At 45.6% G+C, this 144,179-nt stretch overlaps 1 protein-coding gene across 3 annotated transcripts; it reads right to left on the bottom strand.

Annotated features, from left to right (window-relative positions):
* Positions 1-32,945: 32,945 nt before the first annotated feature.
* Positions 32,946-112,360, bottom strand: LOC134579374 (heterogeneous nuclear ribonucleoprotein U-like protein 2). 3 transcript variants are annotated; one of them, XM_063438646.1, is made up of 16 exons: positions 112,032-112,360; positions 111,848-111,983; positions 92,683-92,788; positions 85,132-85,208; positions 84,863-85,002; positions 81,002-81,092; positions 63,709-63,821; positions 63,131-63,394; positions 51,695-51,817; positions 51,493-51,621; positions 51,222-51,387; positions 38,032-38,154; positions 36,003-36,106; positions 35,736-35,825; positions 34,543-34,632; positions 32,946-34,257 (listed from the first exon to the last, which is right to left on the bottom strand). In XM_063438646.1, exons 1-16 carry the CDS (start codon positions 112,116-112,118, stop codon positions 34,198-34,200), a joined length of 1,899 nt encoding a protein of 632 aa, XP_063294716.1. In that variant the 5' UTR covers positions 112,119-112,360; the 3' UTR covers positions 32,946-34,197. The 3 variants fall into 3 exon arrangements, with proteins under 3 accessions (XP_063294716.1, XP_063294715.1, XP_063294717.1); XM_063438645.1 differs by having other exon boundaries at positions 111,848-112,360; XM_063438647.1 differs by lacking the exon at positions 34,543-34,632 and having other exon boundaries at positions 111,848-112,360.
* Positions 112,361-144,179: the final 31,819 nt, after the last annotated feature.

Below are 144,179 nucleotides of genomic sequence, written 5' to 3'. Positions count from 1 at the left end.
TAAATGAACACTATGGATACCAAAACCACTTCATGGCTTTGGTTTTCATAAAAATTTTTTTACAAAAAAAGTGGTTTTGATACCTGGAGAGTTCCTTTAAGTAGGAGATCTCAATTCATTTCTGGCTTCAGAATAAGTGTTAAAGTTGTGTAAACTACTAAGTTGAGTAAGAGAAACAATGTTACATTATGATATTACACCTCTACCTCTAGAAGTAACAAAGAAAATTACTAAAAGAATCCTAGCCACTTTGTGACCGCATGGTCACCTAGGACTAGTATGTCCCCCAACTGCCACCTCCCTCTCAAAAGACTAACATCACTATTATTCCCCCCTAGCCCATGCCTCCCAGCCCGCCCCTTCCCAACGGCCCCCAGAGTCCACCAAAGTCGACCAGGGGTCAATTGAGACACAGCACACCTGACCGGGAATAACCCCCCGAACCTCTCTGGAACTCTGGGGCTGATTGTGGAGCCACCATGCACCACTAAAACTTACATGAGGGTGCTCCCTGTCCCAGGACCAGCAATCAGAGCGCTTTTCGAGTGGTGATAGAGGAGGTAGATAGGCATTGAACACCAAGGACTTGGGGGAGCTTCATGTACCCACAGAAAGCGCTGTCGTTTTAGGTGACTGGGGCCTCTACCCAGCACTCTGGAACTCTGCGCCGGATCGGAGGTTAGTTGCAGCCTTCTGAAACTTCACTTTCCAGCTATCTCGGTATAGACACCTCTGATCAGAGCACTTTTTGGACACAATTGGTGCTGCAGAGAGACCTTTCCTGGGAAGTGGACATGGGAACCATGTGTTTTGACTGTTTTTGTTAACCCAGTTGCAAGCTGAAACAGATCCCCTATACTCCAATGGAGTATATCCGTTGTAAATCACCCAGAGTGAAGTATTGAATATATATAGCTCTGATCTACCCAAACAACAGCCGAAACTTTGTACAGTAAAAAGAATGAAGCGCTTATGTATTATGGAGATTGTATAATTATTCACCTTTGGGAAATTGAGGGGTGTTCCCTTGAGTGCCAAAAAAAAAGTGTTGATATCTATAAAAGAATCAGTCATAGTATAGACTGTATATAATTTTACAGAGATTAATACAATAATATTTGAACTCACAAACAGAGAGCTATAGACCCAGCTCTGGTGTGTATCACTTCTGGGTCCGTTTAGGCGACCCACCCCTATTATCAGAACGAAATTTCTTGTCCTGCAGTGGGGAATGAAAGCACAAACGATTGCGCAATATTGCTGATACTGTTCTTAATATACAAAGCAGATTCCCAAGTGAGTACTTACAATATCTGGAGTCAGTATTGTTATAGAATTATTAAAATCCTTATTAAACTTCCCATTAAACTCCTAAATGATTGATTTTCCTAACAGCATTTAGAATATTAGAAAAAGAATGCTTTCCTAGAAGGAAATGAATAGCACCGGAATAGTTAAGTTCCTGTAGTATGAAACATTGTATGCCATAGTTAGATCATGAGAATTGTACTAATAAAATGTCTATTCACTAAAAGCCTTGAACATAACCTTGGATATAACAGTATTAACCATTCAAAATGGCCGACAAAGTTCCTTCCCGAGTAAAGCCTCGTGCTACTCAAAATGGCGCCCGAGCCATCAAGTCCACACCCGTGTCCAAGATGACGCCACCTCTCGATGGGAGGACATTTAACTAACCACTTAACACCTAGACCAATTAATAATATTGATGGGAGGGTATTGACCTAACCACTTAACACCTAACCCAATTAATAATGTTTATTTGTTGTTATCTTGATATTCTATGATGATGTAATATTGCCTTTATAAGGGTCTGCGTACCCGCTTTTTAACCATATGCCATTAAATTTTCTGAAGTTCTTTCATCTAACCTGAACCCTGTGTCTCAGTGTGAAATTACTTCTGCGTGCACGCAACTTTGTTATCTTTAATTTGGACAGGAACAGATAGTCATTCAAATTAATCTAGTACAATTTGGCGCATCAACGTGGGGCTCTGGGTTATGCCCTGCTAGGGCAGCCGTCCAAGAAGACGCGGGGTGGATGAATCCTGGGGGAAGGAAGGAGATTGATCACCTCTGAATACACGGTAGAGTCTGCTGCAGCACCTGGCCGGTATGTTCCAGCCCCTGTGATTAGCCTGCCCCAGCGTCTGAGATTGGCTGCCGAGAGGACATCAAAGACAGGTAATATCTTGCCCAGAGAACCTATACCTTATTTGTTAATACCTATTTTACCTGCATGTTGACTATCTGTTGCCTGGGTGTGTTTGCATTGTTTCGTTTTTAGCTTAACCCCTGGGGAGAGTGAATGCCTGTTTACCCCTTTTAGGTGCCACGTGGCTGTGGTAGTAAGGAAAAAGGGGGGTGGACCTGTGGAAGTTTTCCTAGGGGTCCTCTATTGCCTGTTTGCCTCTTTTAGGTGCTGTATAGCAGATAGGAAAAAGAGGAGGGGGAACCTGTGGAAGTCAGTGTAGACTCCCTGCTTCCTAGGGGTTCCCATGGTGTCACTTTGACAGCCTAGCTAGCCTCATTGTGCACATTACTCTGCTTGCAGAGGGCGGGACACTTCAGCCTCGAGCACTGATGCTGGTAGTGTTCCAGTTTTTATTTTTGTGGCGGGTGGATTCAAGCAGGTATTGCTGTCTCCAGCACCACGTGGTAGTGGGACTTACGGGTGGGTCCGTAGGGGCACTACGGGAGTGAGGGAAGAGGTGGTTGCGGACCACCAAGACTAAGGAGGCTACACAGGATTCGGGTCGGAGTTGGTTGCCGTTTCCTGTGGCCGCTAGTAGTGAGATTTACGAAAATCGTTCTCCGAGCGGGGACACTACGAGGTTAAGGGAGGTGGCTTTGGCCACATGAGTAAAGGAAAGGGATTACTGTTGAATTTAATTTGAACTGTGATGCATGCACTGTATTTTAAATTGCAAATAGTTTTTATTGACTGTCACACAAATCTCTGTGTCTACTTTTACTTTCTACTTTTACTTTACTTCCTGTGTTATTTACACTTTCCCCTCCTATTTCTCTTTGTGAGAGAAGTGATTGGTCACACACTTCTCACCTCGCTCCAATCCGTGGCTACCTCGGGTAGGCGGAATAAGTGACTAGTCTACGTTTTGGGAAGACGTACGTAGGAACCCACTCTTACGTAGCAGTCGAGCACTGTAGACCTTCTTTTCCCTCTTACTCTATATCTGGAACGCCTTATATAGGGGATATGGGACAGAAGTTAGATAAACCCAGTAAGGGTTGGTTGGCATGTGATTTGGTAGAAGATAGAGAGGGTGAAGGAATGATTAAGAAAGTTGAAAAGATTGCTAAGGTATGTGGAATTGCCGTGCCTTCATGTGGCAGATTGCAGCCAGAGAGCTGGCGTAGGTTGTTGACAGAAAAGAAGGGCAAGTGGTTAGACCATGATTTGCTTCGTACAGCAAGAGGGATGGGTTGAGGAAGAAATTGATCGCAAAGGTTTAAAACTGTATGCATATCATAATAATTATGTTGCTGGGGGGTTCCCTCAGCCAGCGCCCTGTCATGGCGCCCAGGGGATGTCCACTCCCAAGGTTCAGTCAGCAATGAGTGACGTTCAGCTGACCATGGTCCCCACCCCTAACCCTCCCGACCCCCACCCTGTCATCGCCCCTGCCTACCCAGTCCTGAATTTTGATGGATCCTTATTCTCCCCCCCATCATCTCTACAACTATCATCACCCTCATCCATTCCTACTCTATCTTCCCTTTCTAATCCATCTCTTTCATCCGCCATTCCTTCTCTACGCTCTCTCTCCGCCTGTACCCCTACCCTCCCACTTGCTCCTGCCCCGTCCACTAACCCCTCCTCACTTGCTATCACCCAACCTACTACACCCGCTTCAGTCCCTCCTACTACACCTGTTTCCGCTCCTCTCACTCCACCCATCTCTCCTCCTACTACACCTACTCCTCCGCCTACTCCTCCCGCTGCCCAGACTTCCGCCTCTCCACCTCCATATCCATATCCCGGATATCCTGCCTCCTTTCCCAATCCCTACCCAACTATCCCGCCCTTCCCAGGTTCCGCCCCAAATCCTGCCCAGATGGTCTGGCCATACCCTTACCCCTATCCCACGGCCCTGCCCTATCCAATCAATCCCTACTTCCCTTCCTTAGCCACACCCCAGGCCCCAATCACGCCCACCCCGACACAGTCTGTCCCGGATGTGCCCACATCCAACATGGCCGCCACTACTTCCCTTAACCCTGAGATCCTTCCAGGCCTCCAATATGGTGGTCCCCAGTAATCCAGCGCCCTTAATGCCCGTACTCCCTAATGATTTTTCATCACATGCTCATAACCCAATGGCCTCCCCAGCGTCCGGGATCCCCTCATATCCCCCGGTCCTGACGCCTCAAACGGCCCCCCTCCCACAGGGCCCCAAGTCACATATGAGGATGAGTATGACGTGGATAGCACTCCTAGTGTTCAATTTCCACAAGATGCCGCAGAGCCCCAGCCTCGAAGTTCCCTCAATGATCCTTTTGGACATATGGGTCGGGGAGAAAAGTCTCCCATAAAATATGTTTCTTTTAATCCCACTCAGGCTAGTGCTTTAATGAAATCACTCCCTGACCCAGAAAAGCAACCAATGCCTTTTTACCGAGGGTTAGTTCAAATTCAGAAGACTTATTCCGCCGCATGGCGAGATTTACTAAGCATTTGTGCCATCAAAGCCGGAGATGCTTATTGGCCTAGCATAGCCCGCCACATCAGCACAGATTTGCTTGAAACTGATACTGATTATGCCTCTGGGATATCATTCTGTAACCAGCTGAAGGCCTGGGCTAAGGACAAACTTGCAGATCAAGCTGCTGGCCTTACTGATATTGTACAGGAAAAAGGAGAATCAGTGGAAAGGTTTCATGCTAGACTGTTTCAAGTGTTCTCAGATTTGGGATTTGATCTTACTAATAAGATTCATTCTCAAATGCTTTCTGGTGCCTTTGTCCTAGGCATCAAAGACTCTATACACAAGGGTATCATTGCAGCACGCCCTGAATATAGAGTTGTTCCTTTGGATAAATTACTCCTAGTGGCAAGAGGTTTGAAACCATTCACTTTAATATTTTTATTAGTGATATTGCAGAAGGTCTTGATGGTAAATTCAAGCACTCCTGGAGAGGGGTGCTCTTGTCAAATGTGAATCACCATGCAACACTCCATTGTTTCCTGTCAAGAAAAAGACACCTAAAGGCGAACCAGAGAAGTACAGAATGGTCCAGGACCTCAGAGCGGTAAATGAAGCCACAGTTTTGGACACTCCAGTTGTGCCCAACCCACACACTCTTCTCTCAGGCGTTCCACCCTCTGCAAAGTACTTCACAGTCATTGATCTGGCTAATGCCTTCTTCAGTGTTCCTCTGGATCCAACTTGTCAATATCTGTTTGCTTTCACACATGAAAAACAACAGTACACATGGACTGTTATGCCCCAAGGGGCACAAAATTCACCAAGTCAATTTGCAAAGGCCATTTTCTCTATTCTTGATCCATGGCAATCTGACCATCCTGAGATCGTCCTGCTTCAATATGTGGATGATTTGCTGCTCTGTGGAGATGACCTACCCATAACAGAACAATGCTCAATTAATCTCCTTTGCTATTTAGCAGAACAAGGATGTAAAGCTTCACGTTTCAATCTTCAATTCTGTCAACCTACTGTTATCTTCCTTGGCCATTGTCTATCTCAGGGTACTAGACATCTCACCCGTGACCGAGTTAGAGCAGTACTGGATATTCCACCTCCAAGGACCTCAAAGTCTCTACATGCCTTCCTAGGCCTCATTTCTTACTGCCGAGCATGGATCCCAGAGGCCTCTCTACTCATGCAACCCCTCTATGATGCACTTAAGTCAGACCCATTCTGCTTGACCATAGAAGCCCATGACAACTTCTGTACTCTCAAACGTGCTATTGCTTCTGCTCCTGCCCCTGGCCTACCAGACTATACCAAACCCTTCAAAATATTTGTCTCTGAAAGACAAGGCCATGTTACAGGAGTACTTACTCAAGCCCATGGACCTGGAGGCCGCCAAAGGCCTATTGGATTTTTCTCCTGTCAACTGGATATAGTGGCCAGAGGAACCCCTTCTTGACTTCAGGCCGATTTTGCAGCTATGGAACTCAATGAAAGAACTGGAGACCTAGTCCTTGGCCACCCTCTGTTTGTCTTGGCCCCTCATGACATTTCTGCCATAGTCAACTAAGTCCAAATTAAACATGTCACTCCTGCCAGACATCTTCGTCTTCAATGTCATCTTCTGTTACCTGACAACATCACCCTTCAAAGGTGTCAGGTTCTCAATCCGTCCACTCTTCTGCCACTCCCTGAGGGGGGTATATACTATGGATTTATCATGGACGAAACCTATATTTTTCTTCTCGCTGGCACCATCAAGAAAATGCATCCCAACTCATCCTTTCATGATGGACAAGTACCTCTTTGTGATGGAGCAGGATACGCCTTCTGTACCATGTGGTACAAGCCAACCATCACTCCTGAACCCTGCTATGAAGATGAGCTCTATCATCTGGTTGAGGTAAAACTTACCTCACAAGACTTCTACTGTGACTCTGAAGGCAACAGTATGGTCTTGATTCATCTACCTCCAGAACTCAAACATTTGTATCATCATTGGGACATTGCCATTCCACATGTCCCTGTTACCAAGTTAAAAACAAAATCATGGAATGATCTTGGGCCCATGGCAAAATTATGGGCCACCATGAACGAATCACAGCTACAGGAAAAAGGCGTTGTCAAATATCCAGAAACCGACCACCTAGAAGCATGGCCACGTCATTTCCTGGAAAATGAATTTCAAGATTTAGTCGTAGTAAATGACTACGACCCAGAAACACCTCATGACTGTTTTGAACAGATGAAAATGGAAACAACACATTTACCAACCGTGCATGAGGACCAATTGGTAGATCCTGATCTCACTCTGTTTGTGGACGGTTCAAGGTATGCTGATGAAGAAGGAAGATACCACACAGGATATGCCGTAACCACAACAGATGAAATTATCAAGTCATCATCTTTACCATCAACAATGTCTGCACAAGAAGCTGAATTGCAAGCCCTGACTTCAGCATGCAAGATCTCTGAAGGAAAGCGCGCCAATATCTACACGGATTCAAGATATGCACTGGGCATGGCTCAAGACTTCGGATTAATTTGGAAAACAAGAGGATTTCTTACCACTGCCGGTACGACAGTCAAGCACGGTTCTGCAATCAAAGAGCTAATGGATGCCCTCTTACTCCCAGAAGAAGTGGCTATTTTGAAGGTAAAGGCACATGGGAAATTGGATACAGATGAAGCAAAGGGCAACCATTTGGCTGATCAGGCTGCTAAGCAAGCAGCAAGAGAATTGCAGGAAGTGGATGAAGGAGTGTCCGGAAATGAAGAAATTCCTATTTTTACTTTACAGACTCTTCCAACTGACCTAAGAATCCTACGGGAACAACAAGCTACAGTTGCCCCTGAGGAAATACAGAAATGGAAGAAGAAAGGAGCAGTTCTGAAGGATGGGGTGTATTCCAACAATCTTAAGTTCTGCCTCCCCAGAAGTCTATATCCGGCAATTGTGCAGTGGGCTCATGGGCCAGCACATCTATCAAAAGACCTAATGACTGCTCTTGTACAGAAATATTACGATGCACCAGGAATTACAACACTGGCCCATAACTACTGCAAGGCCTGTGTCATTTGCGCAAAGTGTAATCCAGGGAAGCCAACCAGAGTACCTCAAAAGCACCTGGCTAAGCCTATGTAGCCATTCCAGAGAATTCAGATAGACCACATTCAAATGCCAAAGAGTGGTCCCCATGAATATGCACTAGTAATAGTGGATATGTTTTCAGGCTGGCCAGAAGCCTATCCAGTATCCAATATCACCGCCAAGACAACAGCAAAGCGTCTACTTGCAGAAATTGTATGTAGATTCGGACTCCCAGAAGTTATTGAAAGTGACCAGGGCCCAGCTTTCACAGCATCAGTGACTAAAGAAATTTGGACTGCTCTGGGGGTGACCCTAGCTTTCCACACCCCTTATCATCCACAAAGCAGTGGTAAAGTGGAACGCATGAATGGTACCCTAAAAGCTAGAATGTTAAAGATGTCACAGGAAACAAAGATGCCCTGGCCAGAAAGCTTGTCAATAACTCTATTTAGTGTCAGACACACACCCAGAGGGAAGCATTCATTATCCCCATATGAGATTCTATTTGGGACTGCACCCAGGCTAGGCTGCTATTTTCCCCAACAGCTACAGCTTCAAACTGATGTTTTGGTAGATTATGTAACTGAACTTGCAAGTGCTTTGAACAAAATCCATGCCCAAGTTTTCTCTTCAATTCCAGATCCCGATTCTGACACGGGTACTCACAGTCTGCTTCCTGGAGATTGGGTCCTAGTCAAGAAATTTGTGCGGAAACACACCCTGGAACCAAGATTTGACGGACCCTTCCAAGTTCTTCTGATCACCTCCATCTCCGTCAAGTTGGCTGGGAGGCCACATTGTATTCACGCTTCCCATTGTAAGAAGACTCCTGCACAACCATGTACCTCTGGTACATCACCACCTTAATTAGCCTTCCCACCTTAATTAGCCTTCTTAAGGCCCAACAAGTAGCCATTACTAAAGATGCCAGCGGGTACACCTTCTGGTACAATTCGTCATGTACCCGTGTGGCCAGGGCCGGATTAACATAGGGGCTGATGGAGCTGCAGCTCCAGGCCCAGGCCCATGGAATAGGCCCATTGGTTTTAAAAAAAAAAAAAAATTTTTTTTTTTTTTTTTACACACTACTCTTAGGGTTGCCAGGTATTTCTCATGTATTTCTTAGGGTTGCCAGGTATTTCTCAGAAGTATTTCTCAGGTATTTGAGGCTGCCTAGCCGGTGCCGGTATTGCAGTAATACCGGCAATACAAATGTCTGTCTCAGTATAAACATAGATTATTCTCCAATACCAGCGCCGGCCAGTAGGGGTCGCTGTTTGTGTGGAGAGAGGCAGTGATAAGAAGTTACGGCATCTCCCTCCCTGCCTCTCTCTACTCACTGATCCGCGGGGGAGCAGCTCTGCACAGAGAGTCCAGACAGCAGCTCCAAGACATGGGGACACTGAGACATTGGGACACTGGGGAACATGGGGACCCTGAGCATGGACGTCCGCAGGAATTTTTCCGTGGGGGGGTGGGGAGGGCATAATTGTAATGACATCCATGCTTGGCCCCTTTTTGACAGTGTCATGAAAGGGAAGGAGCATAGTTATTTTCACATAAAGCAAGGATGAATAGCGTTTTCACAACTATGGTGTCAGGAATATATGTTTGTATTCCTGACACTATAGTGTTCCTTTCATCAAATTACAGGGACATTCTGGTCACCATAACAACTTTATCTAAATGAAAATGCTGTGATGCAAGGAGGCCCCTGGGTGCTCTTTCTTTGAAGGGGGGAAACCGCTCTCAAATGGTTTACCCCCAAAGGCTTCCTTCAGCTCCAGATCTCCAGGTCGCTCAGTGGTATTCGACTTCTGAAACAGAGTGTCAGGAAGTGCAGATTGACGTTGGGCATGGGTGCCGCTGATTGGCTAGAGTGGTCAGCTGACACTCTAAGCCAATCGCTAGTTCCCGATTCATAAAAATGTTTTACGTTTTTATGAATAGGGAGCTACTGATTGGCTTAGAGTGCTAGCTGACCATCTAGCCAATCAGCGGCACCCCTACCCAGCGGCCTTCTGTGTTTCCTGACACTCAGTAAATAAAAGTGAACACATTAACACTGATATTGTTTGTTTTTACCTGGGGAGATGAGAAGGTACAAAGTTTCCCTGCCAGGCCCAGGTACCAACGCCTTATGATGTGGTGTCCAGAATGAAGTGCTCCAATCTCATTTTCTCCTCCTTCATTTGACACAGTCTTCTTTGTCTTCTGAGGCTCCTTCTGCTCCTTTACCTTTCTGCTACTTTCTGCTTATTTTGCGCCCTTCTGCTCCTTTCTCTTTCTGATCCCTTCCTGCTCCTTGATGGCCCTTCCTGCTTCTTGCAGACCCTTCCTGCTTCTTACTGCCCTTCCTGCTTCTTTCTGCCCCTTCCAGCTTCTTGCAGCCCCTTGCTGATCCTTTCTGTTCCTTCTGATTCTTCCTGCCCCTTCCTGCTCCTTGCTGCCCCTTCCTGCTCCTTGCAGACCCTTCCTGCTCCTTGCAGACCCTTCCTGCTCCTTGCAGACCCTTCCTGCTCCTTGCAGACTCTTCCTGCTTTTTGCAGACCCTTCCTACTCCTTTCTGCCCCTTCTTTCTCCTTGCTGCCCCTTCCTACTCCTAGCAGAACCTTACTACTCCTTGCTGACCCCTCCTGCCCCTTGCAGACCCTTCCTGCTCCTTGCAGACTCTTCCTGCTTTTTGCAGACCCTTCCTACTCCTTTCTGCCCCTTCTTTCTCCTTGCTGCCCCTTCCTACTCCTAGCAGACCCTTACTACTCCTTGCTGACCCCTCCTGCCCCTTGCAGACCCGTTCTACTCCTTGCTGACCCCGCCTGCTCCTTGCTGCCTCTTCCTACTCCATGCTTCCCCTTCCTACTCCATGCAGACCCTTCCTGCTCCTTGCAGACCCTTCCTGCTCCTTGCAGACCCTTCCTGCTCCTTGCAGACCCTTCCTGCTCCCTCTTCCTACTCCTTGCTGCCTCTTCCTACTCCTTGCTGCCTCTTCCTACTCCTTGCTGCCTCTTCCTACTCCTTGCTGCCCCTTCCTGATCCTTGCTGCCCCTTCCTGATCCTTGCTGCCCCTTCCTGATCCTTGCTGCCTCTTCCTACTCCTTGCTGCCTCTTCCTACTCCTTGCTGCCTCTTCCTACTCCTTGCTGACCCCTCTTGGTCCTTGCAGACCCTTCCTACTCCTTGGTGACCCCTCCTGCTCCTTGCAGACCGTCCCTACCCCTTCCTGCTGCCCCTTCCTATTCCTTGCTGACCCCTCCTGCCTCTTGCAGACCCTTTCTACTCCTTGCTGACCCCTCCTGCTCCTTGCTGCTCCTTCTACTTTACCCTTGCTGACCCCTCCTGCCCCTTGCAGAACCTTTCTGCTCCTTCTACTTTACCTTCCTCTATGTAGTCTCCCCCACCCCCCATCCTTCACTTACCTGCTTTGTAGGCTGCCTCTTTGCTGCTCCCCTGCACTTTTAGTCATGAGAGAGTAGGGATAAGCTGTAGCTTCCTACTGGCCAGCGCTGGTATTGCACTGTATTCTCACACTAAAACGAAAAATAGCAGCACAAGCTGAAAAATCCGGGGGGGGGGGGGGGGGGAGGAGAGAGGCAAGTACCCCCCTTTACCCTCCCCATTCGGCCGCCCATGACCCTGAGACACTAGGGACACAGTGGCCCCATGTCTCCCAGTGGCCCCTAGTCTGTGTCCCCATGTCTCCCAGCCACTGTCCCTAGTGGCTCAGTGGCCCCATGTCTCCCAGTGTCCCCATGTCTCTAAGTGTCCCCTAGTGTCCTACTGACATCACGACACTGGGAGACATGAGGACACAGACTCTAAGGGACACTGGGAGACATGGGGATACAAACAATAGGCGACACTGGGCGACATGGGGACACTCAGAGGCATGGAGACACAGGGAGACACAGTGTCCCCTAGTATAAAAGAAAAAATCTCAGGCACTCACTGTGATAGCTTTAAGCAGGTTTATTGGACACCGCAACATTTTGACCTGTACCCAGGTTTTTATCAAGTCTCCAGTGTCCCCTATATATCACAGTGTCTCAGTGCCCCATGTCTCCCCGTGTCCCCTCGTGTCTGTCACCCAGTGTCCCCAAGAGTCTCAGATTTCCCAGGTCTCCCAGTGTTCCCTAGTATCTGTGTCCCCATGTCTCCCAGTGTCCCAATGTCTCTCAATGTCCCCTAGTGACATGGGGACACTGGGAGACCTGAGGACACAAACACTAAGGGACTGGGAGACATAGGGACACAGGCATTCCCCCTTTTTGTGTATGTTCGCCCTTTCGGCCGTTCTGGTTATGTGATTTGTGTCAGTAGCCCACCCTTTTACCACATCCATAGACTTCCTGCTTTACTGGACACTGCTGTTAGGGGGTATGGGTTTACTTGAAAGATGAAAGCATGAGCATTAGCAAAGGGTATGTGTTTTCTCATAGTTGCATCCTATGAGTTTCCCTACAGCATCATCTCCATCAGATACATGACGCTTAGGAGGTAGGAATGTTTTAGTGTTGTTGGTCAATAAGATTTTGTAATTAGGCCCATCATAATTATCAGCACCAGGCCCACTGGGCTCTTAATCCGGCCCTGCGTGTGGCTACATATACCTTTGACTATTGTGACATTGTAGAATGCCCCTTCCCTACGTCACAAATTCAAACCATTTATAAAGATATACCACATGCAAAGGACCCCTATGTTTGTGTAGTTGACAAACAATGGGGGCACAACTGTAACCATTGGGGGGCTGCAGGGTGGAATGCCGGGCCTGCCTGGGCTTACAAACCCAAAAGTGCCTTATATAAGGTAGATGATCATGGTAGATCCCTACTACAAAGAATGACTTTAAGGAAGCCTGGAGGAGGTACACCCATAAAATTGATTTTAAACATTGAACATCCCAGTCCAAAAGATGCAGACCAGTATGTAATGGGAATGTATTGGAAAAGAGGTTCCCATAACAAATTGGGGCACTTCTACCTAAAAGATATGTGCCACTCTCCAGAGTGGCAAGGGGCTACCCATATGGTCCCGAACCCATTGAAACCACACATCCAGTCCTTTAAAGATATGATGGCCATTGCTAACCCCACCTTTGAAGATACCATGGCCGCTGAAACAGATTTCAATGATGTTAATTTATGGCTGGAATGGATGAAATATAATGCCAACAAACATAACAGAACCGCATGCTATGTGTGTGGTGGTGCCCGGCCTCATCTCGGCACCGTGCCCTTGACTTTGCCATTAGAAATGGAAAATTGCTTCCTAAGTCTTTTTGCCTACCACTACAACTTTAATAGGTCCCTCTGCAAAGCATGGGCAGTAGAATACCCCCTCCTAATCGAGAATGTCAAACCCCCAGATGGTGTTACGATCTATAAAGGAAATTACACCTGCTATGCCAATTATGATGGAATTGGTAAGTTCATGGGTAACTTTTCCGAAGGTTATTGTGCCAACTACAGAACTGTCCCTTTGTACCTATTGCAACACCATACTAGGTCATTAGGGGATATTTACTGGTTGTGTGGGGATTTACAGTTAAGATCCAGAATGGACATGGAGTGGTGGGGGGAGTGTACTCTGGCTAAAGCCATCATACCCATACATATTATCTCTGACACTCACCCTGACATACATGAGCCTACACACACACCGGCCAAAGTCAAGCGCGAAGCCCCAGTAAAAGGCAGTTTTGACCCCCACATTTATATTGATGCCATTGGGGTGCCTAGGGGGGTACCTAATGAATTTAAATCAAGAGATGAAGTTGCTGTGGGGTTTGAATCTCTCTTTACCATAGTCACAGCCAATAAGAATTTAAATTGGATTAATTACATTTATTACAACCAACAACGCTTTGTCAACTACACCAGAGATGCCCTCCAGGGCTTGGCCGAACAATTGCAGGCCACATCCCAGATGACTTTCCAGAACAGAATGGCCTTAGATATGATTCTAGCTGAAAAGCGAGGTGTATGTAAAATACTACCCGACACCATGACCTGTTGCACCTATATCCCAGAGAACACAGGTCCAAATGGTAAAGTCACCATGGCCATAGAAAAATTAAATAAACTCTCTGAAGAATTGAAAAGGAATTCTGAGGTAAAGGATCCCTGGGAAAGGTGGTTTGGTTGGATGACAGGGTGGCAAAAAGCTTTAATTCACATTGGTATGGCTCTACTAATTTTCCTTTTTATTCTCGCTCTTCTCGTTTGTTGTGTCCTCCCCTGCCTGAGAAAATTCCTACAGAAGACTGCAGACCAAGTGGCACCAACTTTTGCACATCTGACAGTTGATGACCAAGATCTCACTTCACCCTGTAAACCGCTGCAAACTATCCCTTTTACTGATAAAGTGCAAGAGTTTTAGGTAGGGAACCAGCTTAGGGACAGCGTCCGTCTTTATGGGTAGACTGCCGTGCGGAGATGTAGTGGGCAAGCCACTGCGGGATACCAGCGGAGTGAAGAGAGTTCCTGAACCATACTGACGGATGAGCTGCAGCCTATTAGGGACAGGAAGGGACAGATTTGCACTTTGCAATAACACCTAGCTAGCGGTCATGGGGTTTCTGTGCCTTTGGGCTAACACGTCTTCTGGAACTAACAAATAAAGTTTATCTTTTAGTGTCTAACATTTTATAGGGGGGACTGTTATATAATTATTAAAATCCTTATTAAACTTCCCATTAAACTCCTAAATGATTGATTTTCCTAACAGCATTTAGAATATTAGAAAAAGAATGCTTTCCTAGAAGGAAATGAATAGCACCGGAATAGTTAAGTTCCTGTAGTATGAAACATTGTATGCCATAGTTAGATCATGAGAATTGTACTAATAAAATGTCTATTCACTAAAAGCCTTGAACATAACCTTGGATATAACAGTATTAACCATTCAAAATGGCCAACAAAGTTCCTTCCCATCGAGTAAAGCCTCGTGCTACTCAAAATGGCGCCCGAGCCATCAAGTCCACACCCGTGTCCAAGATGACGCCACCTCTCGATGGGAGGACATTTAACTAACCACTTAACACCTAGACCAATTAATAATATTGATGGGAGGGTATTGACCTAACCACTTAACACCTAACCCAATTAATAATGTTTATTTATTGTTATCTTGATATTCTATGATGATTTAATATTGCCTTTATAAGGGTCTGCGTACCCGCTTTTAACCAGATGCCATTACATTTTCTGAAGTTCTTTCATCTAACCTGAACCCTGTGTCTCAGTGTGAAATTACTTCTGCGTGCACGCAACTTTGTTATCTTTATTTTGGACAGGAACAGATAGTCATTCAAACGTATTGGTTTGCATAAATTAATCTAGTACAGTATTAATGACTCAATTCCACAGCGTTGTGCAGGTTTGGGACTGCACTCCCATCTGTTAAAATGAATTCTGGAACCAGGATAAATTAGTAAAATAAAAGCTAAGTTTATTGTAATAAAATGTAAAATAAAAAAGGCAACAGTGTCCTTTTAAAAACGGAACAATGTCCTCTAAAACCGGAACGCTTTTCACCACTTCACTGTGGCTTCTTCAACCGGAGAAAATGATTTCAAAGTCCCTTGGTTCCTTATCATTCTTAAATACCACTAAAAACAGTGGGTGAAGGGTCAAAGCAGGTGTACCGCACACGTTGTTACCACCCACAGGTAGAGCGTGTGCGGTCCATGCCTCCCTCTAGCTTCACTGTCAAAGACGGCCAGTACTTTTCCTCTCTGGAATTGTGTCAGCTGTATTCGTTTCATGCTGTTCTGTTGTAAATATTCAAAGGTCTCTTGATTTCCCGAATCCAATTTTGTGTATTTCTGATGTTGTGCCTATTAGAGAGTTCGTTCTCATAGGATAATTCAAGTCCATATCGGGTAATATTAACCCATTTATTGCTACAGTCCATGTTAGTTCACATATGCATAAGTAGAAGAAACAAACAAAAAAAGGAAAGAAGGTGTTTAACATTTGTTCCTGTTCATTAAAAATCATTTATGTATATATCGTACTCTGCCTGTCATCAGTGGCGGCTCTAGACTTGGCGAGGCCTTAGGCGAAACTCATAGATGAGGCCCCCACTAACACCATTATTGGAAAAAAAATAGCACTTGACTTGTGTGTGTATAAGAAGCTGTAGATATATTGAAGAGGGAGCTTGCAGCACTGGATATAGAGAGCTAGTCTTTGTATACATTGTTGCATTGTCTACCTGTGTGTGCCTGAGAGTGTGTGTACATCTCTATCTATGTATCTGTATGTATGTTTCTCTGAGCATGTGTATGTTTGTGTACTGCCTGTGGCCTTTGGCATTAAGTTCATGATGAAGCTATGTTTTATGACAGTGTGTAGAATGATTGCCTTCAGGGGGTGACAGGGTGAGTAAAGGGGTACTTGTGGCAGGGTGAGTGTAAAAGAGCAGGAGGGTGCCACAGTGCGGAGAGTGGTGCCCGTGTGTTTAGAGGGAGAGATAGTGTGTATGGAGGGGGGTGACAGTGTGTGCGTAGAGAGGTGACAGAGTGTGTGGGGAAAATGACATAGGGTGAGGGGGTGACATAGTGTAGGGAGGTGGCGACAGAGTGTGAGGGAGGGGTGACAGGGTGAGAGGGAGGGTGACGGTGTGTGCGGAGAGAGGTTACAGAGTGTGTGGGGAAAATGACAGTGTGAGGGGGTGACATAGTGTAGCGGGGTGACATAGTGTAGCGGGGTGACATAGTGTAGCGGGGTGACAGAGTGTAGGGGGGGTGACAGAGTGAGAGGGGGGGTGACAGAGTGAGAGGGAGGGTGACAGAGTGAGAGGGAGGGTGACGGTGTGTGGGGAGTGACAGGGTAAGGTGACAGAGTAAGGGGTGTGACATAGTGTGGGGGGTCACAGGGTGGGTGACAGAGTAAGAGGTGGGGTGACAGGGTGAGTGTGTGACAGGGTGAGAGGAGGTGACAGGTGGGGTGGCAGGGTGAGTGACAGGGTCCGATGTTGGGTTGAGAGGGGAGGCAGGGTGAGGTGGGTGACAGGTGGGGTGGCAGGGTGAGAGGGGATGACAGGGTGGCGGTCACAGGGTGGGTGACCGAGTAAGAGGTGGGGTGACAGGGTGAGGGGGTGAGAGGTGGGGTGAGAGGGTGAGATGTGGGGTGACAGGTGGGGTGGCAGGGTGAGGGGGTGGCAGAGTAAGAGGATGACAGTGTGAGAGGAAGTGAGGGATGACAGGTGGGGTGGAAGGAGGATGAGAGAATGAGAGGTGGGGTGACAGGGTGAGGGGGTGACAGGTGGGGTGGCAGGGTGAGAGGGAAGTGACAGGGTGTGACAGGTGGGGTGGCAGGGTGAGAGGGGGGTGACAGGGTGAGGTGACAGAGTGAGAGGGGAATGATAGGGCAAGGTGGCAGGGTGAGAGGGGGTGAAAGGTGGAGTGGCAGGGTGAGAGGCGGGTGATAGGGTGAGAGGGGGGTGACAGGTGGGGTGGCAGGGTGAGAAGGGGTGACAGGTGGGGTGGCAACGTGAGAGGTGGGTGACAGGGTGAGGGGGTGGCAGGTGGGGTGGCAGGGTGAGAGAGGGGTAAGATGGGGTGACATGGTGAGAGGAGCTGACAGGGTGATGGGGGGGTGACAGGTGGGGTGGCAGGGTAAGAGGGGGTGACAGGTGGGGTGGCAGCGTGAGAGGGGGTGACAGGTTGGGTGGCAGGGTGACAGGGTGAGAGGGGGTGACAGGTGGGGTGGAAGGGTGAGATGGGGGTGACAGGTGGGGTGGCAGTGTGAGATGGGGGTGACAGGGTGATGTGGCAGGGTGAGGAGGGGGTGACAGGGTGAGGAGGGGGTGACAGGGTGAAGTGGCAGGGTGAGGGGGTGACAGGGTGAGGAGGGGTGACAGGGTGAGGAGGGGTGACAGGGTGAAGTGGCAGGGTGAGGGGTGGTGACAGGGTGAGGGGGTGACTGGGTGACGAGGGGGGTGACAGGGTGAGGGGGTGAGGAGGGGTGACAGGGTGAGGAGGGGGTGACAGGGTGAAGTGGCAGGGTGAAGTGGCAGGGTGAGACGGGTGACAGGGTGAGGGGGATGACAGGGTGAGGAGGGGCTGACAGGGTGAAGTGACAGGGTGAGTGGGGTGACAGGGTGAGGGGGGTGACAGGGTGAGGAGGGGGTGACAGGGTGAAGTGACAGGGTGAAGGGGATGGCAGGGTGAAGGGGGTGACGGGGTGAGGGGGTGACAGGGTGAGGGGGGGTGACAGGGTGAAGTGGCAGGGCGAGGGGGTGACAGGGTGAGGGGGGTGACAGGGTAAAGAGGGGGTGACAAGGTGAAGTGGCAGGGTGAGGGGGTGACAGGGTGAGGAGGGGTGACAGGGTGAGTGGGGGTGACAGGGTGAGGGGGTGACAGGGTGAAGTGGCAGGGTGAGTGGGTGTGACAGGGTGAGGGGGGTGACAGGGTGAGTGGGTGTGACAGGGTGAAGTGGCAGGGTGAGGGGGGTGACAGGGTGAGTGGGGGTGACAGGGTGAAGTGGCAGGGTGAGTGGGGTGACACGGTGAGGGGGTGACAGGGTGAGTGGGGGTGACAGGGTTAAGTGACAGGATGAGGGGGGTGACAGGGTGAGTGGGGGTGACAGTGTGAAGTGGAAGGGTGAGGGGGGTGACAGGGTGAGGGGGTGACAGGGTAAAGAGGGGGTGACAGGGTGAAGTGGCAGGGTGAGGGGGTGACAGGGTGAGTGGGGGTGACAGGGTGAAGTGGCAGGGTGAGGGGGGTGACAGGGTGAGGGGATGACAGGGTGAGGGGGTGACAGGGTAAAGAGGGGGTGATAGGGTGAAGTGGCAGGGTGAGGGGGGTGACAGGGTGAGGGGGTGACAGGGTGAGGGGGGTGACAGGGTGAGTGGGGGTGACAGGGTGAAGTGGCAGGGTGAGGGGGGTGACAGGGTGAGGGGGGTGACAGGGTAAAGAGGGGGTGACAGGGTGAAGTGGCAGGGTGAGGGGGGTGACATGGTGAGTGGGGGTGACAGGGTGAAGTGGCAGGGTGAGGGGGTGACAGGGTGAGGGGGGGGACAGGGTAAAGAGGGGGTGATAGGGTGAAGTGGCAGGGTGAGAGGGATAACAGGGTGAGGAGGGGGTGACAGGTTTGGGGGGGGTGACAGGGTGAGGAGGGGTGACAGGTTTAGGGGGGGTGACAGGGTGAGGAGGGGGTGACAGGGTGAAGTGGCAGGGTGAGGGGGGTGACAGGGTGAGGGGGTGACAGGGTAAAGAGGGGGTGACAGGGTGAAGTGGCAGGGTGAGGGGGTGACAGGGTGAGTGGGGGTGACAGGGTGAAGTGGCAGGGTGAGGGGGGTGACAGGATGAGGGGGGTGACAGGGTAAAGAGGGGGTGACAGGGTGAAGTGGCAGGGTGAGGGGGGTGACAGGGTGAGTGGGGGTGACAGGGTGAAATGACAGGGTGAGGGGGTGACAGGGTAAAGAGGGGGTGACAGGGTGAAGTGGCAGGGTGAGGGGGTGACAGGGTGAGTGGGGGTGACAGGGTGAAGTGGCAGGGTGAGGGGGGTGACAGGGTGAGGGGATGGCAGGGTGAGGGGGGTGACAGGGTAAAGAGGGGGTGATAGGGTGAAGTGGCAGGGTGAGGGGGGTGACAGGGTGAGGGGGGTGACAGGGTGAGGGGGGTGACAGGGTGAGTGGGGGTGACAGGGTGAAGTGGCAGGGTGAGGGGGGTGACAGGGTGAGGGGGGTGACAGGGTAAAGAGGGGGTGACAGGGTGAAGTGGCAGGGTGAGGGGGGTGACATGGTGAGTGGGGGTGACAGGGTGAAGTGGCAGGGTGAGGGGGTGACAGGGTGAGGGGGGGACAGGGTAAAGAGGGGGTGATAGGGTGAAGTGGCAGGGTGAGAGGGATAACAGGGTGAGGAGGGGGTGACAGGTTTGGGGGGGGTGACAGGGTGAGGAGGGGTGACAGGTTTAGGGGGGGTGACAGGGTGAGGAGGGGGTGACAGGGTGAAGTGGCAGGGTGAGGGGGGTGACAGGGTGAGGGGGTGACAGGGTAAAGAGGGGGTGACAGGGTGAAGTGGCAGGGTGAGGGGGTGACAGGGTGAGTGGGGGTGACAGGGTGAAGTGGCAGGGTGAGGGGGGTGACAGGATGAGGGGGGTGACAGGGTAAAGAGGGGGTGACAGGGTGAAATGGCAGGGTGAGGGGGGTGACAGGGTGAGGGGGGTGACAGGGTAAAGAGGGGGTGATAGGGTGAAGTGGCAGGGTGAGAGGGATAACAGGGTGAGGAGGGGGTGACAGGTTTAGGGGGAGTGATAGGGTGAGGAGGGGGTGACAGGTTTAGGGGGGGTGACAGGGTGAGGAGGGGGTGACAGGGTGAAGTGGCAGGGTGAGGGGGTGACAGGGTGAGTGGGGTGACAGGGTGAGGGGGTGACAGGGTAAAGAGGGGGTGACAGGGTGAAGTGGCAGGGTGAGGGGGTGACAGGGTGAGTGGGGGTGACAGGGTGAAGTGGCAGGGTGAGGGGGGTGACAGGGTGAGGGGGGTGACACGGTGAGGGGGTGACAGGGTAAAGAGGGGGTGACAGGGTGAAGTGGCAGGGTGAGGGGGGTGACAGGGTGAGTGGGGGTGACAGGGTGAAGTGACAGGGTGAGGGGGGTGACAGGGTGAGGGGGTGACAGGGTGAGGGGGGTGACAGGGTAAAGAGGGGGTGATAGGGTGAAGTGGCAGGGTGAGAGGGGTAACAGGGTGAGGAGGGGGTGACAGGTTTAGGGGGGTGACAGGGTGAGGAGGGGGTGACAGGGTGAGAGGGGGTCAAAATCTACCTTTTTCCCTGGTGGTCCGGTGGGGTCAGTCTGTCCCTGGTGGTCCAGTGTCCTGCATGGCTCCCTGGTGGTCCAGTGGGCTTTCCGGTCTGCAGCTCCACCGGATCCAGAGCTGCAGACCACGTGGGGAATGTCTCGCGATCTCCATTCAGAGCGTTGCCGTGGTAACCCGCGGCAACGTTCTTATTGGCTGGAGATCGCGAGACCTCAGTCTTTAGCTCACACCCGGCAGAGCTGGAGACTGAGGCTGGCTCTCTCCCCGGGCGGACTGACAGGAGGGGCCTCGCACCCGGCGGCATACCGGGCAAGCCGCCGGGCCCCCTCCTGTGTCGGGTCCTCGGTCATAGACCGAGAACCCGACATGTCAGTCTGCCCTCAGGCGATTTAGGCGGCCGCGAGGCCCCTGACTGCGCGAGGCCTTAGGCGGCCGCCTAAATCGCCTAATTAGAGAGCCGCCTCTGCCTGTCATTACTTGCTTTGGTGTTTAATTTAGTAAAATACCTTATAGTAATAAGTTAGTAGGAATTTGTTTGCAGTGTATAGAAAAAATGTAGCTATATCTTTTTAGGAGTAATACACATTAAATTGCTTTTAGTTTCTATTTATTCCGTTTTTTGTATTCCATATAGGCTACATATCTAAAGGTAATTTTTCGATTTTTGTAAACTACAGGATTTTTACCTTTTAATTTTTGCAAAGTGCAGAATTTATACCTCTATTTGTTCATAAGGTTCCGTCTTATGTTTTATCTTTTTCCTAATTTTAACCCTTATATTTTCATTTTGTTTTAGAAAAGGAACGATTGGCTGATTTTTGTTCCATATCAATTCATACATTTACAAATAAAAGAAGCGAACAGAAAAAGAAAAAAAGACGTTTAACAATTGTTCTTATTCATTAAAAATAGTACGTATATCACACTTTGCCTGTCATTTTTTGTTTGGGTGATTGATTCAATGAAATACCTTATGACACATTAGCATAAGTTAGTTCATATGTGTATAAAGTAGAAGAAACAGAAGAAGGGAAAGAGATGTTCAGCATTTGCTCCTGTTCATTAAAAATCATTTATGCATATATCGCACTCTGCCTATCATTTCTTGCTTTGGTAATTAGTTCAGTAAAATACCTTGTGGCAATAAGTTAGCAGGAATTTTATGTAGTGTGCAGAGAAAATGTAATTGTATCTTTTTAGGAATAATTCACAGTAAGTTACTTCTAGTTTCTGTTTATTCCGTTTCTGTATTCCATACAGGTTACATGTCTAAAAGCAATTTTCGATTTTTGTAAACTGCAGGATTTATATCTTTATTTGCATTTTTTGTAAAAAAACAGTAATTTTACTTTACTTACTTACTTACTTTTTTCTTAGTATAGTGGCAGTACTTACAAGTGGGATGTTCCTTAGGATTCTGGACAAGAAGCTCCCCCTTCTTTAGAATTTAAATGCTGTGCTCCGCCTGCTGCCTCCATATAAGCTGTAACTCAGAGACACTCACCAGTAATACAAAAGAACCAAACAGAGACCGAATGATGCATAGAATTTAATCTATTTGAAAGCGGAGGGAAAGCCAGTACTGCCACTATACTAAGAAAAAAGGAATTTACGGTAAGTAAAATTACTGTTTTTCCCTTCGTATAGTGGCAGTACTTACAAGTGGGATATAGCAAGACCCCTGCAAACAACAAAGGGTGGGAACTCAGCAGGCCACAGCTTGTAGCACCTTACGCCCAAAGCAGCTTCAGATGATGAGAATACGTCCAGCCTACAATGCTTGATAAAAGTATGTAAGGAAGACCAAGCAGCAGCTTTGCAGATGTCTTCAGGTGAGGCAGCTGCTTTTTCAGCCCAGGAGGTCATCATAGCTCTAGAGGCACGAGCCTTTAACCCCTTAAGGACACATGACGTGTGTGACACGTCATGATTCCCTTTTATTCCAGAAGTTTGGTCCTTAAGGGGTTAAAGGGAAACTAAGGGGAATCCCTTTGGATTGATAAGCCAACCTGATTGTATACGTTAGCCATCTGGCCAAAGAGGGTCCTGAGACAGCACAACCCCTGTTAGCGCCCTGAAAGAATACAAATAGATCTAAGGATCTAATCCCTGAGTCATCTGAAGACAGATTTTCAGGGATCTTCTAACATCTAGGAGATGTCACATTCTTTCCAGATCCGACGTAGGAAAATGACAAAACCCCGGTAGGACAATAGGTTGGTAATTGCAGCACTAGAAATAACCTTAGGCAAAAAAGAAGGCTTGGTGTGCAGGACCACCTAGTCGCGATGAAAAAAAAGTGAATTCCGGAGAGAAAGAGAGAGCTCGGATCACACCTACTCAACTAGCAGAGGCGATAGGCACCCGGAAAACCGTCTTGAAGGTAAGAAACTTGATAGGAACCTCCAGTAAATGTTCAAATGGTGGTTCACAAAGGGCTCGAAGCACCAGAGACAGATCCCAAGTAGGGAAAGGTACTAACTTAGGAGGCCTCTTAAGCCTTATGGACTTAAGAAATCTTAGAAAAAACAGGTTTGAGGCAAAGTCACGAACCAGGAAGTGATTTAGAGCTGAAATCTGGCCTTTGAGCGTAAAAACTCCCAGGCCGGCTTCAAACCCATCTTGCAAAAAAGAAAGACTTTCCGGGATAGAGGCTTTGGCCGGATCCAACCTCGAAGTGAACACCAGGTTCTGAACTTCATCCAAACTCTGAAATAGATTTACGAAGTGGACCAGCGGACAGAAGACAGCAACACATCACATAAAGGTCAGAGAGACCATGGCCTTGAAGGATCACCCTTGCAGCAACCATGCCGTCAGGTGAAAAATATCCAGAGTTTCCACGGGGAGAGTCACATTCTCCAATACTTGAGAAGAGACTGGAGATGCCAACGTGAGATTGTCAAGTTTTCCACTTCCGAAAACCAACTCCTGTTCGGCCAGAAGGGCAGGACTGCCAATTACTTGCCTTCTTCATCTTACTTATGAACAATCCGTGGTATAAGAGCGACAGGAGGGAAAACATAAGCCATGTCGAAGGTCCAAGGTATCGATAGACCGTCTAGGACAACTGGGTACTCTCCTGAATGGAGAGAAGCAAAACATTGTACTTTCCTGTATCTCCTTGTGGCAAACAGGTCTATCTCCGGCCTGCCGAAGCGTGAACCCAGCTCCAAAAAAAACTTTGCTTGACAGTGCCCAGTCTGCCTGAGACCAAAGTCTACGGCTGAGGCCGTCTGAAATAACGTTTAGAGACCCTCTGACATGGGTAGCTGATATAGCGAGAAGATTTGCTTGAGCCCAAGACATATGAGGTAGCAGAGCTCTTGAAGAGCTTTTACCTTCGTGCCACCCTGGCGATTCAAAAAAACCACTGTAGTGGCGTCGTCCGACTGAATCCTCATTGCCTGATTGGTGATGGCTGAACGGAAGGAAACCAGTGCCTTCCAAACCGCATTTAATCCCTGAAACTTCAGGAAGCGCCTGCCTCCACTCTGTTCCAAGACCCTGACGGAACTGAGAAGCTAGATGGGCGCCCCAACCCATCTGGGAGGCATATGTGGATATCATAAACCATTGTTTCTGAGCAAACGATAGGCCCTTTGAGATTTTGCTTCTGTGTTTCCACCAGTTCAGGAGTCCTTTCACCCCTTTGGATAGGTGGAAGGGAGAGTCTAGATCTTCCTGTTTTCGTGTCCATTGGGAAAGGATGTCCCATTGCAATGGTTTTGCTTCTGCCTTTGCCCAGGCCACTGCTGGGATTGCAGAAGCGAGGAGGCCTAGAACCTCATAGCATCTCTGATTGAACTTAGGTTTTTATGCAGCTTTGATACGGCTTTTAAAATCCTCATTTGTTTCACTAATGGTAGAAAAAGAGAGAGGGACTGTGAATTTCCTCTAAGACCCAAGAACTCTAGACTTCGTGACGCAGTCAGCTTGGATTTTTCCAGGTTCAGGATCCAACCGTGATCTCTTAAAACCTTCATTGTAATCTTGAGAAGATTTAGCAGTTGTCTTTATTGGGCCTTCAGGAACCAAACGTCCAGGTATGGAACAATCGAGATACCTTTCAGACGTAAAACCGCCTTTATGGGTGCCAGGATTTTCGTAAAAGCTCAAAGAGCTGAGGACAGGCCAAAGGGAAGAGTTTAATTGTAAATGGAGAATCCTTCGCTTTCTTGAAACAAGAATGCTTGGGCACTTCCGGATTTGAACCCGGGACCTCTCGCACCTGAAGCGAGAATCATACCACTAGACCAACAAGCCAGTGTTGCTAGAACCACAAACCTGAGAAACTTCCGGGAAGATTCTGGAACCGGTACATGGAGATAAGCATATTTAAAAAACAACTCTGCCATGTAATCTCCCTTTGTAAAATGTGTGTCAAAAGACAAAATACCTTCCATACGGAACTTCTATCATGATAAGCAGGTGTTTACTAGTTTCAGGTCTAGGATCGGCTGGAAAGATCCATCTGGTTTTTGAACCAGAAAAAAAGGCGTGAGTAAACTCCCTGAAATACCCAACGTTTGGGTACCTCTCTACCACATTTCTTAAAGAAGAAGAGCATTTGTTTTACTCTTGATGGATAGCTTGATAGTAGGAAGGATGGACGTGGTTTCGATTAAACTTTATTCTGTAACCTTCTGAAATGGTTCTTGTAATCCACCTATATGAAGCACTCTTTTCCAGTCTTGGGCGAAGAACCTAAGGCGTCCTCCCACTCTTATGGCGTCAAAACTTCCTCTTTTGTCATGCCTGTTGGATTCCTGTCAAGACCACTGGCTGTTTATTTGAGGTACCTAGTTGGTCTCCCATACAAGTACTAACCAGGCCCGAGTCTGGATGGCTTCTGAGATCTGACGAGATCAGGGATTTTCAGGCTGGTATGGCCATAGGCCATCATGCTTTTGAAACCTGCAAAACCGCCCTGGTAACGAAAGGACCTCTGACCCTTGTACTGAAAACTTTAATATCCCTGGGTTCTTGATTCCAGAGGCAGGGCTTTCTTCGTATCAGACATCTGTCTAACAATGTCTTCCAAAGGAGTGCCAAAAAAAATGTTGTTCCTTTCAAAGGGTAATTCACATAAGGATGCCTTAGACGCAGTCAGCTGTCCATGTTCGTAGCCAAAGAGCTCTTCTGGCTACTGACGACAAACCCATAATCCTCGCTGATAAACAAAGAAAACTCATCTTTCAGTAGGAACAAGAGATGGGAAGGATCTGTATCAGATTTCCCATAAGGGAATCTTCCAGGGCTTGTAGCCAAACGCTCTGAGCTCTGAGAACCGCTGAACCTGCAAATTCAGCTCTGCACTGATATCCTGCGGCCTGGAATATTTTACTACACGAAGTTTCGGCCCGTTCGTCCATTGGGTCTTTAAGCCCTGAGACTTCGCCAATGGGTATAGTGGTTTTCTTTGATAGCTGGGCAATCTGAACATCCACTTAGGAAGATCTTCCCATTTTTCTCCAGACTGTAGCTTGAACAGCAGTTCAAAAATGCTTTGAAATGAACGTGGAGATCCAAGATTTAAGGAGACATTGGGAAACCTTTAACCTTACCCTTGGTAGGTTCAGTTTCTTGTACCGCCGTCGTCACTTCTTTAATAAATTTCTTCAGCTCTTCTGGTGGAAACCCCTCCTCCACACTTGAAGCCAGGCTGGAAATATCCGAAGGCGAAGAGACGTCAGACACAGAAGGAGATCTATTCCTCCTACGCTGTGTGGGCAGTTTCTCCCGAATAGCCAGTCTTTATAAGCTTCAAATGTCTGGGACAAATTTTCCTGAAACCAGCCCAGGAAGGATGCCATATCAGTCTGCTCGGCTTTTTCTAGCCGATCCGTTGCGCACTGATTGCATGTATTTTTGCGACATCCGTCAGGTAGAGGTAACGCACATTCCAGACAACATAAGTGCTTAGATTTACTTGTGGTGTTTGGAACAGAAGTTGACATCTTGTCTATATCTGTCTTATCTGGAGACATAGGACTTATTCTAGAAGCATGCATAAAGAAAGGTGAAAAAAAGGAGAGTTCAATAGTTAAACCTCACCTTAAATCACCTAAGATCCGTGTAGGAGGGCAGGTGACACGGAGAACCAGAACTGTACACCCACCCTTGGGGTCAGGAAGGTCCTGCACAGCCATGTATCCAAATTTTAAATTTGGCGCCAAACACCGTTTCGCGCATGCTCAGTAGCGTGATTCTGTGTTTGGTGGAACGCAAAGCCTCCCGGGCGTGCGTTCCACCGCTGTGCGCATGCGTAATGAGCAATGAAGGAGGACCGCCTGGGAACTCCGTCAGAAAAAAACACAAAAGACAGTACCCGGTCACGTTCCGTAACGCGAACCCGGAAGTACTGTTGCCGCTCAGTTCCCGCCCGGGAAACTATCGGCCACTCACCTCCCGGTCAGCAACCTGTGCTGAACGCACCAAATCTCCACCTGCACTGTGGGGGAACCTGTCCGTCCCGTTGCTGGGACAAGAAGAACTGGTGAGTGTCTCTGAGTTACAGCTTATATGGAGGCAGCAGGCGGAGCACAGCTTTTAAATTCTAAAGAAGGGGGAGCTTCTTGTCCAGAATCCTAAGGAACATCCCACTTGTAAGTACTGCCACTATACGAAGGGAAAATATATAGTAGTTATTCTAGTAGTTATTTTATTAGACCAATTTGCCAATTCTAACTCCATGGTTACATGGGTATTTTTCCTCTTGTCAAATAATGACATTTCTATTTAGCTGCTAAGTACCTTACAAAGTAGAAGGAAAATAGAACGATGCAAAACAAGAAATTGGATAAGGACCAGCGCTTATTTACCACTTCTCTAATTTGTCAATACGTATAGATATTTAAAAATCAGCTGCTAGACCTAGATATCTACAGTGAAGATGAGAAAATTAAAACAAAAAATCATTTAAAAAAAGTAGATTGCAACAGTTTCATTGAAAGCATAAGTTGTCACCACTCCCCCTGGTTGGAAAATGCCCCGAAGGGACAACTCCTCAGGATTCGCAGAAACTGTAGTGATTTAACGAATTATGAGGATCAGTCACTAAGGATTAAGTCAGACTTTTTAATGAAAGGATACGATACAGTAAAATTAGAAAATTCCAGATTGGAAATAAAAAATAGGGAAAGAAAGGAATTGCTAAAATATAAAATTAAAAGTAACACGGATACACAAGACATACCTTTTATTAGCAACTATAATACGAATAACTAGAAAAGCTACAATTTCTGGGGAAATTGTGTGGTGTTCTTGCCTCCACCAGTAGTCTACAACTGGAGTGGGCGGAGTAACTGTTATTATTTATTTATATAGTACATTTAATTGCAACGTTGTTGCCCAAAGTGCTTCACAGTTACATTAAAACATACAGTTATAAAAACATTAGCAGGTGCAAAAGGCCCTGTCTATGACATCACTTGCTGCTGCAGCCTGGCACAGGCCAGAGTATTTTTGCGGTTGCCATCTTCAAACGGTCGTATTTTAAAAACTATAAATCCTACAGTGAAGAGCTTTATATTGTGAGAATCACAAGACCCACACCTACATTTTGATGTATAGTAAGTCTCTGAGATAATAACAATGAAGTCACAGTCGTAGTTTAGAAATTCCCCTTCAAATGTGAGCTTTGCAGAGTGGAGTTTCAATGAATGTCAATGGACTGCGTGAGTTGCAAACAAATGGTCATATTGTGAAAACTATAAGGACTATGACTTAGCTGTGGACATTTTTAGTGGCAGCAGGGATAGCTGAACGTTTTGATATAAGATTTGTGTAGGTGGGCCTGAAAATGAGGGAGTGGTGGCAGTTTAGAAATCATGTCCTGATTTTTAAACTTTTGCCAGCTCCCACTCTAGCTTTGCCATTCATTCCTATGGGACAAATTTCGCCACAAGAACGACGATATTCCGAGAACCATTCAGCGAAACGTTCCACAAAGTAATAGCAATCCGATCGGGAACAATCTGCACGTTTTGGTATATTTTTGTCTATGTAGTGTAAAAACTGTGGGAGGAGTTAGGGTGGCAAATTTGGCTATAATAATAATATATATGTGAGATAACATTAAGTGATCTTGCTATGCAAGAACACTTCATTACCAAGTACGTAAAATTATACATAAATATTGGCCAATCTTGTTACAGGATCCAGCATTAAAACAAATTCTCCCTACTAAACCTTGGATGATTTATATAGGAGTGAGAAACCTTAAGAACACACTAGTACGAAGCTCCCTTAAAGAACAGAATCATTCCTCAACTATATTTAAAAATGAAAAGGGTTTCTATGGGGGTGGCCTATGCACAGAATGCAAAAAATCAGGATGCACTCGGAGGGTAATAAAAGAAATAGTTATCAATAAGAATACGAAAATCCCTATTAAACAGTTCATGACATGCTACACAAAAGAATTGGTTTACTTATTAACATGCCCCTGTGGACTGAAATATGTAGGTCGAACCACTAGACCTCTACATGTGAGAATTAGAGAACACATTTATAAGATCCAAACAGGATTCGAACAACATAGTGTTTCCTGTCACTTTAAAAAATTCCATCAGCAAAAACCAGAAGGCCTAATGTTTATGGGAATAAAGAAACTGAATAAGAATTGGAGAGGAGGTGATTTTATTAAAGAACTTGGAAAGACTACAATGGAATGGATATATAAACTAAACACATTAATCCCCTACGGTTTGAATGCTGACTTCTAACTTTGCCATTTCCTATAACACTACTTTCCCACTTTGTCGTCTCTAACCACCCTATATCTCTTATATTCAGAGTATTTAATTTGTATTTTAGATATCCCTATCTGAGCTATTTCCTATATATTTTTTACAAAAAATGCAAATAAAGATATAAATCCTGCAGTTTACAAAAATCGAAAATTGCTTTTAGACATGTAACCTGTATGGAATACAGAAACGGAATAAACAGAAACTAGAAGTAACTTACTGTGAATTATTCCTAAAAAGATACAATTCCATTTTCTCTGCACACTACATAAAATTCCTGCTAACTTATTGCCACAAGGGATTTTACTGAACTAATTACCAAAGCAAGAAATGATAGGCAGAGTGCGATATATGCATAAATGATTTTTAATGAACAGGAGCAAATGCTGAACCTCTCTTTCCCTTCTTCTGTTTCTTCTACTTTATACACATATGAACTAACTTATGCTAATGTGTCATAAGGTATTTCATTGAATCAATCACCCAAACAAAAAATGACAGGCAAAGTGTGATATACGTACTATTTTTAATGAATAAGAACAATTGTTAAACATCTTTTTTTCTTTTTCTGTTCGCTTCTTTTATTTGTAAATGTATGAATTTGAAAAACAAAATGAAAATATAAGGGTTAAAATTAGGAAAAAGATAAAACATAAGACGGAACCCTATGAACAAATAGAGGTATAAATTCTGCACTTTACAAAAATTAAATGGTATAAATCCTGTAGTTTACAAAAATCGAAAAATTATCTTTAGATATGTAGCCTATATGGAATACAAAAAAACGGAATAAATAGAAACTAAAAGCAATTTAATGTGTATTACTCCTAAAAAGATATAGCTACATTTTTTCTATACACTGCAAACAAATTCCTGCTAACTTATTACTATAAGGTATTTTACTAAATTAAACACTAAAGCAAGTAATGACAGGCAGAGTACGCTATATACATAAATGATTTTTAATGAACAGGAACAAATGTTAAACACCTTCTTTCCTTTTTTTGTTTGTTCCTTCTACTTATGCATATATGAACTAACATGGACTGTGGCAATAAATGGGTTAATATTACCCGATATGGACTTGAATTATCCTATGAGAACGAACTCTCTAACAGGCACAACATCAGAAATACACAAAATTGGATTCGGGAAATCAAGAGACCTTTGAATATTTATAACAGAACAGCATGAAACGAATACAGCTGACACAATTCCAGAGAGGAAAAGTACTGGCCGTCTTTGACAGTGAGGCGAGAGGGAGGCATGGACCTCACACGCTGTACCTGTAGGTGGTAACAACGTGTGCGGTACACCTGCTTTGACCCTTCACCCACTGTTTTTAGTGGTATTTAAGAAGGATAAGGAACCAAGGGACTTTGAAATCATTTTCTCCGGTTGAAGAAGCCACAGTGAAGCGGTGAAATGCGTTCCGGTTTTAGAGGACATTGTTCTGTTTTTAAAAGGACACTGTTGCCTTTTTTTATTTTACATTTTATTACAATAAACCAAGCTTTTATTTTACTAATTTATCCTGGTTCCAGAATTCATTTTAACAGATGGGAGTGCAGTCCCAAACCTGCACAACGCTGTGGAATTGAGTCATTAATACTGACTCCAGATATTGTAAGTACTCACTTGGGAATCTGCTTTATATATTAAGAACAGTATCAGCAATATTGCGCAATCGTTTGTGCTTTCATTCCCCACTGCAGAACAATAAATTTCGTTCTGATAATAGGGGTGGGTCGCCTAAACAGACCCAGAAGTGATATACACCAGAGCTGGGTCTATAGCTCTCTGTTTGGGAGTTTAAATATTATTGTATTAATCTCTGTAAAATTATATACAGTCTATAGTATGTCTGTATCTTTTATAGATAACGCATTTTTTTTGGCACTCAAGGGAACACCCCTCAATTTCCCAAAGGTGAATAATTATACAATCTCCATAATACATAAGCGCTTCATTCTTTTTACTGTACAATTTTTCGTTTGTGATTTTAGAAGGTATCGCATGAATACATAGCAGCTGATTTTTAAATATCTATACGTATTGACAAATTAGAGAAGTGGTAAATAAACGCTGGTCCTTATCCAATTTCTTGTTTTGCATCAGCCGAAACTTGAAGAAGGATACAATAAAAATGATTTATTATGGCCCAGTGACCGGTTTATATACACAGACCCTCAGCATGCGGTCTCCATTCATTTGTACAGTAAGCCCGCCCAGGTGCCTCTGTGTCTGGGAGATAATGAGCTTGCTTTAGCTTAACCTAATTATCTCCCAGGCACTAGAGGTACACAATTTTACAATAAACACCCCAAAATACACACAATATCTATAGGAACCCCCACAAGTATATCCCCAGATAGCTGGTATCTGTGCGCCCAAGTTGTCAAAATAGCGCTGATCCATGGATTCTAGCCGAATCCCCACCGAGGTAAAGTCTTGACCAGCCGTGCACATGGTCCCATGCCCAAAACAGTTCCAGGGCATTTGGTACTTTGGCCAGTCATCTTTCGTTAATTGTCATTCGAAAACAAAGGAACGTTTTTCCTGGCTCGTAGGTTGTGAATGTTCTCCTAGTTCATGAGAACATTCCAACCAAACAGTGCTCTCCTACTTTGTCGGGAACAGAAGCAGGCGTCGGCACAAAGTCACCGAGGTTTGCCCATGTAAGTACGCTCGACGACCAAGTGCTGCTGCCTGCGTTCTGGAGACTAGATGGCAGCCGTTTTCCCAGAGCAGATGTTTTTTCGGATATACAAATGGCGACCACACAGCGAGAGCACTTAAAGTTTGTGGTTAACGAGCCAGGGGGGTGGTCTGTGTTCGTTAGGTTACCGAATGGAGAAAAGTACTTGGGTTCGGGTAAACTGGGAAAACGAACTAGGCAAAATTACCAGCTCAGGCACAGACACCAAGGTGCCGGATAGGTCGCAATCCCATTGTTCTCCCTGGGGACCTCTTGTTGAAACTCCAGGAATAAAAGTGTAGACTGTATGCCAAAAACTTAGTTATTCTTCAATCTCCAATAAGTCTCGGCTGGTGTACCACAGTCTCACTCAGCTATAATCACTCTGGGAAGCAGTCACAAGGGAAAGGGGACTTAGCCGTGACAACCCAGCTACTTGTGGGTAAACCGCCACAACTTTTAAATGCTATTCATGTCAGTGTACAGCTTTCCTGCCCCCTCCCCCCACAGAGTGTGAGCAGCCCAGAGCTTCTCATCTCTCTTCTAAGACAGCTGGTAAGCTGGAGAAGACCCTGGAATGGTATGTGTTCACATGAGAGTGTTAGTTTAAGTTTGTGTATACAAGCATGTTGTTAATTAGATCGGGGTATGTAGCAAGTTACATAGGTGGGTGTGTGCCTTACGTGTTTGTGTGAAGGATGGTTGGTGCAAAGCCCCAAAAAATAGTGCTTGCCTCAGACCCTACAAGTGATAAGAAGTGGCGTTGCATGCAGCAATGCAGGGGAACAACCTATAAATAGTGTGAGGATGGCTGTGTGCTCCTTCCACATTTAAGAAGCCAAGCAGAATATAGAGTATTACCAAAGCATTATATGTGCTTTACAGTTAATTCAATAAATCCAACTTCGACAGACACAGAGCTTTATGATCACAACACTCGATTACGGTAAAGATAATTTTATTTTTCACATCATTAGTGTCCCTTTAAAAACAAAATCTGAAGTCAAATAAAATGGCTATTCTTTGTTCTGGAAGTTCACCGTTTCCATTACCTCCTGTGAAGCATTATTCATTTAGAGCCAAGTACCATACACATCACCCTACGTATTCACTGAAGCATGAATAATTCTGCTTGTCAACTATACTTATCCATAGTGGGGGAGTCAATAGGAATGTGTGGCTGTTGGATAATGATGAGCAATATCAATCATTATGTACATTAGTGGACTGGATTTTTCCACTGCTTTACAGTTGGGTGAAGGATGGTAAAAAAAACTGCACATATATACACCTCTACTGTGTATCAGTGGACAGAAGGGGGAGCTCTGCAATCGTATGGTAAACCCAGAGAATTCCAAAGGTTTACTCCAGGCACTATTACCACTTCAGCGATTTTAAGTAGCCATGGTGGAGTCTATAAGCGTATCATTTTACTTTGAATGCTGCATATACCGAGTTAACCCCTTAGCTGCCGATGGTGTAACTCCACCTTCAGCAACATCACTATCAGTATCATGAGCCAGCCCAGAACTAGAGTTCCACACTGGCTAATCTAACTTCTTTGCAAATTTTGATGCACAGAATCTAATTCAATAAAGGACTGGAAAAATCCACATCAAGGTTCTGCAGCTTCACACAAGCCAGATGTCATTAATCTTGCTTCAGTGGAGACCCGGCAACCAGCAGGACCAGGCAAGAGGGCAAACTTAAAACGACTTGCCCTAGCGGTTATGAGGGTTGGGGTAATCTTTTAACAAGTAAATAACATATAGTCCACTACAAAGGTTATGCATTAATGGTGTATAAAGCATGTGCGTTGATAAGAATTGGGAGGATAGATGAACCCCTTGTCTTTAAACTTCAATCAAAACCTAGGTTTCTATTAAAGTGCCAAATTAAAAGTTCTAACAAGCACAAATGGGGTTTGCACAGTGTAAATACCATAACAAAAACAGAATAGGTTGGCCTTCTATGTCAAGGCACTAATGATTCTTCTCTTTTTTTTCCTCCCACTGTGGGTTAATGGGTTATCGAGATTAAAGATGGTAATGGTTGGCACATAGTAAAAATGCTAGTTTAAATTGTCAATGATGAAATACAAAGGGATTTAAAAAAAAAAATTAAAACAACCCACAAACCAAACAAAATAGATACATTGAAATGTAAAACGGATGTTGCAAATTTCCATTAAAATTAGTAATTCCACCCGTTGTGATTCCAGTACGGAGGCATGCCACTGAAGTCTTGCCAATCCTGGAGAGAAAAAACAAACAAATATTACAGCTGTCAGGGAGCAATGAGAATAATTCTGGTTGAAGAGCATTATAATATTGTACGAGAGGTGTAAAACAGCTGTAGGTTAATGTCATGAAAACAATTAAAATATGACTGAAAAGAGTAATTGCTTAAGGCCTAGGATAGGCCTACATTGACCAACCTTTTAGTGGTTTATTCTGGGAAATAACTAAGGGGTTATATTCTATAAGTGGATATATAACATATACACAAGCACAAATATTCTCAGATAGAAACACCCACCTGTACCTCTCCGAACGGTAGATTGTAGTTCTGTGGTGCCATGAACCTATCATGTTGAGGTGGGTGTGGCCCATGAAAATTATGGAAACCCTAATAGTGAAAGGAAGAATAAGAAAGAACTATTCAAGAAAGGGCTCATAAAATAGATATAGATTAAACATCCCAAATATGCGGATTTCACTGCACAAAAACAAAAACAAAATCAACCATATCAAAAACCCAAAGACTTTACCCTACACATGCACCCACATTATTCTTACCCCTGTTGGTCTCTGATGTTGCTTTATTTGTGAAGGCCGATGTGTCTTTAAATACCACTTGAACAAACTCAGACACACGCACTGGCACATACACACACAATGACACATGCACACCTTGAAACACAGATACACAAAATTACACACACGGGTCATAATGTTTATATTTGCATTCAGCCTCCAGTTAGATTACCTTTTTTTCTGCAGGAGGGTGACTTGCTTGGTGTGCTGCCCCTCTCCAGCAACAGGCTGTCACTTCCACCCAGCATCCGATACTCTTAAACAGCCACAGCACCTGACCTGTTCACCAATACCGATCGGGTGGCCATAAGTGCTTGGGCCACCAGATGGGCAAATCGCAGCGGAACCCCAATTTTGTTCTATCTTTAGAGCTTATACTTGCTTTTCAATATAATTTTTTCAACATAACTTTTTTCTCCCATTTAGGAGAACATTTAGTTCCCTTTTTATTATATCTGCTCAGTTTGATTGGCCCATAACACTACATAGTGTAGTGGCTAATTGACATCCGCAACTGCTGAGGATAGTGGGAGCCTGAGCCCGATGTTGGCTGCCACCGATCTCAGTGTCCGCCATCTATGTGTGGACACAAGGAATATAGATCTGGTGGAGGCCGAACCTGTATGGCTGTGTGCCGATATTGGTGGGAGTTGTTCCCTACTATCTCAGCTTTTGCAGCTCCTGATACCTGCTTGAATTGTAGGGCAGGGTATTGAAAGGGATGACCACATTCAGTAAACGGCAGCCAAACTCGCCCATCAGTATATAATTTCCCCTTTATGGGAATTGCTTATTTTGTTTATTTGTATTAACAGGATTGACGCCTAGGGTAGTTTATTCACAAAGGGGTTATTTTCTATAAGTGGATATATAACCTATACATATGCACAAAAATTTACAGAAAGACACACCCACCTGTAGCTCTCTGTACTGTAGATTGTAGTTCGGTGGTGCAATAAACCTATTCTGTTGAGGTGAGTGTGGCCCACGAAAATTCGGGAAACCCTAACAGTGAAAGGAAAAATAAGAAAGAACTATTCGAGAAAGGGTTCATAAAATAGATATACGTTGGACATCCCAAAACCAGGAATTTCACACACAAAAAAAAAAAAAAAACAACCTTATCAATACCCCAAGGACTTTACCCTACCCTACCCTACCACACATCCATATTATTCTTACCCATTGTAGTCTCTGATGATGCTGTATATGTGAAGGCCGATGATAGGGATGTGGCTTTGAAATCTCCTTGAAAGTGTTCCTAGTTGTGTCTTTCTGAACAGGGCCTGTACAATGGAAAATATAGAAAATGTTAAGTCACAGTGGTGTAGGGAAGTGGACCACTATATGACAGTTTTGGCAACAGAAAAGGTAGATATAAAGGATAACAGACATTGTTAGAAATCTGTACAAATTAATACGTGACCCAGGTTTGTGCACTGTGTTCTAAACCATTTACAGCAATTAGCTATCCACTTTAACATTACAACAGAAAATAGCGTAAAGACAATTGTCTATAGCAATATCTTTATAGAATATATGCATAGAAAATCTAAAAATTATAGGACAGGAATGTGTATCCAAAATAGTTTCATTTAAAATACAGCAACCCATTAAATTAACACTCATAGCATAAGCATGGCAGTGCAGGGCCAGCTCAGTGTTAAGCGTGATCAGTTGACGCAAATAACATTAACAACCCTTGCAAATTGTTATTTCCTTCCTTTGATATAATTTTAGGAAACACGATTTGTCCATTTAGCATTTCAGGTACTTGTACTGCACAAGCACACACTGCTTGTTCATAGCGTGGGAGCACAACGCTCTGATTCAAGCAATACCAATAGTTGGCCAGCTGAATGGGGAAATGAGAAGTCCTTAAATGATACTAAAAGAAACCATAGTAGAGCTGGCACTCTGAAAGATAAAAATAAAGTACAGCAAGGATTTGAAAAAGACATTTGTAAGGACAACTCCTTATTACCATAAAAATACACTGTGGGACGACTATACCTGGGTCATACACGTATAATGTAAATGTTACCTCAGCAACAAACACAGATGTATTAATAACATGATCAGAGATTTAATGCGGAGATTTCCCTTGATGAAGTAAATAATGGAACCTACATTGTAACCCTTGGCTTTATCGCTTTCTTTATTTACTAAATGGAGTATCAGTACATTGGTGTATAAATAGTCCATGACCATTCATATATTGAACATGAACAAAGCTCTTATTCCATTAAGGGAGAAAACCAATGGCCCCATCCCAGCTTATGGTTCCAACGTATGGAGGAACTACGTTCCATATTGGAGTTGGTCTTTGGTGCGTATGTGGGCATGCCCACCATCCCAACAATATGGACCCAATGAAGTTCCAAGCAATACTGAAGATTGCGCATAATAGTTAGCTGCTTTTTTTTTTTAACAGGGATAGGGTGAGCGAGAAACAGAACGCGTGAGAGGAAATGGTTTGATGTATTATTGTGAGGTTTCAGAAGACCTCTCTGTTAAATTAAAGGGACACTATAGTCACCTGAACAACTTTAGCTTAATGAAGCAGTTTTGGTGTATAGAACATGCCCCTGCATCATCACTGCTCAATCCTCTGCCATTTAGGAGTTAAATCCCTTTGTTTATGTACCCTAGTCACACCTCCCTGCATGTGACTTGCACAGCCTTCCATAAACACTTCCTGTAAAGAGAGCCCTATTTAGGCTTTCTTTATTGCAAGTTCTATTTAATTAAGATTTTCTTATCCCCTGCTATGTTAATAGCTTGCTAGACACTGCAAGAGCCTCCTGTATGTGATTAAAGTTCAATTTAGAAATTGAAATAAAATTATTTAAGGTAAATTACATCTGTTTGAAAGTGAAACCAGTTTTTTTTTCATGCAGGCTCTGTCAATCATAGCCAGGGGAGGTGTGGCTAGGGCTTCATAAACAGAAACAACGTGATTTCACTCCTAAATGACAGTGAATTGAGCAGTGAAATTGCAGGGGAATTTAGGTGACTATAGTGTTCCTTTAATATGAAACACATGGAAACTAAACAATGGGCATCTTGCATGCTGTTTATCTGTATTGTAATGAATAAACAGAATAAAATTAGATTTACAAAAAATTGAGGGGCAGTATTTTGTGGAAAAAAAACACAAAACTAAATGGAAGAAAAAAAAAAAAAAAATAGTCCTATTTGGTAAACAGACCCAGCTTTTCTAAGGCTTCTTTCTTCCGGTTCGAAATCTCCACTGCAGATTCCTTGTAACTACACTCAGAACACAGAATCGATTCCAGATGCATCTTCCTCCTCTTTGGAAATTTGAAATTAGCTGGAGAAAAGCACAAATATGCCAATGAATGAAAGCAGTCTATAAAAGCAGACATGACATGCTCCTATTTTCCTTATGCTGTCAGTTGCAAAAGAAAGAGCTTAAAGCACTGGTAGATAGGGAGAAAAGATGGAGGCACTCAGTTCAAGGATAGTTATATAAAGTGAGTCCCATCACATCAGACATCATTTGTTAAATTTAGGGGAGAACGGTAAACACTACAAATCCCTGATAATTCTGTTTGTATGGTTAAAAGACACAAAGTGTGTGACTGAAAAGTGCATGGTCTAAAAGAGAACAAATGCGACACAAGCAACATTCAACTATACATAAACATTAAACTATAATAATAATACTTGGTACGCTCATATGGAGAATATAGAGAGTCTCACCATCTCCTGGTAGTTGATATTCACAGAAGAGTTAATCTCTTAAATAACTAAAACATGGTCTGTCACATTAGACCAATTGCCACAAGCAGTATAAATAAGCAATCACAAACACTGTAACATGCACATTGCATCTGCTAATAAATCCTTATTGATGAACAAATGCATCACATCAAACGGCAAAAGAAATACAGTCTAAAAGTTTAATCTGGTTTTTTTTAACCCCCCCTCCTGACTTCACTACATTTTATTGCCCCCTGGTAACCCCCAAATGCCCCTAGGTTCCCCATTTCACCTTTTTTTTTTCCTGTTCATTTTTTGCCTGGATCTTGGTCCTAGGCACCGCCATCTTTGTCTGGCCAAATGAAGGCCCTGCAGGATAAGTCATCTGCCCACACTAGATAGCACTGTGGTTTAACACTTGGGCATTCGCTATTGTCCAAAATTCGAGAATTTTGGCTATTCCTTCACTCATCAGAAAGACGAATAAACAAATAGAAATTAATTAAAACTAATTTCAATTCGGTCGTCATTAGTTTGTTTAGTTTATTGCAAGGAGGGAGCTACCGGTTTGTGGATCCCTCCTTGTAATATGTAACAGAAGCGGCAGGGAGCTTGGCTGTGCTCTCCTTCCTGCCCCTACTCGCAGCATAGTGGCATGTATCCTAAACTGTGAGCAACCGGTGGCTATTGCATCCCCCTGCCCTTAGTCACAGGTGACAAGTGAGGGCTAATTGTTAAAATAAAGCCCTCACCAAGTGATTAGGAGTCATCAAGCTCTAGTCACCCCTAATCCCAGTGACTAGGGGTCCCCAAGCCACTAGTTTTCACCACTCCACCCATTGACAAGGGGTCCCCAAGCCCCTCGTTACAACCAATAAAAAAAAAAAGCCTACCTACCAATCTCCCCCTAAATAATAGTGGGGGGTGAGATAATAAAAATCCTTAAATCCCATCGAACTAGTACATTTATTTAATTTTTTTGCCCCACATGGCGCCCGGCAGTGAGGCAGAGCATCGGAAGCCATCAGGCAGGCTTCCGATGCTCTGCCTGTGCTTAATGCCTCAAGGAGTCGAGGCACTCAGTGGAAAAAAAAAAAAATTAAACACCTTCCCTTCCCATTTACTTACCCAATCACCGCCAATCCCCCGCCGGCAATTGGTGTTCTTCAATGGGGGGACTGTTTGACAGCCCAGACAGTTCCCCCTCAGCAAATTAGGACCCCAGAGGCCATGTGATCGCTCTGATATTGTCAGTAAGAGTAAAGTTTTTTGCATTTTTCACACACAAACGGCACTTTCACTGATAATATCATTGTTGTAATACGTTTTACTGTTTTTTTTTTGTTTTTTTTAATTCTTTATTTTTGTAGTGCTTAGAGTTACAGACATGCTTATATCGCCACGACAGCAGATACAAGTCGATGATAGAACAAAGAATATACAGTTTCATGGCGAACATTGACAGCACAATTTTTGAAAAGGAGTCAGGCTAGATATAAATGTCTACAACATTAGTTTCAATCAGGCTGATAGTTACTAAAAGGTAGGATAGACATTTTAGTTAACGTCAGGAGCTTATAAGGTTTAACAGCTTTAACCCCTTAAGGACACATGACGTGTGTGACACGTCATGATTCCCTTTTATTCCAGAAGTTTGGTCCTTAAGGGGTTAAACAGAATTTCACGGTAGAGGCAGTCTAAGTTATGCTGATAAAACACGTTAATTCTATGTAGTGTGAAGAACAAGCTAAATTACAACTGTACACCAGTGAGCTGTGAGACCCCTGGGCATACACGCAATTAACAGTGAGACACTTCATATCATGAAATTACGTTGCGGTTGAAACATGCGAGAGTGTAAGCTAGAGTAGGTATGTGATTGTCAAATAATAAATCGCAGAGTCAAGCTGGGTGCAAGCAGGTTAGCAATAGTGAATGTCAGTCGTTTAGTTACAGTAGCGTAAGTGTAATAGATGTGTTGAATGTCGTCGTTTGAACCTCGGGCCCCAAGTGTAGTCTGTTTTCTCGCTTAACTGTGCTCTAGGATGGTGTGTATGTTCCACGTGGCAATGAGCAATGACAGGCGGTCTGACCATTTTAGTCTTAAAGTAAAGAAAATAAACAGGCTGGTCATGTGTTGATTACTGTGTCAGTCTCTAGTTAGGTCGCGTTTCCTAGATCAATCAAGTGCATTTGTCATTTATCAGGTAGAGCAGCGTTTAAACAAGCTTTTGTGATTGCATTTAGTGACAGTCATTTAGAGGTAAGCCAGCGAGATCGACAAGCTGGGTGTTAATTATGGCGTGGTCCATAGGCAGGCTGAGTGTTGGGGTATAGCTCCAGGCATCACGTCTCAGGCCTTGATGGTACAGACTTCTTGAGGGAGAGGTGGCGAAAGGTAAGTCTTTCAGTTATCACAAGTCCTTCTTCGGACTGTCAGGATATGTCTCACCTCCGCAGCCGCTGGTGTGTGGTATCAGGGCGCACAGGCTGTAATGCTGGGCAAGACCTCCGCTGTGCCCGATCTGCTCGTGGAGAGCTTTTTGATGACGGCAATGTAGAGTGTCAAGTTCAGCCTTACATGCAGGAGTGCTTGCAAGCGTGCAATTTCGGCAAGGACATGTGCCTGTTAGGTGCTGCCGCTGTGGATGAGCAGCTTGGGAAGGTACACAGGACTCCATCCCACGTGGCCTCCGCCATCTTGGTGTCTGTGACTGGGGCGCTGGCTGTAATGGCCCTGCTGTTTCGCCGTTTGTAGCTGTCAGTGGTCGGGTGCCGAGGGTGTAGACCGGGATCACCCCCCCGGTCCATAGGGGGGGGTACGGGGCCGGTGTCCCCGTGGGTCTGACTGAGTGCAGGATGGTGTGCGGCAGGGCAGCGGCCGTCCGCCCCGCTCGCCTCCGGGATAGGCCGCAATGAAGTCAGATCGGCCTTCCCTTCCAGGGGACTGAAGCCTATCCGGCCAGCCTCGCCCTGGTCCCAGGGTACTCCGCCCGGTGGGGGCCGCCTTTGCCGGTCTGTTTCGAGGCATAAATCGTGAGGTTTGTAGATTATTCCCTCTTAGGTTGCAGGAGCTGGTCCTGCGTGCGACCAGCCAGCCCCCCACGTTTTACTGTTTTGAAACACTAATATTTGTGTTCAGCAAAGTCTCCCGAGTATAACAGTACCCCCATGTACAGGTTTCATAGTGATGGGGTACACAATAAAAAGAGGGAAACGTATATATGGTTTACAATAGAAGGTTAGTACATCGTTAACTTTGAGGGATTACATTTCCGGAATAGTGATGCCTCATTTTTTATTTTCTCTTGTCATGTCGTTTAGCAAAAACATATTATAACCAGGAGCAATGCCCGTCTAGATAGGCTATTAAAGGAGTAACAGTAGACTATGCAATATCGTAGACACGCATTAAGTAAATAAAGTGTGAGTCAGGCTGAAGTCATAACAAAAATAACAGCATATGGTATCAGCAGTAAACATGCCAACCGTGACGTACTCTCTGAACATGTCACACTCCTAATCTTTCCGTCACGACTTGGGAGGTAAGATATGTAGGGACACCTTGCTAGCCTGTCTTGTCACAATCTGCGACGTCAAATAGTACTGTGGTGCAAGTAACAAGGTAGGACTGTCACAGCGTCATGCAAGTGATGGAATAGGCTATATGATTACATGTATCGTGAGTCAGCGTCGATAAGGGCCAGCTATTGTATACTGAACATGCAAGCTATGGATCATAGGGTCCAATTAGTGACATGCTCAGTTGTTTACCTGATGAAAACCATAGTGCGAGCTAGCTACGGCTAAGGATTCATCAAATCCGCCTAGGGTAGACAATCAATAGAACATGCTTAACTATGCAAAGGTTAACTGTAATAGCCTAACACATTGGTGTGGCATCCCTGGGGACTAGCTAGCAATGAGATTGATCAGTAGTTGATTGGATAATCTGCGTTTAAGGCAGTCAGTCCTCTTGTTAGACCAGGGCGTCTACATACATCAGTCCCCAGTGATGGCCCACAACCCTCCAGCCTCAACAGTGTGACACATCCACTACCTAGACCAGACCAGGGCAGTGGGTGCTGCAATAGTCCACATGAGTGTTCAGCCTACACCACAGGGTGAGATGGTGCTATGAGATATGGTAGCCAGTCCATTGGGCTGTGGGGGGAAACCTCCACGCTCCCACATTCGATTTAGGGACTGCCCTGTTTCTCCTGCATGCCTGCTCTGACCATCCGGTCGTTTGACCCTGCGCGCTGTGATTCTTCCCCTGCGTCTCCTTGGTCTACGTCGCTTAAGTGCCGCGTGTCTTCGGCCCGGGGCCCTAGCAGGAGCCCTTACCACATGTCCATTGACCCCTTCATCAAGGTCGTGGGTCCAGGGTTCCACCGGATCACGGCAGTCTCCCTGGGTATATGGGTGGTGTTGGAGAGTTACCTCCATGTGAGCCCCCAGCTCGGAAGAAGACTGCGCGGTCCCAGCTACGACGCCATCTCCTTTTGCGGTAGGGGATGCTGGACGTGTGGTATGTATGGGGTCTTTCGCCATGGGCTTTTTGTCAGGTGTTGCAGGTAGTTGTGCTTGCAATGCTCGGGATTCAATCCGCTGCCAGAATTCCGTGCAGACCCTGTCAAAGTCAGCTAGAAACTTGGCTTCCCAGTCCACCTCTGCACAGGGTTTCCCGATGGTGCACCAAGCCTGCGGCTGCTGTTTCCCCAGTGGGGACCGGGATAACCCCCAGCGGTCCATAGGGGGGGGGGGGGGGGCGCCAGTTAGCAGGAGCTCATGTGAAGCATGTCTTGTCTGCTTACTGGCTTGGCTCTGCCTCCCCCTCCCCCTCCCCCACCCCCCGTGTTTTTTTTTATTTTGTATTTTATTGGTGTTTTCACAATGTAAAATACAACTGGTACGTAATATAAGAATTTATAAAGTTCATATATTAACTCTGGTGCGTCAAACAATGAATAGACAACATGTGGATTAGTGGCAGTCATTGGGTTCACTGTATAGGTTAGACCATACTGAGCCTTCGGTATAGAGATAGGGGTACCCCTCGTTCGTTCTTAATTCGGCCCCACTATTGCACATTGGGAAGTATGACTCTGTCATAGGTCTGTGAGAGGGTTTGACCACTGCTTATCTGTCTTCAAACGGGTACACATTTGTGAATGCTGGGCAGCTATTGTGTGTCTCGCTATCCTGTATGGTTCTGTGACATATGTCGTTGAGAGGTTTGAGCAACTGCTTAATAGGCATCCAGTGGGTTCATATTTGTAAAATTTGTAAAATGTTGGGCCACTATTGTATATCTCGCTATTGGCTACTAGTAACCTCACCTCAAAGGGCCGCTATGTATGTGGTGTTCCTACAGGTGGCGTGGTTTAATTAGGATTCGAGCCTGCGGGTTTAATGGACGGACTCTGGTGGGTCCCTGTATGTTTGTTCTTGGCTTCTGGACTGTCGCTGTGATATTCGTGTTTGATGTCAGTTTTTGGAGGAAAGTCTCTTTGTTCTCTGGAGAGGAGAGGGTGAGTATGTCATTTCCTTGTGTTACCAGGAGGAGGGAGCCATCAACCCCCCACGATATCTGATCCGCGCCTCCCTCAGCTGTCGGGCCACCGGTGTTAGCTGTCTCTTGACTGCGAGGACGGCAAATGGGAGGTCCCCGTATATGGCTATGTCACAGCCTTCGAAGTGCATGGTTCCCAGCTCCCTCGATTTGGCCATGATCGCAGACCGGATTGCAATGTCTTTGGTTGTGGCAATTACATCTCTTGGGGCATCCGCTGGGGCAGCTGCGGATTTGCGGACCCGGAATGCTGACGTTAGTGTCTCTGAATTAGTGTTGCCCCCTATACCCAACGAGGCCATGAAGCGTCGAAGGAAGGGCAGTGCTGTGTCCCCCTCAATATGCTCCAGAATTCCGCGTAGGCGGATGTTCTTACGTCTGTGTCTGGACTCCATCACCAACATCGACTTGGTAAGTTTTTGTACCTGTTCTATTAATGCTTGCAGATTATTGTGGGCGTCTTGCACACTTTGGTCTCTACAAGAAAAAGTGTAGAGTAGGTTAGCGCTAATAATATACAAAGGAGGCAGCAACCTTACAGAGGGTCACCCTCTAACCCTCTGGGATAAGGATGTACAGGAAAAAAGGGGAGAAAAGGCTGCGCCAAGAGATACAATAAAATAAGTCCCAATAAAAATATAAAAAGGATATATATAAATATATATAAAAGTCAATATAAAAAGGAGGATAAATGTCTATGTTGCGCTGGTGTTCTCTCTTCTTATGATGCTTTGGATCCTCCCGTGATATGTAAAATATAAAAGGGAAAAGGACCAATGGTGCAGATTGTGGGGTACGTGGAAAATGAAGAATAAAGATGGTTATTCCATTTTGATAAAACCCTTGAGGTGAAACGCGTTAATGGATTTTATTGTATACTTTTAATAATAAATTACGTTTGGCTTTATCTCTGTGCCATTCATATTTTTATTATATATATTTTTATCACTCCAATTTTATATTATCCTTTCCTGGCATTTTATATATCCTAAGGTGGGGATTATACCACCCACGCCATATCTCAAGTGCAGTGTCATCTGCACTGTATACTGTGAGTATATTTATTTTGTTTTGTATATACCACATCTTATCTTCAGAGAGCACTATCTGTTATATATTTTTCTCCCTTCTCCTGAGAATTGGACAGCACCAGTGGATCAGAATTTCCTGATATCCTACTAGCAGGGATTATACTGCAGAACGCCCATTCCACCTGAGCTGGTTATAGCTCATACAAATGTGAGTTTATTACATCTTTATTCTTCATTTTCCACGTACCCCACAATCTGCACCATTGGTCCTTTTCCCTTTTATATTTTACATATCACGGGAGGATCCAAAGCATCATAAGAAGAGAGAACACCAGCGCAACATAGACATTTATCCTCCTTTTTATATTGACTTTTATATATATTTATATATATCCTTTTTATATTTTTATTGGGACTTATTTTATTGTATCTCTTGGCGCAGCCTTTTCTCCCCTTTTTTCCTGTACACTTTGGTCTCTGGCTGCTTCTTTTGTCTCGATCGCCGTGACCCGTTGTTTGATGATCCCTATTTCCGTGCGTGTGTCTAAGAGGTCAGCCTTCCACACACGCCGCATATCCAGCAGGAGATTTTTAATATATCTCTCTTTGTTGCCGGGGAGGAATCTTCATCTGACTCATTAGAGGGGGTCCCCTCCGACTGTGAGGCCGGGGCTTCCTCCTCCTCTTGGTAGTTCTCCAAGGCCTCATCTTCGCTAGGCGGGTCGGGCGCCATTTTGGCTCGAGCCTGCGGTGTAGGCCTCTCAAAGGATAGTCTGATATCCTGCATTTTTGGAGCCTCTGGATGGCAAGGTTTTTTGTGCTTTCGCCCCATGGAGTCTTCTGTGTGAGGGCGGTTGTCACTCAGCGTGTTATGGGTTTTGTTTTCCGTGTTTAATGCGGCTTTTCCTGATATCTGGGACAGAGCTCTGTGTAAACATGTCTTCTCTGTTGCTCGGTCGGCCACGCCCCCCCCCCCCCCCTTTTGCATTTTTAACACACAAACAAATATAAATGCTAGCTTTGGCCAGTGTTTGTGACTAAGTGGCTACTAAAATAGACTGGACATACCCCATATTGAATATCCTGGGTTGTCTACTTTTCAAAAATATATGGTTTGATGGGGGTAAATTACATTGGCCGGCTTCAAAAATGTCCCAAATAGGACATGGGTGCATGATGACCAGCTGTGAAAATTCCAAGTTGGAAAACTGGAATGAGCACCCTCCAAATAAGGTCTTTTAGCCCCCAGGGAACCCGACACACCTGTACATGGGTGGTATCAATGTACTCAGGAGATGTTGCTGAACACATATCGGGGTGTTCTATGGCAGTAACCCTTAAAGTTCTCAGTAAATGTATTCTTAAATTGCTTTGTGTTTTAAAAGAAATAACCAATTTTTTTTTTTATTTGGCATAGGTTGGAGGTAAAATTGTTGCATGAAAAGAGTCAAAATACCCCAAGTTTAATACCTTAGGATGCCTTCTTTTAAAAAAATATATACATGAGAAGGGTTATTGAGGGATTCCTGACAGATATATGTTATATGGAACGCGTTAATTTTAAAACGCGTTAAAAAAAACCCAGTATATAGTATGTGAGGGTACAGTAAATGAGTAAGAAGAAAATTACAGCCAAACACAAACACAGCAGAAATATAAAAACAGCCCTTAACCTTAACGGTTAAGAAAATTGAAAAGCGGTTGGGGATTTCTTTTTTTTTTTTTTTTACACAACAGTTAACAGGAGGGAGATTTTAAACTCCCTTATTTACGAATACCAAGTCATTTTTGTAGGGTACCTTGGTTCCCTCACCAAGGGTACAATAAAATCATAAAAATTACAAGTGAAATATACAGGGAGTTCAGGATGGCAACCTATGTAAAAACATAAAATAGTACAATATCCAGTGCAGATGGTAATATTTAGTGATCCACAGATTAAAAAAAGCAGGTAGACACAATTATAAAGGGGTAAAACCAAACATTTTAGGCCCTAAATTTTAGGCTGATGATGACCGAGGAAGCGGTTTTACACAGTGAAACGAGTTTTGGCGATTTTAAAGGCTGGACTAAGTGGCCCTTTTGTTGTTTTTATGTACATATTTTGTTATAAATAAATCGTTAATTCAAAGCACTGTTGCAAGCACTTTATATTAAGGAACCAAGGATACAGAAGAAGTGTCACTCCATAGACTGACACTATGCACTAGCTAGGCTCCTGTTTAGGTGAGCAAGACCATTTTATAATTCTGGTCATCTGACTTCTATAGGGTCCTATTACACTATTATCTGTTCCTGTTTTCTCATGGAAATTGACAACTGGGATTGAAAAGAGGTGGCATGCTACCTTAAAAGGCATATCTGCAACCCCATTATGAGGGTATCTAGGTGCTTTTTTAAATCTGTGGATCACTAAATATTACCATCTGCACTATATAGTGCCTATTTTTTAATTGTTGCTTCCTTGGACCCCCTGCAAGAATCATAGAAAATGGGTAAGATACATCCTTCCATTCACAAGCGCTCCACCTATAATTTATAAGTATTTTTCACTTTCACAGTAATTTTGACTTAGAAATTAGTAAAGTTGTCTGGAAGACCAAATTTGGTCTTTCAGATGTTTAGTAGATAGTTCCCTAATCCTTGTGTGAATTAGGGGGCTATCTACTAAGAGGATGCAGCCGGGGCACGGATCGGAATTTCATTCTTTTGAGTGAAATTCCCAACAAGAAAAAAAAAATGTTAAGACGAAATTCAGTCCATTCGCCGGGGCCCTAGTCTAAATGGCAGGACGCTTGGGAAAGGCGAATGAAGCAATGCGAGACCACGAAGGAGGGTAAGTATTGTGGGAAATCTTTCTTTGACACAGGAAATGGAGCTGACTTAAGCTCCTCCTTTGGTCAAAGAAGGTCCCTACTTTATCTTATGTTATAAAGAAAACTAGATCAGAAAGGAAAAAAGTATAACAGATTCAGAGAGGAAGAGGAGGAAGCGATTAGGGAAATGTAAGTTCGGCATGACTGTGCGGTTTTTAGAAAAAAATAAAAATAATAATAATAAAAAAAAACATCTTTTGTGACACAATCACAACCAAAAAAAAAAAAAAACTTGTTTTGCAGCAGGAAAGATAGCATTTATTACAGGACCATATGCGTGCGAACGGGGTGTGCCGGGTGTGCCTGGGCACACCCTAATCACATCTCCGTGCTGCACTACCTCTGGGCAGACTGACATGTCAGGTCCTCGGTCTATGACCAAGGACCCGACACAGGAGGGGGCCCGGCGGGTTGCCCACAATGCCGTCGGGTGAGAGGCCCCTCCTGTCCGTCTGCCCTGATGGAGATCCAGCCTCAGTCTGCAGCTCCGCCGGGAGTGAGCTGCAGACTGAGGCGTCTCGCAATCTCCAGCCTGTCAGAGCGTTGCCGCGGCAACGCCCTGACTGGAGATCGCGAGACTCACCATGTGGTCTGCAGCTCACTCCCGGCGGAGCTGCAGACTGAATAGAGAGGGCGCCCACTGGACCACCAGGGCAGGTATTTAAACCCCCCTCTGTCCCCTGTCACTCACTGCCCCCCACCCTGCCTCTGCCCCCATTCCCCCCTAAACCCTGTCCCTAGCCCTCTACCCCCCTAAACCCTGTCACTACCCCCTAACCCCTGTCACTACCCCCTAACCCATGTCACTACCCCTCTACCCCCCCCAACCGCCTGTCACTGCCTCTCCACCCCCCCAACCCCCTGTCACTGCCCCTCCACTCCCCCACCCCCTGTCACTGCCCCACTACCCCTAGCCACTACCCCTCTACCCCCCCCGCCACTACCCCTCTACCCCCCCCGCCACTACCCCCCCGCCCCCTGTCACTACCCCTCTACCCCCCTAACCCCTGTCACTACCCCCCTAACCCCTGTCACTACCCCCCTAACACCTGTCACTACCCCCCTAACCCCTGTCACTACCCCCCTAACCCCTGTCACTACCCCCCTAACCCCTGTCACTACCCCCCTAACCCCTGTCACTACCCCCCTAACCCCTGTCACTACCCCCCTAACCCCTGTCACTACCCCTCTAACCCCTGTCACTACCCCTCTAACCCCCGTCACTACCCCTCTAACCCCTGTCACTACCCCTCTAACCCCTGTCACTACCCCTCTAACCCCTGTCACTACCCCTCTATCCCCTGTCACTACCCCTCTATCCCCTGTCACTACCCCTCTATCCCCTGTCACTACCCCTCTATCCCCTGTCACTACCCCTCTATCCCCTGTCACTACCCCTCTATCCCCTGTCACTACCCCTCTATCCCCTGTCACTACCCCTCTATCCCCTGTAACTGCCCCTCTATCCCCTGTAACTGCCCCTCTACCTCCCTAAACCATGTCACTGCCTCTCCACCCTCATTAACCCCTGTTACTGCCCCTCCACTCCCCCTAACCCCCGTCACTACCCCTCTATCCCCCTAACCCCCGTCACTACCCCTCTATCCCCCTAACCCCCGTCACTACCCCTCTATCCCCCTAACCCCCGTCACTACCCCTCTATCCCCCTAACCCCCGTCACTACCCCTCTATCCCCCTAACCCCCGTCACTACCCCTCTATCCCCCTAACCCCCGTCACTACCCCTCTATCCCCCTAACCCCCGTCACTACCCCTCTATCCCCCTAACCCCCGTCACTACCCCTCTATCCCCCTAACCCCCGTCACTACCCCTCTATCCCCCTAACCCCCGTCACTACCCCTCTATCCCCCTAACCCCCGTCACTACCCCTCTATCCCCCTAACCCCCGTCACTACCCCTCTATCCCCCTAACCCCCGTCACTACCCCTCTATCCCCCTAACCCCCGTCACTACCCCTCTATCCCCCGTCACTACCCCTCTATCCCCTAACCCCCGTCACTACCCCTCTATCCCCTAACCCCCGTCACTACCCCTCTATCCCCTAACCCCCGTCACTACCCCTCTATCCCCCTAACCCCCGTCACTACCCCTCTATCCCCCTAACCCCTGTCACTACCCCTCTACCCCCTAACCCCTGTCACTACCCCTCTACCCCCTAACCCCTGTCACTAACCGTCTACCCCCGCTACCTCCTGTCACTGCCCCTCCACCCCCCCTACCTCCTGTCCCTCTACCCCCCAACCCCTGTCGCTGCCCCTCCACCCTCCTAACCCCTATCACCCACACAATTACACAAACTGTACCCCTTACAATTACACCACACTGTACCCCTCACAATCACACACACTGCACCTACGTATATTTGTGTGTATATATGTGTGTGTGTGTATGTGTATGTGTATATAAAAATACATATACACGCGGCGTGTGTGTTTGTGCTTTAGGGTGCACACCCTAATGCAACCGGCTGAGCACGCCTATGTACAGGACAGACATTTAGAAACTGCTTTTATCCAAGCCCACAGCACAAGCATGTTACCTTGTCTAAGTGGCATTAAACCCAGATACAGCTATATAAAAAAATTTATATTGTGTAATGGAATTATGAAACACAGCCATTGCTATGCTATTAGAACATAAAGTGGGATGCATACTCTAGATTTTGTTAGTTTAAAATGTTGTCCACAACTTCAAGAAACTGTGGAATAATGCAAATCCATACAATTAAACATTTAAGAATATGTGGAAGAGTCCATAGGTTAGGAAGGCAGACTACAAGTAATCTGAACAGAAAACTTCACCAAGATGAACCACAGATGCTGGTGCTACAATTTACCATTAGATTTGCATACAAATACCTGGCAGGGAAACATGATCTTAATGTTCTTTGAAATACATACCTTCCAACAGTTACATATATAAAGGAACTGTAAAGATTTAACACTTCTGTCCATGTCCCAGGTTTATCCCCTTTTGTCCCTCCCAAGGCTTAATGCCTTGCTTGGAAACCGGAATATGGGGGCACTAAAAAAAATTAGATGTCAGGTAATTATACCTATAGCTAAAGTGGGAAGGGAGGGGCACAGGCGTATTAGAATGTGGAGGATATAAATGAATGTGAGACAATGATGATTACTAGAGAATAACATTTCTGTTCGTAGTATTTTGTTACCTGCCATGTTTAAGAGGATAGACTCTGGATAGATCTCTCCCTCCTCTTTGCGCAGTGCCAGTCTCCTCTTCCATTCTTCTTCTTCAGGTGTCACCACAACTGCTTTACGAATGAAATGTTCAAAACACTTCATCTTGCTTTTTTGAGCAAAATCATGTACTGTGCACTGAGGAAGGAAGAAAAGAAAATTAAGAATGACAAATGCTATAGATAAGATAAAAAAAAAAACAAATATCAGTGGGGTAGGGGAATTGAACAGAAATATTTTCACCTGATCAATTATATAATTTCCTCTCCGACGGCCAGCTATTGGCATGAGATGGTTTAGACATTGTGTGGCCTCTTTGATCAAACGGTCCCTGGTTTTGGAGTTCTCCTCAAAAGGCTCAGGTCCAACAGTCTGTATAGAAATAAGAAGTGAGACTGTTTACTCATATCACATTCTTTCCTATTCCATATTACATGCTTCATACCTTCAACTGTGGTATAAGTCGGTCTATACACAGGTGTGTATAATTCTTATCTGGGTTCTCTTGCATGTGTTTTTTAACCCATGTCGTCTTTCCCGATCCAGGAAGTCCAATCATCATCACTACCTGATAAAAGTGAATGAAAGGAAATCAATACTTTTTTCATTTTGGTTTTCCAACATAACCTCATAAACATCAAGTCTCTTTTATACATGTAGTAGACATATGTTGTACAAAAAGCTTCAGTCGTAGCGGATAAAATGACTATAGTTTTTAAAGATATCAAACACAAACAAACAGATTCCTTCAAAATTATTTATGTTTGCCCAGGTATAAAACATTCCACAAGTGAGTCCACTGCCCCACAGTAGGCGAGAAACAGGAGAGTAGGCCATGACCAAACCACAGCCCCCCAGTGATCGGGAAGTGGCAGCAGTACCGGATACCCAGTTCCCCGCGAATGCTCCTGTTCTATGTTGGTATGAAAGCACAAGTCACCTCTTGCCTGTATTTAGTACATAGTGAAGCCATTAATTAATTGTGCTTCTGTATGTTATAAAGACATTTGGGAAGCCAAAATGGGTTTCTCGATCAATACATTTGGAGGGATGTTAAGTCAACCATACTCTGCAGAAGCGTTAGTTGGGTAAGTAGGCGGTATAGCTCCTGCAGAACAGCAGGCACTATCTGTCAGGTCCCCATGGTCCCCTCCCCTTTCGGTCAAACTTTTCCCCCACCCGAGTATTTTCACTTAACCTGTGGGTTGTTTGATGTGCAATGACCCAACCATGGTGAGAAGTCGTGATACGTCTCCTATGGCCATACAGAACAGAATATTCTCCTCACCATCCGTAACTATATATAGTGCTCACAGCAGTCGTAAAATAAAAGAACCCCAATAGCAATACCTGTAGGTCCTATAACTGTTTCTCATATCCAGTGCATTTAGTGGTCACGCAGGACCATTTAATTTCAAGTAGACTTCTCCGGGATCCTCAGGTTCTCTCTTCACTATTGTTATATCAAGTGATTTGTCAGTACCACAAAAGGCATCAATTCAAAGATTATCTTATCTTATACATAAACTATAATGAAACAAAACCAACCAGACTTGAGAGGGAGAAAAAGGGGAGATCATCTGGTCCTCTGTCTGCCTCTATATATTTAGAGAGTCACCTGTCTTCAACTCAGCCTCGTCTGGAAGTCCTCTGTCACTGTCTTAGGGCACCTGTATTTCATATACCTATTTATAGTTTTATTTCCTGTTCCCAATTATCTCCCCATATTGTCCTCTGGCGTACCCTATATCTTTGTCTATTTTTTTAAAAAATTTCAAGGGTTCTTGGAGAGAATTTCCCTTTTTTTGGTGTGCTGCCTTTTATTTTGTTATATAGCGCTGCCCCATTCTTTTTTTCTTTCTTATAGCTAGGATAACCTTATACTTATTCCACACATGCTTAAACTCCTTTACTGTGTTAACCTCTACCACTTCAGCTGGAAGGCTATTCCATGCATCCACTACTCTGAGTAAAGTAATACTTCTGGATATTACTTTTAAACCTTTCCCCTTCTAATTCTAGACTAAGTCCTCTTGTAGTTTTTCTTCTTTTAAATATACTCTCCTTCTTTACAGTGTTGATTCCCTTTATGTATTAAAATATTTCTATCATATCCTCGTCTCGTCTTTCCTCCAAGCTTCACACGTCAAGATCCTCTAACCTTTCCTGGTAAGTTTTACCCTGCAATCCAGTTTTGTAGCCCTTCTCTGAAATCTCTCCAAACTATCAATATCCTTCTCAAGATATGGTTTCCAATACTGCGTACAATACTCCAAGTGAGGTCTCACCTGTGACTGCCAATACCACTCCCTATACAACCAAGCATACTGCTAGCATTTCCTGCTGCTCTATTACACGGTCTGAAATAATTACCTGAAATCCCTTTCCTTAGATGTTGAGGTTAGAACTCTATCAAATATTCTATACATTGCCCCATGGCTTTTATCTTGCTTTTTCCACATAACATGTCAGGGCACCCACCGAGGAGCGAACAACTCACCTGCCGGGAAAGGGATGTGACATGTCCGGACCGACTGACCCGGGCAACCGCTTCCCCCGCACAGGGCCCGTGATGACCTCCACGGGAGCGGGCAGGGGAGGTGTGGACCTGGCTCACTCGGGAAAAGGCGGGGCCGGGAAGTGGCTCACAGCGAGCCAGGGACGGAGGGGGGAGGAGAAGGGACACCGATTGAGGCCTAGAGGGCTGGCCTAGTCGCCACGAGGGAGAGCACCACTTGAGGGGGGGGTGGGGGAGGGGGTAGGGCACCCACTGAGGAGCGAACAACTCACCTGCCGGGAATGGGATGAGACATGTCCGGACCGACTGACCCGGGCAACCGCTTCCCCCGCACAGGGCCCGTGATGACCTCCACGGGAGCGGTCGGGGGAGGTGTGGGCCCGGCTCACTCGGGAACCGGCGGGGCCGGGAGGTGGCTCACAGCGAGCCAGGGACGGAGGGGGGAGGAGAAGGGACACTGATTGAGGCCTAGAGGGCTGGCCTAGTCGCCACGAGGGAGAGACAGGGGGACTAGGATCACCTCCCGGGAATCACCCCACGCACAGGCCCCAGTCCATGTAAGACACCCATCCAGAGCTCTTAGGAGAGGCCAGGGCGCAGTGACACCCACCTCCCCCATAGCGAACCATTAGGGGCAACCTGAGGCAGGGGATGCACAAATGCTAGCCTTGCAGGACTCATTGCACATAATGCTTTTTGTACTAACATCCCACTGTGAAAGGGGAAGGAGATGGAGGAGAGGATGGTCGGCCCACACAAATGGCCAGCATCAATTTGAATGTGTACATATGTTCGAGTTTAACGTTAACCTGATTTTTATGTTATTTGATTATATGCTCAGGGTGACGAATTGACCGCAGAAACGTCCACAGGCGAATTGACCGCAGAAACGTCCACGGCTACCTAATAATACGACAAGAGCCACTAAACAGGGAGACGAGGGAGACAGACACAACCAGACCAAGAGGAGAACGAGAGACGCACCAGTTGGGAGAGGCGTTTCCCACACGGTCACGACACTTCTCGGTCCTCCTCCTACTCCCCTACGGGACAGGCGTCACATACAGGTGAGTGGGTCACTGGGCGCATAAAACAGCCCAGGTCGAGGGGCGGGGCCTGACCGCTGATCTGAGCGGTCGCAGGAAAGAACTGCTCCGGCGGTAATAGACAAAACTGCGGTAAATCAGCGCTCAACCGACTCCAAAGTGACACTACCGGAGAGGTAAAATCGAGGGGCACATGCAGATGCCAAAGAATCAGCATAACTGACAAAACCTAATGGAGAGACACCTGCGGCCTGCAAGCATGGGTGTTGTGGGGGAGACGGCCGCTCCCCCGCAGCCCTCAACGGCTGAAAACAGGTTACTGAGCCTTCGTTTCCCCCCCCCCCCCCCTATGGACCGGCGGGGGTTATCCCGGTCCCGGGAGTGCCCACCAGGATAGCAGATCGGCGACCCCAGATGGAGCCTCCTGACCCCAAAATGGCAGCAAAAGCCACTGGCACACTCCACACGATAACGGGAAATGACATTATAGCACGGCTGAATGCCATATTTTCAGCCTTCTGGAGCAAATTGGAAGAACGCCAAGCCATGACACAAGCCCCAGAAGTGTATGCACCGCCTCTGCCGCACACACGCTCCCGACACATAGGCACACCTTATAGCAGGAGGCAATCAAGCAAGGGGCGCCATCGCAGGCGACTGCTCCCGCCAGCAGGAAAGCCCACACCAGCTATACCCGCAAGCAAGAACAAGCTGACCTCAACCAAGGCGCTAACCGCACAGTGGACAAGCAGCCACCCACTCAAGCAGCTGCCTCCTATGCCGACGAACGCCTTGCAGGCTCAGCTTACCAGACTGACTGCAACATGGCGGCGGACCAAAATGCCCAAGCGACTCCGGCGCGAGAGGGTAATGATCCAGGTGAGAAGCCACCGACGACACTCTAGGCGGCAGAGAACCGCGCTTAAGCTACTGACCCAGCGGAGACCAGCACGCAACAGGCACCAGCGACAGCCTCTGTGGACCTCACAGACCCGACCCTACGGTGCTCAAGCTCGCATAGAGAGGACAGCCGGCAGCTACAGGGAACCAGTCCCCACCGATGCAAGAGACATGCTGGCTGGCTCATGCTACCCTGCAAAAAGGTCTGGACTGTGCCTGACAGCTAAGGGCATAGGCTGAGCAAGATGGGTACAAGGGGACACTTAATATGCCATAGCAATAGCCCGCTGTTCCCTCTCACACACGGCACTGCAACATAGCTACTGCATGCGATTTAATACTCGTGCTTTACACTTGTACTTATGTCTCCCGTTCAACCCCATTAACACTTAGCACCCAGTTACTACTACATCTGGTGGCCTCCTTCCCTTAAGCGCTGACTAAAGGTCATGACTAACCAGCCTGAGCTCCTACAGGGTCACTCGATTACGGTGAGATGACATTCCTACCTGAGTTACCTGACATGGCCCCAGACACATAGACCTATCCCCTGCTCCTATTTTATAGTACTACTTAACTCCACAGGTCTTATCTAGGACACTCTTACTAACCTAACCAGTGAAAAGCTTATATAGTCATGCACGCTAGGACCTACACCACACTAAGTTTGCTCTTCTTAAATTTAAAAAATGTGCACTGTTTCATCCATGCCATGCAGCTGTTTTTTCTATGTTTATGGAAACTCTGGCATAAATGTAATCTTGTTTTCTCTATGCACGACAAAATAAAGAATTAAAAAAAAAATTAACATGTACATTAAAACTAGTTGGTAACTAGCAAAAAAAAACAAAAAAAACAAAAAAAACAGCCCAGGTCCGCACATACACCTCAACGCCAAAACCCTAACGCCAACTAGGTGGCGGACACCTCACACACCCATTCCCATCCCCACTTAATCCCCAACACATTCCTCCCCTCCCCCCCCTTCCCACCCCGACACCAGACGACAGGTGACAACGACACACAGCCAGCCATTCAACATGACACTCACACCGGCAACCCTCACATTGGTGTCCATCAATGCGAAGGGACTCAATAAACCCGAAAAGAGGTCGACAGCCTTACGAGAGTTCCACACCCTCAAAGCATCCATAGTCTATATACAAGAGACCCACTTCAGAGAAGGGGCCCGACCCCGCTTTCACGATCACAGATTCCCGAAGGGATACTATAGCGATTACCAAGAGGGCAAGGCACGAGGGGTCGCAATCCTAATGCATAGGAGGGTCCCCTTCGTGGAGGGGGAGACACTAACAGATAGGGAGGGCAGATACATATTCGTGAAGGGAAAGATCGTGGGCCAAACTTACACATTCGCTAACATTTACGCCCCCAACCAGAGACATTACAGGTTTCTATCCCGCACACATCGCCTACTTTGGAAATTCACAGAGGGGGTGCTCATCCTGGGAGGAGACTTCAATCTAGCTATGGACCCGAGATGGGACACTTCCACGGGAACGACACACATCCCGACACAACACCTAGCAGCACTTAAAATGCTTCTGTCCAAACAAAAGCTAGTGGACTGTTGGAGGGCCCACCACCCCGAAGAGAGGGATTATACCTTCTTTTCCCACCCCCACAACACTTACACCAGAATCGATTATTTCTTCATGACACACCTCCCGCTGGTCGAGCACGCGGAACACGGCACAGCGACGTGGTCGGACCACGCACCAGTATCTATCACGATCACATCCCCACTACACAGACCTACGGTGACTAAATGGCGCCTAAATGAGCATCTCTTAGCACAACCTGACATTAAATCGGACATCAGCGCAGCCCTAAGGGAATACTAAACCATCAACACACCTGACCAAACACCGACAATACTTTGGGAGGCACACAAGAGCGTAGCGAGGGGCCACTTCCTACAAAAAGGAGCCCTACTGAAAAAGCGGAGGGAGGCAGAGATGACCGCACTACTCACCGAAATACAGGAGATAGACAATCAGAACAAAGGCACACAGACACACACACTACAAGACAAACTCCTTACACTCCGCAGGGAACTGACCCGACTATTACTGAGGAGACACCATAGGGACGCACTGAGACATAAAGCGTTCTTCGCACTACATGGCGACAAAAGTGGCAAATTACTTGCAAGGATGCTAGCTAAACGCAGACAGCAGACATACATAGAGCGCATCAGAGATGAGAAAGGTACACTGCACCGACTACCCGCGAAGATTCAAGACATAAATAAAACATACTACGCTAATCTATACAACCTGCCCCGACCACCGACGCAGGCCACGGACGACCGCCTGATGGGCAAAATAAATGACTCACCACACAAGACCTGCCCACCTTAGACAAGAACACCGCCGACCTCCTTGAAGAAGAGATCACGCCCGAGGAGCTGGCCTTAGTGATCAAACAGACGAAACCGGGCAAAAGCCCGGGCCCCGACGGTTTGCCGTTGTGCTACTACAAAACTTTCGCCATCAGGGAGGGTCACCACTTCCCCAAACAATCCCTCGCGGCTCACATCACTATCGTCCTCAAGGAGGGTATGGATGGGGAGCACTGCGGAAGCTACCGACCCATCTCCCTCATAAACAGCGACCTCAAAATGCTGGCTAAAATACTGGCCACCAGACTACAGACCCACGTGCCCCACCTGGTGCATCCGGACCAGGTGGGGTTCGTGATGGGGAGGGAGGCATGGGACAACACCATGCGCACCCTTACCCTGATGCACGGCCATAAACGCGACCAAGGGGGCCTCCTCCTGCTGTCCACGGACGCGGAGAAGGCCTTCGACAGGGTCAGCTGGACATATATGTTTCGAACACTAACACACAGGCATGGGCCCCAGGATCAGGGGCTGGATAGAGGCCTTATACACACAACCATCCGCACAAGTGGTGGTGAACGGAGCACCGACAGCAGCATTCGATATCCGGAATGGCACCCGTCAGGGATGCCCCCTGTCCCCATTACTCTTCGTCATTGCGCTGGAACCGCTCCTACAGACCATCAGAAATAACCCAGATATCAAAGGGGTGACGGTAGGGAAGACTCAACACAAAATCGCGGCATACGAAGACGACATGCTCTTTTACGTGACTAATCCAGAGATATCCCTCCCCAACATTCTAAAAACACTCCAGGACTTCGGGGCCATATCAAACCTGAAGATCAATAACTCCAAATCATTCATACTCAACGTCAGTGTGCCAGAAAACAGGACAACGCCCATGCGCCAACACTACACCTTTCGATGGGCAGCACACAAAATCCGCTATCTGGGCATCTGGCTAACAAGACGGGAGGGGGACATGTACAGGGAGAACTTCACACCGATGCACGCGCAGCTCCACTCAGACATGAGGGACTGGGCATATCCACACATCTCTTGGTTGGGCAGCATACAGGTAGTCAAGATGAACTTCCTGCCGCGCCTGCTATATCTGTTCCAGACCATCCCCATATCGATTCCACGCACATTCTTCACCACACTACGCTCCGCACTAGGCAGATACGTATGGGACGGGAAAAGACCTAGGATAAGCCATACCACACTGACACTCCCAAAAGACAGGGGCGGCCTGGCCCTACCGGACTTCTCCTTATACTACAGGGCATGTCAACTCCTGCGGATCATGGAATGGTCCAAGGAGGGGGTACACAAGCTATGGAAACAAGCCGAGGAGGGAGAGGCGGGGATGCCAACGGCGATATTGCCATGGATACCACCAGACTCCTGGAGGAAGTCACAAACACACTCCCCATACACGAGAGCTACCCTGCAGGAGTGGCAGAGGGCGAGGAGGAGTCACAATCTCTGGACACACCCCTCGCCCTTGCTACCCCTGACACACAACCCAGAGTTCCCACCAGGTCAGGACCCGAAAGCGTTCAGGGCTATAATCCCTGACCCCTTACCCAGACTTAGACACATTTCCAAGCCAGAGGGCATCAAAACCTTGAGGGAGCTCAGAGGGGAAGCAACCAACACCTTTCTGACACAACTCAGATACAGACAGCTACGCCACTACATCGCCACCCTCCCCCAAGGCGCACCACTCACGAGAGTCCCCACGACATTCGAGGACGCATGCTTAGACCCCCAACCACTGGCGCACGGGGTTTCCTTTCTATACAATATGCAACTGACCCAAACGCCAACCGCACTACCGAGTTTCATGGGAAAATGGGAGGAGGCGCTGGGACACACACTCAGTAAAGCTGACTGGGAGAAAATGTGCTACCTCACGCACCACTGCGCCAGCTACAGCAAAACACAAGACACAGCATACAAAATCATGACGTATTGGTACCGCACACCATCGACACTACACGCCATCTCCCCGACGCAGTCTCCGCAATGCTGGAGATGCGGAACGGAGAGGGGCACGCATTTACACATATGGTGGGAATGCAGTGGAATCACTCCGTTCTGGCGGGGGATACACACAATGCAACAACTCTTCTCAGACGACCCGCCCCCTCTCAGGCCAGCGGAAATGCTACTGCACCACACCAAGGTACCGCGATCTATATACAAAAAGTCCCTGTCCATACGCATACTGAACACGGCCAAATCCATCATACCGAAATACTGGAAGCAAACTGTAACCCCACCGCTGACCATATGGTTTTCCCACATAGAGGACCTACGAGCCCTAGAGGAACTACAACACACGGCAGCAAACACACAACAGACATACCTCAACACGTGGACACACTGGCTACTACAGACCTCCAAACCCGACTTTACAGACCGGTTAAGACTTGTCGACAGAAACGGAGCACAAGAGACAGCAGATTAACCCTACCCCTTCTATCCCAGTTGATCCTAACCCCCTATCCTCAACCCCTCCTACACACACCGACCAGAGAGGATCAGGTCCACAAACGAGAACAGGTGGACGGATCCGATCAGAGACGTAGATAGCATCAGACGTTGGATAAGACTATGGATGTCACAAACAAACTGACGCCAACTAGCACACTTATCGAGATGACGTGCTATAGGGTGAACAGCGAGGCAGTGACAGACATGGCCCAGTTAAACGGCTACAGAGATCTCTCAACATGGGGATCGCTACCTAAAGGAAAATTACTAGCGTGAGATAGAGACCTGAGAGTCTCACGACACTGCGGGCCTGCGCGCCCAAATAACTATGACTTCTCTTGAACATATTCGTATCTCATATCTGACACATGTTGCATCTTGGTTAAATGGTTCCAATATACATGGAGACCTGCGAGTCTCAAAGTAAACAGCACGTAACGAAATAAAACTATAGAAATTTACTAGCATGTGATAGAGACCTGCGAGTCTCACGATACCGCGGGCCTGCGCACCCAAATATCTATGACCTCTCTGGAGCATATTCCTATCTCAAGTTTGACGCATGTTGCATCCTGGTTAACTGGCTCTACTATACACAGGGACCTGCGAGTCTCAAAGTAAACTGCACGAAACGAAATAAAAATTATATTTACAAAAAAAAAAAAAAAGTGATTCTCTGAGCCAATCATAATTCTTTACATAGAAAAGTATTGGATTGGCTGAGCTTGTCAAGTAGGCAGATCAGGAACAGAGGGAATACAAGTCAAACACAGCCCTGACCAATCAGCGTCTCTTCATAGAGATGCATTGAATCAATACATCGAAAGTTCAGTGTCTCCATGCAGAGGATGGAGACACCAAATCGCAGTGCTGCACATTGTGCAGCACCTCCCCAGGAAGCACCACTAGTAGCCATATTAGTTGCCAGGGGAGGTATCCCTAGGCTGTAATGTAAACACTATTTTTTCTCTGGAAAAAAAAAAAAAAACAGTTTACTGCAAAAAGCCTGGAGGGAATGCTTACACTCACCAGAACAAATAGCATAAGCTGTAGTTTTTTTTCTGGTGACCATAGTGTCAATTTAACACTAAATCTAGTATGGCCTCCTTACGAGTTGGCTCCTCAACGACTATTTTTAGATAATCCCTGTAGGGAGTTTAGAATATGTGTGCTCCTGGCACAAGAAGCTATTTTGGTTTTCCAGTTCACATCAGGAAGATTAAAGTCACCCACGATAATAACTTCCCTCTTCAATGTCATTTTAGCTATCTCACTAACTAGCAGATTATCTAACACTTCTGTTTGTCCAAGGGGCCTATAAATCACACCTACATAAGTTACTGTGATTACCAAATTCTAATGTAACCTAAACTGACTATGTTCGCCTCACTAACTTTTATTAGGTTAGATTTTATGCTATGGCCAACGCTCCTCCTTTCTTGCCTTCTCTGTCTATTTCATATAAAGAGTACCCTGGTATTGCTATGTCCCAGTCATTTTTCTCATCATACCTTTACTCAGTAACAGCCACTAAATCTACATTCTTAGTTGCCATTATTGCCACAAGTTCATGAATCTTATTCCCTAAACTGCGAGCATTTGTAGACATGACTCTAAGCTTACCATTTTAAAACACATTTGAATAATTTAAAAAATTTTTATTTAACATCCTTGTGTCCCTGACCTGGCTCAAAAAATACATGTAGTATTACATTAGGTTTATGCAGTTCAGTTTTGGCCTAAGGGTCTACGATGCAGCAGCTGAAGTGGAGGAATGAGGTCCCAGGGTCTACCTGGTGAAAGAAATGCATCTCTACAATACCTACAGGTTTCTCTTGTCTACCTTACACAACTTAGTGGTTTCTCTCTCTTACCCTCCAACCCTTTTAATCTCAGTTTTTCTGTGGTCTGGTATACTCATAACCTCATTCAAGACCTTTCAATGATTTTTTCCCTCCTCCAAGGGGAGACAAAACCAAATTGCGGTACCACAGAGACCGATTCCATCTTTATCTAGTTTAGTGTAATCAGGATAACTGTCCCCCAAACCTCCTCTGCAGACCACGTCACTTTAGTCTCCAAAAGATGATACAGCTGAGATCCCTAGCTTTACCTTACAATTTGAATGCAAGCAATTAAATACTGAATCTATATAAATGGTAGAAATAAAAGATAATAGGTAGACCCCTCTGCTCAAGGTTACATATCCACAGGCACCTTGCCTTAGCGGATTACTCCTACTTGGAAGCACCAGAGGTCCTGCCTGCCTGTTGGTGGTTCCGGTGTAGTCAAAGGGGTAGTGGAGTCAAGGGCAACTTGGGCGCACCGTAATAGAAGGTCAGCAGATCCGGCCATAGCATACGCATTGATGGGAATTGCAATTAATACAGGTGGGTCTCCATATCAGAAGGTTCCCTAACCAGGAAAGGTTCCTTTGAGGTGAGCACCATTAGTCCCGTGGGAAATTAGGAAATAAATAGTGGAGTTCAGCCATCTTTTTATTGTAATATAACGATTTCGTTTTCATATCACTTTGTGACATACCTCACATTCCTCTGTCGATTTTGGCACTGGGGATGTTTGTCTCAGCTCCTGTGATGTCATGTCTTGCAGATATTTGAATCCACTACGTGGCTGATGCCATGGTTGAAGCTTCTTTCCAAAGTTAACCTGAAATGCACAGCCTTTGCATATCACATGGGGTATAAGTGCCTTGTCTCCAAGAGAACTCTTTTCCACAACAAAGGCCAGACCAAGGTCTACTCCATTCTTGGAAAAAGATAACTCTACTGAAGCACCCTCCATATCCTGGCAAAGAGAAAGAATATAGACACGTAATTATTTATAAATGTTATTGTATTATACCACTGATTGATATGATCATCTAGTGTTCAATAAAATATTTATAATATTGTTAAGTAATTACAAAAATATCCAAATAAAAACTATTTGAAAATAGACGGATCTTGTTAAAATGACGGCTATTACAAATTGCTTAAACTGAAATTATGCAGCATGTCTCTAATCTCTCATAAACCTTTTAACATATAAAATCATACATACTCAAATCTACATTACATAAAAATCCTTTTCTCTTTTATATTTTGTGAAGGATAACTTACAGCATAGCAGCCAATCACATCGTATTCTCTAAAGGTTTTCCCGTAAATTTCAAAATGTGAATTGGTAGCCTTGAAGCCTCGGCTGTCATAAGCAAAAGACAGCTCATCCTCCCCTACAGAGGGAGATAAAAATAGAAAGGTAGAATTTGTTTACTGATAATTCTATGCGGAGTGGTGATTGTCCACAGATTATTCCAATAACATGGATTTACACTGAACTCGCTGTAGTGAGACACTATTTACTGTAGGATTCCGATTTCCTACCTGTGGAATTTTAGATCAATATACAGCGGGAGATTCTTTATATGTTGCCTTTCATATGTATAATTAAGTGTCCAGGACAACAAAGTGAATCTGTCAATCTGGCACAGCAACTATGCCAGGAACTGAGTGAAATGAGAGCAGAAGAACCCTCCTACAGATGGTTCCTCTCTTTTTGTCACTGTGATAACATAACATAGTTGCTGTGTTTGTCCAACTGATGAGCATAGCTCATTCTTTGCTTGAGAAATATCAGAAAGTAATCACAGATTTAGCTCTGTTCGGATGCCAATAAGCTGGCAATGAAGCCAGCATGTTGGAGTTAGGCAAGTGTTTCCAAAAAGGGCTATTCAGGAATGTAAGAGGGCAGGATGTAAATGGGAGTGAAAGGATGGGTGTTACAACAGAATAACAGCCATAGCAGGATGGCTACTCCATTAACACTAAAGCTATGATAATTAAACACACCAACACCCCCTGAAGCAATACAATCTAATTTCTCACTATAACTGCTTAATGCATAAGGAAGAGTTTTCGTTCAACATGAGCTTATTATGCCAAAGAAATAAGACATATTTTAAATAAGAATTTGCAGATTTTAATTTAAAAAAATTATTAATGAGAAACCCAATATAATTTTTTGAGGAGCTAAAAACCTAAAACAACATCTCGTAAAAGGTTTTGTTAAAGACACTCCTAACACAACCAATTATTTTAATTTGGATAATAGACTCTATCCATGTAAGGGATGCAGGGCATGTAAAAGGACAATTTTTTGTAAAAATTATTTAAAATATAAAATAGATTTGTAAATCGTTTTCTACCAAAAGAACTTATCAAATTAAAATGTGTCCTCACATGTTACTCTTCTAATGTCATATACCTCCTCTGTTGCTTATGTGGATTACAATACATCATCAGCATGACTACAAGGACGTTTTTAAATATGTATAGCCGAACGCATGGACAATATCCAGAGAAGGTATATGAACCATAGTGTCTCTGCACATTTTTCTGAGGTACACAATTGTGATTCCACTCTTTTAAGTCATGGTGTAATTTTTAAACGACAAAAAAAACTGGAGGGGGAAAAACTCCAATAAAAGAGTTTGCAAAGGTGGAAGGCAAGTGGATCTATGAAAGGAACACTTTGGCACCATATGGTCTAAATTTAGATTTTAAGTTTATTCACTTTCTAGTGTGTGTGTATATATATATATATATATATATATATATATATATATATATATATATATATGTATATATATATATATATACACACACACACACACACACACACACAGGTGATACTCGAAAAATTAGAATATCGTGCAAAAGTTTATTTATTTCAGTAATGCAACGTAAAAGGGGAAACTAATATATAAGATAGACGCATTACATGCAAAACAAGATAGTTCAAGCCGTGATTTGTTATAAGTGCGATTATTATGGCTTACAGCTCATGAAAACCATGAAGCCACAATCTCAGTAAATTAGAATATTTTGAAAAGGTGTGTCATGCCAAAAGCATGAGTTCTTGTTTGATGTGTGTTTATATATGTTAAGAGTTGGTTTTTTTGTAAACCTTGGGATGACATTTATTGTGATCTTTGATCTTGCACCAGGCCTAGACCATAAAACATCTAGATAGCCATCACCAGAGCTGGACACAAGGAATTTCATAGAGTGGGCAATAGACTGCCAGCCCAAACCCCCTCTGATCCCCCCCCCCCAGGGGTCTGCCCATTGAGAAACAACTAGTTTAGATATTTAATGAGGGTGCTGGACTATCCAGAGAGGTCAGTTATTCCTTTTTCTTTTGTCAGTAACTTCTAGGAGATCAATACCATCTAAGACGCCCACAAGAATTCTATATGGGGTAAATGTATGTAAGGAATTTCTTGTGTTTTCTCCTATTTTATTTTATGTACTGTTTTGCAATTTGTTATCTGTATGTCATGTATTTCTGTATTTTGTACTCAGCACTGTGAATCTTTGTCAGATTAAATGTTTACTTAATCAGCTTGTGTCTCTGTTTTCTAAGAGCTTCACCCTCCAAAGAAAAGCTCAGATAAACACGTTACCAAAAAGGGTTAATTATATGTGTTTGATCAGTAAAAGTAGAACTGTGATTCTATAATTCTCCTGTGTGTGGGGTAACCTAAGACGCCCGGCTTTAAAAGTCTTGGTGGTGGCAGTAAAGTGTGTACTAGGGGGTTAGTGTAGAAGGGATTGCAGGGGTTAATTGAGTGGTTGCTGGAACTAGCAACAGGTAACCAGGGGTCTGGTGTCATTAACCCTGTCACTTCCACACTCTCCCCACTGTCTCGGCTGGGCCTATAGCCCACGCTCGTGACAAGGTGCAATATTCTAGGCTCACAGTGTCCCGCTCTAATCAGCTAAGTAAGCCATAACACCTGCAAAGGGTTTCTGAGCCTTTAAATGGTCTCTCAGTCTGGTTCAGTAGGAATCACAATCATGGGGAAGACTGCTGACCTGACAGTTGTGCAGAAAACCATCATTAACACCCTCCCATAAGGAGGGAAAGCCTCAAAAGGTAATTGCGAAGGAAGTTAGATGTTCCCAAAGTGCTCTATCAAAGCACATTAGTAGAAAGTCACGTGGAAGGGAAAAGTGTGAAAGAAAAAGGTGCACACGCAGCAGGGATGACCGCAGCCTGGAGAGGATTGTCAATAAAAGGCCATTTAAATGTGTTGGGGACTTTCACAAGGAGTGGACTGAAGCTGGAGTCAGTGCATCAAGAGCCACCACACACACAGACGGATCCTGGACATGGGCTTCAGATGTCGTATTCCTCTTGTCAAGCCGCGCCTGAACAACAAACAATGTCAGAAGCGTCTTACCTGGGCTAAAGAAAAACAGACCTGCTCTGTTGCTCAGTGGTCCAAAGTCCTCTTTTCTGATGAGAGCAACTTTTGCATCTCATTTGGAAACCAAGGACCCAGAGTCCGGAGTTAGAATGGAGAGGCACACACCGCAATATGCATAATTAAATTATATTCTGGTATGTGGGAATTTGTTTCCTCCAAGATAGGAATTTGTATTGAGATCTTAATTTGTTGCTGCTCTTCAAATGAAACAAAAGGGATTTGGGGAAATTATTTTTCCCAATCCCCACTTTAATTGGAGTTTTATATACAATTTGCTGCTATTAAGGTGTAATAAAGGAGATTGTAGACATCCATTTATTGTTTTTCTTATTGAATACATATTAACACATCCCAAAATTGATTATATTAGGCTAAGCTGACTTTAGGTGTTCTATACTTTTGAAGTGCCTTAATTGCACCATATTCTTTGTGCACCTCGGCCCCTGCAAGGTGGAATCTTCAGTTACAAACATTAAGCAGAATTGGCTACATAATCCTTATGAGGGCACATACAATTGATAATATTGTGACTGACAGTTATATCCATTTGAATATGGAATACATACTCTTTAAAGGGACACTATAGTCACAAGTTCTGATGACTATAATCCATCCCTGCAGGCATTTTCATACAAACACTTTACACTACTGAACAAGGGACACCTCCAGTGGCTGTCACTCAGATGGCTACTAGAGGTGCTTCTTGGGTCAGTGCCATTCAGCATCTCCATGCTCTGCGTAAGCGCTGACCTTTTCCCATAGAGATGCACTGATTCAATGAGGAGATGCTGATTGGACAGCGGGGTGGTTTACCTCACGTGCGCATTAGCCTCCCAATACTTTCCAAACCATTGCTTTGGCTGAGATAGTCAGTTCTTATGATCTCAGTCAAGGAGGTGGATCAGGGGTGGAGCCAGCACCGTGCGCTGCTGGAATGAAGGTAAGTTTATTACCATTTTAAGTGGGCAACTGGGAAATAAATGTTTTTTACACTATTGGGTCAGGAATGCACGTTTTACACCCTAAATGGTAGTGAATTAGGGATAACAACACATGAGAAGGATTCGGGAACGGTTATAGACAATATATTAGGCAGCAACATGCAATGTCAATCGCCAGTTGTTAAGGCCAGTAAGGCTTTGTCATGTATAAATAGGGGCATAAATTCTCATGATGAAAATATATTTTTGCCTCTTTATAAATTGCTGATAAGACCACACTTTGAATATGCTGTATAAATTTGGGTACCTGCTCTAAAGAAAGATATTATGGCACTAGAAAAAGTGCAACAAAAGTACAAAAACATAATATACAGGGATATCATTTCTAATTAGTGGTGTAATAGCTTCTTGATCCAAGGAGATATCGGACTGCCATATTGGGGTCAAGAAGGAATTTATTTCCTAGTTTGATGCAAAATTGGAAGCACTTCAGACTGGGTTTTTTGCCTTATTTTGGATCAACAACGAAAACATTTGTGAGAAAAGCTGAACTTGATCGACGCAAGTCTTTTTAAGCTAAGTAACTATGTTCCTTTAACCTCTTAAGGACCAAGGACGTATCAGGTACGTCCTAGGGTAATTGGAGTGCTGGAAGCGATCATGATAGCTTCCAGCAGCTCTAATCGTATTGAAGCTCTAATGGTACCCCCCTCACTGCCGGTGGCCCCCAGAGAACACCGGGTGAACGCCCCCCCCGGAGCGCGATCACTTCCGGGTTGCTCCACGTGGAACCCAGCAGTGAGGGGTTGAGGCACTCAGTAAATAGAAGAAAAAATATAAATTACATTAAAAAAAAATAAATGTAACCTCTCCCCTCTCCATGTACTTACCGATCGCCGCCATTCGGCCTTCTTCTGGGGGGGGGGCCTTCTTTTGCAGAGAGTCTGTCCTCTGCAAAACGGACCCCCCACACGACCACCATAGGTGTCCATAGTGCTGCCAGCAGGGGGGACTGGCTGAACTGACAGGCAGTCCCCCTGCTAGTGAAAAAGTTTTATATATATATATATACATACACATACACATACACACACCGTATATACTTGAGTATAAGTCGAGTTTTTCAGCACATTTTTTGTGCTGAAAAACCCCAACTCGACTTATACTCGAGTCAATGTCTGTATTATGGCAATTTACATTGCCATAATACAGACTGGGGGCTGGCAGGAAGCGTTTACTTACCTCTCCTGCAGCTCCTGTCAGCTCTCTTCTCCTCTGCGCCGGTCAGCTCCCAGTGTAAGTCTCGCGAGAGCTGCGGGGTCATAACTTGCAGAGGGAGCTGACCGGACCGGCGCGGAGGAGAAGGGAGCTGCAGGAGAGGTAAGTGCTTCCTGCCAGCCCCCCTCCACTGAACTACCAATGCCACTGGACCACCAGAGAGTGAGAGCCCCCCTCCCTGTCATGTATCAAACAGGGATGGGGGACAAAAATAAATAAATAAAATTATAAATAATAAAATATTAATTGTAATAAAAATATAAAAATATTAATATAACAAAAAATAAATTAATATTAAAATTATAATAATTAAAAAATAATAAAAATGTCCACCCCCCACCAAGGCTCTGCATCACACACACTGCACTCATATACACACACACTGTAAATAAATATTCAATTAATATAATTTTTTTAGGATCTAATTTTTTTTTAGAAATTTACCAGTAGCTGCTGCATTTCCCACCCTAGTCTTATACTCGAGTCAATAAGTTTCCCCAGTATTTTGGGGTAGGCTTATACTCGAATATGAATATATATATATATATATATATATATATATATATATATATATATATATATATAGGCTTGGCCTGTAGTTGTTGGAGGGGCTTGGTTTCCCTATAAAAAGGCTACCAATCCACTCTCACATTACCGTTAATGGTCTGGCGAGTATGAAACGTTACTTCCAGTTCAGACCGCCATCTTGGATTTCCTCTTACCTGTTCCTCGTGGTCTCCTGGTCAGCTTTTCCGGTACTTGCTGCCGCCAAAAACCGTAAGTTGGGCCTGCCGTAAAGCAAAACGCTTCATATTCACGGCTTACACGGCGGAGCCCCATTCGAATAAAACCGCATTCGGTACTTCTTTCGGTTAAATCACTCCGCCGCTCAGCAATGTAATCCATGTCATTTAACATTTAAACGAACGCTGCATTCGGCTATACACTTAGAAATTTTCTACCAAACTAAACCTATTCATGTGTACTGTAATCACACTATTTAAATTCGCGCTTTACTCACGATTTATACACGATCCTGCATCCACTTCTTAGGTGGAATCTCGACCCCTACCGGTCAATAACGATATTACACCCACAAATTTTTATATAATAAAAATTATGCTACACTTAATTAGAATCCTGATTTCTGACATCTTCCCACAGGTTTCCTTACCAGAGATTCATATTAAGATTTGGGGACCCTGAGATCGGTATCATTTATACTTTATTAATAGGTTGGTAACATTGTCATATGATTCATGTAAACGACCATATAAACATATGATATTAGTTAAATATATAATTTACTCTCCTATGTTTAGTCATTGGAACGGTAGCTTTTACAAGCAAGAAGCCGGTTTCTCTCGGGTATATCTCCTCTGCAGTTATCGGGTAGGTTCTGGTTCTAAGGTCCACGATCTGGCCTAACCACTACCCCATATTCAGATATTTATATATCATCTTATACCCACAGGTCAACCACCCGACAATATCACAGTTACTCTTCATTGAGAGATCAGCCTGACTCACTTTTCAGGTACTACGCCAGAACCCACTATTTCCAAAAAAAAAATTTGATGGCCCAAAAAATTTTGATGGCCCAAAAATTTGGTGGCCCAATTAGATAAAATATTTTCTGGTCTTAATCCATAGGCTAGTGGTCCCTCGGGCCAAATATCCCTAACCTCATACTCGGAGGTAATACGTCCCTCGGGCCAAATCATAGCTAGCCGCCTCGCATCAATGCAAAGAGAGGGCCTCTCCTGTCACTCCCAAGCTTTCTTTTTTTTTTGGTTGTGCAATAAGAATTAACAAACATTCCCGCTGTGCCACGACAGCAGTAGCGGGTGTGTCATAATATACAGCGTAATGACATTTAGGAGCACAGTTTTATGAAGTGAGTGGTTAAGTAATACGTGTCTTGTCCTTATTTGGGTATGCATAAGGAATACCTTACAGTCATATGGATTAGACAGTTTACGTTTAAATTAAATTAAAGTATCATTAACATGGTAAAACGTTAAGAGGAGGAAAAAAAAAATAAAAAATAAAAATGAATAAAATTGGAAAAGAAAGAGCAATGAAAACATCTTGCAATGTTTATCCTGCAGTGTGTGTCTTTCGTGTGTGGTCGGTCCCTAGTTTGTTGCGGTACTCAGCCTGGGTCTTTAGTGGGCTTTGGGTGTATGGTGCCTTTTTCAGTTCTCCAGTGGAGAATGTGACTGTCGGGTTGGGTTGTCTATGTACGCCCTCGTTTCGTCGTGGTGTTGTCTGTCGCTCCAACTTGCGTGTCTTGTTATATGGGTGTGGGTGGTGTAGGAGAAGTCAGGCTCTGTGTGGGATTCCGGGAGGGTCATCTCTGTGCTGTCTCCCACTGGATCATTTTGTGACGCCCTGTGTCCCATGGTGGTAAGCCTATATGGGGTGTGTGTCTGGGGGTTACTCACTGCTTGAGTGTCTCTTGGTAGGGGACGCTCAGTCTCTGTTAGTGTAGGCCTAGACGATGAATCCAGTCTGATAACAGTATAAATAACAGAACAAAGAAAAATAATAAAAGTAATAACAATAAGTGTGAGAAAACAAAACCCTGATATAACGAAACCCTATTTCAGTAGCAGAGTCTCTGGTATAGTGGGAATGCAAGTCAGTCTTGGTACTCGGTATGGAGTAGCTGCTTATGAGCTGTGTGACCATCAGTAAGCATCAGGTGGCCCATTTAGGGTACCAGCCAGTGTCCTCCTTCTGTCCACTGAGTCCTTTGGGGGGTCTCGTCGCCCCTGGCCAGGTGTCACTCCGGGTTGACTAAGGCCGCGTTTCTGTTTAGGGTCATGGTTTGCAGTCCTCAGGGACGTTGTCGCTTGTTGTGCTGCGGTGTGCGGGTCCGGCAGTGGGAGGCTCTGTAGAAATTCCGTATGGTCTTCAGAGGCAGTCAGCGTGTGTATGGAGTCCCCTAGCGTCACCACCAGGGTTCCCGACAGCCCCCACCGGTACCCGATTCCTCTGTCTCTCAGGATCCGGGTTACGGGTGCGAATCTGCGCCGGTCTAGGAATTGGCTATCTGCAGGTTTGGTCGTTGCCTGGCCCGGGCCATGATGGAGGATTTTGCGCTGATGTCCCTGGTCACCGCTATGATGTCTCGCAGTGCGTCTGCGGGTGCTGTAGGGGCTTTACGGACCAGGGTTGGTGATCCGCCTTCATCCTTGAGGCCTAGTGCAGCAAGCACCTCGCGGGTGAAACCTATTAAGGCGTCTTGTCCCACCGTTTCTGGTGCCCTGCGGATTCTGACATTCCTCCTCCGGTGTCGGATTTCTAGGGATGTCACCATGCGGGATAGGCGCTGCACCTGCTGGGTGAGTGTGTCTAAACGGGTCTTCGTATCCTCTAATGTTTCCCCTCTTTCCTTATCCTTGGCCTCTATGGCTCCCATGCGGTGTCTCAGGCCGCCAATCTCCTCCTGTACTCCTGCGAGGTCCGCTTTCCATAACTCCCTCAGATCTCGGAGGAGGTTTTTGATATCCCCTTTAGTGGAGGGGGATTTGTCCGAGTCCGAGTCCGTCCTCTGGTACACGCTGCCATAGGCCTGGGGCGCTTGAGTTCTTTCCTCGTCTTGTGACGGCTCAGAGTCGCTGGAGTCGCGTGGGTCTCCGAGCGCCATGTTTGCTCTGGCCTGTTAGGACGGCCTTTGAAAGGACAGGCGAATATCGGAGTGGCCTGCACCCTCTGTATGGGCGATTTTTCTGTTTTTTCGCCCCATCTCTTCTCGGGCAAGGTTGCAGGGTAGGTGAAGTCGTCTTGGGTGGTGTATTTTAGGGCTAAAAGTCGTTTTTTTCTCTATGGAGCGGGAGCTCAGCAGAAGCACAACCGCTCAGTAGCGTAGTCAGCCACGCCCCCTCCTTTCTATCCCTTCTAATCTTTCTTATGCTTTAAATGACACCGAGAGGCCAACACCCTGCCACAACGTTCGGTGGCCTCAAACTTCCCCTCAGGCCCACGCATAGATAGTGCCTCTCAAGCCGCTTGGCAACTAGCAGGGTCTCATCTGTCACGCTCAAAAAAGCTTAATTGTTTCAACGCTTGGTATTTAGCTAGCCCATCAGTACCCACCCACAAAAAAATTCATACGACTGACTATATATATATATTTATAATTTCAGTTATGTCACTAACGCTAGATAACCCTGAAGAACTATCACTACCTAGCACACCCGCTAGGCCTGCCACCCCTGGTCCAAGTACAGACGTGAATAGCCCTGCATTCCTTAGATCGTGGACCATACCACGTCTTACAGCAGAACTAAGAAGACGATGCATCCCTTTCCCAGCTACAGCTAGAAAGGCGGAGTTTTATAGGCTACTGAACGCTACCACTGACAACTCCGAGGCAGGGGAAGGCCCTAGCGGGTCTCAAGTACCAGCATTTCATGCTATGATGACGTCCCTTATGGCATCCATTGGGACAATCAGCGACAGGCTGGACAAATTGGAGGCCGGTAGTGCTACTCAGTCCACTACAAATACAACGGTCACCACTCAGCCTCTTGCTAATACCTTACCCGGTAATACCCTGACCGCTACGGTTGATATAGAATCTATTGATCCCTCACACATGGTCCCAGCTCACCTTAAAAAGGACATTCTGGAAGGCAAGGACGTTAACCTAGCTTCACTGCTCATTGCCTCCCAGGATGTCCTTGAGAACAGGACCTTTGCTTGTGGGGACATTTCTGTAGTCCTAAAAGCTAGAGACCCTCGCCTGAACAAAAAATTGAACATACCAGAATTTGTATTAGGGTTTGGCATCTATAGGGATGTATATTGCACTGTATACCCAGGGAAAAGAGCCGAGCTAGATGCGTACATGCACAAGTTGGTGGATCTGGGGCACAAATACGGTGGTACAGCGTTTTACGATTACCACCGTTCCTTCTCTGCAAAGGTGGCCGCAGCTCTGGCTCAGTTCAACTTAAGCATCAATTGGAACAAGTTGGACACTGAGCTATTCTGTAGGCACTTTGCAGGCCTCAAGCCCCCAACTTGTGCAATATGCTCATCAGCAACCCACAGCACAAATTTCTGCCCTAATACAGCTGAGGTAGAACAAAACCAAGCAACAACTAACCCCCCAAGATCAAATAAAGGTTTGAAAGACAAGCTAGGAAGAGATATTGTCTTCTTAGGAAAATCCCAAGTATGTAACAATTTTAATGCTGTCAATTGTGGTTTTAGTTCTTGTAGACTAATGCATGTTTGTTCACACTGTTTTAGGGCTCATTCCAAGACAATGTGCCCAAATAAAGCTTTCCCAAAACCCTATCTCACATGCATGAACCTCAGCTTATTCACCGATTTGCTACATCTACACCACTCACGACATTTCAGTGACTATCTCATAACAGGACTATCGGAGGGATTTCACACAGGGTTGATACATTTACCTACCGGCACACTGGAATGTGACAACTTACTTTCCACACGAGATGACCCACAGCTGGTACATAAACTTATCACAACCGAGGTGAACCAAGGGTTTTTGCTGGGTCCTTTCCTCTCACCACCCTTCACTTCTTGGAGAACCAATCCCATTGGGATTGTCACGGGGAAAAACTCACTTAAACCCAGGCTGATCATTGATTTATCCGCACCACATTCCTCCACGGTCCCTAGCCTAAATTCCCTCATACCATCTGAAGAGTTTTCACTACATTACGCCACTATCGACCATGCCATTGGGGCTATCATAAAAGCAGGCACAGGGGCATGGTTAAGTAAAACGGATGTAGTGAATGCCTTCAAATTACTTCCTATGCACCCTACACTTTGGCACCTTCACGGCATTAATGGGAAGGGTTATACTATTTCTTCACCCGTCTCACTTTTGGCTCTAAAAGCAGCCCGCGTATTTTCGACACATTTGCAGAGGCTTTATGTTGGTTGTTACTAAATGTATGCAAATGTCCCTCAGTGATTCACTATTTAGACGATTTCCTCACAATTGAGAACAACACACTTCCACCCACAAGTTTAAAATACATGTTGGCATTATTTGAGTCACTTTCTATCCCAGTCTCCCCACACAAGACCCTGGGGCCCGACACTCAGATGCAATTTTTGGGGATACAACTAGACACAGTACACATGCAGGCTAGCCTCCCTCATGAGAAAATTGAGCGTATCCTGGCAAGCATTGACCATTACCTACAGCAAGGTTGTTGCACAAAAAAAGACCTACAATCATTGCTGGGATCGCTTAATTTTGCAATGAGAATCATTCCCCAGGGGAGATAATTTATTTCACATTTGCGATCACTATTTCCACAATTTACCTCAGACACATCTTACATTTCATTAGACAACCATGCAACATCCGATTTGCGCATGTGGAGAATTTTCCTCACTTCGTGGAACGGGCGTGCCATGTTTATACCACCTCAATCAGACACTTCACCTACACTATGGACAGACGCTGCAGCAAACACAGGGTTTGCAGCCATATGGGGAGACCAATGGCTCGGGGGGCCATGGCCAACTGAGGTCAAATCACTCACAAAATTCACAGAGACCTCAGCTTTATTCGAGTTGTACCCCAACGTGGCGGCGGCCGTTACCTGGGGCCACCAGTGGTCCGGTCACACGGTTTGGTGTTATTCCGATAATATGGCTACTTGCCATATTGTCAATAAAGGCCGGTCATCATCCCTGGTAATTATGAGGCTCTTGAGACGACTCACATGGGTAGCAGCCACTTGTCAATTCTTTCTAACATGTATTCACGTTCCAGGGTGCACAAACATCGGTGCTGATCACTTGTCTCGATTTCGTTTTCAGGAATTCTTCACGGCACTACCCACCGCCTCCAGACGGGCAACTCCAGCCCCACTTTTCACAGACATGATAATGGATTAAAAGCTTTGTTAAATCACGCACGTCACATTTCTCACCTGGCACTTTCTGTAAACACTAGAAACACTTACGACAGAGCATTTCACATATTCAGAAAATTCATCACTGATTTTCACATTCACGACATGTTCACAATAGAATCAATATTGGGTTTCACTTCTGTTTGCCACATCAACCTTAAACTATCATTTAACACTATTAAACTATACCTCACGGGAATTCAACACCACATGCTTATTCAACAACCCAACACCACGAGTTTCCTGTCCTCATATCAAATCAAAACGAAACATTCACCAGTATATACACCTCCCCAATGTGATCACAGCAAAAATTTGTAATATTACCAATATAGGACCAATATGGGACTGGACTGTAATACAAACAGCGTGGAACTGGACTTGGGTATAAACTAAAATAGAAAAACAATAAAAAACAACAACATAGTGTAAACTGTATAATAAAAAATGTGTAGTAGATAAGTATGTGACTCTCACTCACATTCTCCAGAGCCGTGCCAGGCTCTGTAAAACAGGCTCAGGGGTGCCAATACTGGCTAACGATCCAGGTGATCCAGATAGATGCGACTCCAGAATTTGGATGCAAAATATATTTATTGTATAAAATTATTTTAAAAAGGTATAGGCACTAATGGGCACTATGGGGGTGGAACCCAAAGCAGACAATAGTGTATATAGCAAAATTGGAGTTCCACTTACCCCTATCTTTTAGCAGCCCAGAGTGTCAAAAATACACATAAAATAACAAATATAAATATGCAGAAGATTGAAGCAGACGCGTTTCGGCTAACAGCCTTCCTCCAGTGCTTGTCTTCATGTTCTGTTGGGTCTTCTTTTATAAGTCCTATCTGTCCCGTTCACCTGGATTCAATTTCGTACCGGCGTCGCGTCACTTCCGGTTTCGCGGGTGACGTCACTTCCGGTTTTTCGGCCGGCTGGAACGCACGCTGAAACGCGGCGTTCAGTATGTTGGTTGCTCTTAATTGTTATGATTGAGTCCCCATAGCAACCTTAACCTCCATATTTGCAGGATATCATAACGAAATAAGAAAAATAAAAAAAAATATGATCTATAAATGGCTTACACATTGCAGGTATTACATTAGCTGACATCAATCTCTTTATGTTTAAAAATAGAGCAATGTATTCTTAGAAGAACTATTTAATTACATACATTAAACAATGCTATGTGTAACCTCAGAGACTTTACATTTAGATAGCAATTAAACAGAAAGCCAGTATAGCCTTCTAAACCTGGTAATTCAAATAAAATAAATTAAATAAATTCTAAAAAATATGTATGAATTCTATAAAAAAAATGTATAAACTCAAAATCTAAATTTAACCCCTTCCGGGATAGGGTATTAACATCAAAAATCCACTTGCCCTCTATCTTCGCTAGCAAGTGGATTTTTGATGTTAATACCCTATCCCCGAAGGGGTTAAATTTAGATTTTGAGTTTATAAATTTTTTATAGAATTCATACATATTTTTTAGAATTTATTTAATTTATTTTATTTGAATTACCAGGTTTAGAAGGCTATACTGGCTTTCTGTTTAATTGCTATCTAAATGTAAAGTCTCTGAGGTTACACATAGCATTGTTTAATGTATGTAATTAAATAGTTCTTCTAAGAATATATTGCTCTATTTTTAAACATAAAGAGATTGATGTCAGCTAATGTAATACCTGCAATGTGTAAGCCATTTATAGATCATATTTTTTTTTATTTTTCTTATTTCGTTATGATATCCTGCAAATATGGAGGTTAAGGTTGCTATGGGGACTCAATCATAATTAAGAGCAACCAACATCCTGAACGCCGCGTTTCAGCGTGCGTTCCAGCCGGCCGAAAAACCGGAAGTGACGTCACCCGCGAAACCGGAAGTGACGCGACGCCGGTACGAAATTGAATCCAGGTGAACGGGACAGATAGGACTTATAAAAGAAGACCCAACAGAACATGAAGACAAGCACTGGAGGAAGGCTGTTAGCCGAAACGCGTCTGCTTCAATCTTCTGCATATTTATATTTGTTATTTTATGTGTATTTTTGACACTCTGGGCTGCTAAAAGATAGGGGTAAGTGGAACTCCAATTTTGCTATATACACTATTGTCTGCTTTGGGTTCCACCCCCATAGTGCCCATTAGTGCCTATACCTTTTTAAAATAATTTTATACAATAAATATATTTTGCATCCAAATTCTGGAGTCGCATCTATCTGGATCACCTGGATCGTTAGCCAGTATTGGCACCCCTGAGCCTGTTTTACAGAGCCTGGCACGGCTCTGGAGAATGTGAGTGAGAGTCACATACTTATCTACTACACATTTTTTATTATACAGTTTACACTATGTTGTTGTTTTTTATTGTTTTTCTATTTTAGTTTATACCCAAGTCCAGTTCCACGCTGTTTGTATTACAGTCCAGTCCCATATTGGTCCTATATTGGTAATATTAAAATTTTTTGCTGTGATCACATTGGGGAGGTGTATATACTGGTAAATGTATCTTTTTTTATTATGTAAATTTGGTGCATTGGGGAAGCACTAGGTTACCGCTTACACCATTCATTGTATATCTTTATTATATACAGAACTGTCAAAATTTCAGTGAAGCGCCTACGCACTATCTTCTGTTTGTTATTCATATCAAATCAAGACAGTTCTTAGAGGCATTAAGAAATTAGATACACATGTCCCCGCAAAACGACTACCTATAGATAACCATATATTTCATGCACTAGTCAACTTGTTAGATTCCTCTCCTTTTGAGCCCAGGACAAACACGGTAATAAAGACAGCCATATATCTAGCTTTTTATGGATTCCTCCGTCCCAACGAATTCACAACTAGGACTATTACAACCCCCGATTACTTAAGAACCATGGACTTAGGGAAACAGAACGACCATTACCTACTTATACTAAAACACTCAAAAACCAGCACCATAGGTCATACCGTTACGATCCCCTTGTACCCTACTCATAACAAATGGTGCCCGGTACAAAATTTTTACAATTATCTGCAATCACTCCACAAACAACCATTACAACCTTTGCTAGAACTGCACGGTAACGTTCTAACTACAGCAAAGTTTATGCTCTATGTAAGACTGCTGTTGACTAGACTCGGCTTGAACCCTAGTCAATTTTCGGGTCATTCTTTTCGAATCGGGGCAGCATCCACAGCCTCTGCTAACCACATACCTCCGCACATCATCAAAACAATGGGACGCTGGAAATCTTCCTCTTATACTCTCTACATACCCAATCCCATTAAAGAATTAAGACTAGCTTTCTGTGACTTATCTAAATAAAGATTTTGGTCAACGTATTATGTCTTATGGTATTTTATTTTGCCCACTTTTTACAGGCCTACTGCTCTGTCGGTTTCGGCACACCACAACCGACTAATTCCAACTAATTGGTATTCATGTTATTATATGCTATGATTCCATGTACGGCTATATTGCCACGACCACAAATATGAAGGCTTGGCCTGTAGTTGTGGAAGGGGCTTGGTTTCCCTATAAAAGGGCTACCAATCCACTCTCACATTACCGTTAATGGTCTGGCGAGTCACCCCACCCGCCACTCCCTCTATTACAAACACCCTCTAAGGTGGGCCCACTTTTTACAGGCCTACTGCTCTGTCGGTTTCGGCACACCACAACCGACTAATTCCAACTAATTGGTATTCATGTTATTATATGCTATGATTCCATATACGGCTATATTGCCACGACCACAAATATAAATATATATATATATATATATATCTTATATACCACATCATACCAAGTATTTTTTTATTAATATATACATATATTAATATAAAAAAAAACACAGCAAAATTGTTTAACCCCTTAAGGACACATGACGTGTCTGACACGTCATGATTCCCTTTTATTCCAGAAGTTTGGTCCTTAAGGGGTTAATACCTTAGGTTGTCTTCTTTTAAAAAATATATACATGTGAAGAGTTATTCAGGGATTCCTGACAGATATCAGTGTTACAATCTAACTTGCGGCAATTTTGGGGGGAAAAATGGTTTGGAAATAGCACAGTGCTACTTGTACTTATAGCCCTATAACTTTCCTATATAAGTGATAGTGAAGCTTGTGAAGTGAAATAAAAAAAGAGAAGAGGACAGGTAACTAAACAAATGTATATGAAGGTCCTATATCAAATGGGTGCCTAATGGTACAAATATAACATAATCAGAGGTGTTATATTTGTACCATTAGGCACCCATTTGATATAGGACCTTCATATACATTTATTTAGTTGCCTGTCCTCTTTTTTTTTCCCACTTCACAAGCTTCCCTATCACTTATTTAGGTATCATAAGTCTATTATAAGAGTGATCAATAAAAGTTCAGTTTTAAGTACACATATATGATACTCCACGGGACTCCCTAAACTTATGACCCCTGGGATCATTCTACTTGTTAGTCAATGGAGCTAAACCCAAGAGGCAGCAATTACCCAGAGCACCTGCCTTCCAAAGACTTCTCATTAAGACACTTAGGGAAGTCTGTGATTAGACGAACACAGAAAGGCTGGGCTGGGTTAGAAGGGAGCAAAGGCAACAGACAAGAAAAATGCAGGTTTTGCATATAGGTTTTTAGATATAACCCAATAAAAATGCTTAAATAAAAGCATGCATGCTATCATTTAGGGTATATCTACTAAACGATAATTTTTATTTATTTTGTATTTTGGCAGTGGATAATCTCTTTAAGGGGGATCATACTACACACCTCTTCGAAGATATTTAGGGTTAGGCTCTGTTCTTTTGGAGAAGTCTCTGTTCAAGCGACCTCCCTCCCTTTTCTTTTTCCATTTCAGCAGATACCTTTTTTTTTTTTTAACCCAAACCACATGTTACGACTCAAAAGGACCAGTGGCTACTTTCTACTTCCCAAAACCTAACTTGAGATATACAGCAAATTTGAAATCTTGTGCAACAACAACACAGGTGACCTCGAAATTACCTAACTGAGGTCCAGACTGGCCAACAGACCATCCAACACGTAGCAATGGGAATTCGGAAAAACCATCTCTCAGGGGAAGATTCACAGTTCTCTAATGTGGAAAAAAACGAGAAGTTTTGTTGAGCCATTAGGATGACAGGAAAGATTAGAATGAGCAAGCGTATTAAATCCATATACAACAAACATACAGATTCTATCAGTCCTTACGCAAGTCAATTTTTAGTCACTCACCACATATCTTCAGTAACAGACAAACGCTTTAGCATAATATTTACAGAACTGTCATTTCAAACCACAAACATGTAGGGTATGTGGATTTGTTTTTTACAATTTTTATTTGCAGATGTCAATAATAGTATTTCCTACATAAGATGGAAACCACCCTTTAAGTTTTCTTGGGCATAGAATTCAAACAGCATAAAAACATCTTAGTCATCAACAAATTAGCAAAAGCATGCAAAGTGCACATATAACAGCTGGAAATAGCCCTTTTTGAGTTAATATAAGGTATAACATATATACTTGAACATATGCAAAAACACATTTCAATAAATATAATAAGGACGACTGTTACTCCATCACCCTCCACCTTTATGGCATTCTCTAGCCTTTATTCATTGTGAATAACACAAATCTGCTTACATTAGATAGAGATAGCAAACTATATGATAATATATCAGCTAGAGTTTTAAATGTGACCTGGAGCTGGCGTAGAGGTAGAATGCATGCAAGCCTGAAGTCTCCCCAAGTACCAAAGTACTAACTAGAAATACCTGGAGCTAACGAACATTTAAACTTCAGGTTGCTCAACACAAAACTAATAAAACGGAGATGGGGTGGGCGGAGCCTAACTGCCAGGCTGGGAAGACACACCGAGCACCAGCTCCTGACAAAAAGTCATAATCAGGGGGTAAATACCCCGAAAATTGGAGTGACCACCAGCAAGAAGGCATGAGATTTGACAGTGAAACCAAGGGGCATCAAACAACACCAAAAACGGGATATACACTGCCCGGGAACCTGCAAAAGCAAACAGAGCCTACCCGCAACCGAGCCAGGGAGAGGCGGCTGCTCTCACTGATGGCAAAGCCTGGAGTGGTCCCCTCAGCACACTCACTGCCAACCACCCCTCCCACCCCCTATGAACCGGCAGGGGTTATCCGGTCCTCACTAGACATCTGGGGCACCTAGCCAAGAGCTCACCGCAAGCCTGAACCTAAGCCACGGAGGTACAGCCCTTCACATGGCGCATCCAAGATGGCGGCTGACAGTGTACTATACAAGCAGAGCATGCTGCCAACACACCAGTAACAGTCTGATCTCTTGCAGCGTCTGAAGGCGATTTTTAACCGTTTCTGGGACACACTAAGAGAGCGACAACTAGCAGCCCAAACCAACATGCCTGAAACACAGACGGCAGGTGAGCGGAACTGCAGGTGGCGGGAGGTGAGAGGAAAACCCTTGGGTGCATGTTTATTTTATTTTACGTTATTTCATTTAACTTGCATACCAACCACGTAACTTAACTTGTTTAGCGGGCGTAACTCTATGTATGTCTGCCACATATCATGTGACGGCTTGCACATATAGCATATATAGTACACCATACTTGTTCTGTTCCCAGAGATACGCCTAGCTGTTTTTATCATACTGTCTCTCACTAGTTATTCACTACCAAAGCTAATGTACCTATCGGATTTACTAAGCCAGCGTCCTAAATATATTTACCTAGCATGACTTTACTAACAAAAAATGAGCCAATATTAAATGCCACAAAATGTCTACGCTGTACACTTTTCACCGCTTGCATCTGCTGATGTGGCAGCCCAAGCGTCTTTGTTCACCCATGCACTGCAAAAAAATTAAATAAAATAAAAAAATAACAAAACTGAACACGTTTCTCGGAGAGGAAAGGTAAGAGAGAAGAGAACAATCCTGCCAGCCAATTGTCTTGGTAGTTCCCTGCAGATCGTTAGGTGTCTAGTGTGCATTGATCTGCCCACAGTGGGCTAGAGGAAGCAGACTTTGCTGGAGAGGGGCCTGAGCCTGCATTGGGAGACCCGGATGGCTGGAACAGAACAATTTTAGATACAACTAGGGTATTTGGAACACCCTGAATGGGAACATTGGCCTCCGGTTTCGAATGTAGCAAGAGCCCCAATGCCAAGAGCACAGATTCCGATTCTGAGGCATCGGTAATTCTTATATTTTTCCCACCATGCGATATAACCAGGCTCCGGGGGAACACCCAATAATATGGAATGGAGTGGTTACGAAGTGTAGTAGTCAGTGATCTAAACTAACTAATTCATAGCAACATAGGTCTTGGAAAAACATTAGGTTAGCCTTTTTGAATGAGCAGGTAGGTTGTCCCTTCACTGCAGCCATGAATAAGATTTGTGCTGACCTTGCCTGGAACTGAAGGATAACGTCCCTTGATGATTCCGCTGGGGCCTTGGTTGCTTTTGGTATACGGAATATCCTCCCTGAGCTAGGTTTATAGCTCAGTAAAATGTGAGTGTTTCTCGATAAAACTCAACCTAACACAAACTATTTTACACAATTGGAGTTTTGTATCCCTTTTCTAGGCACTTCTGCCGATTTCAAAGAACACTATTGTATTATACTAGGTCAAGTATACTTTACAAATTTATTCCACATTATACATAGCGCTACACTTTTTTTGGTTTTTGGATGCGGAATATCCTGTCCACCACGGCTTGTTTGGACTGTCTGGAGGGGAGTAAAGTGCTCCACTGCCTCCTGGTGTAATGCGGTAGCTCCTCAGGAATAACAGTCTCAGGGAGGCTCCTAATTGTGACATTTTGGCTCTGGTGCCTGTCTTTAATGGCATCCAAGAGAGTAGTGAATAGTGTTTGGGTCCTTTGGAACTAAGCCATCAGAAATTCTATTGTAAGGCATCTTGAAGTTAGGCCCTGTGTGACTTTCTCCACAGTGTGTATTTCTTCCCGCACTGTGGCCATATCCACAGCAAATAGCCAGCGACTGTTGCGGAGAAGCACCTTGATGTCACCTTTTGTAAATGGCAGCTCATTGTCCTCATCGGAGGAGGAGGGATGTAGTCCCCCAGCACATTCATGGCCTGTCCCTCAGGAGACTGAAAGCGAGGCAGCATTTTCTTTTGTCGCGAAGGTGCCAGAGGCCTTGGTAGACCGCAGGAGAAGGGCTCCAAAATCTTGGGAACCTGCTGGTTTAATGGGTCTTGGTGTCTGGACTTCTTCCCCATAGAGTCGGTGCTCATTATACCACAAAAGCAGAGAAAGTTAAGTGATCTATAATGCTTTTACAGGTTTATGGTCACGAACCTCCCTTGTAGCACGTCTACTCCATTCGCCTGCTGGCTCTGCTCCCCACCATGTTATTTTGTAAAAAAAAAAATAAAAAAATAAATGAGCTCTGGGGATTATGGATCTTTTCTTTAATGATAAAAATGAAAATTGTATACCTTGCTGTCAAACACAAATTTGACAAAAGGTGTTATACAAAATAAAAAGAAATTGTAGTTGTTGCTCCAAAAACCATAACCACTACAAGAATTTGAATATTTTTTAAGCAACCGAGCGAAGAAGGGGTGAATTGGCTGAGACAGCTGAGCACTCTCAGCCAATGGGCTCAGTCCTGTATCAAACCTGCATAGCTCACTGAAGACATCTGAATTATGCTGTCATGGGCAGCTGGGGTACACAGGTAAGTTGTCAAACCATCCTAAAATGGTTTGCTATATTACTCTAGAAGGGGGCCATGGCACTCCTGACACCATGACCACTACACAACCTTTATTTTGGAAAAAAAATGAATAATACAATTATAAAGTAAGAGAACTGTGTGTAAAAGACTTACCTTTATTTCAAAGTAAACCTTCCCATTTGTCACTCCATGAGTGGCTCTAGACCCAGACCACAAAGAGGGAAACGTGTAATTTAAAAGGGGGCGCCCCCCAAACCGATCTGTATCCATCTTGAACTGCAGGTCACAAGTAACTGACAGAAGAAAAACCATTTAGCATATGTTATCTGAAGACAAATATGCCCCATTATTAGTTGAGCTATGTATAAAAATGTAAAGCGTAAGAGTAGGGGGGAAAGTAAAAACAATTACAAAATACTTACATGTATCTAGACACACTACAAGCTCAGACAAATCTTTCGGTGCAACTTCTTCATGTGAAAGAAGACTTTGAATAAATCTTGAACAAAAAACAAATGCATAGAAATAATTAAATATGCCAGCCTTGACTTTTCTACAACAATACCAAACATAGCACATAAAAATCCTTTTCTTTGATATATACGCAAAGCTATATCTTGTATAAACTTGTATAAAGAAGTAAGGATTTGTGTAATGTTTAGAAAAGAGAAAAAATTAAAAGAATACAAAGTGAGCACACAAAATAAATACTAGCATATGCATAGACCTCTGTTAAAAAAAAAAAAAAAACAACAAAAAAAAAAAACACGTCATCAGTTCTATAATGTCTGATTGGAAAATAATATAAACAAAAAATAAAAACACTTTTTCTACATACAATAGTTGACAGCTTAAATAAAGGGACTCTATAGTCTCCAAACAACTTTCGCTTAAAGAAGCTGTTTTGGTGTATAGGTCATGCCTCTGCAGCCTCACTGCTCAATATTCTGCCATTTAAGAGTTAAATCACTTTGCTTATGCAGCCCTAGTCACACCTCCTTGTGTGTGACTTGCACAGCCTTCCTAAACACTTCCTGTAAAGGGAGAGCAAAGGTTTACACTTCCTTTATTGCAAATTCTGTTTAATTTAGAATTACCTCTTGCCTTGTTCCTAGAACAACTACAGCTTAATGTACTCTGGTGAGTATAGTCTCTCCCTGCAGGCTTTTTGCAGTAAAGACGGATTTCAGAGAAATGGCAGTGTTTACATCACAGCCTTGGGAAACCTCCACTGGCCACTCCTCAGATGGCTACTAGAAGTGCTTCCTGGCGCGTGCAGCACTGACATTCTGTGTCTCCACCCTCTGCATGGAGACACTGAACTAGATTGTAATTCAATGCATCTCTAAGATGAGATGCTGATTGGCCAGGGTGGCGTTTGGCACAATGCATTCTTGCTTCGTGATTGGCTGAGATCATCACTTCTGATGTCAGCCAAGGAGGAAGAGCCAGCACCAGCGCCAGCAGACTGGAATAAAAGTTAAGCCTTTAGTATATTTTGGAGGGCAAGGGGGGTGGCAGGGAGCTAGATAGTGTTTTAACACTGTAAGGGTCAGGAAAACTGACACTATAGTGATCCCTCAATAGTTTGCTAGACCTTTCAGGAGCCTCCTGTGTGTGATTAACCCCTTAAGGACACGACATGTGTGACATGTCATGATTCCCTTTTATTCCAGAAGTTTGGTCCTTAAGGGGTTAAAGGGACACTGTAGGCACCCAGACCACTTCAGCTCATTAAAGTGGTCTGGGTGCAAACTCCCATCACTCTTAACCCTAAAGTGGTAAGTATTGCAGTTTTTAAAAACTGCAATAATTACCTGTTCGGGTTAATTCCTCATCTAGAAGCTGTCTACCAGACAGCCACTACAGGATTTCCAGATGCTCAGACTACTTTTGGTCGTCTAAACGACGCTGGAGATCCTCACGCTATGCATGAGGACTTCTAGCGTTGTGGGACATTCCATAGGAAAGAATTGAATGATGCTTTCCTATGGGGAAATCCTAATGTGAGCAAGGCCATTGCCACGCATGGCATTAAGTCTCGCCCGCCGGCGGACATCGGCGAAGGAGAAGTGTGGACGGAGTTGAGCCAGCGCTGAGGGACATCGGCGCTGGACTCAGGTAAGTGACAGGAGGGGTCACAGCCAGGTTAGGCTAGAGCTGCATAAACATAAACAAAAGTGATTTAACATCTAATTTGCAGAGAATTGAGTAATAGGACTTCAAAGGCATGATCCATATAGAACTGCTTCAGTAACCTAAAGTTGTTCTGGTGACTATAGTGTCTCTTTAACCCCTTAAGGACAGCGGGCGTGCTATGCCGTCCTTGGTGACCTAGCTCTAAATGCCGGCGGACGGCATAGCACGGCCCCGCCGTCCAGGGGACTTATCTGCTCGCCGGCGTGGGATCACGATGGGGGGGACTTACCTGGAGTCCCCTTGTTGCTGATCCGGCCCACCTGGGCCATGTGATCGCGAGGTCCTTGTGAGGACCTCACGATCACATGGACGGAATAGCCGTCCATAGCAGTGCCAGCATGGGGAGTGCCTGGAATGACAGGTAGTCCCCCTGCTGCCTGTAAAAAGTAAAATAAAGTTTCAAAACAGTTTAAAATAAAATATATACTTAGATCATATACATATGATCCAAGTATAAATATACACTTACACATACACAGTCTAAGTGTATTTTAATATATATATATATATATATATATATATATATATATATATATATATATATATATATATATATATATATATATATAAATATCAAAATACACATAGAATGATATTGATTAAAAAAATATATATATAATTATATATTTATATAGAATACGATAAAAAATAAATACAAAATATGTGTAATTTTGTTCTAACTGTATTTTGATTTTGAGAATATATATATATATATATATATATATAGCACTCCAGACAAATAATAAATGGTGGAAAAAAAAATGGAAAAAATGTAGGAAAAAAAATTAATGAGAAATGAGACTTGAAAATTGTTATTTTTTCCCACATTTTTTCACATTATTATTGTATTCTTTATACAGGGTATACACTTGATATAGATTCTCACTCTATTATCCTTATAAATTATTTAATAATGATAGATATTCAGATGATATATTTCGTCGGTATTTGTATAAGGGAATAATGGTATCTCCCCCTAGCATTTGCACACTGAGTAATTTAGATCAGATTGATTATATATATACACACACACACTTATACCTTCACATATGTGCACTATTTAGTGGTCCACTGCATACAATCTTTTATTATTCATTAGTCTAGACATAGTTATATATATTTTATTGTGTTATTTTTAATTATGTTGACTCTCCCTATGGCTGCAGATGATGATCACCTGTATGCAAGTACCTGCTAAATGATTATTATATGTCCTATACAAGCTTGCTTCATTTTAAATGTTTGTTATGTCCTGATGAAAGCTCCATGAAGGAGCTGAAACGTTGATACTACTTGAATAAAGAAGAACCTTTTGAGAAATCCTGGAGTGCCGGTAATTTTTCTGAAATAAACAAACCCCCTCCCCCTCAACGTTTCGGCTCCTCCTGGTAGCCTTTATCAAGGGTGTCTATATAAAGGCTACAAGGAAGAGACGAAACGTTAGGGGGTTTGTTTATTTGACTCGTGTTTCTGCCCGATTAGGCTTGTGAATTGCGGTAAATATTTATTATTGTTTATTATTTGTAGCCTAATATGTGTCACTGACTGCTGTATTAGTATTGTATACTTACTAGTGATTTAATAAATATAGATAGAGACTTCTTATGGTTTTTTGGTGTGCATTCTTTTTTGATTTAACTATTGGTTATTTTGGTATCTGGGGGAGTACCATTATTGAAAAGCACCCTATCAATTGTTTACGATTAATGTCTATACTATTGAGTATTCTCTCCATATTTTGTATATTATATTGTTAGACAAATGAACCATATTCCAGTAGGACAGACATACTACTCACAAGGTTCAATAATATTCCCTAAGGAATGAACTACAGGTCTTTAATGTAAAAGACAATACCGGGAATATATAAGAAAGGTAATTGGGTAAGAAAACAGACTCCAGGCTGCTATGGTGCCTTCTCTTGATTATATATGCTGTTATTATTTACATTTATTTATTTTTGATGCCTCATTTTTGTTCTTTGTATATTATGTGTTTTTTTTCTTGCCTTTATGATTTGCTGTATTGAGCTCTCTCTATATTTGGCCATAACAGGCTTCCTTACATGCAGCTCTAGGTTCAGTGAGCTTATTACTTTATTTCCTAGCAACTAGCCGCCGCCAACGCCATGACGCATCACATGACCACGGGTTATGTGGCAGAGACCCAGAAGCTGGCGGCCAGATGCTGAAGGGAGTGCCCTCCTACCTGATCAAACGCAGGTGGATTTGGGAGTGTTTTGTCTTCACTGTATTATATACATTATTGAATGTTTAACTGTATAGTACGGGCATGATGTTTTGATGAAATGCTATGCCGAAACACTTGCTGTTAATATACTTCCTTTACAATAAATGTGGTAGCACTTGTTGCACATATTTCTAGTGGTGCCTTCCTATTTTTCCTTTTTGTTGGTGATTCAAAATGCTATTGTATGGTCTTCAAAATGCTATTCCTCAAGATGAAGTATTAAAGTAGATCCAGGACATACTTGAAAATGAGAGAAATCTCAATGTATCCTTCCTAGTAAAAAATGTATAAATAAATCGTAACAATGTAAATTGCTGTCAAAAAGTGTCAGTAAGGGCATGAGGACATCCAGCGACACCGGAATCCCTGTAGGAAAGCATTGATAAATGCTTTCCTATGGGGAAATCCTAATGCAAGCGTGGCCATTGCCACGCATATGCATTAGGTCTCCCCCGCCAGCGGACGTCGGCGGGGAGGAGCATGGGCGGATGGTAGCCATCAGGCTCAACAAGCGCTGCCAGTTTTTTCCAGGGAGTGTTGCAGATGCCATTCTGTGTTGTTGGTAGAGGGGGAAAAGCCCTTGACAAGTAACATGGTAGGTTTGTGCTGTAATTCCAGTTTCTAAAATAATATCCATACTCAGTTGGGTTTTGCAAGTAATTTCAGCACCATAAAACAAAAAGGGACCCCTACCAGTGCCCCGATTACATAGAGTAGAAGGTCAATGATGGGCAGACAGTATATACTTAGGAAGCCTAACCTGATCCAATTCAGTGTAGGTCATGACAGAAATAAGCCCTTCGTAAAGATTTGAAGGTTTGATCTGGAACTCTAATGTTGCTGTCCCCTGTTTTTCCCAATGCTGTAAGTTGGTGAAAGCAGCAACACACATTTGATAGGACCCATTAGAAGGTGCCAAGGCACAGAGTTTGCCGTGATTAGACTGATTACTGGATAAAAAGCATTAACAAATAATTATTATATTCTAACAAGATTTTTGCTTTGGATAGCCACTCCTCTTCAATATTACTTTTAAAGAATACATCAGCCTGTTGTCTGGTATGTACAAGCAATAGTTAGATTTACATAAAAGGGACTTGGCAATTACTGTTCCACTCTTCAGTGGGCTTGGAGACCTTCTAGCCCAGGTCTTGACAAAATAGCATAGAACCTAGGAGGACCTAAAATTAGGAGCCATACAACATTTTCATTTTTCAGGCATTTATTTTTTTAAATTAAATTAACTAAAAATTAAAAATAAGTGTTACTACAGAATATTTTCAAGAGGCATTACATTTAGGGTTAGAATTCAATTTAGACCTAAACTATACTTCTTTTCCACTGCTCTGTCCTTACACTCCTCCCCATTCCACTGTTCAAGATAACCCTTTTCAATTACTTCTCTTTTTCTTCTTAACCTTTTCCATTGCGCATTCCCTCACATCTCTTTTTTGTTTCTCTCCCATTCTTTTCCATCACCTTCCACCCTTTTCCATCTGCTTCTCCCAATTTTCTATTGCTTTATCTCTCCTCCATAAACCTCCCCCGCTTTTATATTTCATTCTCCCATTCCATTGATCCTCTTCTACCCATTTTCCTCCTATTTCCATTGTTCTCTTTTTCCACGTCTCCCTAACCTCTCCCCATTCCATAACTTTACCTACTCCCCGCAATTACAGCCACACTCCCATTACCCTACCTTTATATTTTGCTGTTTGAGGATGGCTGATTCTTAGCATCTGAGTTGGATACCTCTACCTGCTTTAGGGGCCAAATAAAGTGTCTGTTTCCTTTCCACAAACCAATATTCAACCAGAGTAATTGGAGGGTGTGCATCTATCAGCTATTTTAAATCATGTATTTATGCTCCCATTGCCAGGACTACGGAAGTTAAATATAGTGGTAGAAAGACATCAACACAATATAAAAATGTTATATACTGTATGTCTAACTTCTCCCTAACATTTTTTTTTGTTCCTCTTCAATTCACTTGCACAGACTGCTCCCATATCTCCCCCTTTGTATTTTCACCCATTCCCCAGTTTCCATTATGCTCTCCTTCTGCTCCACTTTATTTTATTTTCCCATCACCTTCCACCATTTTCCATTTGGTTCTCCCAGTTTTTTTCTTGCTCAACATCTTCCTTTTTAAGAGGCATTACATTTAGAGTTCGCAAAACATACAGGATTATGGTTTGCATTACATTTAGGGTTAGAATTCAATTTAGACATAAACCTAAAATATACTTTTTCCACTGCTCTGTCCTTACACTCCTCCCCATTCCACTGTTCACCATACCAACCCTTTTCCATTACTTCTCTTCTCCTTAACCTTTTCCATTGCGGTCTCCCTCACATCTCTTGTTTCCTTCCCATTCTTTTGCTCCCTTTTTTATTTCTTCCTGCATTATTTTCATTAGTCTCCCAATGCTTTGCATCATCTTCCCCTCCCCATTTCTCTCCCACTGTATTTTCACCCATCACCCCTATTTCCATTGTGCTCTCCCTCTACTCTTTTTCCATCACCTTCCATCCCCATTTCTCTCCCACTGTATTTTCACCCATCACCCCCATTTCCATTGTGCTCTCCTTCTACTCTTTTTCCATCACCTTCCACCCTTTTCCCATTTGCTTCTTCCAATTTTCCATTGCTCTACCTCTCCTCCACAACCCTCCCCTGCTTTTACATTGCATTCCCCCATGCCATTGATCCTCTTCTACCTTTCTGTTTTGCTGTATGAGGATGGCTGCTTCATTGCATCTGAGTGGGATTACTCTACCTGCTTTAGGGGCCAAATAAAGCTTCGGTTTCCTTTCCACAAACCAATATTCAACCAGAGTAATTGGAGGGTGTGCATCTATCAGCTATTTTTAATCATGTATTTATGCTCCCACTGCCTGCCTGCTAATCTTGCCAGGACTAGGGAAGGTAAATATAGTGGTAGTAAGACATCAACACAATATAAAAAATGTATATATGTACTTCTCCCTAACATTTTTATTCTCCCCATTCTACTGCTCCCTCCATTCTTTGTGATCCTCTCCAATTCACTTGCACAGTCTGCTCCTATTTCTCTCCCTTTTTATTTTTACCCATTCCCCAATTTTCATTATGCTCTCCCTCTGCTGCAATTCATTTTGTTTTCCATCACCTTACACCATTTTCCATTTAGTTCTCCCAGTTTTCTATTGCTCCATATCTCCTTCCTCACTTTTCCATGGCACTCCCCCAAGCCAGTGCTCCTTTCACCCCTTTTGCACTGTGCAAGCCACTCATTGTCTGTTCTTCTCCATCCATTCCCATCCTTCTTTGAATGGATGAATGGTGCGCCCTTCTGAGCTATTTTTACCATGAATTTATGCTCCTGTTGCCTGCTAATCTTGCCTGGACTAAAGAAGTCAAAAACAGTGGTAAAAAAAAAAAAAAACATTGTCAAGTAGATGATAACCAGAAACATTAATACAAGATTGAGATATGTTAACATAACACAATAACAAACTTAAAGAAAAGAAAAATTCCTAACCGATCGCAAAATGTCTGTTCGTTATATTCATGGTATGCTCGACCTTGTTTTTCATCCTCTCGTAGGTGCTCCTCCATCCAATGGTACTCTTTCTGTAAACATTCATCTGCAAACAAGAGTGGGTATTGCACAAAATGGAAACAAGATCTACATTCACAATTTAATATATAAAACATATCAAATTGATATATACAATTTACCTCCAAATCCACATATATCTTCTCTGTTAACCAATCCTAACTTGGCTCTGTCACTTTGTAGCTTTTTGCTTTACCTTTAAATTCACATGCATATTGGTTGTTAAAGGGATACTCCAACCATCCAAGTAATGTTGCCCCTGCTCAGTTTTCGGCCATTTAGGAGTTCAATCATTTGGTTTATTTAACCCTGCCCACGCCTCCCCTGACCATGACTCACACAGTCTCCATGAGAAGTTATCTCCTACTTGGTTAATCAAACTTTCATCACACCGGAGGCTCCTGTAGACTCTAGTAGACAATTACCAGAGCATGAGATAAGAAACAGACTTGTGCACAAATGTGCTTTAAGTGGGTCGAATTATTCAAATTCCTTTTAATTTATGCACAAAGGAATTGATATATCTGGATTTTACCTGTGGAGTCTTATTCAATGAAAAATCCACCACATGTAAATCAGGACAAAATAGATTCATTCAGCTGTAGATTTAAAAAATAAATAAATAAAAAAAATAAACCCACAACATTCAGTAGAGCGCTATATTCCTTAATAAGAATGATTAAACTAAACTTAATTAATTGACCAACCTGAAGGATTTTACACAAGTGTTCCAGCCCCTGAGCCACAGGGTACATGCTTACCCTGATGATTTGCTTTGGCAGTCCCCCTCCGGGGCCATGTGATCGTGATGTCATCACAATCACATGCCCGCAATTTTTATATATCCTTCCTTCAGCCGGTCAGGAAACACAAACTGCAACGAGACTAATTTCCCCCCAGTAACTGGACAAGACCTAGTTCTGGAGGTACAACATAATTTTATTGGCCACACACTGCTTTTATGCATACCTTGTGCAAGGGGTGGATCACACACACATACAAGGACACGTCCCACAATCCACCCCCTCCCCGAGGTCCCAGCGGTAAACTGAGTGCCCCGATCTAAAACGATCTCCCGGGGAAAACCCATCCAGGAGAACACTTGCATCAGGGCTTCGGCCACAATCTCTGACTGAATATTACTCAGGGGGACCGCCTCAGAGTAATGAGTCGCATAGTCCTCGATGGTCAGAATATACTTCTTCTATACTCTTTGTGCCCATACCCCGCCACTAAATCTTCAGAGTTTCCCACACCAACCGCCAGGGGTCTTCTTCCCAAGTGCCTCTGTGGCTGGGAGTCTAGGCGCGGGAAAAAGGGACCGTCCCTTTGTCTCCAGGCACAGAAAAAGCCTGCACGCAGGAAACAAGCTTGTCTCTTTGTCCCTCGGGCTCATGAGAGCCCACCAAAACTTGCCAGTGCCCCAGAAGGGCCCACACCAATCTCAGGGAGCCTCGCCTCGGTCCCTCAGTCTGCTAGTCTCTTTTCGCGAGGTCCTGGTGTGAAACCCAGACAAGAGAAGCATCTCCTTTCGGGATACAAATGCTCCCCATGGATGGCGTTCGTATATACGAAATGGCGGCCACCCAGGGTAGCACTCATTAATTACTTCCCTTGCGGTTTCACACTTTGGTTGCAAGTGAGAACGTTCTGATAGGGCACTAGGGAGGTCCTCGTTCGGGTGATATGAGGAGCTCAGGATCGGTTTAATGCCACATAACCTCCACAGTTGATAGGTCAACTTGGCAGTAAACTGAGTGCCCCGATTTAAAACGATCTCCTGGGGAAAGCCCATCCGGGAGAACACACGCATCAGGGCTTCGGCCACAGTCTCTGCCTGAATATTACTCAGGGCGACTGCCTCAGGGTAATGAGTCGCATAGTCCACAATGGTCAGAATATACTTCTACCAAGAGGGACTAGGTTTAGCCAGGTAGCCTATATCGACAACTCTGCCGAAGGGGTCTTCAATGATGGGCAGGGGCTTGGCCTTGTGCTGGTCATTCCACTTCCCAACCCTCGGACAGACATCGCAGGACTGACAGTACCGCTGCACGTCCCTGGAGATGCCTGGCCAGAAGGTGGTTTGGGTGAGTCGATGCTACGTACGACCTGTTCCCAAATGCCCTGCCAGAGGAATATCGTGAGCCATCTTCAATAGCTCCGGCCTATATTTCCTGGGTACCGCTGTTTGGTGGTAGTCAAAACGGTCCATGAACCTCTTTTCTCTACCATGCGGTACAATAATCCCCTTTTTCCAGGTGGTTATCAATGGTGCGGGCGTAGGTGGAGGTAAGCAGACCTAAGTCGTTGCCCAGCAGCACATGGATGGGCAGGTTGTTCATGAGCCCGACCTCCACTATCTGGTTCCTGGCGCCCCAATCGAGATGGACCCGAGCTGTGGGCAGGCAGTGGGCAAGCATGGTTCCTCCAGGCTTGTCCTTCTCTGTGACAAGCTGGTGCTGCACAAGGGTCAGCATGGTCCCAGAGTTTCACAGACCCTGGGCTGGGTGTCCGTTCAGCTGGACCGGTTGCCGGTGATGGTCCATGACGGTTATCTGTGGCCGCTTGTATAGGGTCCGCCTCATGCAGTAGTGGTGTAGGAGGCAGCCCTGGACGGATCCACGAGGACCGGCCCCTTTAGCTGAGGGCACTCCCTCTTGTAGTGTCCCCACTGGGAACATTGGTGGCACTGGATGGCTGCCCAGTTGGGTGTCCTATGAGGTGGTGCAGGAGCCGATGAACCTCTGGAATGGGGGGCTGCAGGCGAGGTAAATTGGGGGTGCCAGGCTGGAGTGGCAGCCGGACGTTGGGGTCACCTGGTATCAGTGTACACATCTGCTCTTTGGGCTGCTTCGGTCAGGGTCTTATGCAGTCGGTCCCTTACCCAGTCCTGTATCTCAGTGGGTAGCCTATGGTAGAAATGTTCCAACAGGAACAACTGGAGGACTTCCTCTGGGGTCTTAGCCTGTTGGGACTGCATCCAGCTTTGGGCTTCCTTGCTCAGGCGGCAAGCCCGTTCAGCGAGAGTCCTGGGACCCCTTCTTCATTTCCCTGAACTTTCAGTGATATGCCTCTGAGGTGATGACATGCCCAGTCAACAGGACCAGCTTCACAGCGGCATCGTTTTGCAGGTCCTCTTTGGGCACAGCCCGGGAGGCATCCACAGCTTTCCCCGTGAGTTTCACGGCCAGAATGGGGACCCAGTCTGCTGGGGCAATGTCATGTTGCAGGCAGAGGTGCTCAAAGTCCTGCAAAAAGTCATCTATGCCCTCTTCAGCCTCCGCAAATTTCTTGAACACTTGGTAGGGTAGTTTGGGCTTGGGTTTTGGGGCGGCAGGACCACCCAGGAAAGCTTTCCCAGCCCGCTGTGCGTGGATGGGCGCGGGGTTCGCCCAAACTCTCAGAGCCAGGACATACGCTTATACGCTTGTGCCTCTGCAAAAATCCTGGTCATGATTTCTGCGGAGGGTTTCTCCATGTAGTTCTAACAGTACAGGATGGATAGTTCTCCTACGTACAGCTACATTAACGATGGTAGAAGATGTTACTTTCTACTACTAGTTGACATTTTTATTCATAACACAGTTAACATATTAATGTGGCGGACCTGATCCTATTTGTTTACTTTTTCTCTGAATTAACTATAATCAACCTGGCTCTGTAGCTTCCCTTCTACCAAACGCTCCAACCTGGTAGTCATTCAGTCACAAATCAGCAAAATGGTCCTCAACAGCCCTTAGCCGCCAACCTCCTGGAACTATGGGGTCAATACTTGAACCTCCAGTCCTCGGTCACTTTTATCCCCTCTTTTACCACACTCCGCAACCTGCAGAAGAGCGCTATTTGGTGGGAAGGTACTACAGACTGATGTGACCAATCACTACCTGAGAGCCAGGTGGAGCCCCCAATCAGTTGCAGGAGCTCCCGACAATTGACCGCAAGGACATTTCCCCTGGAACTATTTTCGGATTGAACTTTAGTAGCGGACAGTCAGAACTTTACCCTGGTGGTGATTTGGCTACACACCTTGGATGAGCATAATTTTACCATCTTGTTGAGGTTTCTGTTTTTTTTTTTTTATTATTAGGGGTATTTTGTATGTAGCACCTTCTGATATAGGAAGATAATCATTTTAACCGTTATCTGGCATCTGTATGTGAATAGAGACTCATGCTGGGTAATAAAATCAGATATACTTCCTGAACTGTGCGTTGTCTAGTTACGGGGGGGGAATAGAGCTATTCACCAACAGTGCTTGTTCCAGCTTTAAGAGGAATTGGTGCAAATACCTATGCCAGGTATTGCAGCTCCGCTACAATTAATAAATAACTTAGGGGAGCAGGTCTGAGCTGACTGGATGCCATTCTTCAGAGGTCCTGACATCTGGTGATTAATCAACCATAATCAACCACAATCCGTGGTACAGTGCGACTCGCCTCTTCACCATCCGAATTCGTGCTTTAAACTGATATCTTTCTTGCTCTCACAATCGGGCAAGAGGGCTCACCGCAGGAACGGGGCCTACCTCGAGTTTCTAACCAGAGGGGCGCCGACCGAAGGCAGAGTTGAACAGTTGTGCGGCCCAAATAGTATAATTCAGAATGATGTTCGCGTCCCGAACACGTTCTTAAAAAGAGGCAATGGGAGCCACAAGTTATTTACGGCGACCCCATGCACACCCATTTTGGGGGTCGCACTAATGACATAAACCAATCAAAAGTCACGTGAAGGTATTTAAGCGTGGCTAGCCCAATCTACTGTGCCCTATTGTGGTTTCTGATCCCATTACCTTTTAGTACATTTCTTGATTCCTGGAGCTTTGCTACTGACTGTGCGTTTATCTTAAACCCTTTCCTGTGTTTGCCTGTTTGACTGAATTCCATGTATTTGACTCTGGGTAGTTCTTGTTTTCATTGCCTCTCGGTTACCCTGACCGAGGTCACCTTGACTATGATTTTCCCTCTGTCTGACATTAAGTCCGGCCAGTCTGAAGCCCAGTAATAGGTTATTTCCTGGTTTTGTCCTTTGCTATCCTAAACTCTGCATGTTGGGGTTTTACCTTGTGATAGTCACCCATTGCGGCACAGGCCAATGCTTCCTCAGTAGTCCAAATAACAGAGGGGATGCTCTGCTGTGGACACTCATTTATCAGTAAAGGGATACTCCAGGCACCCAGACCACTTCTGACCATTGGAGTGGTATGGGTGCCAACTCCCACTACCCTTAACCCTGCAAGTGTAATTATTGCAGTTTTTTTTATAAACTGCAATATTTATATTGCAGGGTTAACTCCTCCTCTAGTGGCTGTCTACTAGAGGGACATCCGTGTTCATAGAACACGAAAAGTGTTTTAAAACGACGCTGGACGTCCTCATGCTATGTGAGGACCTCCAGCGTCGCCGAAATCCCCATAGGAAAGCATTGTATAATGCTTTCCTATGAGGAGATCTAATGCACGTGTGCGGCTTTTGCCGCGCATGCAGTCTCCCCCACCGGCTGACGTCTGCAGGGGGGGGGGGGAAGAGAGTAGGCGGAGCCTGACCCAGCACCAAGGGACATCGGCGCTGGACTCCGGTAAGTCACTGAAGGGGTTTTAACCCCTTAAGCAACTTGGGATGGGGGGGTGGGAGGGAGAGGGGCACTGGAGAGTCCCCTTAAGCCGTTAAAAATGGTTTAAGGATGGCAACAGGGTACTCCAGACACTATAACTACTTTAATGAGATGAAGCAGTTATAATGTCTACATTGTCCCTTTAAATTCATTTTTCAGTATTTGCGGTCTTATATTTGATTGAGATTCCTGTTACTGTGAGGACTTTTTATCCAAAAGATGAGATGTCTGGACAGTAGGATGCTGCAATTTTAAACAAACATTTGAAGATGCCTAGCCAATGGAAAAGTAGAACCGAATTGTGATTACTGCAAACATTCAAAAAGGTATTAAAGGTAATTAAAAATTCTGTTATGGGTTCACAAATATATTATCACCAATGTATAATAAAAAATGCAAAAGTGTGTCTTTACCAATGTGGAAGTGACAATGTTTCTGACGCAGGGAAATGGCTTTGACATGCTTCCATTTTATAAGGGGAAGAAACTAAATCCTTTAAAATGGTGAAAGTTAATTTTTTTCCTCTCCTAGTTAGATTTCTAATTTTTCATCTACTGAGAATGTAGTCAATAGTACAATCAAAAGAAAAAAAAAAAAAAAAAAAAAAAGTCTTCCTTAGGGACAATAACTAAAAGATAGGTGGGGGAAAAGGCAACTCCCCCTCCTGGCATATAAGCCATCCTGCCCATCATACCAAGAACTGCACAGAGACACCAATACTGAAAAAAAAATGAAATCTCAAAATAAGGGAAGAAGACTTATACTGCCACGATATCAAGGAAAAAACTAATTTACTGTAAGTAAAAATTGCCGTTTTGCCTGGCATGTGGTGGTGTTCTATCATTGTGCTATACCCAGTCAGATTTCTATACCCTCGTCACTTCCGGGGAGGGGAATCATCTGGATCCTGTGCTGCACATGCATGCTAGCACTCCTGCTATTCCTCCACAGCCAGGTCCTGGAAGGTACGTAAAACTAGTTTTACACTTTCATTATAGTTAGTGCATTCACTAAGCTTAGGCACACAGGACATTTAGGGTTAAGTGAGGGTTCAAATTAGGGTTAGGTAAGTGATTCTAACCTCTCTCACTCTCTATTCTTACCCTAACCCTTGGGGTAAGGGTTAAAATAAAGTGTGAGAAATCACTATTTATAGATATTTCCCTAATGTGAAATATCAGTCAATATGAACAAGTCCCTAATCCTAACCCTAATTTGAACCCTAACATTAACCCTAAATCTCATGTCCTAAGCTTAGTGAATGCACTAACTATAATGAAAGTGTAAAACTAGTTTTACTTACCTTCGAGGACCTGGCTGTGGAGGACTAGCAGGAGTGCTAGCACGCATGTGCAGCACAGGATCCAGCTGATTTCCCCTTCCCGGAAGTGAGGAGGGTATAGAAATCTGACAGGGTATAGCACAATGATAGAACACCGGCAGTACAGAAGGGATATAGCAAGATCCCAAATTTGATGAAAGGCATCAGGAAACCACTGCATGAAGCACCATGCACCTGAAAGAGGCTTCAGAGGCCAAGAGTATACCTAGCCTATAGTGTTTATTAAAGGTATCACAGAATGACCAGGTGGCTGTCTCACAAATGTCTTCTGGCGAAGCCTGATATTTTTCAGCCCTAGAAGTGGCCATGGATCTGGTAGAGAGTGTGCTTTTAAAGTGGTAGGCAGATTATTGAAAGAATAGGTTAGCTTAATCATATCCACAAGCCACCTGGAAATCTTATTGTTTGAGACCTTATTAACTTTCAATAAAAAAAAAAATACCATATAGGTGGTCTGATTTTCTGAAATCAGCAGATCGGAGGATGTACATCTGAAGAGATCTCCTGACATACAACACGTGCCAAGTCATGTGTGTCAAACATGTGCCTCTCTCTTGAGGATGAGAAGCGTTGCTACAAAAAGATGGCAGTACAATCGGGTTGTTAATTGCTTTTGAAGTAAGCACTTTTGGCAAAAAAGATGGTTTAGGATGTAGAATAACCTTTTCAGGGGAAAAAATGGAGATGTTTTCAGAAGCGGATAGGGCCTGAATCAACTCAACCAACCCGCTTTGCAGATGTGATTGCCACCAGAAACACCGTCTTAAAGAATAGATCACATGAACAAAAAGACTGGAGTTAACACAGTACTCCAAATAGGCAGTAAAACAACAAGGTACAGGTGCTGCTATCCCATCCCACTGTGACTCCTCTGTGATATATGCAAACAAAATTTAGAAAAGAAGGAGGAAAGCGCAACCACAAGTGTGTGCGCAACAAGTGCTACAGCTTTAATTGAAGAACAAGCATCCGTACTAATGTTTCAGGCAAAGCACTCTCTCAATGCATCTTGGTTTCCCTGGAGGCCATGAGATCTATCACTCGAATTCCGAATTTTTCCATAATTTCCTTAAAAAAAATTAGAGGAGAAAGAATCCCTGTTTCAGGTGATTCCTGGTGAGAGCGTTTGCAAGCGTATTTCTTTCTCCCTTTATGTGGACTGCAGATACTGACAAAAGGTGTATTTCTGACCAACGTTATGTTGGAGCATAACTGTTCCAGAGGAATTGAGCGTGTCCCCCCTTGTCGGTTTACATAGGCTACCGCGGTTGAATTGTCCTACTTTTTAGTGTGAGTTGACCCACCAGATGTCTTTTGAAGGAGAGAAGTTCCAGCCATATGGCTTTCAGTTCCCTGAAGTTTGAAGATTTCCTTGCATCTTGCAGATTCCAATAGCCTTTTGTCAGTTTTGTATCCATGTGAGCACCCATCACACACTTGATGCGTCAGTTGTTACGTAAACAAAAAGACCATCTGAAAGGAAATGCAATGTCATCCACCAACGGAAGCTCAGCAGAGCAGAGGAGTTTAGATTCATGAACTGGTCTAGGGGCAAAGTTTTCCTATCCCAGGACGCGAAGATATTCTTCTGCAATGGTCTCATATATAAAAGATAAAACAGAAGTGTCAGGATCGGGACAGGGATCCAACACGCAGAGTACAAACAGGTACAAGGTACGTATACCGGACCTTAGAATGGCCGGACTAACGTAAGTAGTAAGTAAAGAATGGTCTAGAGACAAGCCGAGGTCGAGGGAACGAGAGAGCAGGTAAGCGAGAGACAAGCCGAGTCAAAGGGTAATAGAGGTAAACAAGGTAGAACAGACAAGCCGGGTCAAAACCAAAGAAACGAACAGAATACAAGAGCACTGAGAGACTAGATAAGCTAGAACCACGACAGGGCAATGAACAAATGTAGAAAGCCCTATTTTATACCCTGGTTCCAAACAGGTAATCACGCCCCCGACGAATCCTCATTCGTGCTTGGGACTTGATTGACAGATCGGGTTGGGTTGTCGTCATGACGTCGGCTACTGAACACCGCGTCATAAAAGGAAGTGGATCCCTCGCGGCCGGCGTGTAAACGACCGAGGGAACCGCGAGGAACGAGTGATTCAACCGTTTTGCGAGGAAGAACGTCCAAGTGTCTCACCTCCACAGAGGTAGAGACAACAGGTACCCTGACAAGAAGAAAGGACAAAGTGGCGCTAATCTCAAAATCTGGTGCAGCTAAAACCACCCAAGTGTAGTGTCACCATTTACACTTCAAATGTGATATAATCGGAAAACAAAGTGATTTGTGCACACACAAAAAAAAAAAATGTGAATTTTATCTTGCACACATAGTATTCTCAGGTATTCACACTACAAATAGTTTGTAACATTATATATATATATATATATATATATATATATATATATATATATATATATATATATATATATATATATATATATATATATATATATATATATATATATATATATATATACACACACACACACACACACACACACACACACACACATACACAACGGTATATAGGTGTTACAAACTATTTGTAGTGTGAATACCTGAGAATACTGTGTGTAAGGTAAAATTCACATTTCTTTTTTTTTTGTGTGTGCGCAAATCACTTTGTTTTCCGGTAATGGTCTCATATATGCCTTGGCCCAGTTTACGGCTGGAATTGTGGCAGTGAACAAACCCAGAAGTCTCATGGCTTCTCTTATCGTGCAAAACTTCTTCTTTTGCAAGTTGACAATGGTTACTTGCGTTTTGTTTATCTTCTCCTCTGGAAGGAAAATCCTAATTTGAATGGAGTCTAAAAGGAGACCCAAAAAAAGGATAGAACGAGACTGGGTTAGCTCTGATTTGTCTTTGTTTATAATCCAACCGTGTTTTTGTAGGTTTATGGAAGCCCTTCGACTCCATTCAGCAGTTGTATCTCTGAAGAAGCTATGGGTAACCAGTCTCCAGGTAAGGTACGATGTTGAAACCTCTTTTTCACAATTCTGCTTTGATGACCATAAGTATCTTGGAAAATAGACTTTTGGAGCCAAATAAAGGCCAAAGGGCAAGTCTGTGAATTGGAAATTCTGTAGTTGATCCTGATATCTGATGGCAAATATTAAAAACCTTCTGCTGGCTGCTGCTATGGGTATGTGTAGATAGGCATCTTGCAAATCGATGGAACATAGCCGTGAACCTGGATGAATTATGTGAGAGGCAGAGAAGAAGAGGTTTTCCATGTTACATTTTCTGAAGTACAAATCTGTTTACATATTTTAAATCCAGAATAGGACATTTTGAATAAGAGTCCTTGAATTCTTCTCCTTCTGGAAGTATCTTGATCACATTTTTCTGCCACAAGACCAAAACTTCTTGGAGAACAACTGACGCAATTTCTTCGGAATGCACGGTTGAACAAAGGAAACTGCTTTGAGGAATGTTGGAAAATTCTATTCTGTAACCTCTTTGAACCACTGAAAGGATCCAGCTGTCTGTAGTATTCTTCTGCCATACTGAACTGAATAACAGAAGTCTGCCACGTACTGGAATGGTGTTATCTTCTTCTTACTAATTTTCTCTGGTGGATTCCTTTTGCCTTAATCTTGAAAAGAAAATAGCCTTCTTTGATGTTTCTTATATGAGAACCTACAAAAGGAATCTCTGTTGAAACTTCTGGTTTTGTTGAAGAATGGCTTGTTCCAATTTTTCATCTTTTCTTCAGGTAAGGCTTTCCTACCTTCCGCCATACGTTTTAGAAAGTCGTCCAGTTGTGACCAAAAAGTCTACCTTGTCCAAAGGGAAGATGTCACAGGAGCCAAATGCGCATGCACGATGTCCGACGAGGAAGATGTCCGACGAGGAAGATGTCCGACGAGGAAGATGTCCGACGAGGAAGATGTCCGACGAGGAAGATGTCCGACGAGGAAGATGTCCGACGAGGAAGATGTCCGACGAGGAAGATGTCCGACGAGGAAGATGTCCGACGAGGAAGATGTCCGACGAGGAAGATGTCCGACGAGGAAGATGTCCGACGAGGAAGATGTCCGACGAGGAAGATGTCCGACGAGGAAGATGTCCGACGAGGAAGATGTCCGACGAGGAAGATGTCCGACGAGGAAGATGTCCGACGAGGAAGATGTCCGACGAGGAAGATGTCCGACGAGGAAGATGTCCGACGAGGAAGATGTCCGACGAGGAAGATGTCCGACGAGGAAGATGTCCGACGAGGAAGATGTCCGACGAGGAAGATGTCCGACGAGGAAGATGTCCGACGAGGAAGATGTCCGACGAGGAAGATGTCCGACGAGGAAGATGTCCGACGAGGAAGATGTCCGACGAGGAAGATGTCCGACGAGGAAGATGTCCGACGAGGAAGATGTCCGACGAGGAAGATGTCCGACGAGGAAGATGTCCGACGAGGAAGATGTCCGACGAGGAAGATGTCCGACGTCACAGGAGCCAAATGCGCATGCACAGCACTGCCACGCGCGCATTCAAAGTGTCCGAAGGAAAGCATTTTTCAATGCTTTCCTACGGACGCTCTGCATAATTGAGGCATAATATGTCTCAGTCATTGCAGATGTGCCTCTAGTGGCTGTCCGGAAGGCTGGCTTAACCGTAAATGTAAACATAACAGTTTCTCTGAAACTGCTATGTTTGCATCTGAAGCGTTAAAACCTGAGGTACCTGGCACCCAGACCACTTCACTGAGCTTAAGTGGTCTGGGTGATTATAGTGTCCCTTTAACGTTCCTAAGAAGTTTTCTCTTGATTCACCCATATAAACTTTCTCCAAAGTATCCAGTCAACATCTTTGAGCTTTGGCCACTGAAGCACTTGAAATTAGAGCCTTATTCTGGGTAGCTGCAGTGGAAAAAAAGCTATTTTAAAGGACCACTCTAGTGCCAGGAAAACATACTCGTTTTCCTGGCACTAGAGTGCCCTGAGGGTGCCCCCACCCTCAGGGACCCCCTCCCGCCCGGCTCTGGAAAGGGGAAAGGGGTAAAAACTTACCTTTTTCCAGCAGTGGGCGGAGAGCTCTCCTCTTCCGATCCTCCTCTTCTCCTCCCCGTCGGCTGAATGCGCACGCGCGGCAAGAGCTGCGCGCACATTCAGCCGGTCACATAGGAAAGCATTCATAATGCTTTCCTATGGACGCTTGCGTGCTCTCACTGTGATTTTCACAGTGAGAATCACGCAAGCGCCTCTAGCGGCTTTAAGCTGAAGTGGTCTGGGTGCCTAGAGTGGTCCTTTAAAGCAAGATTCTGCTCTCTTGTCATTGCATCCTAGAATCCACTGGTAACTTCAATAGGAAGTGTTTTTCCCCAGCTGTGCAATAGGTAGATCCACTTTAAGTATGATCTCAAGCTGTGTATCAGGTTCTTCTTTAACCCCTTATGGACACATGACATGTGTGATATATCGTGATTCCCTTTTATTCCAGAAGTTTGGTCCTTAAGGGGTTAAAGGGACACTATAGTCACCAGAACAACTACAGCTTATTGATTTTGTCCTGGTGAGTAGAATCATTGCCTTCAGGCTTTTTGCTGTAAACACTGTCTTTTCAGAGAAGAAGCAGTGTTTACATTACAGCCTAGTGATAACTTCACTGGCCACTCCTCAGATGTCTGTTAGAGATCCTTCCTGGGTAATGGCTGCCTAAAAAACATTCAGTGTCTCCTCCCTCTGCATGCAGACACTGAACTTTTCTCATAGAGATTCATTGATTCAATTCATCTCTATGCTGATTGGCCAGGGCTGTGTTTGAATTGTGCTGGCTCTGCCCCTGATCTGCCTCTTTGACAGTCTCAGCCAATTCTATGGGGAAGCATTGTGATTGGATCAGGCCACCACTTCTGATGATGTCAGCAGACAGGTTTTGACTATTGACTCTTCGGAGTCAAACAGCATGCAGAGTTACAGCTTCAGGCTTGAATAAAAGTAAGATTTTGCTATTTTAGGGAGGCATGAGGGGCCCAGATGGTGGTTTTAACACTATAGGGTCAGGAATACATGTTTGTGTTCCTGACCCTATAATGATCCTTTAAGCGAAAAAATGGTCTTGAAACTATTGGAGATAAACGCTTTCTATGCGGGAAATTCCCTAAGCATTAACTGCTGTACAGAAGGGTGAATAGGAAAAGACTTAAGTTTTTTCTTTTCCTATGCACCTTTAGGAGATTTCTCCAAATCTGTGAGGCTATAGACTTCCTTGATGAGTTTATAAAGATTCGTTTTTTTCAACAACAACAAAAAAAATCCTTGTCGAGGATGTACTGGACTCTTTGGAAGAGTATTCATCAGAAGATGATTCAGAGCTTATTTCTGGAATCTCCCAATGCAACCTTTTCTTTTTTGAAGGAGGAGAGCTTGATTCAGACGTTTTATTAGGGATCGACTGCACGGCAGACTGTGCCGATAGCATCGCAGCTTCCTTTATGTCCAAAGTTTTCTGCAGGTTATTCTGGAACCATGACATGAAGGACAAAACTTCTGCCTTTTTAGCTTCATCTGAAGCCTCTTTATAACATCTGCCACACGGTTAGGGGAAGGGAAGAGAGAGATAGATTGTATTTTTATTCCATAGATAGATAGATAGATAGATAGATAGATAGATAGATAGATAGCTCTATGGAATACAAATAAAAACCAAACAAAGTACCGTAATAAATCAGGTAAGAGACATTACGAACAAAACTAGAGCAGTCTTACCTTGCCTCCAGTGTGCTGGAGGGCAGGTGAGAGCACACTGCAAGAGGACTGTGAGCACCTGGCAAGTAGGAAATTGCTGCTGGGGTAAATATAGTTCCCAGGTCCTGGAGCGAGAGTTTTTTAAAATTGCACCGGATGTCTGGTAAGTCGCTTTGCGAATGAGCAGAGCACTCCGCGAACACTGTGGAACACTGGCACCCAGCTTGCGTTCCACCACAAATTTGACGGAAATGCCCTGACTATAGGAAAAGACAGAGCCCTCCCGGATCCTTCTAGCTCACCTTGTACCCCGTAAGTTTGCCACATCCTACCCTGCCAAAGGCAGGCAGAAAACTGGGATTTGGGGGGTTCCAAGTTGTTTTATACATGTAGGAGGAGGAGACTGCAGAGTTAAAAATTGGTTACCCGTCTGCCTTTCCGATCCAGATTAGAGGAAATCCCTGTTGTAGTGCACTGCCTCTAATTTGGAGGAAAACAGACTGATTGTTTTTAGAGCACCAAAGAAAAGGTTGAGCAAAACAAAAATGTCAACCTATAAAGGGCGGAGTAAAAGTTTTACACTTATGAAAATGTCACATGGGAGAAAAAACTGACAACCATGAAAGCAGACACAAACATTTTTGTAAATAAATCCTTTTTTCCTCATTTTGTGTTTTTTTTTTGTTTTGTTTTTTAAATAAAATCTGGATGAATTGAACTGTGGTATAAGCAAGAATCTGATTTTTTAAAAAAGACATTGGCTTGCCTACAATAAAAAAGGGACACGAAGCAAGACAACTTTGCTTACTTTACAAGTCAGGTTGCCATTCCTGAGTTTAATGAAACACCATTTAGTTACATAATATAGGCTAAACAAATGTAAAAGACTCTTGATCCACAAGAAGGAAAAAACAAAACTGTCAATTTTGTTACAAAAATGTCCTCTTCCCATATGTGAAATCCTTCAAGTCTAAATAATAGACCTCATGTCATAAAAGAGATGCACACCGAGCACCATGAGCACTACAGCACAATGTAGTTGCTATTGTTCCAAGAGTGCCCTGGCACCCCCACTGTAAGTAGTAAAACCATTCTTGAACAATTTGACCTCTTGCCTAGAGTCCGCCAGCAGCTGCTTCAAGTCTCAACTACTTTCTCCAAGGAGCTGGAAGCTCCTGCTTAGGCGATTCTGTTAGTTTTCCTGAGCTAGGTGCTGCAGATATAGTACACAATATACACCGAAAGGATTAAAGTACATAAAGTAAGTCTTAACTTGTAGTCATTCCTGGTGTGAAGGAGTAAATAGACAATTCCCAGGAGACTTTCCCCAAAACATCCCACAAACAATCCAGTAAAAGTTACAGCTAAAATCCAAGAAGAAATAAAATACACAACATAGTGTAATACAAGTTAAAAATCGATATTCTGCTGATATATATTATATATATATATATATATATATATATATAAAAAGCCAAAAAAGACCAGCACTCTCAGGATTTTCAAATAAATAGAAAAATATTACTTTACTCCGTAGTCAACGTTTCAGCACCTCTTGTGTGCTTTCATCAGGACAGCATACAAAACATAAATGAAAATACATTGCTTAAATAAGAACATCAATTAGATTGGGACTCACTATTCAGGTGTGACGCCAGCTAATTCATGATAGACTCCAGCCTCTAGATGCCAAACGCCGGGAAACATCTCCTTCCGGCTATTGCTCGCGCTGTCACGTGATCCGAGTGACCTCGTGACGTTACCGATCACTATGGAGATCGAGACGCCATTTGCGTCTAACGATCCGCCCTCCAGTTACTTCCTGGTAGATCGCGTTTCCCATCACTATGGGAACGTACTGCGCATGCGCACTAGGTCTGCTATTCCGGAATCCGGATACATTCTCGTAATGAATACGAGTAGGTATCTATCTATCAAAGTATCTGGCTTCAAACATAGACAAAGCTAGAAAAATATATACAGAGAGGAGCCTGTGAACTTATAGCTACCCCAATAATACCAAGAGTTAAACATATCCTCCCGTGAAAAAAAGATCATTTAAAGGTATAGTGGAATCAAAGACACATCGTTCAGGTCTTCTATGAAACAGTGCTCAATACTATTACTATGTGGTGAGCCATCCCTGTAGGGATGGCCAGAACTATTAAAAGGCAGTATCACCCACCATATTGAGGATTATTGCCAGAGTGTCATAGTCAGCAGGATAAAGTCATGCCTGCTTTGTAAGTGTTTCTAACATCGTGTGTGGTAAGCATCCTAATGGATGTAATCTAAATGTATACCGATATCAGTTACAAAATTGCAACTTTACTAATATATGTGTGAGTGCTAATTTACACATAAAGTGCATAGTGCTGCAGTGTAAATAAGAATTCAAACGTGAACTAAAAACCAATTCAAACGTGAACTAAAAAAGTGCCCGGAAAATACACTGCAGTGAGCAGCTGAGTGGGTTAACGTTCCATCCTTCCTAAGAAGTTAAATAAAGGTAGTCCCTGACTCCCAAGCGAGAGGACTAACACCTCCCATGCGAATACCTATATTGAGACCAATAGTTAAGAGAGTTATAGTATAGCGACCAAACACATTCACATTAATTATGATTTAATGTTTAATATTATGCTCACTCTCTCTTGGATTGGGAAACCCTATTTGGGTGTTTGGTCGCTATACTATAACTCTCTTAACTATTGGTCTCAATATAGGTATTCGCATGGGAGGTGTTAGTCCTCTCGCTTGGGAGTCAGGGACTACCTTTATTTAACTTCTTAGGAAGGATGGAACGTTAACCCACTCAGCTGCTCACTGCAGTGTATTTTCCGGGCACTTTTTTAGTTCACGTTTGAATTGGTTTTTAGTTCACGTTTGAATTCTTATTTACACTGCAGCACTATGCACTTTATGTGTAAATTAGCACTCACACATATATTAGTAAAGTTGCAATTTTGTAACTGATATCAGTATACATTTAGATTACATCCATTAGGATGCTTACCACACACGATGTTAGAAACACTTACAAAGCAGGCATGACTTTATCCTGCTGACTATGACACTCTGGCAATAATCCTCAATATGGTGGGTGATACTGCCTTTTAATAGTTCTGGCCATCCCTACAGGGATGGCTCACCACATAGTAATAGTATTGAGCACTGTTTCATAGAAGACCTGAACGATGTGTCTGATTCCACTATACCTTTAAATGATCTTTTTTTCACGGGAGGATATGTTTAACTCTTGGTATTATTGGGGTAGCTATAAGTTCACAGGCTCCTCTCTGTATATATTTTTCTAGCTTTGTCTATGTTTGAAGCCAGATACTTTGATAGATAGATACCTACTCGTATTCATTACGAGAATGTATCCGGATTCCGGAATAGCAGACCTAGTGCGCATGCGCAGTACGTTCCCATAGTGATGGGAAACGCGATCTACCAGGAAGTAACTGGAGGGCGGATCGTTAGACGCAAATGGCGTCTCGATCTCCATAGTGATCGGTAACGTCACGAGGTCACTCGGATCACATGACAGCGCGAGCAATAGCCGGAAGGAGATGTTTCCCGGCGTTTGGCATCTAGAGGCTGGAGTCTATCATGAATTAGCTGGCGTCACACCTGAATAGTGAGTCCCAATCTAATTGATGTTCTTATTTAAGCAATGTATTTTCATTTATGTTTTGTATGCTGTCCTGATGAAAGCACACAAGAGGTGCTGAAACGTTGACTACGGAGTAAAGTAATATTTTTCTATTTATTTGAAAATCCTGAGAGTGCTGGTCTTTTTTGGCTTTATATTTATTGTGCAACCAAGCACCAGGTTAAAACCTTTTTTGGTAGGAGTGCAAGACTTTTTTGTATTATATATATATATATATAATTGCACTTATAAACACGTCTTTTTTTTTGCCACAAACTTTCTACCTCGGAGTCCATATTTGGAGCAGACAAAGTGTACTGGGCGTGCTACCAGAGCCAGACCCCAATACCTTGGGGAAGGCGCCTTAAAATGATGATACCTTACTATCTCCTGTGAGATCAATTATATAGCGGTGAAATATTGATGTTAAATATTGATGTGTTGTGAATTTTCTCTTAGTTTACAGCTGTATCCCCTATTGGACTGTGTATACTAAGCAATGCAGTGCAGGGCTTTTTCATTGGCTGAGAACTTTAGCTGATCTCTCTCAGCCAATAAGCCGTCCTGCACTGCCAGGCCTAGCTTAGACAGACCACGGCTAACTTTCTGAAACGGTTTCACCATTTACAATTGGGGGAGAGGATTGAACCAGAGCAACTGCACTCATCATGAATCTATAATTTGGGTTCACCCTTGTCCGCATTATTAATCTAGATTTAAAGGAACACTCCAGACATAAAAACTTCAGTTTGCTGTGTTACAGTTTATTGAGAAGGACAGGCACATAGGCTTCTCCATTAGTAATCTCTGATTAGTGTATCCCATGGCATACACTGCAAGTCTGCGCATGAAAAAGAGAAGAGAGAGGGCTTGCAAAGGTTGCAGTTGATAGGTCTGCTGCTTTTGCAAGCTATTTTTTCATAAAGCCCCAAAGAATACATGCAGGAAAAAATACATGAATGCTTTCTTTGGGGGGTAAATTTACTAATTTAGTTATAAAAAACTAAAATTGTCAATGGAGTGTGCTGTACTGGTAATGGTGTCAGAAACCACTTCACACCACCACTACAGATAAGTGAGATACAGAGAGCGTTCGTTGGCTCTCCTGAACGAAGCCCTTCAGAGCTAGTGCACTGGTTGAGAGTCTCAGATGATCGCTTTCTGCCAATGAGCCAAACCCTTCCAGTTCACATTGACCTGTGGTGAAGTTTAAGTTCTAAAGTGATTTGACTCCTTACAGTGGGACGTTGCCAGGGCATTCCTAATACAATAACTACTACAGCACACTATAGTGGTAATGTGGCTTAAAGCGTTCCTTTAAATGGGGAGTCTAAGCACCACATTTACTCAGAATGTGGTACTAGTACAAAGTGGACCTTTCCAAGAGAATGTCATCAAACCATTTTCAAATGGTTTGGACCTTACCTGGGTCTCCAGTGTCTGGGGAAACCTCCTCTTCAGATATTCCTTAAGCAGAAGTTCCAGTGTCTCATGTGATATGGGTTGAGAATAGGTTTGCCCTACATTCTCTGCTAATTAATGCTTTTTTAGTAAGCCATTAAACCAGGGTATGGCACTAATCCTTTTCAGCCAGTACAGTGTGCACTAGTAGCTATGCTGCCTAAAGTCCCTTTAACTGCTTTTAAAATAAGTGCTATAATAACAATGCACCATACAAAGCAAACAGTAAATCCCAAATTTGCTCTGGTCCTCAATGTCCTGCCCTCCTGTAAAAAGAAACCTTAAGGGGGTTAACATGGGGAATAAAATACCAGATTCCACAGCGCAAGCTTCAGCTTCTTCTTCCATTTCCTCCTCCTGGGGGGGCAATGTGACACTTTGTTCAGCAGGCTCTGCTTTCAGCTCTGCGGGCTCAATGATCTCCTGACATTCTTCATCTTCCTCCGCACCATTCTGTATTCCTTCCTCCGCTCCATTCTGTATTCCTTCCTCCGCTCCATTCTGTATTCCTTCCTCATCCTCGCCATCATCTTCACATGTCACCATGTCCAGAGCGCTGTCCTCCATCTGAGATCCTGCCATTGCCAGATAATGGCGGGCTTCCTCCTCTACCTCTGTCCACTGGGGCTCCGAGCCTGGCTGGTGATAACACGGTTCGGCCACCAGTCCGCAGCTCGGCAATCTGACCAGCAGGGAGCCCTCACACGGATCAATAACTAAAATGATGGCCGGCTCAGAGCTGATAAACAGAGGGATTCAATATCAGTAACCCACGCTGGGAATACACCTGGAACTAGATGGAAACCTCGGTTACCGGAAGTAAACGAACACCGAGCGGAAGTGACTTTCTACAACAGGGAATGATGTTAGAGTCTTAAAGTGACACACACACAGTTATGGGGCAGAGCAGGCTGAGGCGATTAGAGCATGGTGTTACAAACCACAGGCAGATTGCTCCGTTTTATTAGTAATTAAAACCTTTTTTTAGTTGATTATTATAAATGAATTAAAGAAAGGACATATACATGCCTCCCAACATTGCAAATGGACAAAAAGGGACATTATAATTTTAAGGGGGTTAAAGGACCACTATAGTGCCAGGAAAACAGTCGTTTTCCTGGCACTATAGTGCCCTGAGGGTGCCCCCACCCTCAGGGTCCCCCTCCCGCAGAGCTCTAGGGGGAGGAAGGGGTTAAACTTACCTTTTTCTCCAGCGCCGGGCGGGAGACTCTCCGCCTCCTCTCCTCCTCCTCGGCTGAATGCGCATGCACGGCACGAGCCACGCGCGCATTCAGCTAGTCTCATAGGAAATCATTCACAATGCTTTCCTATGGACGCTGGCGTCTTCTCAGAGTGAAAATCACAGTGAGAAGCGCGTAAGCGCCTCTAACGGCTGTCAATGAGACAGCCGCTAGAGGCTGGATTAACCCATAGGTAAACATAGCAGTTTCTCTGAAACTGCTATGTTTATAGAAAAAAGGCTTAAACCTAGCTGGACCAGGCACCCAGACCAGTTCATTAAAGGGACACTCCAGGCACCCAGACCACTTCTGCTCATTGGAGTGGTCTGGGTGCCAACTCCCACTACCCTTAACCCTGCAAGTGTAATTATTGCAGTTTTTCATAAACTGCAATATTTACATTGCAGGGTTAACTCCACCTCTAGTGGCTGTCTATTAGACAGCCACTAGAGGTCACTTCCTGGGTTCTAGCACAGGTTTCCTGTGCTAGAGCGTCGCTGGACGTCCTCACGCTGTGTGAGGACCTCCAGCGTCGCTCAAAACCCCATAGGAAAGCATTGAAATGATTTTTCAATGCTTTCCTATGGGGAGACGTAATGCGCATGCGCGGAATTTCCGCGCATGCGCATTAGGTCTCCTCGGCCGGTGCGCGAGATTAGTCTCGCCCACCGGCCGACGTAATCACTAGGAGGAGCGTCGCGGAGGCGGAGACAGCGGCGAGGGACATCGCCGATGTCCCAGGTAAGTGACTGAAGGGGTTTTCACCCCTTCAGTAACCGGGGATTGGTGGGTGGGAGGGAGAGGGACCCTCCAGTGCCAGAAAAACGGATTGTTTTTCTGGCACTGGAGTTTCCCTTTAAGCTGAAGTGGTCTGGGTGCCTATAGTGGTCCTTTAACCCCTTAAGTACACATGACATGTGTGACATGTCATGATTCCCTTTTATTCCAGAAGTTTGGTCCTTAAGGGGTTAAGGAAGGGGGTTGTTCTGAGAAGTTAAAATTAAAAATGAATGACAATTACATGTCATATAAAGCAAGAAAAAATCCTATTGTGGTGGAATCTCGGTAAAAATAAATTTAGTAGGCCGAGATTACCACGTGGCATGTGTACATGCATATACTGGTGTATCGGTCGGTTGGTTGTGTTGTAGAATTATTAACCCCTTATAACTTATATCCATTATTAGGCCCCTTATAAACTATATAATCCTTACTGGGCCCCTTTTAATACTATATTCTCATATTCAGCTCTCATGCCTCGTAGTTTAAACTTTACAAGATTCCTTTGTTCATAGAAACAGCATGTCAGCAGAAAATGCTAGAATCTTCTGATTCAAAGAACACACTGTAGCAGATAGTATTGATAGAGTGTATAATTGCCAAAGAGGCCTTGAGAATACTGAGGATACTAACCTAGAAAGACTAAAGGTACCAGCTACTCTTTATGGATAGCTGCCAAAATGCCCCCTCCCATCGAAAGAAATCCTCGTGCTAGCAAGATGGCGCTGAAATCTGGAGGAGAACTTTATGACGTCAGTTATGATGTAAGACGTAACACCCAACAGGGAGGGCATTTAACTAACCACTTCTTCTCTTAGCCAATTGACAATGTTTCCTCACTTTTTTTTTTTTTTTTTGACAATCTTTATTTTCAATTTTCAATTTACATATAACGAGCGACAAGGACAGGCTATAGATCGTACTCATCATCAATAACATAAAAACGTAACATAAATGAGTGGCATAAATGGTAATGACACGGCAAGATCAAATCACAACAAAGACATAAATAGGGTGCCTAAGAGTAACCAAACTAAGCAACTGGTAGACATGCATGTATATATAGTTGTAACCAGCGGTTGACACCATCGTGAGGTCTGTACCGTGCTGCGTGGAGGAGACTTAGGATGCCTCGAACCAATAGGGCGTACTGGGGAAGACTCCCAGATGTAAACAGTAGCATGTGTGATGGTAACGGTGTCAACATATACCCCAAGCGTAGTTACAACTGTATTGGTGAGTCACGTAATAAGGAGACACAGTCTAAGCACAATCGTTGGCTAGAAAACATTCAGGTGGTCATGATCATCAATACCCGCTGGCACTAGAGCGTGTCCTGTATCGTGCTATGGGGGGGAGTGAAGGGACTCCTCTAGCCCGTTGGGCATGTGGAGACCCACTCCTGATTATGAGTTGTGCCTCGCATGAGGGTATCAGAAACGGGGCGTAGGGTACGTGTAGTTTCAGGAGGCATAGGGGGCTAACGCGGGTGGGCTGTGTGAGGTTATATAGCCCAATACAGTGAAACCAGTTGGGAACCACCTGTGGGGTTTCTCAGATTGACCTTAGTGGTAGTTGGGTTTCCAGTTTCTGCGGCTGTCAGTGACTGGGGCTACCGGTGTATCGGCCTGGAACGTGTCACGTAAAGGAAAGGTGGGGTACCCAGTTTCGAAGGACGGTTCGCCACACCTGGTCGTGAGGTGTCTGCGGGGTGGTCTGGTGAGTGTAGGTAGGGATCATCTGGATCCATAGTCTAGGGGTCCAGGTCATACTGGGTCCGTAGTGTCGGGCATTCGTCGGGGTTGGATTCGGTACAGTCAAGGTCGGGGGGTGTCATCGACCCTATGTCCGAGGTCGAGAAATGGGTGACAGTCAGTCTAAACGGGGCAGGGCTTGGGTAACGGTTAGCCTATGTTTCATCGCAGGTAAGTGGGGTGGGTGTGGGAGGAGGAAGGGATGGGGACGAGGGGGGGGGGGATCCACGGGTTCCGGTCCCGTCCATCATAAGGTACCACAGCCATGGCATCCAGATGTGGTCACATTTCTCTAATCTGCCTTGCAGGGCTGCCGTGAGTGATTCCATGTGGTGTATCTCCCCAACCCTGTCTAGCCACCGCTGGAAGGTGGGCGCGCCCTTTTGTCTCCACATGGTAGGTATGAGCGCTATGGCTGCAGTCAGTAGGTGTCTAAGCAAGGATTTTTTGTAGGCAGAGATAGACATGTCAGTATGGTGTAGGAGCATAGTGAGGGGGTGGAAGGGTAGGGTGATATCTGTTATAAGGCGGATAGCTTCTCTGATCCGTGTCCAGTAAGGGACGATATCAGGGCAATTCCACCATATGTGGAGGAAGGAGCCGTCTGGCCCTCCGCAACGCCAGCATTTATTAGGGATCCCAGGGTCTATGCGGTGTGCAACATCAGGGGTCCTGTACCAGCGCGTGAGAATCTTATAGCCTGTCTCCTGAACTTTGGAGCTGATGGAGGTTTTGTGCGTCAGTATAAAGATCTTGTCCCATTCCTGAGCTGTTAGAGTAGTCCCTGTCTCCTCTTCCCACTTTGTCACATATCTGGGGTGTGTCTGGTGTTCGTTGTGTAAAAGCGTCGCATACAGCATTGAGATTCCCTTGTCTGGGTGGGTTCGAGAGATGCATAGGGATTCGAACTGCGTGGGGGGTCTGTGGAGGCACTGTTTGTTTGGGAATGTCTTATAGTAGGCCCGTATTTGAGCATAGTGGAAGTGATCCAGTCCAGTGGGTACCTTATCACCCATGAGGTCCGTGAGGGGTCTAAGTCGCTGTCCCTGCAGGAGCTGTCGGAAGCTAAGCCAGTCGGGGTCGGGAAATGAGTGTAGGTCCGCTGGCGTGAGACCACCTCCCACACCCGGATTGTGTGTAATAGGTGTGAGGGGGCTGTCAGTAGAGGTGAGTTGACGTGTATACCTCAACGAGCACCAGACCCGTAGTGTAGCGTCAATCAGGGGATTGCCTGTTTGCAGTGCGGAAAGCGTGAGGGCGCTGAGCCATAAGCGGGAAGGGAGCGCTCCCCTTGCCTGCCCATGTTCCATGGGGACCCACAGTTTAGCCGTAGGGTGGGCATGCCAGTCTATCACTCTGAGTAGGTGTGTCGCGTGGTAGTATCCTTGAAGGGATGGGAGGCCCGCGCCCCCTTTGCTTTTGGGGCGCTCCAATAGCGCCCTGCTGACCCTGCTCGCCTTCCCGTTCCATACGAACTGCCGAATGGCCGTGTTCAGAGATTGGAAGTATGCTCTGGGGATAGTGATAGGGACGGCCTGGAACAGATATAGGAGACGTGGCAGCACGTTCATTTTTACCACATTGATGCGGCCGAACCAGGAAACGTAGAGGTTCCTCCAACGTTGGAGGTCTGACTGTACCGTCGCGAGTATAGGTAAAAAGTTTAGTCGGTATAGGAGTGACAGGTCAATGGGCAGCCAGACGCCAAGGTATTTAAGCTTGGAGTCACACCAGGAGAAGTGGAATTGCGATTTTAAGTGCGCGACCATCTCTGCCGTGAGAGACATCGGCAGGGCTTCCGACTTGCTCAAGTTAAGTTTCAGGTTGGATATACCGCCGAAGGTCCTAAAGGCTCGGAGCAGATTGGGAAAAGAGATTGTGGGGTTATCTAGAAAAAATAGCATATCGTCCGCATAGGCGGCTACTTTGTGTTCTACGTTGTGGAGTCTGTACCCACTAATTCCCCCGTCCTGTCTGACCGCCTCCAGGAAGGGTTCTAGAGTGAGGGCAAACAGGAGGGGGGACAGAGGGCACCCCTGTCTGGTTCCGTTCCGGATGGCAAAGGGGGCAGACAGAGCGCCGTTAACCCGAATGCGGGCCGTGGGGTTCGTATATAGGGAGAGGATCCATGAGCGGATATGTGGGCCGAATTGCATGTGGCGGAGGGTGGCTTCAAGGTACATCCAGTCTACCCGGTCGAACGCCTTTTCCGCGTCTGTGGAGACCAGGATTAGGTTCCTCTTCATCGACCGGGCAGAGTGGATCATGTGTAGGGCTCGGGTGGTGTTATCACGCGCCTCACGCCCCGGGAGGAATCCCACCTGGTCCGGGTGGACCAGGGTAGGGAGCACACGGGAGAGCCTCATGGCTATGGTTTTGGCGAAAAGCTTGAGGTCGGCGTTGAGGAGAGAGATCGGTCTGTAGCTCCCGCATTCCGCAGGGTCTTTTCCTTCCTTCGGTATGACCGTTACGGTGGCGCGTAGGGCATCAGTTGGGAACCGACCTTCTTCTAGCAGAGAGTTGAAACCTTGCACCAGGCATGGGAGCAGTATGTCCCTAAACCTGCGCAGGTACGAAGTGGGCAGTCCGTCCGGTCCTGGGGCCCTATGGGTTTTGGAACTTTTGAGTGCAGTAGCTAGTTCCTCTACAGTGAGCGGTTGTTCCAATTCCTCAGCCAGGTCTTCTGGGAGCGTGCGACCTATATGGTCCGTGAGGAAGTCATCTATTTTGCGCCGATGCTGGCGCGCGTCAGTACTTCGGTCGGTGGTATCCAAATTGTAAAGCTCTTCGTAGAAGAGCCTGAAAGTCTGTAGGATATCTGTCGGGGTCCTTTTCATTGTCCCGTCCCGTCCTTTGATTTGGTGTATGTGATGTAGTCTCTGTCTCTGTTTCAGTGTGCGTGCTAGTGTCCTACCGCATTTGTCAGAGAACTCATAAAAGTGTCTGTTGGACTTGCGAATGGTGTGTAATAGGTTCTGGGATAGGAGGTCCTTGAGTTGTCTACGTGTGTCCGTGAGGTGTCGATAAGTGTCGTCCGTTTGGTCAAGTTTATGTCGCGTCTCTAGGGTGGAAATCTCGCGTATCAGAGCTTGGGTTTTGGCGCCGTGTTCCCTCTTCCGTTGAGTGCATATCCTGATCAAATGTCCCCGTATTACACATTTATGTGCCTCCCATATAGTGAGGGGGGCGACGTCTGGTGTGGTATTTTCCTCAAAGTATTGGGTCAGTGTCTGGGCTACTTGTGTGGTGATATCATTGTCAGTCAGGATATTTTCATTAAGTCTCCAGTGGCGTTCACTGGGTTTAAAGAGTGGAGATTTGATTGTAACCTGGACCGGTGCGTGGTCCGAGTCGTGCTGTATGCCAATGGAGGCGTCTATCAGGAAGGGGAGGTATTCCTGTGCAAGGAATATATAGTCTATCCTGCTGTATCTGGTGTGGGCCGCTGAGTAGCATGTGTAATCCCTGTCTTCGGGGTGCGCCACCCTCCAGCAATCTATCAGGCCTGATCTAGCTAAGGATTGTTTGGCCTGGCGTATACAGTGTGAGGGGATGGTGCTGGTGCCCGCGGATGAGTCCATCCGCGGGTCCAGAGGAATGTTGAGATCGCCCGCCAGGACCAGTGTTCCCTCCCGGAATTTCTCTAATAGTGCAAGGGTTTTTGTTAAGAACCGGTGTTGACCCTTATTAGGGCAGTACACCGTGGCGAACGTGTACCTATGGTCGGCGATTTCACCCTTGACAAATATATACCTGCCCAGGGGGTCTGCCTGCGAGGCGGAGCTGACAAAAGGGGTACTGTGGGAGAAGAGAATGGCGACCCCCGCTCGTTTGGCTTCGGGGTGATTGGCGTAGTAGCCTAGGGGGAATCGTTTATCGCTAATCAGGGGGGCGTCTTTACCTTGTAAGTGTGTTTCCTGAATAAATGCCACAGAGGTCCTTTGTGCCCAGAGGGAGCGTAGTAAGTGTCTCCTCTTTTCGGGAGAGTTAAGGCCTCGAACATTATGCGTTCGTAGGAGCAAAGGCGAGGGCAGATAGCTCGATGCCATGGCTGAGTTCGGGCACGGAACGCGTGGGGGGGAGGGGGGTAGGGGAAGGAAAGGCGATACGGGAGGGAGTAGATAGGGGTCGGGTCAGTGGTTGGGTCAGGGGTTATAGGCAACCGTGGCCCTAGGTCAGGTATGGGTGACCTAATATACAGGTGGGTCCGTTGCTGGGGGACTAGGAGGTCACGTGTATGTGGTCCGTCAGGTGGTACCGGGTGTCACGTTCCCCCGGACCACATAGGGGCGGACAGCAACACTCAGGGGTCGTGCGAGTCAGGACGAATAGAATAAACAATATATGTGAAGTCAACGGTCTTATTGAGGGGCTACGGAGTCATCAGACGTTGGGCGTTCCGTGCGGGCTGACGTGGGGCGGAACAGGGGGCTAAGTCGTGGTACGGCGGGAGTCGGAGCCGGGGGGGCGCCCAGTCTCGTCAGGCTGGTTTCCATGGGGGGGGGGACGTCTCCTGGGTATCCCAAGCGTGGCGGGGAGGGCGGGGTTCCAATAATGGTCTCAGTTTCCGGAACTTAGGGTGACTTCTGACTGTCGGGGCGAACAGGGGGGGGGGGGGGGGGGGGAGGGGAGGGGTGTGCGGGGCAGGGAAATTGCACACATCCTGATAAAAGGGAGAACAATTTTGCAGAGAGCATACAGTACAGGCAACATTATTCAGATTTAACAGTAAATAAACCTTAGCGAAGTTCCCCTTATGCTCACAGTTCCCCATGTCCTAGCCACTGGGCAAAGGAAGGTCCGCCAGTAACCGTGGTCATTGAGAACTGTGGCATTACGGGGCGCAGCCGGTATAACGGTTATCCTGGGAGCGTACTGTGTCCGACAGGGCGTGGGCGGTGCAGGCTGCTCGCTATCTTATATGCAACGCCCCGTGCAGCGTGCAACTCCCAGGCCCACTCGAAGCTCCCCGCTAGCCCCCCTCCCCCCCCCCCAGCTAAGGGGCGGGCGGCCGCTCCACCAACAACAAGGGGACGTGCCAGTTCCGGGAAAATGGCAACTTCAGAAGGGTGGGGTGTATGGTGGTTATACAGGCTAAGACATGCATACAGAGGGTCGTAAGGGGGGCGAATTTACTAGTATCTTACATAACGGGCTACAATGCAGTTGGCATGCAATATAACACTCATAACCAGAATCTCCCAATTTCCCCCTCCCATCCAGCGTCCCACCCCAACCTGATACTGGACCCCCCCGATTCTAGCCATTGAAGCTGCTAACGGTTCCAGGGAGTCCTGTAAAATTAAGGGGAGTCTCGCCATTCGGCGTGGGCAGTCGGGCGGTTCTGGGCTGAAAACTGGATAGCGTCCCGATCTCCGACCCTGGTGGAGTCGGATGTCTGAAAGAGGCAGAGTACCCCAGTCCCCAGGTCGGGAAAAAATCCGCCGGTGGGCAGTCCCGATATAAAATAGTGGGGGCCTACACCCGCTCCCCACCCAAAAGCAATAAACGGTGTGTGAAAGAGAGCCCCCCCCCCATATCTGGAGTGTCCCCAAAATGTCGGCCCCGGGTCCCCATGGCCTGCGTGGAGAGGGTAATAACGATGCCCCCCACATGAAGTTCAGTGTGTGTACTTAGCTGTCATCGATGCTTTCAGATAGGCACATCATCATACGGGGGCAGTTCTGGAGGGCCAGGTGACACCGGGGTCGGGATCAAAACGGGTTCAATTATTCTTCGGGCCCGTTAGGGCCTCCCCAGCGGGTAGGCTGCGTGTCGTTACGTGTTCGGTTGCGGAGCGGCTCTGGAACCTCAGGGTGGTCCGGGCGTGGCGGAGGATGGTCCAGTATCCAATTGCGAACGTTGACTGGTGGCAGTTCCATCGATCTCAGGAAGCTGGGTATGTCGTTGGGCCACCTCAGGGAGCACCACGTGTTCCCCCGCTTAGCCTGGAGGCTGAAGGGGAAACCCCATTTGTAGGGTATACGTTTCTCCTGGAGGATATGCGTGAGTGGCCGCAGCGCCCTTCTTGCGTCCAGGGTGAGGGTAGACAGGTCCTGGTAGAGCGAAACAGCGGCATCTTGGAAGGTGATGGTCTGAGCACGTGCTGCTCTCATGATGGCGTCTTTAAGCTGGAAGGACAGTAGGCAGCAGATAACGTCACGCGGGAGGCCATCTCTCCTGGGGGGACGAAGGGCCCTGTGGGCTCGTTCTATCTGGTAATCTTCTGGGGCATCTTCACCTAGAATATGGGTGAAAAGCTGCGTAAGGGTCGTGCCTAGGTTTTCATGCTCAACCTCCGGCAGGCCTCTGATTCTTATGTTATTACGCCGTCCCCTGTTGTCCAGGTCCTCCACCTGCCTGCGAAGCTCGAGCAGAACCGAGCCCTGTCTAGCAGTGGCGTGGTCAGCGGATTGGGAGTGTTGGATGGCCCTGATATTCTCCCCCTCCAGCTCCGTGACTCTTTCCTCCAGGGCAGTGAGGTCCCTACGTACCTCTTGGATCTCTTCCCTGATCGCCGCCCTCAGCTCCGCCACAAGCGCAGTTTTGTCGCCCTTGGAGAGCATGTTGGCAGATATGGACGCTAGTTCAGCAGTAATGTGTGTTAGCTGGTCGCCCCCCGCCGGGCCCGACTCCGGGCCTGCAGTACTGTCCAAGTCCGGTGGCGCGGCCGCCATCTTGTCCGCGTGTCTCGCGGCTCGGGGGCCGTCCGGGTATGCTAGAAAATCATCCAGCGGTCCGGCGTTTTTCCTCACTGGACTCGAGCCCGATGGTCCTGGGGTGCCCTGGCGCTTAGTTTTCCCCATTTTAGAGGTGAAATGTGGCATAGATAAGGGGCTTTGTGGTCCGGGTTCGCGGAGCTCCGGCGATATGCGACTCACTCCATGCACGGCAAGCCACGCCCCCCGTTTCCTCACTTTTTATCTTGATTTTACAATGATGTAATTTTATCTTTAAAAAGGACTTGCAAGCCTGCTTTGTTCAGATGCTAATAAATTTCCTGAAGTTCTTTCATTTAACCTGAACCTTGTGTCAGTGTGAATTTACTTCTGCGTATACGTGATTTAAACATCTCTAATTTGGACAGGAACAGATAGTCATTCAAACTTCTTTGTTTGCTTAAAAGAATCCTTATCAGTAGCACGTGGCAAAGATACAATCAGTAGTGTACGGAGCATGTGCGAGAATACAGGATGTAGTATTCCCCTCCTCCATTGTGCTGGGCAAACCATGTGGTCAAACAGGAAGTTAGTTCTTGTTCGATTGATTGGGTAAGAGTATGTGTGGGTGGAGCTAAATTATGGGTGGAGTTACATGCCTATATAAGGAGCCTACACTATTGTCCGGGGCTCAGATCTTGTTGTATTTTGGTGACACTAGTCCCCCTGAGTCCCGTTCGGTGAATCGAATAAAGACAGAGGTAATTGTACAAGCTCTTACCAAAACAAAACCTAGATTTTGAGCTATATGTCTGTTTAACCATAATTTACCTCTTTCATATGAAGTGCACCCACACCTATTGTATATTATTACTGAGAAACAGGACTTTCATATCACATAAAATATTTATATATTAAAACTAATTTAATATGAAAAAAATTAAAAAAAAAAGTGTGAGATATTAAGAAAACATATTATTTTCCAAGTTCTGCATGGCATTTTAACAGTAAATTTTATAATATTGTCAGCTTTTACTGCAATAAAACACACATATTTGTATGCTGTGATGTCCCACAAGTACAATGATGCCCTCCATGTACAGGTTTTCAAGGTATTTTGGAAAGTTACTGGGCCTATGTTGCCTTTGAGGCAAATGACAGCCCAGGAATTAAAATTACCCCCATCATGGCTTACCATTTGCAAAAGTAGACAACCCAGGGTATTCACAATGGGGTATGTCCAGCATTTTTTAGTAGCCAGTTAGTCACAAAGTTAGTGTTCATATTTGCTTTTTGCATTTTCCCACAAAAACTGCACTTTAACTATGATATCATCATCATTATATGATTTACTGCACTCATACTTGGGGGCGGAGCCAGCAACCCGCCGAGCTGAATGCCTGCAGTGGGAGCTCCGCTCGGTTTCCATAAACTCTGCGACAGCCTTCCCTCATACCCCGGAACCCTGAAAATGGAGCATCCACCCCCCAAAGCAGATGGGGATGAAGAATAAAAAATTGCGGGCCAAACGAGCCTTGGTTCCCGAGATATCAGGACCCTCCTGCGCCATCCTGTTAGGCCTACACCACCCAAAATGGCACAGGTGGAAAAATTACCCTCAGTCTCCTCGGATGAGGATAACCTGCCTGAAAGGCTGTCCACCTTTCCAAAGGTAACTGCAGTGCCACAAGCACCCCTAACAGATGGGGACACGGCCCCCTTTACCAAGGCAGACATTAAGGCCCTGCACCAAGAGCTCAGAGCCATGTTCCAGGCCGATGTAGCAGTGGGGAAGGAGGAGGTAGCCGCACTAGCCAGCAGACTAGCCACAACGGAGGAAGAGGTGGGAGCCGCAAGGGTAGCACAAACAGCCACTGACGCCGCCCTAGGTACGCCGCAAAAAGATAATGTTGGCATAAGAAGACGTATGAAAGACAGAACCAAGGCAAGGAATCTCCGACTCAGGGGGGTTCCTGAGACTACTCCAGCAAGTGAGTTGCTACACTATGTATGACGGCTTGTTTACACACTGCCTACACCGAAACAAGCTAAACAAATAGAGGTGGATTACTGCTTCCATTTGCCTAAACCCACCAGGGCCCCCCAGACACTTCACGGGACGTCCTCATCATGTTCGTCCGGGACTCGGTCATGGGGGCGACGAGAAATACCCCGTCCACAATTTTTGGGAGTAATACGCTAACTCTCTACAGGGATTTGTCCAGACACACTGTCCTGTGGAGGCAATCCCTTCAACATCTTACCCAGCATCTACGAGACCATGAGGTACCACATACAGGTGGGGCATGAATCGGCTTATAGCAGAAAAAGACGGCAGAACCTGCTCCCTTGCACACCTCTCTAAAGTAACCACCCTACTTCAGGAGCTGGGTATACTGGCCGGATCATTCCCAGCAGCTCTCAGTCAGTCGTGGAAGGTAGACCGGATAACCCCGTTTGTGCCCATAGTAACTGCTGTCCCCCCTCCCTGACCACAGGTAAGAGGTAAAAAAAAATGATCACCCCTCTCAAGACACTGCATCCACTACATGCACTACACACAGACACTGCATCCACTACATGCACTACACACAGACACTGCATCCTCTACCTGCACTGCACACAGACACTGCATCCACTACATGCACTTCACAAAGACACTGCATCCACTACATGCACTACACAGACACTGCATCCACTACATGCACTTCACAAAGACACTGCATCCACTACATGCACTACACACAGACACTGCATCCACTACATGCAGTACACACAGACACTGCATCCACTACATGCACTACACACAGACACTGCATCCACTACATGCAGTACACACAGACACTGCATCCACTACATGCACTTCACACACTACATGTGTGATGTATGGACTGTTGGGCTGTGTATCTGTGTGTGAGTGTATGAGTGTATGTATTGTGATGTATGGGCAGTTGGGCTGTTGTTGGCTGTGAATGATGCACTTCCTTTCTTTTGGTTCTTTACATCCTGTTCCTGTTGGCAGTTGGTGGAATGTTCGAGGGATTTGAAATGTCGGCGGCAGAAACCCTGTGTAACAAGGCTGCAATATGAATATCCTGCTATGTATGTATTAATAAAGTGAGTACTTCGTTAAATAGGAATTATTGACTGATTTGTACAAAACATCACAGCATGCACTACACACAGACACTGCATACACTACATTCACTACACACAGACACTGCATTCTCTACATGCACCTCACACAGACACTGAATCCTCTACATGCACTACACACAGACACTGCATCCACTACATGCAGTACACACAGACACTGCATCCACTACATGCACTTCACACACTACATGTGTGATGTATGGACTGTTGGGCTGTGTATCTGTGTGTGAGTGTATGAGTGTATGTATTGTTGGGCTGTTTGGCTGTGAATGATGCACTTCCTTTCTTTTGGTTCTTTACTTCCTGTTGGCAGTTAGTGGAATGTTCGAGGGATTTGAAACCCTGTGTAACAAGGCTGCAATATGAAGATGCTGTTATATATGTATTAATAAAGTGAGTACTTCGTTATACAGGAATTATTGACTGATTTGTGCAAAACATCACAGTGGCGACGAGGCCGTAGAACCCAAACTGACATGGCAGCCATTGGCACTATAAAGGACTTTGATCCTGACTCGGATTTATGGGCCTCTTGGGTTGAAAGGCTTGAACAATATTTTGCAGCTAATGATATTCCTGACAATAAACAAGTCGCTGTTTTCCTAACAGTTATAGAGAAACCTGCCAGCAAGCCATTGGCAAGCTTGATTACTTTGTTAACTAGCCATTTCCAACCAAAACCACTAGAGATAGCAGAGAGATGTAAATCATATAAAAGAAGACAAGAGCCTGGTGAATCAGTTTCAGCATATGCCATTGCATTACGGAAAATCGCCAGCACCTGTTGTTTTGGGGACTACCAGCACTGGTCTGCGAGACCAGTTTGTAATGACCATTGCAAGTGATGCAGTGCTAAGGAGACTGCGTACAGAAGAAGATTTAACATTTAAAAAAGCAATGAACATGGCAGGCATTATAGAACAAGCCTCTAAGGATGCTAATCTATTACACAGCAGACTGGACAACACACAGGAGGCAGAGGTAGATGTTTTAAAATCGAAGATTATACTAGCTTTAGTGTACTAATAATCTTAATTTTAGTAATGACAGGAGGCTTCATATTTGCATATCTTTCTTTACTGAAAACTCCAGCAGCATAGAAACAGTAACAACCAATCAGAGAAAAGATATGGTGCCCATAAAAGGCCCTGTCTATGACATCACTTCCTCTTTCTTTGAAGCGAAAAACAAAAACAGCAACAATAAACATAATCATATTACGTCAACAGTTCCACAACATATTAGGATAATCAACTCCATTAGATCCGTGATGTAGAGTTATGGAAGTTGAGTCTTTGTCTTGATGAGGAGACGTTCACGCTGTAAGAAAAAGAAAACGGTGTGTAACGGATCACCTGGCACCCCGACTTGGTACCTCCGTTAATGGATGCTCCTAGCGCTTCCTGAGGACTCCAAGCACTCTGGCAGACACCACAATCACCGAATCCGAGAAACCTTTTAAATTCTCCCAAGCATATGAATGCTGTAGACCATTGAATAGGAACCATACGAATAGGCTTGTACTCCTAGCAGTCAACTGGAACAGCATGCAATAAATCCTTCCCCCCAATAATGAGACGACACATCACTTTGAGGGTAAAACAGGAACTCTGGACTGGCTCATCCAGCCTGGCTTTTATTACAATAATACACATACAGGCCACACCCAGGGGGAGGCATAAAATAACCAATCACATACATGGTTCAGCCCACACATCCCCTCCCCTCAGATAACATTAAACCCAATTATCCGGTACACTTTTCCAGCCAAGTTCTGGATGTACCCCAAAAACCGGGGGTACACCTTTAAATCCAGCATCGCTGGATAGCCCTTATTCAGGGGGACAACATATTCAAAATTCAAGTCATTCGGATGAACGGTTCGGGAGATATGGGGTTCCAAAGATTTGACCGACCGCATGGGTAAAGTATCCGAAAACAGTTCCATGCATTTTGGCCCTGCGGTCGGTCACAAACAAGGGAATGAAAACAGACGAATTGCCTGTGTTATAGAGCCTGGAGAGGGTTTGAATGAATTCCCTTGTTTGTGGGGTTCTTTCTACCGAACGGCGGGTCATTCGGTAGTTTCTATACGAATTCCTGGAAGTATGGAGGCAGTGGCGTACACACAACCCATGGGGCCCCGGTGCGAAAACTGATCCGTGGGCCCCCCCCCGCCCGCGCGCTTACGCTGCGCGGGCAGGGGCCGCAACACATGGCGGCGGGCACCGAGTCGCAGGGCTGCGACCTGTGTGACCGCGGTATGTACGCCAGTGCATGCATAAACACATACACTTTAAGGACCACTACAGACACCCAGATCACATCAGCTCAATGAAGTGGTCTGGGTGCCAGGTCTCTAGTTTTAACCCTGCAGCTGAAAACATAGCCGTTTCAGAGAAACGGCTATGTTTCACTGAGGGTTAATCCAGCCTCTAGTGGCTGTCTCATTGACAGCCGCTAGAGGATTTTCTGCGATTCTCACTGTGAAAATCACAGTGAGAAGACGCTGAACGTCCATAGGAAAGCATTGAATAATGCTTTCCTATGGGCGGTTTGAATGCGCGCGTGGCTCTTGCCACGCATGCCTATTCGGAGCTGAGAGGCGGAGAGATTCCCAGCACCAAGGGAGTCCGGCGCTGGAGAAAGGTAAGTGCTTAAGACACACACACACAGACTCTCATAAACAGACGCACACATTTACTGACAGACACACACTCAGTGACAGACATACATACACACTCATTAACAGATGCACACAAACATACTAGGTAACAGACACACACACTAACACACACTCTAACACACACACACACACACACACTAACATACACTCACACACACACTCTAAGACTAACACACACACGCTAACACACACTCACACACACTAACATACACTCACACACACTAACACACTCACTAACACACACTCACACTCTAACACACACTCACACACTAACATACACTCACACACTAACACTCACAAACACACACTAACATACACTCACACACACTAACATACACTCACACACACTAACATACACTCACACTCACAAACACACACTAACATACACTCACACACACTAACTCACACTCACTCACAAACACACACTCGCTAACACTAACATACACTCACACTCACAAACACACACTAACATACACTCACTAACACTAACATACACTCACACTCACAAACACACACACACACTCACACTCTAACACACACTCACTAACACTAACATACACTCACACTCACAAACACACAACACACTCACACTCTAACACACACTCACTAACACTAACATACACTCACACTCACAAACACACACTCACACCCTAACACACACTCACTAACACACTCTAACACACACTCACACTCTAACACATACTCACTAACACTAACATACACTCACAAACACACACTCACACTCTAACACACACTCACTAACACTAACATACACTCACAAACACACACTAACATACACTCACACTCTAACACACACTCACTAACACTCACAAACACATTTTTTTTAAAAATCCCCCCAGCCTCCTTACCTGTGGGAGAGCTGAGGGGATTCCCTGGGGTCCAGTGGTGCTGCTGGGCTCCTGGGGGGCCGGTCACCCGGTGGGCAGGCAGGCTGGCGGGCGCGCGAGGGAGCACTGTCTCCTGAGTGCTTCCTCTTCAGCTCCCTCGCGCGCCGCGTACTGATGCCGGAGCCGGAAGATGACGTCATCTTCCGGCTCCGGTATCAGTGCGGTGCGCGAGGGAGCTGAAGAGGAAGCACGCAGGAGACAGTGCTCCCTCGCGCGCCCGCAGTACCGGCCAGCCGGATGACAGCAGGGCCAGCCTCGGGGGGCCCGGAGGTGGCCGGCTCCTGGGCCCCCCAGGAGAAGAGGCTGGCCCAGTGACATACATACCGGGTCGCAGGGCGGCCGGGCCCCCTGGTGGGCCGGGCCCGGTCGCAGCCGCGACCCCTGCGACCCCGGTATGTACGCCACTGTATGGAGGTCTCAGCGGTGTTTGCCTAGTCAAGTGTCCGATTTTAGTTCCAGACACTCGACGGCAAAACACCGCTGTTCGGTAGTTTAAGATGGCCGCCGCCACGTGTTTGTTTCCCGAATGGCGGCCACCCAGAGGACACAGAATACATTACACTGATTGCCAATTACCCATTTGCAACATTGTTGCAAACTGTAATTGGAGGCACACTTATTCCTGGGTGGTCTGGTTGTTCGGTAGTTTCACTCAATATAATGAATGGAGTGATTCTACCGAACAATCAGTTGAATGCTGCATACATATCCCAGGTTAAACTCAACACATAAATACATATGTAATATTAAAGGCAGTATACTGGAATATGCTCCACAGTCTTAAAGGGACAGTAGTCCCAAAAGTCCCAATATGTCCATCACTGATTTTAAAGGGCCAGTAGCAGCAATATAAAGTACAATATGCCCCAAATAACCCAGGGGCCATAGTCAGCAGGTAGGAGGCTAGCAAACAGGCTTCTCCAGGGCCCAGTGGCGAGGTTGGTTTCGCCACATTTCTCCCCTTTTCCAAACAGACTAACAGGGTACCTGACCTCTTGCCGGTCAGTGCCCTTGTTAGTCCAGCAGCCCACCCACAAAACAGAAACAGCAGTACAGCCCACCCACAATAAATGGTTACTACACCTGAGTAAGGGAAAAACTTGTCCAGGTCCAGGTGCCTCACCACGGCTGTGTGGGGGACTGGTAGGCTGTTTTGGTGGGTTGCTGAGTGGGCAGAGACCAGCGGTACTCTGCCCTGGTGCCAGCACTACCACGGGAGTAGTCTGGTTGGAGCCTGGTTGCTGGAGACCGACTGTCTCCCCTTTAGCTGCGCAGCTCTGCTGCTGGAGACCGATTGTCTCCCCTTTGGATACATAGCTCCGCTGTTGGAGGGGGAGACCGACTGTCTCCCCTTTGGCTAAGCAGCCTTGTTGCTGGGGGACAGGACTGACTGTCCTTACACCCTGTGCTGTAGGTGCAGAGACCACAGTCCCATCTGCACAGTTGTGGGGCTTACAGTCTCCCCCTGGTACATTAAGCTGCCGCTGGGGAGAGGTGGTAACCAGCTCCTCTCCCATTAGAACACTCTGCCGCTGGGGAGAGGAGGTAACAATCTCCTCTCCCATGTATACTTTCAGTCTTTGTGGAGGGAGACCGACTGTCTCTCCTCCCAATGCAGTGTCCTGCTGCTGGGGAACGGAGACTGGGCTCTCTATTCCCAAAAAATCACGCTGCTGCTGGGGGTAGGACCAACTACCTCTGCCCCCTGTAACTCAGCCTGCCGCTGGGGAGGGGTGGTAACCAGCTCCTCTCCCATTAGAACACTCTGCCGCTGGGGAATGGAGACTGGGCTCTCTATTCCCTGTACATTAATGATCCGCCGCTGGGGAGAGGTGGTAACAATCTCCTCTCCCATACATACTTCCAGTCTCTGCGGAGGGAGACCGACTGTCTCTCCTCCCAACACAGAGTCCTGCTGTTGGGGAAAGGAAGCTGGGCTCTCTATTCCCTGCTGGATACTCTGCCGCTGGGGAATGGAGACTGGGCTCCCAATTCCCAACAAATCACACTGCCGCTGGGGAGGGAGGACGGCCCCTTCAGTTCCCTGTAACTTGGGCGCAGAGACCACGGTCCCATCTGTGCTGGTGTGGGGCTTACTGTCTCCCCTTGGTGTGCTAAGCTGCCGCTGGGGAGAGGGGGTAACCAACTCCTCTCCCTTACACACTTTCAGCCGCTGGGGAGCAGGGATGACCCTATGTACTCCCTGTAGGCAGGGCGCAGAGACCACGGTCCCATCTGCGCTGGTGAGGGGCTTACTGTCTCCCCTTGGTGAGCTGCGCTGCCGCTGGGGAGAGGGAATAACAAACTCCTCTCCCTTACACACCTTCAGCCGCTGGGGAGAGGAGATAACAGGCTCCTCTCCCTGAACCGTAGACTGCCGCTGGGGAGCAAGAACGGCACCTTCAGCTCCCTGTAACGCACACTGCCGCTGGGGATCTGGGCCGACTGCCCAGCATCCCTGTAGGGCCGGTAGAGAGACCGCAGTCCCATCTCCACCTGCCATCTGTGGGTCTTCCCAGGACCAATCCGTGAGGCCCCTCAAAATTTGTGAGTAAGGGCCACCTGCTTCCCCACCTGACAACTCTGGCTGCTGCTGGGGATCTGGGCCGGCTTCCCAGCATCCCGGTGGGCCCGGTGGAGAGACCTTGGTCCCATCTCTACCTGCCTGTTGTGGTTCCTCACAGGACCAGTCTATGAGGACCCCCACTTCGGGTTCCTCCCGCCGCCTCAGGGAAAGACGGCTAACCTCCTTGGATGCAGCCTCTACTCGGCTGCTGTAACGCTCCTGCTGCTGAGCATACTTCCTCTCTTTCGCCAGCCGGAATTCTCGGTCCAGCCTTGTGTTTCGCTCGGCCATGACCTGGTTCCAGATCACCCGGCGTGTCTCCATGGGTATATCATCCCCATACTCGGCCACTCGCTGCCTCACCTCGGCCAGCCAATCATCTCCAGAGCCAGAACCTTCCATACTTGTCTGCTCCCAGGGGCGCTGCACGACTGCTAGCGTTGCCCTCAATTTGTAATCCAAATGAACTGTGTCTCCGAGCTGCTTTACCTCGCACTAGGACGCCATCCCACCGCTGCCACCAATGTAACGGATCACCTGGCACCCCGACTTGGTACCTCCGTTAATGGATGCTCCTAGCGCTTCCTGAGGACTCCAAGCACTCTGGCAGACACCACAATCACCGAATCCGAGAAACCTTTTAAATTCTCCCAAGCATATGAATGCTGTAGACCATTGAATAGGAACCATACGAATAGGCTTGTACTCCTAGCAGTCAACTGGAACAGCATGCAATAAATCCTTCCCCCCAATAATGAGACGACACATCACTTTGAGGGTAAAACAGGAACTCTGGACTGGCTCATCCAGCCTGGCTTTTATTACAATAATACACATACAGGCCACACCCAGGGGGAGGCATAAAATAACCAATCACATACATGGTTCAGCCCACACATCCCCTCCCCTCAGATAACATTAAACCCAATTATCCGGTACACTTTTCCAGCCAAGTTCTGGATGTACCCCAAAAACCGGGGGTACACCTTTAAATCGCCCTTATTCAGGGGGACAACATATTCAAAATTCAAGTCATTCGGATGAACGGTTCGGGAGATATGGGGTTCCAAAGATTTGACCGACCGCATGGGTAAAGTATCCGAAAACAGTTCCATGCATTTTGGCCCTGCGGTCGGTCACAAACAAGGGAATGAAAACAGACGAATTGCCTGTGTTATAGAGCCTAGAGAGGGTTTGAATGAATTCCCTTGTTTGTGGGGTTCTTTCTACCGAACGGCGGGTCATTCGGTAGTTTCTATACGAATTCCTGGAAGTATGGAGGTCTCAGCGGTGTTTGCCTAGTCAAGTGTCCGATTTTAGTTCCAGACACTCGACGGCAAAACACCGCTGTTCGGTAGTTTAAGATGGCCGCCGCCACGTGTTTGTTTCCCGAATGGCGGCCACCCAGAGGACACAGAATACATTACACTGATTGCCAATTACCCGTTTGCAACATTGTTGCAAACTGTAATTGGAGGCACACTTATTACTGGGTGGTCTGGTTGTTCGGTAGTTTCACTCAATATAATGAATGGAGTGATTCTACCGAACAATCAGTTGAATGCTGCATACATATCCCAGGTTAAACTCAACACATAAATACATATGTAATATTAAAGGCAGTATACTGGAATATGCTCCACAGTCTTAAAGGGACAGTAGTCCCAAAAGTCCCAATATATCCATCACTGATTTTAAAGGGCCAGTAGCAGCAATATAAAGTACAATATGCCCCAAATAACCCAGGGGCCATAGTCAGCAGGTAGGAGGCTAGCAAACAGGCTTCTCCAGGGCCCAGTGGCGAGGTTGGTTTCGCCACACGGTGAAAGGACTCTGGCGTGATAATTTGTCCGCATACAATAAACATTAAGAATCTGATATGCCAATGGATACTAGAATGAGTAACATATCAATATATATTAATTCTAAGCAATGATATTTAAGAATCTATACACACAACGTAATTCAAGGTACAAGTCTAATTATTCAACCTATACAAGTCTCTCAAGCCACATATCTAAGTGGCAAACATACAACCATAACGTACTTACCTTCCTGAACATAAAGGGCATATTCTGTTCAACACGAGAAAACATGGGAGGGATCCTCTAAGGTGGGAAATATTCGCCTCCTGTCATTACTAAAATTAAGATTATTAGTACACTAAAGCTAGTATAATCTTCAATTTTACCACATGACAGGAGGCTTCATATTTGCATTTTTAAAGCTTAGAATTGACCAGTGTGAAGGAAGCATGAGATGTTTGCCGAAATCGAGCGTTCTAAACATACCCTCTCGCGCCCAAACCGCGCATCGTATTACGTCGGCTAGGGAAGCGTCGGCCGAAAAGGCTTGTGAGGCCGCCGCTCCCCTGACCGAGTGGGCTCTGAAACAAAGTTCGACGCCCGCTAAAGACAATAGCCAGTGGACCCATCTGGCCAGTGTTGCGGTAGACACCGGTCCATGAGGGTTCACGTAAGAAGTCAGGAGGTGATCCGTCGAATGAGTTCGAAGGGGTTAGAGTCATTGGTGTACCCCATTAGCGTTCTGACCACGTATAGTGTGGCGTCTGCCACAAGGCATGGGTAAGGCACTGAAGATGAATCAGGCTAGTTCGTCTCGCCATGGTAAAGGTAAACCCGTCTGGTGTGAGAGAGAAAACATCCGTACCGCAAGTCTTAACGTCCGCCACCATCTAAATGAGGCAAGGCATAATAAGAGGGCTAGTTTGGCAGAAAGTTGCTTCAGTGGCAAACAAGGATTGTCCGGCTATCCTTGTCCTCTCCCTTATAAATCACTAGGGAGGGTATGCATATGTGGAGCCCGACGGTCGGGTGAGTTTCCGATCCGCCGAGCGAGCGGGGAAGGCGGCCGTCCGGTATCTCGCGAGCCGCGAGATCCAAGATGGCCGCCGCCCGCGTGTGAAGGTGCTCCGCGGCCCGCGAACGCGTCGGCGCGAAGCAGCGAGGATTAGATCAGAACCAAAACGATAACCCCAGCCTCCCTCCACCCGTCCCCATACAGACCCCCGACGAAATTAGAAGGGGCCGGCCCGCGAGGCACGCGCGACACTGATAGTCGTTGCGCTCGCGGGTACCGGCAGGAAGATGGAAAGAAATTTTACCAAGGGGGGAAAAACAGAAAAAACACACAGTGAAGGGACAGGGATAAGGGGGCCTAGGTAGGAATGATCTAAATAAGTCTAAAAATCTAAATTAAGATCTAAATAAGATCTAAATAAGATCTAAATAAGTCAATATACAATAAAAACAAACAAAATACACTAAGCAATTGCCAGAGGCAAAATACTCTGACCTGATGTTGGCTGGAGCAGCAAAGAAAGAGGAAGTGATGTCATAGACAGGGCCTTTTATGGGCACCATATCTTTTCTCTGATTGGTTGTTACTGTTTCTATGCTGCTGGAGTTTTCAGTAAAGAAAGATATGCAAATATGAAGCCTCGTGTCATGTGGTAAAATTAGATGCTAGAGCACCAAGTGAACCACAGGGAAAGAGACATTCAAAACAGGAACATTCATATTACAAATGTTATCGCTGTGGAGCTGCTACACATGTTGCAACTGCATGCAGATTCAAGGATGCAAGTGTCATGCTCAGGGCCGGCGCTACCATAAGGCGGCCCAGGCGGCCGCCTTAGGGCGCACCAGCCCTGGGGGCGCAAAATCAGGGTGACCGGAAGGAGGGAAGCGCACTGCGCTCCCCTCCAACCGACGACCTATTGTAGCGTGGCCGAGCGCCCGGTTCTGCGGGCGCGCGAGGGAGCACTCTCCCATGTGTGCTTCCTCTTCAGCTCCCTCGCGCGCCGCATACTGATACCGGAGCCGGAAAATGACGTCATCTTCCGGCTCCGGCATCCCTACGCGGTGCGCGAGGGAGCTGAAGAGGAAGCACACATGGGAGAGTGCTCCCTCGCGCCCGCCCGCCCGTCCGCCAGCCAGCCAGCCTGCCTACCCGCCCGCCAGCCTGCCTACCCGCCCAGGAGCCCAGCAGCACCACTGGACCCCAGGGAATCCCTTCAGCACTCCAAAAAGGTAAGGAGGCTGGGGGATTAAATTAAAAAAGAAAAACATGTGTTAGTGTGAGTGTTAGTGTGTGTGTGTGTCTGCTAGTGAGTGTCAGTGTGTGTGTCTGCTAGTGAGTGTCAGTGTGTGTGTCTGCTAGTGAGCGTCATTGTGTGTGTCTGCTAGTGAGCGTCATTGTGTGTGTCTGCTAGTGAGCGTCAGTGAGTGTGTCTGCTAGTGAGCGTCAGTGAGTGTGTCTGCTAGTGAGTGTCAGTGAGTGTGTCTGCTAGTGAGAGTCAGTGTGTGTGTCTGCTAGTGAGCGTCATTGTGTGTGTCTGCTAGTGAGCGTCAGTGAGTGTGTCTGCTAGTGAGCGTCAGTGAGTGTGTCTGCTAGTGAGCGTCAGTGAGTGTGTCTGCTAGTGAGCGTCAGTGAGTGTGTCTGCTAGTGATCGTCATTGTGTGTGTCTGCTAGTGAGTGTCATTGTGTGTGTCTGCTAGTGAGTGTCAGTGTGTGTGTCTGCTAGTGAGCGTCAGTGTGTGTGTCTGCTAGTGAGCGTCATTGTGTGTGTCTGCTAGTGAGCGTCATTGTCTGTGTCTGCTAGTGAGCGTCAGTGAGTGTGTCTGCTAGTGAGCGTCAGTGAGTGTGTCTGCTAGTGAGCGTCATTGTGTGTGTCTGCTAGTGAGCGTCATTGTGTGTGTCTGCTAGTGAGCGTCAGTGAGTGTGTCTGCTAGTGAGCATCAGTGAGTGTGTGAGCGTCAGTGAGTGTGTCTGCTAGTGAGTGTCATTGTGTGTGTCTGCTAGTGAGTGTCATTGTGTGTGTCTGCTAGTGAGCGTCAGTGTGTGTGTCTGCTAGTGAGCGTCATTGTGTGTGTCTGCTAGTGAGCGTCAGTGAGTGTGTCTGCTAGTGAGCGTCAGTGAGTGTGTCTGCTAGTGAGTGTCATTGTGTGTGTCTGCTAGTGAGTGTCAGTGAGTGTGTCTGCTAGTGAGTGTCTGCTAGTGAGTGTCAGTGAGTGTGTCTGCTAGTGTCAGTGAGTGTGTCTGCTAGTGTCAGTGAGTGTGTCTGCTAGTGTCAGTGAGTGTGTCTGCTAGTGTCAGTGTGTGTGTCTGCTAGTGAGTGTCAGTGTGTGTCTGCTAGTGAGTGTCAGTGTGTGTCAGTGAGTGTGTCTGCTAGTGAGTCTCTTACTGAGTGTGTTTGTGTGTGTATTAGTGAGTCTGTTTGTCTGTTAGTGAGTGTGTGTTTGTCAGTGAGAGTGTATGTTTTGTAAGTGAGTGTGTATGTATGTCTGTCGCTGAGTGTGTCTGTCAGTAAATGTGTGTCCGTTAGCTGGTGTGTATGCATCTGTTCGTGAGAGTGTGTGTGTGTCTTCAGCACTTACCTTTCTCCCTTGGCGCTGGGGATTCCTCCGCCTCTCAGCTCCGAATGCTCTTGCCGCGCACGCATTCAAACCGCCCATAGGAAAGCATTACTCAATGCTTTCCTATGGACGTTCAGTGTTTTAGAATAGCGGAAGCTCCTCTAGAGGCTGTCAGTGAGACATCCACTAGAGGCTGAATTAACCCTCGGTGAAACATAGCAGTTTCTCTGAAACTGCTATGTTTTCAGCTGCAGGGTTAAAACTAGAGGGACCTGACACCCAGACCACTTCATTGAGCTGATGTGATCTGGGTGTCTGTAGTGGTCCTTTAAGTGTGTGTGCATCTGCATGCACTGGCGTACATACCGCGGTCGCAGGGGTCACAGCCCTGCAACCCCTGCGACCAGGTGCCCGCCGCCATGTGTTGCGGCCCCGGCCCGCGCAGAGTAAGCATGAGAGGGGGGGGGGGGCACGGATCAATTTGCGCACTGGGGCCCCATGGGTCATGTGTACGCCACTGCACCTACCCTGGTGTCTGCTGCAGGCTGTGTGGAGGGGGCGAGGATATGAATGGCGCCCTGTGATGGGGCTGGGCTGCAGGACAGGACTCCAAGGAGCCAGACAGCATGCATCCAGGGGACAAGATTGAACTGATGTAAGTATGTAATTGTGTATGTCTCTGTATGTATGTATGTATGTATGTCTCTGTATGTATGTATGTATGTATGTAGGTCTCTGTATGCCTGTATGTCTGTACAAAATGTATGTGTCTGTATGTTTCTGTATGCCTGTATGTCTCTGTATGTACAAATGTATGTGTCCGTATGCCTGTATGTCTCTGTATGTACAAATGTATGTGTCTGTATGCCTGTATGTCTTTGTACGTATGTGTCTGTATGCCTGTATGTCTCTGTATACCTGTATATATGTATGTGTCTGTATGACGGTATGTCTCTGTATGCGTGTATGTCTTTGTATGCCTGTATGTATGTGTCTGTATGCCTGGATGTCTCTGTATGTATGTTTCTGTATGTCTATGTATGTATGTATGTATGTGTCTGTATGACGGTATGCCTCTGTATGTATGTCTTTATATGCCTGCATGTCTCTGTATGCATGTATGTCTCTGTCTGTGTCTGTATGTCTCTGTATGATTATTTCTGTGTTTGTATGAACCTTATTTTAAACGAGGGTGGGGGGCACCAAAATGCATCTTCGCCTGTGTAACTAAAAATCCTAGCACCGGTCCTGGTCATGCTTGTGGTAAAATGGGCCACCTACAGAGCGTGTGTAAATCCACAGCAGATAGAGGCAGTAATCGCTTGAGAGACAGAGCAAAGAATGCCTATAGAGTACAAATGCAGGACTCTTCTGAGGATTCGGATGAACAATTTCCTGTACGTAATTTAAAAATATATAAAATAGGTTCTAATCTGGCTGCATTCACAGTTCAGGTTGTTGTAAATGGAAAGAAACTGACTATGGAATATGGACACAGGTGCAGCTGTATCAGTGATTTCTTTGACAGACTGGAAACGTTTTAAAATACATAGGTCAATAATTCAGACAACAGCGAGACTGCAAACATATTCTAAAGAGCTGTTAATACCAGTAGGTTGTGTGGCAGTCACAGTTACATTCAACAAGTGTAAGAAGAAACTACCTCTCTATATCTTAGAGAATGGAGGACCTCCACTTTTTGGTAGGGAGTGGATAGAGGCTCTCGGGATGCCTCAAATGCATAAGTATCCATGTAATGTGTTGAATGAAAATCAGACCAGACTTGACTGGATTAGGGAATTACAGGAAAAGTATGCACCAGTGTTTGATGGCCAATTGGGGACTGTAAAGGGACAACAAGTTTTCTTAGAATTAAAGGAAGGAGCAACACCGAAATTTTTTAAAGCACGAAGTGTGCCTTTTGTTCTAAGAGCTAGAGTGGAGGCAGAATTGAGGAGATCAGAGTAGCTGAATATCATCTCCCGGGTTCACAATGGTGAGTGGGCTTTGCCCATTGTTCCTGTGAGAAAACGAAATAGGGAGATACCGATTTGTGGGGATTTCCGCATGGCTCTTACACACAGCTTAAAATAGATAAGTATCCCCTTCCTAGGGTAGAATATCTTTTTGCATCATTGGCAGGTGGCCAGCAATTCACCAAAATTGACTTGAAAAATGCATACCTACAGTTATCTGTACATCCAGATTCTCGACCACTAATTACGATTAATGGACAAGCTGTTAGCTGGAATTCCTGGGACACAGTGCCTGTTAGATGACATGCTGGTGACGGGTAAATCAGAGGAGGAACATAAACAGAATGTAGAAGCAGTTTTGCAAAGGCTTATGGAATATGGATTGACGGTAAATTTGGATAAATGCCAATTCATGCAGCATCGTCTTGAATTTTGTGCTCATGGGGGGGCGGAGCTAAGCAACCAAGCGGCCCAGACGTGTCCGGCGAGAGCTCCCACGTCTGGGGACACAAAACGGGGATTTCTACCTGTAAATCGTGGCTGACAGCCTGCAACCCTCGACGACTGCAACTAGGAGAGGCTGCTGAATCGATCGGTGCCTCTCCCAAGCTCCAGCACAGCCAAACGGACACACTGAGGCTTGCGGCCTACCAGGAACTGAGCCACGGGGAGACGGCCGCTCTCCGGGCACAGGCACGGCGACTGCATCCTCATACACACACCTCCCCCCCCCCCCCTCGGTCCAGTGGGGGTTATCCTGGACCATACAGAACCGCAGTAGAGAACCTCTAACACCAGCATACAGCAAGGCACTAAACACGCTCGCCACGTGGCACGTCCAAGATGGCGGCTGTAGACTCACCACACACTCGCAGCCAGCCTCAACACTACTTGCCCAGCCAAAATAATCCCACAGACATCCTGCAACGCCTCGAGGAAATCTTTCTCCGGTTCTGGGAGAGACTGGATCAGCGCATGCAGACAGCCCAGATCATCTCACAAACCAAGTCACACGCCGGTGAGTCGGGGCACACGCGTCAGGGAGTGAGGAGGGTGTCCTCGGGCACAGCGGTCACACAGCCAAACACCCCTACTCCACGTAGCCCACCTGGGCTGAAGGCCACCAGGGCTAAAGCCCAAAAGCATCTTCCACAGCGGCGGAGGTCCCAGCGCCGTAAGCGGCAGCAAAACACCAGACCCCCCGGCTCTCCCACAAGAGGAGTAAACTCGGACTCTGGCAGTCACCGGGTTTGTGGCACAGTGATGCAGGCCTGCTCACCAGCCTGGGGCTGGAGGATCACCTCTTCCCGCACCCGCACAGCAGTGGCCCTATACAGCCCACCAGCGTATGCCAGCGTCCCCCCGGAGACGAAAGCCAACAGCAAGAGGCAAACTCCTGCACTGGGCATAGGCTGAGGCCGACTACTGTACTAAGGACATGCCGTATCTGCACTCAGAGGGCACATTTACTGCTGCCGCGGCATAGACTCTTGATCCAACAACCACACGGAGATACCTCTTTTGCGAGCAAGCAAAGGTTTTGGAGTGTTTATCTTCCTAAGCACACTCGGACTGGTATACAGCTAATGTTATGTAATATGCCTTACAAGTGTTAAATATGTTTTCCTCTCTGATAACTACAGTTTAAGTGTTGTACCTAGCATAGTTTGCAACTATGATATACCCAAGCCAGTGCATTACTAAGATTATGGAATCTGGGTAACTGCAGTTGAACGTTGCATAGTCAAGCTTGTTACATTTACAGTTTATTCTTGGAATTAGCGATGAGCCTCACGTCATTGTTTGTAGTGTACTCTTACTTACCCAGTGATACTCGCACAGGGTTACCACTATATCACTTAACATCATAGGCGTGCGCACAGGGTGTGCCGGGTGTGCCTGGGCACACCCTAATCCCCGCGGCACGCCTATGTATTGAGTCCTGCAGGAACAGCGTTCCTGCACTTTTATTTGAGCAGGAACGCTGTTCCTGCGGGCACTCGGTGCCCCCAAATGCCCCCTTCCGGTCCCCATGTTTCCCCTGTCATGGCGGGGGGGGGCAAGAGGTGAAGGACCCCCCCCCAGTCGGATGCCTGTGTCCATCTCAGACGCGGTGAGGGAGCTGTGTGCTCTCTGCTCCCTCTCGCCGCGCGCTGTTTGCTGATGCTGGGAGCCGGAATATGACGTCATATTCTGGCTCCCAGCTACAGCAGACAGCCCGCGCGGCGAGAGGAAGCAGAGAGCACACAGCTCTCTCACCGCGTCTGAGATGGACACAGGCTTCCGACCCACTGGACCCCATGGACAAGTCCACGCCAGCACTCCAGGTAGGGAGGCTGGGTGGACATTTTTTTAATAAAAAAAAAAAAAATATTTGTATGTGTGTGTGTGTGTCTGTCTGAGTGTGTCTGAGTATGTGTGTCTGTGAATGTGTGTCTGTGAATGTATGTGTGTGTGTCTGTGAATGTGTGTCTGTAAGTGTGTCTGTGAATGTATGTGTGTGTGTGTCTGTGAGTATGTGTGTGTCTGAGTGTATGGGCATGTGTGTGTGTCTGTGAGTGTGTGTGTCTGTGAGTGTATGTGTCTGTGAGTGTATGTGTGTCTGTGAGTGTATGTGTGTCTGTAAGTGTGTGTCTGTGAGTGTATGTGTGTCTGTGAGTGTATGTGTGTCTGTGAGTATGTGTGTGTGTCTGTGAGAGTGTGTGTCTGTAATTGTGTGTGTGTCTGTGAATGTATGTGTGTGTCTGAGTATGTGTGTGCACGCGTATTTATATCTGTGTGTCAGTATATATATACACACACACGTGTATATTTTTTTTTGGGGGGGGGGTGGGAAAAAGAGTTCCCACACTTTATTCCCCAGGACTTCTCTGGAGATGTCCGGATCTCCCTTGACGGCTCACGCAGAGTCGGCGCTATCTGAGTGCCGGCTCTGCTCTTAGCCTCCATGGGCTGGCGGGGAGATCAAAGATCTAACTCACCAACCCACAGCAACACGGAGGGAGGCAGGAGAGGACCCGGGGAGCTCTTGACAGCAGCTCTGCCAGGTTCCTCTCACGAGATCTGAGCATTGCCACGGCAACACTCAGATCTCGCGAGAGTTAACTCTAGCTCCGCAGGCTAGAGTTCACTCTCCACTGGACCACCAGGGATGGCACATGGCAGCAAGGATCCCCCCTCCCTACATAAGGTAGGGAGGGGGGATATTTACTAATCTGCCCCCACCTCCACAATCCCTCCCAACATACAGCCCACACACACACACAGCACATAGACACATACAGCACGCTCACACACACAGTACACTAACCGCACCCTCACAAACACACACAGCACCTTTACAAACACACAACACCCTCACACACAGCACACTAACAGCACCCTCACAAACACACACACACACAAACAGCACCCTCACAAATACACGACACCCACACCCATCACACAAACGGCACCATCACACAAACGCACACATCACACAAACAGCACCCTCACACACACAGCACCCTCACACAGCACAGTAACAGGACCCTAACAAACACACAAACACCCTCACACAGCACACTACCAGCACCCTCACGCACAAACAGCACCCACACAAACACCCTCACCCACATAGCACACTACCAGCACCCTCACCCACACATCCCACTAACACCACCCTCACACAGCACACTAGCAGCACACACACACAGAAGTGTATGTGTGTGTATATATATATATATATATATATATATATATATATAGTAAAAATAGAATAAATATATACACATGCGGCATGTTTGTGCTTTAGGGTGCACACCCTAATGCAATAGGCTGCGCACGCCTATGCTTAACATAGCTTGGACTTGGGCCTCATGATATGGCTTAAGCCTCAGTACAAACTAGCATAGCCAGACCCATGAACTGGAAAACAAAAAGGCGGAGGTACCACTAACATGCCACGGAGGTAAAGCACAGAGACATTCCATGCACCTACAGACCAGACGCCTGAAAAACAAGATATGTGCAAATATTTACATTATGCCTCTAATCATTATGTGCCTCCTATTGATGTTTTCAATTACTGTGTGCCTATCACTGATATGACCCTAACTTTGCTGTTACACCCACAACCGTACTAGCGTTAACCAATGTTTAGGTGAAAGAGTTATGTCTCTCATGTTAGATTGCAGGCACTGTTGATTTCTACCACTAAGTACTGTGTCTGGTAGAGCTTCATTTGGATGCCCTTCTTGTTTAATCTGTTTGTTTAATCTGTTTGTTTAATCTGTTTGTTTAATCTGTTTGTTTAATCTGTTTGCTTTCAATACCAGCCAGTGACAGCTGAACATGCACATGTATGCTTAATGTTGAACATACCTAATATATGCTTCAAACGTCTGACCCTAACACCCCTATAGACACATAGCACAATACACGGTGACAAGACGTCAGACTAATCTGTTAAGGATTAGCCATACCTTAACGACAATGACGGCACATACTATGGGAACAACAGACAGAGCAATACTCAAGACGAACATCACGTGACGTAGCACGACAGCAAAACAATGGTCACACTAAATATACCACACTCGACTCCCTGCAAATAACCCCAGTCTGGCTGTCATATGCTGCCGTTGATCGACATACAACGACTTAACAACCTGAGGCACTAAATTGAGTAGTGTAAAATGTACTGACCTACCTGTTACCTGTTAGAATTACTACACTGTATAGCTTGTTGTGCCCAGTTAGACCAACAAGAAGACTTATTTTGCATACCTGGCAACCACTACCAGCATGATGCTTAATACTGACGGGCTAGTTTAAATCGATGCTATTTTAGTCTTCACAGATCAGCCTTAGCTCATATAGCTCAATCTGACGGTTCTTCACATACTAATTTCTACTGGAAAGTTTACACTCGCTATATGACATCTTAATTCAGCTTGTTTAAAACATATTTCCATTAAGCGACTTACAAAATATAAAAACAAGGCATTATTATCCTGGAAATGTAACTAACAATGTTTTCGATGTATTATCCCCAATCTGTGAATTACATATGCATTTCCCTTTCTCTATTTTGTATCCCTCATATGTGCCTTAATAAAAGAAAGATTTACAAAAAAATAATAATAATGTTGTGCTCATGTAATTGACAAACACGGGCTGCATACAACAGATGAGAAGGTCAAGGCATTACAGGATGCTCCAGCTCCACAAAATGTGACACAAGTAAGGTCCTATCTTGGTCTGTTAAATTATCACAACCGTTTTTTTGCCAAATTTAGCTCATGTCCTGTATCCTTTACATCGTCTTCTAGAGAGTAAACGACAGTGGCGCTGGACAGTAGAATGTGATTCAGCTTTCCAAAAGTCAAAAGAACTAGTTCTTAGTCCACGTCTTTTAGTACACTACGACTTGGAAAAGCCTGTTTCCATTGCTTGTGATGCATCACCTTACGGACTGGGAGCAGTCCTGTCTCATTCCATGGCTGATGGGACAGACAGGCGAGTGGCTTTTGCCTCTAGATTGCTCACAGCTGCAGAA

The sequence above is a fragment of the Pelobates fuscus genome, chromosome 12 (genome assembly GCF_036172605.1).
Source record: "Pelobates fuscus isolate aPelFus1 chromosome 12, aPelFus1.pri, whole genome shotgun sequence".
NCBI classification, from domain to species: Eukaryota; Metazoa; Chordata; class Amphibia; order Anura; family Pelobatidae; genus Pelobates; species Pelobates fuscus.
This window is presented reverse-complemented; position numbering and strand designations above follow the sequence as displayed.

Excerpts from the sequence above, each read along its gene's own strand:
- LOC134579374 (XM_063438645.1), bottom strand. The coding sequence starts at position 112,118 with ATGGCAGGATCTCAGATGGAGGACAGCGCTCTGGACATGGTGACATGT. Across the intron at positions 92,789-111,847 it reads AGCTTGCGCTGTGGAATCTG|ATGAATGTTTACAGAAAGAG; the intron begins GTATTTTATTCC and ends TCTTGTTTGCAG. Across the intron at positions 63,822-81,001 it reads CCAGTCTGGACCTCAGTTAG|GGGAGGATGAGCTGTCTTTT; the intron begins GTAATTTCGAGG and ends CTCCCTCTGTAG.